Source organism: Nipponia nippon, unplaced genomic scaffold, assembly GCF_047370975.1.
Source record: "Nipponia nippon isolate SJK-2023a ecotype South Korea unplaced genomic scaffold, ASM4737097v1 scaffold_33, whole genome shotgun sequence".
NCBI classification, from domain to species: Eukaryota; Metazoa; Chordata; class Aves; order Pelecaniformes; family Threskiornithidae; genus Nipponia; species Nipponia nippon.
The window spans coordinates 1-143,189 of record NW_028262351.1 but is presented as its reverse complement, the minus strand read 5'-3'; the positions used below and the strand labels follow the sequence as shown (position 1 = coordinate 143,189).

Genomic DNA, 143,189 nt, shown 5'->3' with positions numbered 1-143,189 from the left:
AGTTGTCTTGAGCGAGCTTGTCTAGTGTAGAAAAGTAGAAATCTATCTTTAAGCAGAGAAGTCAAACTGAAGTTGCCCTCAGCTATAGTGGATATATTACAAAACCAGAATATGATAAGTAAATGAGCTGCTTGCTGTGTTGTGGATTAGAAAACTTAAGTGGCCTACACCACCTGAAGGCAGCACGCTCCAGTCCTGAGCAGAACCATCTTCCTTGCAATCTCTTGATTTTGGAGTTCTCAAACAGCAAAGGCCCCTCTATTTAGGGCTGCTTAAACGAAAATATGGTTCAGCCTGTAGTCCAACAATAGATTGAAAAGTTCAGGAATGGAAGCCACAAGCAACAGCGGGGGAAAAAAAAAAAAAAACAACCAAAAAAACAGAGAGTCAGTACATCTGTTAAACAAGGTTCATTCTATGTGTGCAACTGTCACAGCTGAGGTTACTAGCAGTGAAGATACACAAACACATAGACAATCCTCACCCTCTGAGAAGGAAAGCAGAGCAACTACCCAACCACCAAGACGTAACTTTCAAGGATGCTCCAAGTTGCTACACTCGCCTTTACATACTGCTTCAGAAATGCCTTTCCATATCACAGGTGTCATTCCTCCCTCCCTGCTATGCAGCGGTCACCAGCTACATTCAGACAAGACACTCAGTAGATCCCTAAGGATCATAAAATAACCTCTTCACCCACCTACCTTAATTCCAATTGTTTCCATATAAAATAGGTTTCAAGATTTACATTTCCTCACTTAAAAAAAAAAAAAAAACTGAAAAGGTCTGCTTTTTTCTCTGTGTAAGACAACAATTCAGTTTGCCCTCCCAGCACTGCAGTCCTACACTTGTAGTTAATGTTTGGAGCAGATGAGTTTAAGGATAGTGTAGACTGGAAGCCTGCACTTCACTACAAACACAGAATGATCTATCAGGAATGTATAGAGCAAAATCCAGAAACTCGCAAGGTACCAGGAATGACAGACACACACACAATTACAAGCCTCCCAATGATAAGAGCATATGAAGACTGAACTAGAGTTTCACGCTCAAGTGGAATGGAAAAGAAACCATAGCCACAGAAAGACACTGGGTTTGGATGAAATCTAGAAGGCTACAAGATATTCATACGGCCAGGAATTGAACACCCTTACACACACACACACTTTTCATTCGTTACCTTTCCCCTAAGCAGAAAGGAATTTTGCCAGAATTCCCTTATATCCTCAGCACCACCTAGTTCTTGCATGAGACTTCAAAATAGCTGTCAAGGCACTTAACCAGCAGTAAAACTATCCCTCTTTTACAGGTGTGAGGAACAAGGCACAAAGCTGAAGCAGTTTGCCCACAGTCATCCAGCTCAGCCAGCAAAGCCAGAACAGAACTTGTATTTCCCGAATCCCAAATCCACAGCTACCCCAGGAATCTCACTGCATTCTCTCAAGTTTGGACCAATATCTTTGTCCCCCCAATTTTCCCTATCAAATCACTACTATTCAGCTTTTCATCTTACTATAAAAGCCTTAAGGATGTTCTTCTGGATTGATAATACGAAATTTGATTTAGTCCAAACTTTATTTCTAAGTTACTACTTCAAATTCATTTAAGTCTGCAATTTTGTTATATGCTGTATCTCCAGTCTCGCTCAGTGGTATAAACTTTTTTCCTGCATATTAGAAATTTCTTCAGCAGCTACAGTAATGAATGCAACCCCTGAAACACTTAAAGCAATGAATAACTAAACAGAAACCACTCATTTTATGTGCAAAAGCAGCCTTCAGAGATGCATTAGCTTCATTTCCTCAGGACATTTTGACAGATCTAACTCAGCTTCAGCAATCTAGCCTTACTTCTATTTTATGACTAGACCAGAGTAGGTTGCTGGATGAGATTGTCCCATGACCATCCAACAATCATACCCACAGCTTTTGTTCTCCAAACATCTAACAGACTGGCAACAATACGGGACTGCTAACAGTACAGAGATCCATCTCAGTGGACCATCATTACTGTGACAAAGCAGCAAGATTATTCTTTTTTTTTTTTTTTTTTTTTAAAGAAGGAAAGTGGAGAGACTGAGTTGACCATTCCTCAACTGAGATATCAGATTTTCTCCTGTAACCTGAGAATCAGTCCCAGCCTGCCTCTTTTATAACCCATGTCTGATTCAATCCAGCTTACTTCAGCAAACAAATCCAGTGCTGCCTAACAACAGAACAGGAGCATCACATTTATATTCCTGCAGTAATGTCAAATTACAGGAGAACTATGCCTTGAAGAAGGCTTGTAGTAAAATGGATACACAACTTCTCTCTTTCCCTTCAAGTTGGGAGAGAAGACCTTCACATTACTTGGTAGAATCAATTTATCCAGAGTATAGCTAGATCCCTACACTAAATACTGGTATATTTCAGTCGTTCATCTCCTTTGGGAAAGGGGAGAGAAGGCAGATGGGTAGAAGGCAGAACTTCTTCATCAGTCCAATATCATAACACATACAGAACATCCCAAGAAACAGGCAGACCTTCAGAACTGCATACTACTTGCATATGCAAGCTCAGGTATGAAAAGGATGACGTTGTCATGTCACACAAACAGATGCGACAGCCATTCTGTCAACCAAATGTGTATTTCTAGAGTTTATCCCCCGCTCCAAAAGCAGCTTAGACCACCCAGCCATTCATGCCACATTCAACTTCTTCACCTTTGTCTACCTTCATTTACCTTGCATCTCATCATATGTTGGTGGATTCTTTAAGCTGTATTTATTAAGGCTTTTCCAGTTGAAGATCTTCATGTAGAAGACATTACAGAACCTAACAATATTACGTTTATGTCCACACTCGAATTTGCTAGGTTTCCCTTTGCATACAAGTTAAGAAAAATTCAATAGTGTTGGTTAAAAGCAACAAGCTTTTTACCATCTTTACTTGCATTTTCTTTGCAAAGAAATTAAATTACTAAGCACAGGCATTCAGTGATCTAGGAATACATTACGAGCTTTTTACCAGCTATCAAAAGATTTCCAGGTAAGTCAACAGAAATCATGTATTAAACTCCCTTCTACAAACAAGAAGGAATCCTGTAACTGCAGATATTTTGAAAACTGCCCCCTGCTAAGACACTAATCAGAATCTAGCAACTGTTCTTCCACAGGCAGTTCACTGCCTTAAAGGAATTGCATTTTGCATTTGTGCAAGCACAGGACTCCTTATCGGCTGTGGGAGTCCTGAAACACATCTCCCCCTCCACCTCGCAAAGTCTCACAGTTCTTCAGATTAAAATGGTTACACAAATAGTTGGCTGATTAAAACTTGATAAAGAATATTCTTACCCAAAGATTTTCTTTTAAATTATTCCTCAGAAGAGTATCTAGAAGACAACACCTCAAATAGTTATATGCTTAGTTGTAAAAGTAATTGCCAGTACAGAGCCCTGCCAGCCAAAGACCACCAACAGAATTACAGCTTGATTAACAACAAACCTAGGTTTATAAGGAGCTCACAAATCTCAGAGGCATGTAATATGTAGTAAAGATAAGGGCTGGTGAACAGAATATCATGTGATATACAGAAAGAGTTAAGGGTTGACCCTCCCTTGTCTCCGCCCCTTATAACATGACACGCCTACTGCTGGGGGTATAAAGGTAAACTACTGCGCAATAAACGAGGAAGCTGAACACCCACACTGTGTGTGCTGACTGTTCCTTCCCCAGCCCGGGTCGGCTGGAGATCCGCCAGTATAACCTTGACATGTAACGAACACTACGTAGTGGTGACCCTGACGTGATCGGCTGCAGGTAGCAGCGATGGAGCTCGCAGAACTTGTAAAGGTACTAAAGTCGGTAGCGACGGAGGTGGGCGAGGATGGGGCGATAAGGAAAAGGCCCACGGGCGACTGCATCCAACGGATGCTATGCCGGGGAGTGCTCAGCGCTCCCACAGAAGTTTTGGACACCTCATATTGGGGGAAAATACGCAAAGAGCTGACAGAAGCGGTCATAAGCAATGTTGGAGGAGCCAGTGACCGGCTTCGCGCCTGGGGAACAGTAGAAAGGGTGCTCAAGAAGGGGTTTGCGGCAAAGCGGTGCTGGCTTGCCGCGCGTAGCGCGCTGATGGGGCATGAAGTTCCTGGGAACGAAAAGCCAATGGGTTTAGTCTCGGAGGGGACACAGTCTGGCTGGGAAGGAGTGGCCTGTGGGGCACAGACAGGGCCATCGTTACTGGGGACTGAGCCAATGGAGGAAGGGGAGGCGCAGGGAGGCTATGGCATAGCGGGAACAAAGGAGTCGGGAAAGGTGTTCCCGTTACGAGTGGGGAGTCTAGAGCAGCCGCCCACGGAACCTTCGGCACCTTCTGCACCGGCGGATCCGCCACCTCCTCAATACCCCTGGGGCGAGTTGCAACAATGTGTGGAAAGGGAGCTGACTGATAGGTTGCTGGATTGGGTCCCGGGGGCCGATGTGTGATCCCAGCGGTATCGCGAACTACGTGAAGGAAGATGGCAGGAAGGAGAAAAGGAGGGCAAGACACCATCACCTTCTGAGGACGCCCCGTTGCATCCCAGTGATCGACGGGTGCTGGACACACAGAGAGCGGAGCGCAGGAAAGGATCTGAGGAACAAGGAGAACCAGCGTCACGGCTGAGAACATCTGGGGGGGGGGGTGGTAGGGCTCCCCCGGCACTGCCAATGATACCTGAGCTACCAGAGGGACCCCCTACCCCTGGGGCAGTGGGAAAGCGAACTGGTATTCCCTCACAGTGGAGGGAGCCTGTACACGATTACCCCACGAGCTCTGATAGCAGTGAGGACGAAGGGGGCGACGAGGGATCCTCGATTGTTGCTTATCCTGTGTGTTTCCAAAGGTCCCCTCTGGGAAGCAAGGGTAAACCCTCGAGGGTTGCAGCCCAACCAAATATGGCAGTCTGATGTTACGATTTATGAACCCTTTAATCCACGTAAGTATCTGCATGTCACAGTTGATACCTGCAGTGGAGTTATTTTAGCCACTATGCATGCTAAACAAAATGCTCTCGCAGTTAATTTACATTGGCAGGACTGTATGGCGCAACTTGGCATTCCACAAAAAATTAAAACAGATAATGGAGCGGCATATGTCAGCAAGAAGGCAAAGGACTTTTGCGCGCGCTGGGATATTCAGTTGAGTCATGGCATTCCCGATAACAGTACGGGCCAAAGCATTGTAGAACGCGCGCATCGCACATTAAAAGGGTTACTCGACCGACTTAGGGAGGGGGAAAAGATAAGCCCAGGAACAGGGGTTCCCCCTCCCCTTGACCCTCCCTTATTTTGGGCACAGCGTCTGTTGACGACAGCACTAATTACCTTAAATCATACCATTCGAGGGAACACCTATAAAACCCAGACTGCAACCCAGGCACATTTCCGGCTCGATGAGAACGAAGGGCCTTACCCTTTGGTTCAAGTACGGGACCTGCAAACCCGTGAATGGAGGGGCCCGTATTCCCTCCGTTGCCTGGGACGTGGGTATGCGTGTGTGCAAACCGAGAAAGGGACGCTAGAATGGGTACCAAGTCGAAATATTCAACCGTATAAACATTAATCAATTTATTGAGTCTTATCTTGACAGGTTACCATTTCCCTATGCATCCTGATGGTGTGGGGGAGCAATGAGGGAGCCGCGACGAACTACTGGCTGGATTGGGCAAAATCCATGAACGTAACGGATGCGTGTCTGTATATGCCGGCTATTGGACAAGCCTCTACCTGTCTATTGTTCACCCCCTACTTCACTAGCGATAAGGAGGACAGTTGCTGCCACAAGTCAAACCAGAGCTCCGCTATCCCAGGCTTACAAAACTGGAATGTTAATAACGTCATAATAGGCAACGATACACTGAATATTTTTAAGAGCCACACCAACGCGCTTGACCAACTATCTGATGCAATACAAGTAAACTCCCTTAATTTAGGAGCTATAGCTAACATAGGCAACTGGTTTACCAATATTCCCAAACTTTTAATAACCGGGCTCATAATCTTATTACTTATTCTTGTCCTTGCTATGCTATTACCCTGTCTATTACGCTTAATTATGCATTCTATGAGTCGTATACTAAGAAGTCTTACCACATATCGATTATTTTACGCGCAGCTTCCCCAGCGAGATCCAGAGCTACTGGAGCTAAGGGAGGGGGAAGTGTAGTAAAGATAAGGGCTGGCAACCAGAAGATCACGTGATGTACGGAAAGAGTTAAGGGTCGACCCTCCCTTGTCTCCGCCCCTTATAACATGACACGCCTACTGCTGGGAGTATAAAGATAAACTACTGCGCAATAAACGAGGAAGCTGAACACCCACACTGTGTGTGCTGACTGTTCCTTCCCCAGCCCGGGTTGGCTGGAGATCCGCCGGTATAGCCTTGATATGTAACAAACGCTACAGTAATATAGAAATCTGCCCCCCAAAATCTTTATGGTTCATTACCCCCCCCGACTGCAAAGTTATAGTACCATAATTTTTCTATCCATTTTTGTTTCCAAAACTCCAACTAACACCTGATTTAGGGGATACATTCACTTACTCATTCCCCCTCTTCCCAATAAAGAACCTAAAGGTACTTTCTGAAAAGCACAATAACATCCCTTCTTTTTATACTGTTACAAACCCAGCAAGCACAACGAAACTCAATAATCTTTCAGCTTTTTTTCTACCAAGAAGTTAAATAGACTGGCAACAGACTGCTTGTGGTGACCTAATACTTAATTAAAAGATTAAGAACACATTCTCAGAGCATAAAGCTTTTCTATCCTTTTTTCACCACACAATTTTATTCCAGATTGTTAATGGTGATTTTATTCATATAAACTCCTTTCCCTACTACACATGCCTCCCATATTTCTATTTGAAATTATTATACATTACTGTGCAAGGACACCACATGATGGTATTAGTCATTAGGGTGGAACCCAGTGTGGCTTTGCTGTATCAGAAAAGTAAATACATATGCTTTAACAATTACTTTGCAGGGCGTCTATAAACTAGGAATCTAGTTTTATTTTAGAGTTCAGAATTGATGAGACAAATCAAGTTGAACACATAAGCACATCTCTATGTCTAGATTAAGCACAGTGCTAACACTTGAGATAGCACAACTGGCAATACACATACTCTTAAAAATCCAACCTCCCAAACTCAGGGAATAAATCTCACCAGTCATTTCAGTCACAGCTTCATCTGCTGCTAGCCTAGAGATGTCAAATGGTGCAAGCACAAACATATACATTAGGAAAGGGCTTAAATCTTTCACATGATCTAGTAGATAGTTATCACGAACACTGATCTCCAGCAACATAGACCAGACTAACTAGGGGCTCACAACTCTATTACTAGTTTCCATGATACTAACTACCAACAGTTTAGTAGCTTTAGTATATTCATATTCAGACCATCTTCCAGCTGAAGAAGTGACTGCTGCTTGGATAGGACTCATGTTCTTCTGATTTCCCCACTTAAAAATGTTACTCTGGTGTAAGAGTTTCTGACACAAAATGCAGCTGAGAAAATACAAGCTCAGAATTTCCATTTGAACTCGGTCAGTTAGTTAGAAACTGTAATACTACTAATGCAACATGGTATTTTGAACCAATCTACTTTCCCTTCTAGAAAAGAAGACTTAAACCTAAGTCAGAGCAATGATATTCTGTTTCCCCTTTGATATACTTCTGTGTTTTAAATACATTGCAAGCTTAAAGGATTCTGAAAAGACCTTGTAGCCTTTCAGAGAGAGAGGAAGAAAAAAAAAAAAACAAAAAAAAAAACAAAACCACAAACGAGTCTGGACATACAAGCTATTCTTTCAAAATTTCCCAACCACAGGAAAGACAGTATTTCTTAACATTTAAGAACATGCCTTCCCCATGCAAGCAAGGATTTGGAATAAATCTGATCATTTAACAGAGGGAAAAACCCCAATGCTCAGTTTCTCTTAGGAGAGCTCAATATAAGACTACACTGACTGCAAAAGGTCATTACGGACACAGAACATGAGCTTATTCAAACCAAGTCAGAGGGTCAAAGCATTAAGAACACACTTGCATACCACAGAGGATTACCTACCTAAGTAGTTAACACAGAAAAACAGTGAGCTCAGGCTTGTATCGATCAACTGCAATACCAATGATCCCTTGTAGAGTGGTACACGCTGCAAGATCAATAGCATTGCCTTCCTAGTTATCAGAGCAAGCAGGCACAATACAGGGAAGAGAAATCAACCTTTGATACACCCTAGAAGACCTACTTCTTCAAACAAGAAAGCTATTTATAAACAACCCTTCTTTGCCTTTTCTTCAAACAATTGTTTTCAAAAACATCTTCCAGAGCTTTTCAATTACAGCTCTGCTAGACCTTCTTTACACTGACATTGATCTGAATTGCACTGATCAATTTTAAATAGATAGTAATGCCTTTAGGTAGAGATCCTTGTAAACTGACAGCTGAAGCTCTGGAATTTATGACTGAAGAGACTGGGAGTGATTATGTTCGAAACAAAATGCCAGAGAAGGCTGGATAGAAGTTCCGTCTAGTAAGTAAAACAATTTCTCATCAATAAATTTATCAAAATATTCAACCCAGCAGAACTGTAAAATACAGGAACAGGCTGATGTCAAAAACTTATGATACAGAGACTGGACATTGACAACAATATTGAATGTCCTGAATTATCAAATCCTAAAGTTTGTGGAAGCAACAGGAAACCATAAGCTTATATAATTAAAAAGGAGGAGGAGGACCAAGGTGATGCCTTCTGTAGCATTGTAGCACTTTTGCCACCAGCACCAGCCAAAACAGCTCTGGCTGCCAGTGTGACAGAGTTAGATGAGGTGGTCTGCTGGATTGGTCCAGAAACCCGACTCCTGTTCTGTTAGAGATTTTTGTCTCTAGGATAACAAGTACTGGGCACTGCAAAACACCATGTGAACAATAGAGATGGAGCTCTTCCATGTGTTAATGATGAAAAATCATCAAAAACATTTTTCTATCCATCAACATAAACTATACAGTAAGTCTCCCAGCTGATCAGTATATTCTCTATACTGATCAGTATACTCTTAAAACATTCTGAAAATTGAAGTTCAAGTCATTAAAGAGAAACTAACATTCATTCACTTATACCTGAGATTTCCTTAGTTTTCCCTTTGAAATTTCAGGTACCTTTGTTTCAGCTTACACTTGACTTACGCAGAGTATCTGATCCTAGTAGAAGCAACTTATTCCCCGACTCCTTTGTTCCACAGTGCACTCACGGGGGGGGGGGAAACGGGAACTATGGAACTATCTAACTTGCAGGCCAGATATAGCCAGTGAGACAAGAAAAGCGCAATCACTTTCAGTTTTGTTTCTGAGACTAAAACCACAAGTTGGCAAAAGCTAAGTTTAAAGACTACATGTGTTCTCTCCCCCTATCCTTAAGATTAAGGTTTTGCCTAAAAGGTTTAAGTCACTCAATTGCAATGGTGATCTAAAGCATCACTGCCACTTTTGAATCACAGCTCTGTATGTACAGAAAACTGAAGTCATTAAGTAGCAGTACTACCATGGTCCTGCAACCTAACACCATCCTGCACATGGCCTTGAATAAATCGGTCTAACTCTGCTATGCTGCTACCACACGTACCATGTCAGCCCCATTCCCTTCCCCATGGCTAGTACAGTGCTACACACATAGCTTTGTTCTGTATGAAGAAAATGAGAGGAGGAGGCCAAAACAGTTTTTTCCCCTCTCCCCTGAAAAATGCTGTTGCAGAGCAGAGATGCCAGGTATGCAGGGTCAGCCCTAGGAAACCAGCAGTTGCAGGAGTGCCTGCACAAGGGCAGAAAGTCCCATGCTCCGAGGATAAGGGAAGGAAGGCGAGGAAGAGGTCTGGCTAATTGCAGTACTGCCTCTTCCTCTTTTTCCTTAATACCCTAGACACAGTTGAAGCAAGATTCCCCTCACCAAGCTCCCACAAAAGCCTCTTAACCCCATAACAGGCTGCAAGATGCTTTTTTCAGTGGCTGTGCTGCTGATGTTACATCACCAGTCACAACTCAGTTGTTCCTTAATTTGGCAATACTCACTTGTCATTTAGGAATATCCACCTCAAAGTGCTTAAAATCGACATGAACACATTTTTACTGAGTCCAGGATGGCAGCTATATTAGTTGCACAGCCAAGTACCAGAGTCCATCTGCTTATCTCTATTCTAATGAGACAGCATAACATCACGAGACTTTTTTTTTTGTTTTTACTTGTTTGGAACTTTTAAATTATGTGGGGAATAAAAACACTTGATAAGGTGATCATTTCCATCTACTGTAATTTTTTTTACTAATTAAAAAAACAAAGCAATCCTAATTTTTAAAATTTTTTTTTTAAAAAAAGATAGATTTTGAGCTATCAAAACTCAGGAAGACACTTCTTGAATTATACTAAATAGCTTCATAAAAGTGTTAAATGTTTTACTTCTAGCAAGCACTGAGCTAAAGAGAACACAAGGCATTATCAGGAAGTTAGAAACAACAAAACTGAAATATTCTTACACCAGTGTATACATCCATGGTATGTCTACATCTCAAATGCAGAAAAAGATATGATCCTCTTCCTCATTCAAAAGCAGAACAGCTAACTGGAAAAGATCCAGAAATAGGTAATAAGCATAAACAGAGATGTGGAGTGCTATGACCCATGAAGTAAACAAGATTTTGGCTCTTCAGCCTATAAGAAGACACAGCCAAAGAGTGAATACAGTAGAAATCTAAAGTCACGAGTGGCATAGGGAAGATGAATACTATGGTTTTCACAACACAAGAGCCAGAAATTAACAAATTACCTGAAGGCAGGCTTGACAAAAAACACACGTGCGCACCCCCCCACCCCCCCCCAACCAAAAGCAGATGTTTCAGTTCTTCACAGAAGATTTAGTTACCGTGGGGAGAAACTTACTTCCAAATCTTATGGACACTAACGGTTTACTCAGATTTCAACAGCAATCAGCTCTCAGAAGGCAAATTCATCAAGGGTTATTAAGCAGAAAGGTATTTCCTTTACTCAGGGAGTCCCTGAAACTGCCGGAAAGCAGGAGAGCATAGGGAAAGGAGGTCAGCCTACCAGTCCGACCTCCCTCTACTCCCCGGGTACAGCCCAGGACAGAGTGCCAGGACTCCGTCCCTCTGAGCTGACCGTGCAAGTTCTCACCTCCATTAAACGGTACCTTCAAAAGCAGCAGCGAGAGGCCGTGAAGGCAGAGCAAGGCCACAGGCTAAGGCAGCGCCACAGGCTCGCTCTCCTCCACGGCCAGGGGAGCGGCCCCCCGACCTACGAGCCCCTCCCGCCCCGGGCGGCTAGCAGCCCCGCAGCCGCCCCGCCACCACTTCACATCTGCTGAATCACGACGGGGACGCGGAGGGTCCCTCACCCCAGACGAGGAGAAGCGGCAGCGAAGTTTAGGCCCGGCGGAAAGCCGGAGGGCCTGGGGAGCGGCCAGCTACACCCCCCTATCCAGGCCCCGCACCCCCTATCTCTCACCTCTCCCGTCCCGCTCGTTACCTGCGCGGCGCCTGGCGACCCCCGGCTGACGGCTCCGGCTGTCCCCGCGGTCACTGCTCACCACCCACCCCTACGAAACCCGCGCCGCCTCGCCACCCCCAACCCCACGACCAGGCGACGCCATCTTGTCTACCTGCCCTCCACCTCACCTACCCCGGCGATGCGCTGGCGTCACGCCACGAGGTCACCTGCCCCCGCCGGCCCAATCGGGAGGTGCTCGCGGTGACGTCACCCCCAGCGGGGAGAGGGGCGGGGTGAAGGCGAGGGGAGCCCCGCCTCTTTCCGTGAGGGGCGGTAGCGGGCAGCGGCTGGGCCTGTCCCCGGCTCCGGCTCTGCTCGGGGGCTCCTCCAGCACCTCCTGCCCCTCTTCCTGCTAGGCACAGCGACAGGCTCCCCCGGGGGCTGGATGAAGGCGGCGAGCCGGGCCCAGAGGGGGCATTTCGCCCCATTCGCCTCAGCCCTTTTCTCTCAGCGGCCATGGCCGCTTCAACGCCTGCTCTCGTCTCCTCACGAGGGGTAGCGTGCCCACCTGGCACGGCTGAGGGGGCATTCCCGTCGGGATGCACCAGAGAACGGTGCTTACCCCTAAGAGCAGCTTTGGCAGCAGGTTTTCAGCCTTTTGAGAGGGCCTTGGTCCAAAATGGAGAGGTTTTGTCTAAAATGCAGGTGGCAGTTGTGTGTGTGTGTGTGAGGGAGGATGCGAAGAAGGGGATTAATTGTGATAAATCACGGCTGAAAACAGTCAAACTAGAATTATCCCTTGGGCTTTTTATCCTCAGGGGAACCTGGAAAACCTGTGAGGTTCTTTTATTTTTTTTTTTTAAGTTTGGCTTTTCACAGCACCCTTGTCTTTGCAGTTTGTTAGATGAAAACACACAAAAAAAGGTATAAAAGAAATGCCTTCTTTATCAGGAAAATAGTACGTTTACTGATTTCACGTGACCTGAGGCACCAGAGGCTTTCAGGTGGTCAGGAGCTGGCTTTTTTTGTGGTCTGTCTGCACGTCACACATTTCTCTCTTTTCTCCTCATCCTTTTTCTTTTCCCTGTAATATCACTTGCAAAACGGCGATTGTTGGGTGTGGGTTACTCTATTTTTTGCCTCTATAAGTATAGGAAAAAGTGCGTATGAGGTATGCGGACGTAAGGAAAAGCACTCATCTGCCCACGTCAGGGGAGCCCCGCTGCCTTGGCAACCGTAAAGGGGGCGGGACAGCTCGCCTCCTTGCCTCGTCCGGTTGCTAGGAAACGAGGCTCTCGGGCGGGACGGGGGGAGCCGCCGCAAAGGTGCGACGCGACTGCCGTAAAAAAAAAAAATCCCGGGGAAAATGTCGTGACGCGCGGTCGGCGGAGCGAGTGACTGGGCCCGGCTCCCTGCACTTATATGCCCTGTCCCCCAGCGGCTGCCTCCTCCTGCTCCATGTGGGGCCTGGGCCGGGCTCTCGGCCTCTCCTCCTCCTCCTCCTCCTCCTCCTCCTCCTCCTCCTCCTCCTCCTCCTCCTCCTCCTCCTCCTCCTCCTCCTCCTATGGCCTGGAAAACAGTTAGCAGGAAGCGGAAAGCGGCGGTAGCCGCCGCCGCGGGGCCTGGGGTGCTCCAGGGGGAGCAGGTAGGCCGGGGGGAGGCGGGAACGGGTGTATGGCGGGGGAGGGCCCTTGTCCCCGGTGGGGGGGAACGTGCTGGTGCCCGGGGGGAGAGGTGACCCTGACCGGGAGTTGCTGTGTCTTGGTGCCCGGTTGGGGCGGGGAGGGTCCCGGTGCCTAGGGAACGTGTCCTGGGGGGTGGGGAGGAGTAGTCCCGGCCCCGGTAGCGGGGGGTGTTTCGGTGCGATACAGTAGGCAGCTACCCCCCCCACACCCCCCCCGCCGCTCCCTGCCCCGGTGGCTCTACCGGGTTCCTGCCGCCCCGCCTGGCGCTACCCCCATTGGGTTCAGCCGTTCGGCCCGTAACTGCCGGGTCCCCGCCGCCCCCCTAGGCTGAGCGATGCTGCGGTGCCACCCCAGGCCGGCTCAGAGGAGGCCCATGAACGGCGCGGTCGGTATCGGGGAGGTCCCCGCGGTGTCACCCCCAAACCTGCCGAGCTCACGGCGGGGGCTGTCGGGGCTGCTCTCTTCTATTTAACGCGCTTCTCGGTTTTCTCTTGTTTCTATAAGCATCAACGGTGCCGAACCGGTGTGGACTGGTTTTAATGTCATCGCAGCGTTGCTTCTTTAGTAAATATTTATGTTTAATTTTATGTTGCTGAAGGCTGTGTCAGCATTTCTAAGTTAATCTTCGTGGACGGTATTCCATAGATAGTTTGGAAGGCTTCAGTATTTTGCTGGGAATGTCTTCGAATTTAGAAGGGTCGTGTCTTGTTCTAGTTGCTTTATCTAATTTCCGTGTTTTTTTTTCCACAGTACGGGTGGGATCACTTAGTTCACAAAAGGAAAAGACTCCCCTTGGTGAAAAGGTCTCTGGTGTACTACCTGAAAGGTAGAGAGGTCAGGATGCAGAATGAGTCCAGCTATCACAGCTTGTTGCATGGATATGCGGCCCAGCAGCTTCCCAGCCTCCTGAAGGAGAGAGAATTTCACCTTGGAACCCTTAATAAAGTGTTTGCCTCCCAGTGGCTGAACCACCGACAAGTGGTGTGTGGGACAAAATGCAACACAGTAAGTGATGCCTCTCTGTTTCTCTTCCCTCTGTGAATTATTCCACCCCCAAATGATGCTTACCGTAATCGAAGTACATAGACTGCCAAGGAAAATGTTCGGAAGTAATTAGGAGCAGAGTCAAAATCGCACACAATTAATTTTGACTGAAGGTAGTGCTTAATGATGACCTGTTCTTGTTTGAAAATATGTGCAGATGGCTGCAAACCTGAACGTGAGGCCTGTATCTCGATGCAGCATCTGTCTAATCTTTACAGAGCGATTTACATCTGTTTGCAGGATGGAGAGCAGCAATGGGGTTGGATCTTTCTTCTTGTCCTGCAAATGAAAAGTTAATGATCCGTGCTAGCTTTGCTAAATGGTAGCTATCCTGCCTGGCAGAAGTTGCTAGTAAGACTTTTTTTTTTTTTTTATTATGCTCAGTCTTACATGGTTTGGTTTTATGTATGGTTCTGTGCTGATGATTTTGAAAAGTTGCTACAAAACTAAAAACTGTGGTTAAACTCCAGATATTCATCAGAGTAGCTAGAAATGTTCCAAGCTTTAAAAAATGAATTTCAGATCTTCAGGATTATCCTTTGCTTCTTCACTTCGTGATTTTTTTTCACTCAAAATCTGTTTTCGGTGTTCAATAACTTCTCTTGTTTATGTACCTTTATATGCTTCAGCAAAAATTGAAACCTCTTCAGACTCTTAAAATGATGCTTCGGATTTGAAACATTATAGGGGAATATTAAAATTATGTCCTATATGATTAATAAATGTAGGAGAACATACTACTTAGGTAATATTCTCTCTGCTGGAGTCAGTAGCCCAACTTCATTGGCTGAGGGTGCAATTTCATGTATGAAGTTCTGATTGAATTAGTGTAAAATCCCAAATTTGTTCTTTGTAAGTTGGTTAGTGCCACAGAAATGAATTGAGCATTGTAAGGAATGTATAGGTCAAGCAGCTCTTAAACCTCAAAGTATGTCAGTTGGTGTGATTGTTTCTTTGCATCAAGATTTTTTTTTTTTTTTTTTTTTTACCAAAGCTGCACTCAGTGGTCTAACCTGCAAGAGACAGTGGTTTTGGTGGTTTTTGTTGGGTTTTGGTTTTTTTTTTTTTCCAGATGTTCTGTTATTATTTATAGTTACACAGTGGTGGGAGGCTTTCATGCAGGAGCTCTTAAGAAGCAAGGCCTAGCTGTATAAACAAAATAATTTTTTAACAGGAATAAGCCTGAAATGGAATCTCTCTGCCTTCTTTCTCCACGTGTGTTTATTGCCTCGGCTGGTCAGCAGCCAGCACTGTTCGTGGAACAGCTTACAGAAGACAAACTCCTGCTGAAATACAAGCTCTCAAAAACCTTGCTTACTCTAGTAAGATGACTGTGTGTTTTACAGAGCTGCAACAATTTTGCTGTGTTCTGTAACTTCTGTAGTTCCAGTGCTGCTGCAGCGAAGATAAATGGGCGTGTTGTTAACGCAACTTTGCAGAAAATTGGGACCAAACAATCATGGAACTGAAGAGGGGTTCAATCATATTGTTGTTCCCACTGCATACGCTGCAATGAAGTGTATGCTTCCACAGCTAGACTTAATGTTACAGATGGACCTCATCTTTTATTAGGCAAAATACAATGATTACAAAAGAAGTCATTTCAGCATTTTGAAAGATGGTATATGAATTATGAATACTGTAATAGCTTTAGCTTGGTTGCTTTGTGTTCACATTTGAACAATAGAGCGTTAAACTCTACACTCTAATTATGAGATTTTTCTCTCTCATCTCCTGAGTAAGTGACCTAATAAAGAATTCCTTTGCTGATTTTCATACGCTGAAGTTGTGGCATTTAAGTTGGGAATAAATCTAAAACAACTTGGTTGACTTTAATGGGGTTTGCTGCATTGGAGTTGCACGTAATTAAAGTTAATGCAACAGAAAAATATAAGCCATAGCAGCTATTTTAATCAAAGCTTGAATGTGGCACTGAGAGCTTTTAGCATTTAATTTATAAATTGCCCTTGGCTATGCTGTGCCAGAAGGATTCGTTATTTTTAATAACAAAACAAAAATATACTCCTGTCATAGAGGGGTAGGTTTGGTTTTAGTCACTTGACAGTACTAGTCACTATAAACGCTGAAGAGAATATGGAGCTCTCTGTCAATTGCTCATTTTTAATGAGGATTATAACTTGTTTAATTATTTGGGGTAACTTTTTATCCTTAAAAATATCCCTGGGTATGATTGTGTATATGAAATAACTTTATTGTTCTCCAATGGATCCTGGTGCTTACAGTTGGCCATCTGTAAATCAAATATTTGGGTTTCTTAAAGGTGCATGCTTTTTCCTGATAAATTTAGAATTATGGAACCTGTACAAGCATTCAAGTGTCTAAAAATTCAAATACAATCACCTGGTCTTTTCTGAGGCAGGATTCATGTTTGCAAGAATTTCCTAGATCTTGTATGCAATGGGCTTCTTAATGTTTTTCAAATTCAAATGAATGAGCTGGCAAACCTCTGAGAGGTGCAGATGTTTAGGGTGTGTCATGACAGCATCTAAATTACCAAAGGCTGATACTGTGAAGTCTCAGAAGAAGATACTATCTGTAATCAGCGTCTTCTGTTCAAGCTTCTTAGAGAAACTTTGAGACTTATGTAGGAGACAAGCTTATGGCAAATGAAAACACTGAACATGAGATTGCTGTAGTTTTCTTGTGTGGTTTTTTTTTTGTTGGTTTTTTTTTTTTACTATTTCAGGAAATGACGAAGAATAAAGCAGCTTCTAAAAAGAAGTTCCAATAATCATTTTGCAGCTTCTTTTGTTCACTTAGTTCTGTGTATGTGTTCAGGACATCGTTATTTTGCTAATTTTGAAGTTAAGGATGAAAAAATACAACAGCTGTAAATCACTCCCTAAATACAAGAAGCTTCTTAGTTTCCAGTTGCTTGAGAATATAATTGCCTGGAATCTAATAATTTTGTTTGTTCCCCCCCCCCCCCCAGCAGGCCTGATAGATGTATTTGTGTTTAAAAACTTCCTTACCAAATGCTCTCTTCTGTTTTCTCAGGTGGCTTTTCCAAGGCACGAATGGGTTGGTTTCTGAATGCTAGCTGATACCTTTTCTCTCTTTGGATTCATATGTTGCCTTGGATGCCCTGCTATAAATCACCAGCTCTTGTTTCTTGGAGACTTTTAAGAGTCTCCAAGACTCCAAGTCTCCAAGACGTTCAAGAGATCCCACGTCTGTTGTGTGCTTCTCATACAATTATAACCTAGTGTCATGGTTTGACCCCAGCTAGCAACTAAGCACCACACAGCCGCTCGCTCACTCCCCCACCGGTGGGATGGGGGAGAGAATCGGAAGGGCAAAAGGGGAAAACTCGTGGGTTGAGATAAGAACAGTTTAATAACTAAAGTAAAATAAAAATAGAACAGTAGTAATAGTAATAATAATAATAAAACCAAGTAATAATAGTACAATAGTAATACAAAGCAAGTGATACACTGTACAATTGCTCACCACCGGCTGACCAATGCCCAGCCTGTCCCCCAAGCAGTGATCGTTGTCCCTCCCCTGGCCAACTCCCCCCCCCCCCTCCCCCCCCGCTCATATACTGAGCATGATGTCATGTGGTATGGAGTAGCCCTTTGGCCAGTCTGGGTCAGCTGTCCTGGCTGTGCCCCCTCCCAGCTTCTTGTGCACCCGGCAGAGCATGGGAAGCTGAAAAGTCCTTGACCAGTGTGAGCACCACTTAGCAACTACTTAGCAAGAACCAAAGCATCAGTGTATCATCGACATTGTTCTCATCCTAAACCCAAAACACAGCCCCATAGCGGCTACCAAGAAGAAAATTAACTCCATCCCAGCTGAAACCAGGACACCTAGTCTTGTAGTCCTGGGGTTGTAGTGGCGAGAATACAAGGCACAGTTACTCTTCCATCTGTGAATATGGACTCTCTATGGGGAACATGATTTCCACTTGCTTTGCGAGTTAACGTATCTTCTGGCTTTGCACGTGTAATGAAAAATCAAGACAACTGCTCGTTTCTGATTCCAGGGAGGGAATGAGAAGTCATGCTCCTGCAGTTTGTAACTCTACTGAAAGTCCACTGAACAGTGACTGAAACCCAGTGTAAATAAATCTCTGATGCCTGTAACCCACACTTCCGTTCACCTTATTTCAGTGGCTTGTGAGTAAATATCAAGGTGTTGTTTCTTGTCTCATGAGTATTTGGTTTTTTTGTCAACTGCATGTGATACCCATGTCTGCCTTCAGAGTCTGGTAGTTTCCGTGCCAGGTATGGTGTGGGTGGTAGAAATGTCCTTTAGCAGGCAAAGTCTCTCACTTCTCCATCCTTTGCCATCTGTCAACATGTGTTAACTGTCTGCCAGCCTCCTGAAATTAAACATGGAGGGCAAGACACAAATAAAAACTGACAAATGTGATTTTGGCAATGAACAAGTTTAATGACATCAAAGTGTGTGCCCATTAGCTAGTAGTGCTTCAGAATTTCACAGCAAGGTGGAGTGCCTGATTGCATGGTCTTGTCTCTGGAAATGTGAATTCAGAGTCAGTCAACTTGATGGCTCCTTTTACTGCTGCTCACTTCTCAGATGGTTTCTTTATATTCTGGATTGTTTCTCTTTGGACCCTTTCAAGGAGGATGCGTAAGGCCGTTACCCACTTGAGTCACCTGTACTGCACAACATGTGAGTAGGTTTTGTGCTAAGATTAGTGCATGTTCTGATCTCCAGTGGAAAGGAGACATACCAGTTTGATAGCTTAGTCTTTAAGGAGTCCATGTTTCTTTGGGGCTTGGCATATATGTGGTCCTTGGACTTCTGGCAGATGGCCAAAGCAATCTTGGCTTGGTAAATCCTGGATGTCAAGTTATTTGACATGCATATCCTTTACTAGCAGGAAGAACCAAATTATGTGCAAAGCTTAAAATCAAGATGCACAGTTCACTGTTTGGAGGTTGGTGGGGGTTTACTGCATCCAGGAAAAGTTTTTGTGGCTGGTTTTTAGTTTCTATATAATGAGTAGCTGGAAAAGAAGTTCTTATTCCTGCTTTTGAAGTAAAGAAAAAAATAACTGTATAGTTCAGCTATCAGGACTTTGTCAAGACTCTTAGAGTCCAGGCCGCTTTGGAGTTATTTGCAGATGTACTTATTCAAGAGTAGCAAAGGTACCAGTTTACTTGGAAGAAGCAGGGCAATTTGTTTTTTCTTTGGAATTATGTCATTGCATGCTGCAGTTTTGGCTGCACTTGTTTAAAAGCAGTTAGATACTTTGTACTTTATTTACTGTAGTGTCTTTAAAACTCTTAAAACAGTATTCAAAATTTCTGCATTCTTAGCTGGGTGCCTATCTTGTTTCTTAACATTTCTCCCTTTTTGGCTTTAGAAGTGTCTAACAACTGTTTGGCTTCTCCTGGCTTCCGTTTGCTGGATTTACAGGGGAGATTTCTTGGCAATCAGTGGTGCAGCTTGCAAGTGTGAGCTTCTGGCTTCCTGTCCTGTCCTAGGTGATGCAAGAGTCCTAGCATACGCAGACAGTGCTTGCTTATTTTATTCTAGGGCGGTGGTGGTTGTTTTTAAACTACACATAGTGTGCCAAGTTCCTTACCAAGCAAGGAGAGAAGTTACTGCTTAAAACTTTACATCTGAAACTACAAAGCCAGTCCCTTAACTGTGTGAAGTTTCTTGCCCTCAGAGCAGTTGCTGTTCTGGTTATGGTAATACTGTGCAACTGGAGGAGAAAAGTGAGGAAATGACAAAGCAATTCAAGGGCTGATGATGGATTAGAGTGGGGTATGAGCAGGTGAAAGCACTGCAAGAAATATGGCCTGTTGCTGCTTCTGAGAATATCTTAATTTGGAAACTTGTTACAGGAAGATGATGTCGAGGTTGAAGATCCAGGGCAGAAGTGCGAGAGCACTTCAGCATTGTGTGTTTCCAAGTTCTTTACCTTTTCAGCCCAATTAGTTTAGAGTTTAGCTAAAGGAATTTTGCATTAGAGTAAGTCTTTATTAACCTTGTATCAAACACTGATCTATGACAGTGGTGTCAGACTGGAGAATATGAAGGGGTTTTAATTTCAGTCCTCATACCTGTTGAGATGCTCTTCAAAGTGTGAATCTCTTACAGCTGAAGCACGATTTTCCTGAGTCTGTGGACATCCTGAGGTATGGATGTGTTTTCCTAATTAGCACTTCTGGTGCCAGCTTTAGGACCTGCAGATGACACTTGCAAGCCTTAATCTTAGGTACTTAACTGTTGATTTTATGGTTTTATTCAGTAGTTGAAGGAGGGGAGGGGAGGGAAGGGAATTGGGCCTTTCTGCTGGAAGGAAATACTGAGGAGGAAAAGAGGGTATGCACTCATAGGGGAAGGACAAGGGAGGATGAGAGGAGAGGTAATTACTGGTCCTGATCCTACAGTGCAGGTGTTAATTTTCAGGGATGTGGTTAGAGCAGAGGGATTGCTGTGTGCATTGTGTTTTTACCAGCTGTCTCGGGCAGTGAACTGCATTGTAAGGCTTGGGAGAAGTGAGGAGTGCCTCCCTCCTACTCAGCTGCACTTCAGCTGTTGCCTGACTTCACACCTGCATGCAAAATAAAAAATTAAACACAAAAATCCAGTCCCTGTAGGAACAGTCATCTGCTTGTGCAAGACTACTGCCTACAGAGGAAGATCAGTTGTGTGTTGAAAGTGATGCATAATTCTAGACACAGCACACAAATAGCGATGAATGGATTTCAGCTTTCTCTGTAGAGTGAGTTTAACACACCATACTTTATCAGGTTTTGATTTGACATTAATATTCTGCTAGTTCAGTACATCAAGAATAATAGATATGCTGCTAAATTTTCTTGGTTTTTTTTTTTTTACACTTATTAAAGAACAGATCTACAGTCTGCGAGAGTTCACCAAAACCAACTTGTATCTATAACTTCTCTCTGAGAACTGCTAGATTTCTCTTCTGTCCTTCTAGAAATGTCTGACAAAGGATTTCAGAACAGTTTCCTTGAGGTGTGTGTTTTTTAAATTGCATTGAGTTTTCTTTTTTTTGTTGTTGTCTTCTTCATCTTCAGTTCACTTCCAGAGGCTTTGAGACAATGTTCTTTGGTTATAGAAGGAACAAACTTAAGGGGCAGGGTGGGGGGTGGAGTGGAATTTAATTATAATCCTGGGCTGTGATTCTACATCACTTTCCTTAGTGCCAAGTCAGCTTCAGATCCTCCATTTCCTTGCTTCTCACTCATGTTCCCTCACAGGGCTTTGTCCCCTCTATTATGCCTATTTGACTGTTAGTGTGGCTACCCTCTGAACATCTGTGAAAGGATCCAGCACAAGAGCCTCCCAAATGAAAGTGTACTTTGGCAGGCAATGTAAACCTTTGTTCTGGTTTAGATTGTAACCCAATGGTCATATATGTTTGAACTGACATAACTCTGGGTATAATGATGTCTGTTTGAAGAGTTGTAAGGCTTTATAACTGAGTTTTCTGCCAAGAGGACAGTGACATAGAACTCCAACTTCTAGTCTTTTTGCAGGATGAGATATGTAGCTAGATATCTTTTTTTAGATGTTCATGCTGGCAGTACTATATTTAGTTACTATTCTCTGTGTATCACCAGAAAATAAACTCCAATTATATAAATTTATAAAGTGTCAGTTTGCCAAAGCCAAAACTTCATGGTAAGTATCTTATCTGGGAGGCAGGAGACTTGTGCTAAGCCCCCTGGGCCTTACTGGCTGTTTTGAAATGGGTCTCTTTCTCAGTGTTGTACAGGTAAACTGGAAAACAATATTGTTTTGTCATGGTATTGAACAGGGAAAAGAGTTTTAGATTCAAGGGTTTTGTTAAATGGGAAACCTCCCATGACAAATTTCTCTCCTCTCTCTTCTGTTGCTGTGAAAACCAAATGGGATGACTGAAATAAAACCCACTGTAATTAAGTTAGTTTACTTGCTTGAAGAAGGAAATTATGCGTTTTTCAGCCGTACTTGGAGCATTCGTGGATTCCAACTTGAAAAGAATGTCAATTCAAAATAGGGAGGATATTCGACCATCTTGTTTTTCTTATCTGTTTGATGATGACTTACATCTCCTGTTTGTTCCCCCCCCAGTTATTTGTAGTAGATGTCCAGACTGGTCAAATTACCAAGATTCCTATTCTGAAAGATCGTGAACCCAGCATGGTGAACCAGCAGGGTTGTGGTATTCATGCCATTGAGCTCAACCCCTCGAGGACCCTTCTGGCCACAGGTGGAGACAACCCCAACAGTCTTGCAGTTTATCGTCTGCCTACGCTGGATCCTGTCTGTGTGGGAGATGTAAGTGGGAGTATTCAGGGAAAGTTTATTCTGTCACTTACAAGAATTACTACTTTGAAGTGCATATGGTCAGAGCAAGGTTAAGATTTGTGAGTCCTGTAGTGGAGAGTGAATTTCTGAAAGCTTGAAAACATTCCCAATTATGTTGTCTTTTTTGACAAGATGTCTTAAATATGAATGAGTACACAAACATGTGAGATGATTCTCAGGGTTCTGAGTCAAATTTCTTCTTCCTCACCCTCATTCAGGTCTACTTGTGATTACTTTTAAGCACCGAAAATGTAACAAAATCCTAAATGTTAAAGTCTAATTGTGGTGATGGCGTCTGAAACTAGTTTTAGTGAAAAAGCTCTTTTGAGGAATTGAAAAGATGATACAAGTTGTTCAGATTTTCCCCTTCTCCAGTGCAGCTTATGTATGTATTATTCCAGAGGCGGAACTTGGCTTTGAGGATTAATTTTAACCCAGTGGCTTATGGGGGTTCAATAGACTCTGGTACTGCTTATATTTCTGAAACATCATGAGGCATTTTTAAAATAGCAAGTCTTAAAAAGAAAAAAGGCTGAAATGAGTATAGTGGTGTCCTGTAAGCACTTCTCTCTCATTTCTCCTTTTTGATTCAGGACTTCACATAGACATTAACTACAACAGGTCAGTTTCTGCAGTAGCAGATAACCAGCTGCAGAAAGGCTCTGCTCTGAAGATTTGTATGACTTGCTATTCATTTGCGTGCTGCTGTGACTTTGCAGCTTTTCAGACAGAACTAGAACCTTATGGTCTTTTTTCCCCCATAGGTTTCTCACCTGCTAAAGAAAAGATTCTTGAAAAATTAATCTGTAGGTCATATATTGTAAACATAAGTTTTTGGTTACTTTTTATAGTAGAGATGTGCATTTGAGGAACTAAAAGTATGTAGCTACTTTACAGAAGTAAAGAATGCTGCTTTCAAAATGGAGAAACTAAGTCCTTAGAATTGAGATCAATTTGTCCTTGATCAGAGACCTGTTTTTTCCATCACCTAATTGCTCTCTATTAATTATACATTTCAAAATCAAAAAAAAGTTAAAATTACTGTTAGGTACTTAAACGGCTCCAGCTTGATACTGGAATCTTATCTGTATGTTTTTAATGTAGGTCTGTCCCTTCTGAGCTTGTACTAAAAATCAAAGTGAAGAATACTTGTCTGCTTTGAGACTACTCTAGAGTATAATGGCACAGAAAAATGTCTTTTTTTTTTTTCTTTTAGGATGGACATAAGGATTGGATATTTTCAATTGCATGGATCAGTGATACTATGGCTGTTTCTGGTAAAGTCAATTTTTTCTTTTTTTTTTTTTTTTCCTTTCCTTTTTTGGCTTTCCAGAATTTTATACTGATGTACAGCACTTCATAGGTCTTAGGGAAGCACCTTTATCAGGGCATTTGAAACCACTTGGAACTACCTTGGCTATTTAAACCCTTCTTGGTCTTAGTACAGTACTTCGTTTTATTTGTAGGGCTCTGGTCTAGATTTGATTTTTCTAGTATCGGAGGGAATATTACTGCCTTTCCAGTAGGTGTTGCCATGAGAGGATCTCTAAACACAATGAATTACAGGGAAGGATTCCACACAAGAAGAATAATAATTTCAAGAGGGAGGGGTGTTGGTTATCAGTTAATAACTTTTGGAATACAGCAGAGCAATATCAGTTTCCTGAAATTCTATGAAAGACTAATTAATGAAAACTCAGTTTGTTGTGTGTGTATATGCACATATACTATGGCAGTTAATACAGAAGGCTGTAATAGAAAAGGTCAATTATTGACTTTATAGTAACTAGTTGGACAATCAGTGTAACTTCATAAAGTATTACTTAGGTAAAGGCAGCAATACTAATATGCTATTGCATTAATTTAGTAGTTTACTGTCTTTCTGTGCTGACAGGGTGTAGTATTCTGTACAGGTAGGTGTCAAACTGCAGATGACAGAAAATCATAACAGTCTCATATAAAAATCTAATACTTGAATTGTTAGTTCAGTAAGATTTTTTTTTTTTTCCCAAAAAACCAAAAGGTAATCCTGGAATTTGATTTTGAATTTAATATAAAACTCGATCCTTGCAAGTCTCCAACTGAAATATCTGCATTAAAAAAACATTGTCAGCTAGTAAGCTTGAAGAGAACAGCAGAGATGATTACAGATATCCAAGGGAAAGATAAGGACCCAATGGAATAGAGGCACAGCATGCGAGATTGAACTGTGTTGCTCTCAGTGTTTTCTGCATGCCCAAGGGTGGATGGAGGTCTGAGTAGAAGACTGCCATGTCCTCTCCAGACCTGAGATACCAGGGAAAACTTGTTGAAAGCAATTAGCAAGTCTCATTGCTAAACTGAGTTCTTCAGAACTTCTCTGATGATCCTAATCAGGAGAAAACAAAGACAACTAACTTCTGATGTTGTTTTAATCTTACAGGTTTCAATTACATTTGTATCTGAAAGTGTGGAGCAGAAATATTTGAACTCCAAACATTGAGGATACAGCAAATACCTTTATCTGAATTAAGAGACTAAATGCAAATTTTTTGTGACTTTCTTGGGGCAGGTTAAATACCACAGGAAGAAAAAAGGGCATTTGGTCTCATGGCAGATCACACCGATCATATAGCCTGAAGTTCAAGATTTGGCAGTTTGGTTTCAAGATTTCTCACTGCCATCAAAACTGTTGATGTTGTCCCAAAAACTTGGGTCCGTTACCCGGTGTGTGTCACCCAACTTATACACAGAGCAATTTACACACAGAGTCGATGTATTTTCCTTTATTATGTAAATGCGCAGATACGGGTGCAAGGTACAAACCAGCACACTGTTGGTGTAAACTAACAATTATTTATACACAATATATTAACATATTTAATCAGTTCTGTTAAATGATTCGTTAAAATTCTTCGCCTACCATGTAAATTACTATGCATGCCCACTATGATTTTTGAGACCTTTACTTCCTTAACCTTTTGGGTCGGCGGGTTTCTCGAGTGGGTGGTCTTTGAGTCGGTGGTCATGATCTCTCCCTGCTGGAATTACCTTTCCCCTAGTTTCACTTAAATTTGGCAACACTAAGCAGTCCTTCACGGGTCATTAACAAAGCAAACTATCATTCACTTTTGTTTTTTTTTTGTTCTGAGACAGAGATATCCTGTTTCACAACGCCATAGTACTGTTAGGGTAAAGTGAGCTAAGTTAATCTTTACCAATATTAATTCCCCCCTTTGAGACTTAGTCCTAATCTTTGACAAGTCTCACTTCCATTTTGTACCACTAATACATATGATCAAGATAGTTGTCTAGTGATAAGGGGTTTTAAACATCCAAACATGATACAGACAATTATAATAATCAAAAAATCATCACATTTTGCAATAGGTTTTGTAACCATCCTGTCGGGGAGAATCCTAGGCCATGTAAAATTTTATTAAGCCACCCAGTTTCCACTCCTCTCAAGTCATGAATCAATTTGGCTACTTGTTGAATAACATCAAGTTGTTTTTCTAAATTCTCAGTCACATTTGGAATATGGATACAACATTTGTCATAATTTAGTTTCAAATATCCACAGACACCGTGTTCATATAGAAGCAACACATCTAAAGCTAGATGATTTTGGAGGGTCATTCTTGAGGTGGTTTGTAATTGTACATTTAGATCATGTAGGCCAATTTTTGTAGCATTTGCTAATGCCTCAATTTGTCTGGTCAAATTGTGTAACCATACATGATTTCTAAAATAAGTGATCTGAAGGCTAAATATGGACTCTAATATCCACCCTACTGTTGTTGCAGTTGATGGATGTTGCCATGGATCTACATTGGATCTCTTTATTTTTCCCCATAATTTCGAGGTTAGGGGTCGTTTTCTCCACAAAGGACACAAATTTAGCATTCCCAATGTCACCTGTTTTCCGGGTCCTTTTAGAGCCAATTGTGTTGACCAAGATCCATCACTACTTACCCAGACAGTATGTTCAATGGGGAGAATGGTTTCCCATTCACAATTAATTGCCTTATCCTTGATCATTGTTCCTGTCCAGGTATCCTTTAGGAGTGTTGAATAACTTCAACATAAACATCCTAATCTTAAAGCCCTGGCCAGTGGTCCTATTCTCTGAATCTCTGATATGTTAGCTGAACAATTAAAGACTCGAGTGCAATTCCAATTGTAAGCTTTAGGGATTTCTATTCTATTTTCAGTTAAATTTGAAGGTAGAATTAACTTCCTTATCTTTTCTTTCGATTGGTCTCCTGTCCAGTCAATACACCAAGGAGTTGGCTGCATATAATGCCATTCTCCTTCAGCAGTTTTCCAAGCAGAGGGAAACTGCATTCCCCAAGGGAATCAGTCATAGGGTTCAGCTTCTTTAATTACTCCTGGCTGATGCGTTTCATTGATATGCCAACATAAGGGGTTTTTTTTTATTCCCAAAATTTTCCATCTTCCTAATCCAAATACTTTCTCTTTCTTTAAGTTAAATCGTAATATTCCTGTCCCATTGGTTAACATGGTATCAAAAGTTTGATTTAGGTCAATAGTCAGAATTCCCCAATCTAAAGGGGAAGCAGCAGAATTTGGTAATGGTAAACGTGGTAATCTGGCTAATGTTGTGGATTCTCCCAAAAGATTGGATGAGTTGCAAAACCAAATTGCTATGGCAGATGTCCATACATTGATGGATCAGTAATACTAATGTTATCTTCAATCTTATCATGTTTGGATTTTCCCTTACAAAACCCAATATGAATTTTCTATATATCTTATTACAACAATTGGTAAAACTAAACACACTACTATATTATTAATGTTCTTTGAATGCAATCAAATTCAGCATAAGGATTTTCAATGTCCCAAATACAATTCGTAAACTTATAACTCAAAAATAGCAGCGATTGTCTGAATATAAAAAGAACTGTTAATTTTTCTTTGAAATTTTTAATTTCAACTCTTCCGTGGATTCCTAAGTCCACTGTTTCTGCTCCGGGAGTGGTGCCTTCTTAACTCTTGTATAATGAATCCAAGAATCCACTCCTTCTACCTTTACTGCAGTGTAAGTTCTTAACAACACAGTATATGGTCCTTTCCACTTTTCCTTTAGTGGTTCGTCCTTCCAAGTCCGTATGTAGACTAGGTCTCGCAGCTGAAAGGGATGAACAGGGGTATCCAACGGTAATGTTATCCTCTGGTTTAAGTATCTATGTAAAGAAGATAAAATCTGCAAAAGAGAGATTAAATACTCTTTGACTGTCTCTTGTCCTTTAAATGCATTTGATCCCCTGTTATTGTGATTGTATTAGTGGAATATGGTTTTCCATATAGTATTTCAAAGGGACTTACTTTTTCCTTAATTCTTGGAGTTATCCTGATCCTTAATAGGGCTAGAGGTAGGGCCTCTACCCATTTAAGATGGGCTTCCTGACATAATTTTGAAATTTGTCTTTTGAGAGTCTGATTCATTTGCTTTACTTTACCACTGGACTGAGGTCTCTGTGGAGTATGGAGATCCCATTTTATCTTTAGAAATTTCGATACTCCCTGTACTACTTCTGCTATGAAATTAGGTCCATTATCTGAAGATATTCCCTCTGGAATACCAAATCTCGGAATAATTTCTTTTAGCATTACCTTAACCACTTCTCTGGCTCTATTGGTGTGACAGGGGAAAGCTTCAGGCCAACCAGAAAAGGTATCTACTAAAACTAGCAGATATTTATATTGATTATACCTAGGTAACTCTGAGAAATCTATTTGCCAATACTCTCCGGGCACTATTCCTTGTTTTATATTTCCTCCTGGTGTCGTCTTTTCAATTTTTGGATTATTTGCACAGCATACTGGGCATTTCTTTACCACTATATCTGCAAGGCTTTGCATTTTTGGTCCTATGACATATTTTTTTTGCAACAAGAACCAATGCATCAGAGCCCATATGTGTCTCCTGGTGTAATTTCTTCAATACAAATTCCATTGTCCTTTCAGGAATTAGGAGTTGTTTTAAAGGTGTCATCTACCATCCTTGTTCGATTTTGGTACAGTCTGGTTGTTCAGCCAGTTGATCTTCTCTTTCTGTTTATTGTGGAGGAGTTAAATCTAGGCAACATTCTGGAATTAGAGCTCCTTCCATCTTTAGTATTTTTTTAGGGCTGCCTATTTGGCAGCTGCAGCTGCTCTCCAATTTCCTCTGATTACCTTGTTTCCCTTCTGGTGTGCTTTTAAACAGATTATTGCAACTTTTTCTGGCTGTAAAACAACTTGTAACAATTTCATAATTTTAGTGCCATATTTAACAGGAGTTCCTTGTGAGTTTAGGAGGCCCCTTTCTCTCCAAATTGCCCCATGAGCATGGACAACTCCAAAGGCATATTTTGAGTCAGTGTATATATTACTTTCTTTCCAGTACTTATTTCTAAAGCCCGAATCAGAGAAACCAATTCAGCTTTCTGGGCTGAAGTATTATGAGGTAAAGACTCAGCTTCCAGAATATGGTCTCTAGTCACTATTGCATATCCAGCACATTGCTCTCCTGCAGACATAAAACTACTCCCATCTGTATATAATTCTAAATCAAAATCTGAAAGAGGAATATCTTGTAAATCCAGTCTGCTAGAATAAACTTGTTCAATTGTTATCAAGCAATCATGCTGTAATTCGTTTTGTTCCGAAACTGGCAGTAAAGTTGCAGGATTTAAGGTAGTAGATATGAAAGGGTGACATCGTCCTGGTCCAGCAAGACAGCCTGGTATTTACCCAATCTGCTAGGAGAAATCCAATGGTGTCCTTTATTTTCTAGGAGAGAGATCACAGCATGGGGTACAAATACAGTTATATGTTGTCCCAAAGTCAGTTTCCTGGCCTCTTCAATCAAAATCGCTGCTGCAGCAGCTCTCAGGCAAGCAGGCCACCCTTTACTGACCTCATCCAACTGTTTAGAAAAATACCCCACAGGTCTCTTCCAACTTCCCAACATTAGGGTTAGGACTCCTAGGGCTACTTGCTGTCTCTTGTGTACATATAGCTGAAAGGGTTTCTCCAAATTTGGAAGTCCTAATGCAGGAGCCTCCATTAGTCTTTTCTTGATTTCATCAAACCCTTTTCGGCATTCAGCAGTCCACTCCAGCAGCCCTTCTGGCCCTTTAATAGCAGCATATAATGGTTTAGCAATCAGTCCAAAATTAGGGATCCACAGCCGACACCATCCGGCCATACCCAAGAATCCTCTTAATTGTTTCTTTGAGGTGGGTACTGCAATTCTGCAAATTGCTTCTTTTCGTTCTGCGCTTAACTCCCTCTGTCCCTGCATTATGTCAAATCCCAAATATCGAATGCTGACTTTTACTATTTGTGCCTTTTTCTTGGAGACACGATATCCTGCAAGTCCTAAGAAATTCAATAAACTAATTGTAGCTTCAAGGCACTCGATGTAATTATTTGAGCCAATTAATAAATCATCAACATACTGTAACAAAGTTATATTTTCATTATCACCTTGCCATTGTTCCAATTGTTTTGCCAATACATTGCCAAATAACGTAGGGCTATTCTTGAATCCTTGTGGCAGTACAGTCCAACATAATTGGGTTTTCCGTCTGGTAGTAGGATTTTCCCATTCGAAAGCAAAAATGAGTTGACTCTGCTCATCCACCGGGATGCAACAGAAAGCATCTTTCAAGTCTAGAACTGTAAAATACATGTTATTCTCAGGAATAGAAGCAAGCAGCGTATACGGGTTTGGTACCACAGGGTGGACATTGACTGTCCGAATGTTAATTTCTTGCAAGTCTTGCACTAATCTATATTCTTGAGTATTAGGTTTTCTTACCAGTAAGATGAGGGTATTAAATTCTGATTGGCGTTCTTGTAACAGTCCATATTCTAAGAAGGAGTTAATAAGTGGTTCCAGTTTTCTCCTTGCTTCCAATTTTATAGGATATTTTTTTTTCTTACTGGTTGTGCTCCAGGTTTCAATTCAGATCTAATTGGAGTTTTATTCTTTGCTTGTCCTGGTTTTCCCGATGCCCATACCAACGGTATTACTGCATGAAACATTTCTTCAGGAATATTTGCATCTTCATTGTTCTCGCATTGAGTCAGCAAAGATATCTGTGCCTTCCAAGCATTTTCTGGGGGGAATAATGTAACTGTACAGAATTTTCAAAGAAAGTTATTTGCGCATTCAATTTACATAATAAATCTCGCCCCAACAGTGGCAGGGGACACTGGCATATAGAGAAAGGAATGAGTTACCGCAGTATTTCCAACTGTGCACTCCATTGGTTGCAAAAATGGTTTTAAAGTCTTTTTCCCAGTGGCACCAATTACACTAGTTTTGGTTTTACTTAATGGTCCCTTACAGTCTGTAAGTACAGAATGTGTTGCCCCGCTATCTATTAAAAAAATCTATTGTTTCATTCCCCAGCTTCACTGGAACCAGAGGATCGGCTGGGGAAACTTTAATAGATTCCTCCGGTCCCCTTCAATCTAATTCTATTTCTGCCACTACCTCAGCGGCTGTCTCCGTCCCTTTTTCCTGACTATTTGACCTATGTGGACAATTGGTTTTCCAATGACCATCCTGCTTACAATAAACACATTGATTAGGTCCTAAAGGGGTATCATGCTGATTCCCCCTCAAATTTCCACAGCCTCCTCCTCGGCCCCTAAATCCACTTGGTGAATTTCCTCTTTTTCTACCTCTCCCTTGTCCTTCTGCCAAAGCGGCTAACAAGGAAGCCTGTAGCTTTGTCTTTTTTTGTTTTTCTTCCACTTCAGCCCGATATGCTGACCAGACCCATCCCATAGGGAAGTCTGCTGCCTCCCCTGGGGCCCGGGTCAGAGACATTACTAGGAAGCTCCCTAGGCTGGTACAATTGTTTGATTACTACCCTCTATTGGTTGTTCAGGTCGGCAGCGATGAGGTAGCCGAGAGAAGTCCAAATCGAAAGGGATTTCAGAGAACTGGGGCGATTGCTTGAAGGATCAGGAGTGCAGGTAGTGTTTTCCTCCATCCCTTCAGTAGCAGGGAGGAATACGGAAAGGAACAGGAAGACCCATCTCATTAACACGTGGCTCAGAGGCTGGAGCCAGCAGTGGAATTTTGGGTTTTTCAATCATGGGGCAGTTTACATGGCACCAGGCCTGCTGGAGACAGATGGGGTGACCATGAAATGATAGAGTTTTCGATTCTTGGAGAAGTAAGGAGGGGGTTCAGCAGAACCGCTACCCTGGACTTCAGAAAGGCAGACTTTGGCCTGTTTAGGAGCCTGGTTGAGGGAGTACCTTGGGAGGCAGTCCTGAAGGGCAAAGGAGTCCAGGAAGGCTGGATGTTTTTCAAGAAGGAAGTCTTGAAGGTGCAGGAGAAGGCTGTCCCTATATACCGAAAGACGAGCCGGTGGGGAAGACGACCGGCCTGGCTGAACAGAAAGCTTCAGCTAGAACTCAGGAAAAAACCAAGAGAGTTTACGACCTTTGGAAGAAGAGGCAGGCAACTCAGGAAGACTACAAGGCTATTGTTAGGTTATGCAGGGAGAAAATTAGAAGGGCCAAAGCCCAGCTAGAACTTAAACTGGCCACTGCAGTTAAGGATAACAAAAAATGTTTTTACAAATATATCAGCAACAAAAGGAGGGCCAAGGAGAATCTCCATCCTTTATTGGATGCGGAAGGAAACATCGCCACGAAGGACGAGGAGAAGGCTGAGGTACTTAATGCCTTCTTTGCCTCAGTCTTTAATAGTCAGACTAGTTATCCTTAGGGTATTCAGGCCCCTGAGCTGGGAGATGGAGATAGGAAGCAGAATGAAGCCCCAGTAATCAAAGAGGTAACAGTTAGCAACCTGCTCCTAGCTGACTGGAAGCTAGCAAATGTGACGCCCCTCTACAAGAAGGGTCAGAAGGAGAATCCGGGGAACTACAGGCCTGTCAGCCTGACCTCGGTGCCGGGAAGGTCATGGAGCAGATCATCTTGAGTGCCATCATGTGGCACGTGCAGGACAACCCAGGGGATCAGGCCCAGCCAGCATGAGTTTGTGGAAGGGAGGTCCTGCTTCGCTAACCTGGTCTCCTTCTATGACAAGGTGACCCGCTTAGTGGATGAGGGGGAAGGCTGTGGATGTTGTCTACTTGGACTTTAGTAAGGCCTTTGACACTGTCTCCCACAGCATTCTCCTGGAGAAGCTGGCTGCTTACAGCTTGGATAAGTGCACTCTGCGCTGGGTTAAAAACTGTCTGGATGGCCGAGCCCAGAGAGTGGTGGTGAATGGAGTCAAATCCAGTTGGCGGCCGGTCACGAGTGGTGTTCCCCAGGGCTCAGTACTGCGGCCGGTTCTGTTTCATATCTTTATCAATGATCTGGATGAGGGGATCGAGTGCACCCTCAGTAAGTTTGCAGATGACACCAAGCTGGGTGGAAGTGTTGATCTGCCTGAAAGTAGGAAGGCCCTACAGAGGGACCTGGACAGGCTGGATCGATGGGCCGGGGCCAACTGTATGAGATTCAACAAGGCTAAGTGCCAGGTCCTGCACTTGGGTCACAACAACCCCATGCAACACTACAGGCTTGGGGAAGAGTGGCTGGAGAGCTGCCTGGCAGTAAAGGACCTGGGGGTGTTGGTTGACAGCTGCCTGAACATGAGCCAGCAGTGTGCTCAGGTGGCCAAGAGGGCCAATGGCATCCTGGCCTGTATCAGAAATAGTGTGGCCAGCAGGACCAGGGAGGTGATAGTGCCCCTGTACTTGGCACTGGTGAGGCTGCACCTTGAGTACTGTGTTTGGTTTTGGGCCCCTCACTACGAGAAGGACACTGAGGTGCTGGAGAGTGTCTAAAGAAGGGCAACGAAGCTGGTGAAGGGTCTGGAGCACAAGTCCTATGAGGAGTGGCTGAGGGAGCTGGGGTTGTTTAGTCTGGAGAAGAGGAGGCTGAGGGGAGACCTTATCGCTCTCTACAACTACCTGAAAGGAGGTTGTAGTGAGGTGGGGGTTGGTCTCTTCTCCCAAGTAACAAGCCATAGGACAAGCGGAAATGGGCTCAAGTTGTGCCAGGGGAGATTTAGATTAGATATTAGGAAAAATTTCTTCACAGAGAGAGTGGTTAGGTATTGGAACAGACTGCCCAGGGAAGTGGTGCAATCACAGTCCCTGGAAGTATTCATAAAACGTGTGGATGTGGTGCTTAGGGACATGGTTTAGAGGTGGACCTGGCAGTTAGGTTAACGATTGGACTCGATGATCTCAGAGGTCTTTTCCAACCTTAATGATTCTATGATTCCGATTATTTTAAACTTTATATGCAATTGACATCAGTTGTGAAATTGGTATTCTGTCTGCACCATCCACTTTTTGCAATTTCTTCCTAATGTCTGACGCCGATTGGCCAATAAACAACATGTTAAACAATTTCATATTACTAGCATCATCCGGATCCAAATATGTACCCATTTTTGAGCTACTTTACACATTTTTTCAAAAAAGCAGACTGGGTCTCTTTGTCTCCTTGTCTTATTTCATGTAACTTAGATAAATTTTGGGGGTTTTCTACCCCATTTTGGATTCCATGTAAAATTAGTTTCTGGTATTCCTTTACTTTAGTTAATCCCTCATCTGTATTAGGGTCCTGCCCTGGATCTGTCTTCCTTTGGGAGATATGTATCAACATTAGGTACTCCTCCATGCTGTTGGAATAGTCCTTCTGTTGCTTTTTCTGGGACTGTCCTCCTTTCTCATGGGTAAATAAATACTCTAAAAGATCTTGTATATCTCCCCAATTAGGATTATGAGTTATCATTACAGTCTTAACAGTGCTATACATCACCTCTGGGTTATTCCGATAAGACCCAACTGCCTGTTTCCAGTTTAATAAATCTGAGGTAGTAAATGGAACATGTACATACACAGGGCCTCCTGCTGGGTCCACTGCTTGTCTTAGAGGGGCTTGAACACTAGGCTTCTGACCCCTCATTCTCCCAGCTGCCGGACTAACAGTATTTTCCTCTTATGAACTTTAAGAGTCATTGGCTTTAGAAGGTGCAACCAGGAATTGAACATCTTCCTTGCTTTCTTCCAAACCATTTTTCCTAATTTTACAGCCTGTACAACAAGAGTCACTATTTTTCTTTTTAACCAGATATATTCCATTTTGATGTTTAGATTCCACCAAACTACAGTTCTTTCTAGTCTCCCAGTCATTCCTTAAGGTGAAAAATAAATCCACATACAGAAGTTCATCCCACTTTTCTGTTTTTCGACAAAATAACATCAATTGCAAAATGGTATTATATTTTAAAGACCCATCTTCAGGCCACTTCTCACCATCTTCCAAACGATATTGTGGCCACCACTGATTACAGTATCTTTTCAATTTATCTTTTGTCATAGAGTCGCCACCAAATTTATTTCAGTGTTTTAGGATGCATCCTAGAGGAGAACAAAGGGGTGCCTCCTGAGAAGCAGCAGAGCCCATTTCGGTACCGAAAAGAATTTCCTAGCCCAGCGTTTCATACACAATTTACTAATTCAAACACAGAACAAAACGAGGGATGTCTCCCTTTGTTACCAGAACAGCATATAGAAACGAAACAGTTATGCCACTGCTGCATATCCTTTCTGATGCGCCTCACGCAGGGTTTAAACAGAACAAATATTTCCAGCGGCTTACTGCTTCCCAAGAGATTTCATCTGTCCCCCCTTTTCCCATTATTTGAAAATAGCATTGCACCGTTGTGTCGCTTACCACCCAACTACAGGAGAGGGACCGATGGAGTCCCTGATCAACGGGTCGGTGCCTGCTGCAATCCACTCAGTTCCCTTCTCCCTGTCTGTTGTGGTAAGACGAACCGGGCAAGGCTGTCAGCACAGTCCCATCTGGGATGCCAGAAAACTGTTGTCCCAAAAACTTGGGTCTGTTACCCGGTGTGTGTCACCCAATTTACACACGGAGTCGATGTATTTTCCTTTATTATGTAAATGCGCAGATACGGGTGCAAGGTACAAACCAGCACACTGTTGGTGTAAACTAACAATTATTTATACACAATATATTAACATATTTAATCAGTTCTGTTAAATGATTCGTTAAAATTCTTCGCCTACCATGTAAATTACTATGCATGCCCACTATGATTTTTGAGACCTTTACTTCCTTAACCTTTTGGGTCGGCGGGTTTCTCGAGTGGGTGGTCTTTGAGTCGGTGGTCATGATCTCTCCCTGCTGGAATTACCTTTCCCCTAGTTTCACTTAAATTTGGCAACACTAAGCAGTCCTTCACGGGTCATTAACAAAGCAAACTATCATTCACTTTTGTTTTTTTTTTTTTGTTCTGAGACAGAGATATCCTGTTTCACAACGCCATAGTATTGTTAGGGTAAAGTGAGCTAAGTTAATCTTTATCAGTATCATTGAGAGAGTACAAAGAGGACCAGGGGCTTGATTATTCCTCTTGCTTGTGTTCACTTCAACAAGAACAAGGCAGGGCTCTGCTTGTAAAACCTTCAGCAGTGTATTTCAGTAGTCCATAAGCATAAAATTAAACTCTTGACTAAGCAGCCATAGCTGAGTGAGAATGCCTCAGTCCACTCAGTTGTACTGGCTGGACGAAAAGATTTTCATGGCAAAAGCTTCAGATGGGATGAATAATTCCCAGGATGGCATGAGCCTAGGGTAACAAATGATACTGTCTTTGGCTTCAGGGCTAACGAGTTGAACAACGTTCATTGACTTTTTCCCCTGCTAGGGCTATTAAAAGGGACAGCTTCCTTCTAAAGTATGTCAAGAGTATTCAGCCTCCATAACAAACACGATTAGGTGCCATTAAAAACCATCAGCATGTTCAGCCTCAGTTTCTGTGTTACATTCTTTAAACAAAAGGTTGCATGTGTTTAAGAAAAATAATTTTAAAAATAGATTTGATACAAATTGGTACAAATTGTGGTTTGAAATAGTTGTTTCTGTTCAGTTCACAAATGTTTGTGTACATATCCATAAGCATACTAGCAGAAATCAAATGAACCCAAATTAGCATACACCCAACTGAGTTTTTTTGGAGGTTTTTGTATTGGCTTAACAGACTGTCAATCTCAGCCTTGGTAAGGCAGGCTGATCGCGTAGGCTATTCAGTTGCCTCTGAGTTTATTCTACGTGTGAATCTCTAATGGTGATTGTTGTATAGGATTGTGTTTTTTGATGCATCCTAATCAGTTTGAAAACAGATGAGGTGATCTAGCTGCTTGGAAACCATGTACACAAACCAGTTGACAATGAGTTCATGTTATGAACTTTACAGCTCAGTAAAATCATGTTTTTGTTAATAATTAATATATAGGCACCAACAGTCTGTTCAGTTAGATTAATATTTAATATCTTTTTTTTATCTGTTTAATATCTTTATCAATGATCTGGATGAGGGGATCGAGTGCACCCTCAGTAAGTTTGCAGATGACACCAAGTTGGCCGGGAGTGTTGATCTGCTGGAGGGTAGGAAGGCCCTACAGAGGGACCTGGACAGGCTGGATCGATGGGCCGGGGTCAACTGTATGAGATTCAACAAGGCTAAGTGCCAGGTCCTGCACTTGGGTCACAACAACCCCATGCAACGCTACAGGCTTAGGGAGGAGTGGCTGGAGAGCTGCCTGGCGGAAAAGGACCTGGGGGTGTTGGTTGACAGCCGCCTGAACATGAGCCAGCAGTGTGCTCGGGTGGCCAAGAGGGCCAAAGGCATCCTGGCTTGTATCAGGAATAGTGTGGCCAGCAGGACCAGGGAGGTGATAGTGCCCCTGTACTGGGCCCTGGTGAGGCCGCACCTCGAATACTGTGTTCATTTTTGGGCCCCCCACTACAAGAAGGACGTTGAGGTGCTGGAGTGTGTCCAAAGAAGGGCAACGAAGCTGGTGAAGGGTCTAGAGAACAAGTCCTATGAGGAGTGGCTGAGGGAGCTGGGGTTGTTTAGTCTGGAGAAGAGGAGGCTGAGGGGAGACCTTATTGCTCTCTACAACTACCTGAAAGGAGGTTGTAGCGAGGTGGGGGTCAGTCTCTTCTCCCTAGTAACGAGTGATAGGACGAGAGGAAACGGCCTCAAGCTGCACCAGGGGAAGTTTAGGTTGGATATTAGGAAAAACTTCTTCACCAAAAGGGTGGTCAGGCATTGGACCGGGCTGCCCAGGGAAGTGGTTGAGTCCCCATCCCTGGAGGTATTTAAAAGAAGGGTAGACGTGGTGCTCGAGGACATGGTTTAGTGGTGGACTTGGCAGTGTTAGGTTAACGGTTGGACTTGATGATCTTAAGGGTCTTTTCCAACCTTAATGATTCTATGATTCTGTGATTAAATTAATAGTATCCTTTCTTTCTTTCAGACCCTATTGTTTATTCCTTTTTTAAGAAGGGGAGTTATGTATATGTGAAATGGACTATTTATGGACTGTTTATTCAGGTTCCCGGGATGGTTCGATGGGTCTCTGGGAAGTCACAGAGGATGTGTTGTCCAAAAGCGATGCCAGGCATAATCTCTCTCAAGTTCCTGTCTATGCCCACATAACACACAGGGCTCTGAAGGATATCCCCAAGGAGAACACCAATCCTGACAACTGCAAAGTCCGAGCACTGGCTTTCAACAATAAGAACAAGGTCAGTAAGATAAGTAAGAAAGACAGTTGAGTCCTAAAACTGTCCATATGTATTAGAAAAAGAAAAAAGTAATCTAAATCAGAAATACCAGAGAAGCAACCTAATATTTTTTCCCTGATCCTTTTGCATCCTTCTCATGAGGTGGTCGTCTTTATCTGCTATGTCTGCTTCTGCCCCAAGTGAATGGAGAAGTCCAGTAGAAAAAAAATCATGTTTTCAGAGGGAACAGTTTTCCTGTGTGTTTGATTTTAGACTTGCACCCTAAGGAGGGGGGGGGCAATGTTTACAAGAAGCAGATAAAGCACCAAAGCACCTCTTGCAGCTTGAATCCCACTTTTGAGTGCTCTTGCTGCTTTCCTTCCCTTTTGGTGAAGACCAGCTAACATTCAGGCAGTTCCTGTTCTGATGGCTGAATTGTTACTGGATTGCTCAGCAAGTGAGGTGACTGACACACAGAGCAGGTACCAGTGCTTGCTTTGGTGTTATTTTGTTGGTGTTTGAGAAACAATAAATGTTAACCTCCCCCATGCTGATCTCTTGTTATTACTAGTGGGAGTAGCAATTCATCCTCCGCTACTTTTCTTTCTGCCCTCAAAGAATAGAGGTCTGAAGTGAAGGTGGGTGTGCTCTCAGAAGCACGGTGCTCCCGTGGGATTTATTTTTCACCATAGCTGTTTGTTAATGACTTCTCTGTGATGGAGACTTCGTGTAGTTTTTTCAGTAGAGTAGTGCCTGGAAAGAAATGTTTGCTTCAGGGTCAGAATCAATGTGGGAGCTGCTGAAGAGAATTGCCAGCTCTAGCTTGTACTGTCTAATAATTCATTATTTAATTGTCTGACGAGATTTATACTTTTGAAAGTTATTTTTTGTTATTTACTGTTTTATTAATTCTTATTCTACCTGGCACCTTTGTGCTGTATTGCGTTCTATCAAGATCAGTATAAAATGAAAATTTATCTTGATAAGCATGTACAGGATTATGGATGACTTCAATCTGGAGTATGCAGCCTGCCTAGTAGAGAGTGTGAGTTTGTAAGGACAGCTATAATACAGAAACTAACTCTCTTACTTTTTTTTTTTTTTATAGGAGCTGGGAGCTGTTTCCCTAGATGGATATTTTCATCTTTGGAAAGCAGAGCACACACTATCAAAGGTGCTTTTCTGTTTGTTGGTGTTAAATTTCAAAAATTGCTTAGCAGTTAAGGCTGTTCACTATTCTTCACCTCCTTTAATTGCTTGAAGAAAGAGCAGCATCATTTGTAAAACACTTAAAAGCTTTATGTAAAATGAAATGTCCTAAAAATTAGAACTTGAGGAGAGAAACTCCCCACTCCCCTTATTTTGGAGGGTGGGAAGTGCTCTTAACTTTCTGCCAGTTCTTGGTGAGCTGAAGTGAACTGTTCCATAGAGTATGATGGATACTTGATTAGCAGTGTTCATAAAGGAAGTTGCACTTATTTAAGTGTAATTGCAGATCAAACCCAGACATATCTATGCTAGTGTATGAGGTAAGCTTTTTCAGCTGAGAGCTGATGTCTGTGTCTACCTGCTGAAGAAATAACAGCAGCTTAGAAAGATTTAAAATAATTTGCCAAAATGTTCATTGTTCTTTGCATAATACTTGGCTTCAGCATTTATAAATCTCAGTTTGGTTCAGATCTCATCTCCTTCATGTTTTTTTCTCTGCATCAGGTTGTTGCTTTTCTCTTAAAGTTCTGTTTTTGTGGTGAACTTATTTTTTAGCTGCATTTTGTTTTTTTCACTGCAACTTCCTTGAACATAGCTTACAGAATTGTTCTGTTAACATCTTGCTCTTTTCTCATAACGGGTTGATTTTTATTTCTTCTGTTTCCAGTTACTTTCCACAAAGTTGCCATACTGCAGGGAGAATGTGTGTTTGGCTTATGGTCAGGAGTGGTCAGTGTATGCAGTAGGATCACAGGCACATGTCTCCTTTCTGGATCCCAGGCAGCCTTCCCACAATGTTAAATCCGTCTGTTCCAAAGAACGAGGCAGTGGTAAGAAACTTGTCAAAGGGTGCTTCAAATGGTTTGCTTGCAGAAGTAGCTATTAAGACTGCAGTAAGATAGGCTTTTAATAAATAGGAAGGGTTTTTCATGTGATAGACTAAATCATTAATAGTATATGTAGGTTTTGCTTTTATGATGGTATTCCTTGAGCAACCAACAAACCAAACTTAAAGGCAACTCTGAAATCTAATGATAGACAACATTAATGCTTTTATGATCAACTACATTGTACACCATCCAAATATTACTGAACTTTTAAAAGTGTGCATTTTACTTCTACTTATTTTTTACTGTGTCTTATTCTGTTTTACTTAATCTCAAAACAAATCCAGTCTTCATACTGCTATTAATATGTTCTCTAAGAATGGAAAAAAAGCATGTTGTCTGCTCTGTGCTATCATATTGGGAGTCTGTGCTGTGAGTGAATGCTTGCTTTGTCATTTTAAAGCCATGAGTGAGACTCTTAATTTTCAATGTGTATTTATTTGCTTTAAATATACAAAAGCTCACTCTTAAAAAAAAAAAATTGCAGATTTGAGTGCTGTTTTCCTTTTCTGATGTGGATGCAATATGTCAAATTGAACCTTACACCAGGGCCAAGCGTGAGGGCTTGCAGGGTGCGTGGTCCCATAAGCTTCTTCCTATACCCTTTATTTTCAAGCATGAGAAGGCACTGTGCTGTGATGCCCATTTTAAACCATATTAATCCCAGACTAATAAGTTGCAGTACTTATTTAGCTTGGCTGTAGGCATCATCTCTTCATTGGGCAAGTTATCAAAAGAGAATGCATGTAGGCAAGGATTAGGAAAGTTTGTTTTATGTGGTTACTGGAGTTTGAATGGTGCTTTCTAGATAAATGTCAGGGTCTGCTTCTTTCAGATATGGGGTAAGTTTCTGTAATATGAGAAAAGGTGCTTCACCAGCTCATGTTGTCACCTGAATGTCTCACCAGCAACAGCCCTTGTCCTGACCCGCTGTCAGTGAGGGCTCTGTGGAGGTCCTTGATTCTGTCACCTGTCATGGTTTAACCCCAGCCAGCAACTAAGCACCACACAGCCGCTCGCTCACTCCCCCCACCCCAGTGGGATGGGGAGAGAATTGGAAGGGTAAAAGTGAGAAAACTCGTGGGTTGAGATAAGAACAGTTTAATAATTGAAGTAAAATGAAATAGAATAGTAGTAATAGTAGTAGTAATAATAATATAATAATACTATACAAAGCAAGTGATACACTATACAATTGCTCACCACCCGCCGACCAATGCCAAGCACGTCCCCAAGCAGCGATCGCTGCCCCCCGGCTAACTCTCCCCAGTTTATATACTGAGCATGACATCATGCGGTATGGAATAGCCCTTTGGCCAGTCTGGGTCAGCTGTCCTGGCTGTGCCCCCTCCCAGCTTCTTGTGCACCAGGCAGAGCATGGGAAGCTGAAAAGTCCTTGACCAGTGTAAGCACTACTCAGCAAGAACCAAAACATCAGTGTGTTATCAACATTCTTCTCATCCTAAATCCAAAACACAGCACTATACCAGCTACTAGGAAGAAAAATCAACACTATCCCAGCTGAAACCAGGACATCACCCTTCAGTATCATAGGGAAGAAATACCAAGAAACTAGAGTGTGGTGTCCAGTGGTGGCTGGTGGCTGAAAGCTTCTGCCTTGAGTATGTGATCGTCCCTGCTGGGGGGATGATCTATGTGTAGGTAGTATCTCTGGGGCATCTCCAGTTCATGTCTGGAGAAAGCCTTTGTTCAATGCTGTTTTCTGTTCTGCATAGTAGGCAGATTTTTTTTTTTGGCATGGTGGTGGAGGCACTTAATATTAATTCCCAAGATTATTGTTTTTCAGCTTTCTATTGATCTCACTGGGACTTGGAGTGGTACAGCACCTCTAGAAAGTAGGCTGTTTATTGATTTGTAGACTAAAATCTGGGTTGACTTTTAAGTACTTTGATGTGTTACCTGAATGTGCTTTCAGCTTCCAAATGCACCTGCTGAATGTAGTAAGTCCATGTTAACTTCAGATCATTAGTGTTGTATACAAAAGCAGGTCAGAGAAAGGTTGTTGCTTAGTAAGACTGGAACTGGGGCTGGTTTTTACCCAGTGTAACCCTGTTTGCTCTACATGAGAAGGTAGCTAATGCTTTTTAGTGCATCTTGTAAGTGTTGCTTTTCTTAGCAGCTGTACAGGGAAGCGCAGGCCCTGGACTCTACTTCTTGATCTGCAAGAGCAACTGCTTTCTGCTCGGCTGGCATGCAGTGCTATGTCGTGTGCCCTTGAATTTGTATCCTGAAGGCAGTGATGTTAATGTAGCAGACAGAGCTTGCGCAGCACGGACTCTGTGTCTACTCCTTGTGTAGGATATATGTCTTCATTTCCTTCTGGGATTTGTAGAGCCTCCCTGCCTCTCAGGAGTGAGACTCAATTTGCTGACCCAAATAGTCCAGGTCGCACAGGTGGTAGAGTGCTGGGTATGTTGGAGAGCTTACTGTGATCAGTTCTAGGCACAGGTTGTGCTTTTAGTTTGATGGGAATGATTAATCTGAGGTACTTCAGCCCCTTAGGAGCCAATTTGAAGTGCTGTTCTTGAAAGCCTGTTCTACACATCCTCTTAGTAGTGGGTACATCACAGATTCCTTCGGTTAATTTTTTTTATTAGAGAAAGATCCACAGTCATTCTGCATTTTATAGCTTTTTATTAATAAATTGCATTGAAAAGTATATGCCATCTGCTTTTATACTCCATCACCTGTTTCTGTTAAATAAGCGTTCTGCTGGGTTGCTTGTCAAGAGCACTTTTGGAGAAAAAATAAGAGGAGGTCCCCTCTTGTGCCTTTCTCCTCTTATCCAAGTGACTGCTCTTGCTGATTGCAGAGGGCTAAAAGCTTTCTGCATGTATTTGCCAGAGCCAGGCCCTTGTAATGGAGGGCGGGGGGAGATGTCTCCAACTTGTTCAGATGCATTTGTAGTTCTCTGAATTAAAGTGGAGATTCTTATACGAATCTGGTAAATCTAATTCAGCAGGTGTGAGACTTGCACAATGGTTTCCCACCTATTAAGCCTGCAGCCAAGACTTCACCTCACATCCGGAGCACAACAATGTGGCCTTGCTTGTTCTAACTGTGTGTCACAGATGCTGGTGGCTGTGGATGTAACAGCAGGTTGTGGAGGCAGAAGGATGAGGATGTGTTTCTATTTAGGACTCTGTACAAAGGGGAAGGGGAAACTCCCTGGCTGCATCCACACCTCTTGGATGTCTGCTGTCACGTGTCCTGCTGGGTGTATTCCAGTATTTTACAAGTTTTGTGATGTTCAGTCCCACTTGGTACGGTGACAGCAGTTGGCACGTGGATGCAGCTGGCATAACTTACTTCTTTTCCCCTCCTGTTTGAATGCTTGTTTAGGCTGTAATTCAGTGGTACTTTAAAGAGGGCTTAAAAAACCCTAGAGTTTATAACCTGGCATCATGTTGTGCAGGAAGGAAAAGCATAGATGTGGTGGGGTTTAATCTGCATAGAAGAGTTGCTTGGGGTAGAGTGCTTACACAGAACAAACTTTTTGCACAATAAATAGAGATGAGATGACAGGACATTTTGCAAACTGCAAATTCCTACATACAGAATCTTCCCAAGACTGTTTCCAAGGGATCCTTGTTTAGCTGAGGCTTCAGATTTAGATTTTTGTGAAAACAAAATGCACTTCTTTTACTCAATCTAATGGCATAACTGAATTGTGCTAGAATGTTTTGTTTGGACTGGATACTTGCTGTAGCTTCCCACATGCTGGTGTAACATGGTGTTGCTTAGGTTGTAGGATTCCTAGTCTGTTTTCATTGCTGGGTGAAGCGCTAAAAGTGCCAGCTACAAAGAGTAAGGTGTGCTTGCATGAGAATATTTGATTGGAGATAGCTTCAGAATTATTCAAGAGCCTGATCTATCTTAGCAGCAAAGTGACTAGTGATTATTATGGTTATACTTGCTTACAGCTAGCCTGTTGATCAGCAAAATGCACTTGGTGGCAGCTGGGACAGTAATTTTTCTCACATGGTCACTTATTGCAGCTTGGCAGGTAGCTAGATAGGGTGTGAGCTCATGGAGGAAACCAGTGTGATATTCTTTCCTCTGTCTGCTGCCATGTACTCGCTCATGGTGTGCTCAGAATAATATGTAATTGAAGCTGCTGTTTCAATAGCATCAATGGGATTTATCCGCACTGCTCCATAGCAGTGGGGAAACTTATGTGTTGTCGAGAATACTAGTAGGTAGTTCCTCTGAAATAAAATATTAGACATCAAGCAGCAGCACTGCAGAGCCAAAGCATCCATCTTCCTTACTGCGTTGTATGTCCCTTCTCTGTTTGACAGGTATTCGATCGGTGAGCTTCTACGAGCATATCATCACAGTGGGAACGGGGCAAGGTTCCTTATTGTTTTACGACATCAGAGCCCAGAGGTTCCTGGATGAAAAGCCCCCACGTGCCTGCTATGGACAGAAGCAGAAATTAAGAGGAAGTGAAATTTTGAAGTTGACTACTGGGAAAGGCTGGCTGGTGAGTAGCTTGTAGCTGTAGGCGACCCTTTACACAGGAGCACTGTGGGGCTTGAGAACTGGTTCCTTTTGTAGTAATGGGAGCTATTGTATGAAATGCGTCCCAGCAAAACAGTGATCATGTAACTGATAACTGTAATCATGAAAAGCAAGAAATGCTGCAGAATTGCTTTCTACAAAAGCTTTATGAAAGAGTATTGAGTGGTTGGTTGCATGAGTGTAAGGCATACTGACTACTTTTCTTATGCACTGACTCATAAATGAACTAGATTTTATATCTTTATATTTTCAAATGTAATCTAACTTCCAGTTTTCAGAATCTCAAACACAAAATACATTGTCTTCCTTCAAAAACGTGCTACTCTAACGTGGTACTCAAAGTAAGAGATATTTAATTTAATTGTGTGCAATTTTAGAAACTGTGGCTTCCTGAGGTAATGCCATGGCAGGCACTTGAGTTCAATTTCCTGTATGTTATCATAAAGCAGTTAATGGCTTTGTCTAACTTCTCTCCATTATCTTTTGTATCACTGTGATATAACTTTAAAAACTAATGAAACTTGATATCTTCCCTATCCTTCACCTTCCCCCCTCCAATGTTTGGCCCAAACGTCCTCAGAAAAAGCTTCAGGACAACTCTGGTATCTTCAGGTTGATCTGTCTGAAGCTTCAGGGAGTATTAACAGAAAAGATCCCTTTTTAAGGCTTTGGAAGCTACCTTCTGCTTTTGTGAAATAAGGTTTTGGGTTTGTTTGGCAACAATAACAATATAAACTTTCCTTTAACAGAATCATGATGAAACCTGGAGGAATTATTTTTCTGATATAAGTTTCTTCCCAAATGCTGTTTACACCCACTGCTATGACTCGTCTGGAACGAAACTCTTTGTGGCAGGAGGCCCACTTCCATCAGGACTTCATGGGAATTATGCTGGTCTCTGGAGCTAATGATAACTCTTTATAAATGCTGATCTTTACACAGATTTCCACTTTTCTTTTCCTTTTTTTAACAACAGAATTGTGTGATACCATTAATTTGTGATATAAATGCAAGTTATTTTTTGGCAGAGTTTTCTGTTGGTCTCCAACAGTTTTGTACATCTTTTTGAACAAGTTTTTTGCTTTAACCTCCTTGATCCTTTATATGAAGGGGTTTTGAAATCCCTTTTTATTGTATTTACTCCAAATGACTCTTCCCCCACATTTAGGCTACCTTGGCCATGTGCCCCCTCCCCTACTTTGCTGTGAGATAGGATTCCTTTCTTATAGAGTGGTTGCTCCTGGGCTTTCTGTGAAAGTCTAGGGGCTGCGTGTGTGCAGGTACTTTGTGTCAGTTACATTACCTGGAGTGAGGACTACTTGTAATTAAAAAATATTAAAAATATTTATAAGAGATAAGCTACTACTTTATCTGCAGAGCCTGGCCCTGGCCTGGATTGATCTTATTTTTTAAAAGTACAAGTCTAATGACACTGTTTATACGTAGAGGAATACGGTAATTTTAAGCTACACTCATTAGAGCCCAGTGATGGATTCCCCAGGGGTATTGCCCATCAAGCCCAAACTGCAGAAGTGCAGGAGTTCTCAAAAGTGCATTTGTATTTGAACTGTAGTTTTCAGCAGTGCCAGGAGCAAAAATTGATCTCCTGTTCCTTCTCTGCCTGTCCCAGTGTCGTGGTTTAACCCCAGCCAGCAACTATGCACCACACTCACTCCCCCACAGTGGAATGGGGGAGAGAATCAGAAGAGTAAAAGTGAGAAAACTCATGGGTTGAGATAAAGACAGTTTAATAGGGAAAGTAAAAGCCGCGCGCACAAGCAAAGCAAAGCAAAACAAGGAATTCATTCACTACTTCCCATCGGCAGGCAGGTGTTCAGCCATCCTCAGGAAAGCAGGGCTCCATCATGTGTAACGGTTACTTGGGAAGACAAATGCCATCACTCCGAACGTCCCCCCATTCCTTCTTCTTCCCCCAGCTTTATATGCTGAGCATGATGTCATATGGTATGGAATAGCCCTTTGGCCAGTCTGGGTCAGCTGTCCTGGCTATGCTCCCTCCCAGCTTCTTGTGCACCTGGCAGAGCATGGGAAGCTGAAAAGTCCTTGACCAGTGTAAACTCTACTCAGCAAGAACCAAAACATCAGTGTGTTATCAACATTATTCTCATCCTAAACCCAAAACACAGCACTATTGTGGCAATTAATCATGGACTCCGCATATGAGTTTAGGCAAAGACGCTTTATTTTACAATCTATCCCTTTTATAATATGATCTAGTGTCCACGAGCAAGCAAAGCTTATCTCATTGGTTACTGCCTTGCGTTCACGCGTCTCTTCAGTGTTGCTTATTGGTTCTTCAAGTTGGTGCACGTGACTTTCTCTTTCAGGAACGTATCCAACCACATCTTCATTTTGCTGCCTCTGAATTCCACAAACTTGTTTGTAACAAGCCTCAAGGGCACAGCTGCATCCCTGCAAACTTGTTTGTAACAAGCCTCAAGGGCACAGCTGCATCTCGTCAAAGTCAAACACAGTCTCATTTATTCCCACACACTATACCAGCTACTAAGAAGAAAATTAACTCTATCCCAGCTGAAACCAGGACACCCAGGTATCAGCTTGCACAACTGGAGTTTGTGTAGGCTGTTCTGCAGCATGGCTATTGCAGGGTGACATTACATTGAGTGCCTGCAGAGGTGCTGAGAGGAAATGGGGGCTAGGGACATGAGTGTTCTTGTAATTCAAAATGAACTAAATCTATCCATTTTCCAGATGAGCCAAGGTTCCTCAGTGTGCTGCTGCAGTAGCTCTAATCTCCTCTAATAAGCCAATGGAATAAATAAACTGTTTTTTTCTTCAAGGTTAAAGAGTGCATCTCAGACTTAACTAACGCAAGCTAGAAGCTTTCCATGTAGCAAGATAAATTGCTGTTAGCTCATGTTGCGCTAGCATTTGCTGTCATTCTGCTTGCTATAGGAGAGGCTCAGTCTTTCCCCAAATCCCTTGCTGCCTTCTGCATTCAAACTCCCTCGAACTTCATGTGGGACTGGGTGGGGAGAATAGGTCCAATGCCCTTCAGATTCAGCTGTGAAGCGTGTGCATTCCAGGGTGATGGTCTTACCTAATACTCAGCTAAAATGCAGGACTCCAGGGTGCTCCTCCTAGCCTTTTGGCAGGCACCAAACTCTTGGCTTGTTACTGATGCCTCTGTCCTCTGCTGAGATGAATGCCTTTCCCCTGCCCCTGTCACCGGTGGAGCAGAGTGTGCCTGTACCTCACTGCTTTGGTGCCAAATGGGCAGTTGGCTGAAGCTGAGAAGAAAGACAAGGTTGTGACATGCTCTGTTCTCCTGTCTCTGCTGGAGATCACAGCCACCACTGCAGAGCAGCTCTAGTCCCTTATGCAGTTTCTGCCAGACTGCCTGAAGCTAGTCTGCATGTGTCCTTGCGGTCCCTCTCGTCTTTGTACTCGGTATCTTCATCAGTAATGCCTAGCAGTGAGCCCCAGGCTTAATTTCCAGTTGGTAGTGGAGACTTGGATGGAAATCCTGCAAGGAATGCAGTTCCCTCCCATCCAGGTGGAAATCCTGGCAAGAGAAGAGCTCTCCCAGATGTGCACCTGTCTTAATGATGTCGTAATGGTGCCTGTGTTGTTCTGTGATGGCAACATACTGCTTTGGTTATTTTAGGGGTTTTGAAAAGTGGAAGTATACAGAGAAAAATCTCAGTGAAGTATGGCAGGATGTGTATTTCTAGGATTACTCCTCCAGCTACTCTGCAAGATCACTCTGTCACAGGGAACATAGTATCATAGAATAGAATCATAGAATCGTTAAGGTTGGAAAAGACCCTTAAGATCATCGAGCCCAACCGTTAACCTATCACTGCCAAGTCTGTCTATACCGTGTCCTTGAGCACCACATCTATCTGTACGTTAAATACCTCCAGGGATGGAGACTCAACCACTTCCCTGGGCAGCCTGTTCCAGTGCCTGACTACCCTTTCGGTGAAGAAGTTTTTCCTAATATCCAACCTAAACCTCCCCTGGCGCAGCTTGAGGCCGTTTCCTCTCGTCCTATCCCTTGTTACTTGGGAGAAGAGGCCGACCCCCACCTCGCTACAACCTCCTTTCGGGTAGTTGTAGAGAGCAATAAGGTCTCCCCTCAGCCTCCTCTTCTCCAGGCTAAACAACCCCAGCTCCCTCAGCCGCTCCTCATAAGACTTGTGCTCTAGGCCCTTCACCAGCTTCGTTGCCCTTCTTTAGACACTCTCCAGCACCTCAGTGTCCTTCTCGTAGTGAGGGGCCCAAAACCAAACACAGTACTCAAGGTGCAGCCTCACCAGTGCCGAGTACAGGGGCACTATCACCTCCCTGGTCCTGCTGGCCACACTATATCTGATACAGGCCAGGATGCCATTGGCCCTCTTGGCCACCCGAGCACACTGCTGGCTCATGTTCAGGCAGCTGTCAACCAACACCCCCAGGTCCTTTACTGCCAGGCAGCTCTCCAGCCACTCTTCCCCAAGCCTGTAGTGTTGCATGGGGTTGTTGTGACCCAAGTGCAGGACCTGGCACTTAGCCTTGTTGAATCTCATACAGTTGGCCCCGGCCCATCGATCCAGCCTGTCCAGGTCCCTCTGTAGGGCCTTCCTACTTTCAGGCAGATCAACACTTCCACCCAGCTTGGTGTCATCTGCAAACTTACTGAGGGTGCACTCGATCCCCTCATCCAGATCATTGATAAAGATATGAAACAGAACCGGCCGCAGTACTGAGCCCTGGGGAACACCACTCGTGACCGGCCGCCAACTGGATTTGACTCCATTCACCACCACTCTCTGGGCTCGGCCATCCAGACAGTTTTTAACCCAGCGCAGAGTGCACTTATCCAAGCTGTAAGCAGCCAGCTTCTCCAGGAGAATGCTGTGGGAGACAGTGTCAAAGGCCTTACTAAAGTCCAAGTAGACAACATCCACAGCCTTCCCCCTCATCCACTAAGCGGGTCACCTTGTCATAGAAGGAGACCAGGTTAGCGAAGCAGGACCTCCCTTCCACAAACTCATGCTGGCTGGGCCTGATCCCCTGGGTTGTCCTGCACGTGCCACATGATGGCACTCAAGATGATCTGCTCCATGACCTTCCCCAGCACCGAGGTCAGGCTGACAGGCCTGTAGTTCCCCGGATCCTCCTTCTGACCCTTCTTGTAGAGGGGCGTCACATTTGCTAGCTTCCAGTCATCTGGGACCTCCCTGGTTGACCAGGACTGCTGATAAATGATGGAGAGTGGCTTGGCTAGTTCCTCTGCCAGCTCCCTCAGTATCCTTGGGTGGATCCCATCTGGCCCCATGGACTTGTGAGCATCCAGGTGGAGGAGCAGGTCAGTGACTGCCACCTCTTCGACAACTGGGGCTTCACTCTGCATCCTATCTCCATCTCCCAGCTCAGGGGCCTGAAATCCCTGAGGATGACCAGTCTGACTATTGAAGACTGAGGCAAAGAAGGCATTAAGTACCTCAGCCTTCTCCTCATCCTTCGTGGCAAGGTTACCTTCTGCATCCAACAAAGGAGGGAGATTCTCCCTGGCCCTCCTTTTGTCACTGACATATTTATAAAAATGTTTTTTGTTGTCTTTAACGACGGTGGCCAGTTTAAGTTCCAGCTGGGCCTTTGCCTTTCTGATCTTCTCCCTGCATATCCTCACAACATTCTTGTAATCCCCCTGAGTCACCTGCCCCTTCTTCCAAAGGCAGTAAGCTCTCCTTTTTTTTCTGTGTTCTAGCCAAAGCTCTCTGTTCAGCCAGGCCGGTCTTCTCCCCCGCCTGCTCGACTTGCGGCACATGGGGACGGCCTGCTCCTGCGCCTTTGAGATTTCCTCCTTGAATAACGTCCAGCCTTCCTGGACTCCTTTGCCCTTCAGGACTGCCTCCCAAGGGACTCTCTCAACCAGACTCCTAAACAATCCAAAGTCTGCCCTTCTAAATTTCAGGGTAGCGGTCTTGCTGACCCCCTTCCTTACTTCTCCTAGAATTGAAAAGTTTAGTCATGTTGTGGTCGCTGTGCCCAAGACAGCCTCCGACCACCACATCGCCCACCAGGCCCTCTCTGTTCGTAAATGTTCTGCTTAGGTTTTTTTTTGGGGTTTGGTTTGAGGTGCTTTTTTTTTTTTTTGAGAAACTAGGCACTTGAGTCTACTTGAGTGTCCTCCGATTCTGCTGAAACTACAGTTACTGGTTAGGCACTTAGTGTCGCCAGTGCCAAAGGAAAACTCCTGGTCTGGAAGTCCTAGCCCTGATGTTGATCTATTAAATGAAGACCCCTGGGTGAGAGGGCAAAAGGGGTATTTGTATGGACTGAGTTTCAGCTTCCAAACACGGAAGCTGATCTTTCTGCAGAGTCATCAGAGTCTCTAGGTTACTGAAGGGGCACCCCTGGAAAGTGTCCCTCTGCTGACTCTGATCTCCCCGAGTACCTCAATGTGTGGTCCTAAAGCCTGGTAGTGTGAATGCCCCTTTCTTCCTTTTTTTTTTTTTTTGCACATGAAGCTTTGGACAATTCTCAGAAGCATCTGGACAATGATGTAAAATTCCTCAAGTCTCACATGCTTCTGTGTATTCTGCTTTCAGGGTGCTTTCTTGCAAAGATAACTTCTCATGGGGAGAGAGCCATCCTTGTTGCTGTATGAAAATCCCCCCAAAAAACTGGAAACAAACTAGATAGTGCTGCAAGCACGTAAACAAATTGGGCCAGAGAGAACTTAATTTCTAGCCTGTTTCAGTGGTTTTAAATGCTTGTAGTGATACAGATGTTAAGTTTCAGAATAATTTGTGGTTGGTCATATGTCATTTTTGGTCCAGTCAGTGTTAGAAATTGAGGCAGAGAAAGGTGATGATATGCCAGCTGTCCAAAGATAAGTGATAGGAGAAATAGGAGAAAAAGCCAGGTTTTCTTACTTGATTTGATTTTGTTGCCCTATTGGGTTAGATATCAGAACTGAAATCCAGAATCATGGTGAGAAATGCAGGGGTTTCCCATCGAAGTGCAGGAATAGCTGTACAGCAGGGAATCTCTGGGCTCCGCATTGAGGTGAGTTGGGTGCACCCCATTGTTCAAATGGCAGATACACCCCTGCGATGGATGGAGTTCAGTCTGGTGACTGCACTTCAGTAGCTTCTTGAACAGCTCACTGTGCTCTGCTGAGACCCAATGGCATGCACATTTTCAGTCTTATCTTTTCCAGTGTTTCTTAATTATTTCCCTCCCCTGCTCTCTCCTGCCCTCCTGAATGGTCTGTTTGGGGTTGCCTCCTCCACCCCAAATCATCCCAATCTTTACTGTAGCAATATTGTACTTGCAGAGGTGACCTCTGTCGAGCAGAAATGGGCTTGCTGGCATTTTGTCAAGCCATGCTGGAGACCTTCAATTTGCTTTATTTTAAACTGGGTAGACCTTTGAGGCTGGCTGTAGAACTGGGCAGTTGCCCTTGTACATGTTTGACTGATGGGATTGCACAGTAATGGTCTGTTCCTGTGGGGGAACAGACTCTGGTTTATCTTGCATTAGGCACTTGAAGGAGAGAAAAGAACTTTAATTGTAACAGATCTTCAGACTTTTCTTCCTGCTGTTGACCTTTCAGTCATGTGGGATCTTTTGTGCTGCTGGTGAGTGTAGGAAGCAGTTAATTTTACCGCTCAGCTCTTTTCAGTAGACTACCATGTTAATTTGGGTATCTTTGAGTATTACATTTTCAGTATTCACAATCACAGGTAATCAAACTAGTGACTTAATTATGGGTTCGGTAATACCCAGCTTGTAAGTACTGGGTAGCAATCCCTCAGTAACAATTGGGTGTTACGTGATAGACATTCCTAAGGAAGCAGAAGCTACTTTGCAGTGTTGGCTCGAGCATAGCAGTGAGGGTGGTGCTCACCCTCTTCACCAAATACCTTATTCCTGGTAATTCCTCCAGCTTTCTCTCTTGTACAGTCAAGTCAGCCAGGGAGAATTGCTAGTGCTCTCCTCGTGTGCTTTCTAGGATTGTGGTAAAGTGAGTCCATTTGTTTGGTTCCCTCATCAGTGCTGCTGCTCTTAGTCCAAGGTGAGTAAATTACCAAAGAATAGTTAATAGGTGTTTGTTCCTAGTCTTAGTTGTGCATTTTCCATATAGATCCATTTTTAAGATTCATTGCAAGAGTACCCAGTAATCTTACTGGACTTAGTCTGTCCACAAAGGTTACATTCACATTGTGGGTGACTCTTGTGGCTCCCTTAATGAGGGGGACTCCTGAACTTCATTATGGGGATATATTTGCTGCCTCCATTTCAAGTCTTCGGCAGCTTTTTTTATCTTAAGGATTAAGATACTTATGTATCAGTTATTCTTCAGAATTTCATCCTCTTCCTTCACCTGAACACTTGCTTTGTATATAGCTTGCAGCTGCAGAGTTAACAGATTAAAGTTATGATCCAGCTATGTCGAGTGGTGGTTTGGTGTCTTAATTTCTGCCCCTCAGCTGAGGGGCACTTACTGACCTTGTGAACTAATGTCCTTCACCTGGTGCAGATGTGAAATAAAGCAGGCTTGGCTAGACCCTTCATGGAGGTCATCTGTTTTGTTTGTTTGCAAGAAACCAAGAACAGATGGGCTGTCAGTTGCTGCATCTCTGCAAAGCAGCAGCATCTTTTAGCAGCCAGGTGGGAGCTCTGAGATCTGTTTGTGGTGGTCTGATACCCTTATTTTCCATAAACCCACTTTTCCAAGGTGTTTGAGAGGTTCTTAATTAGCTTCTGTTGCAATTGCTGCTATGACTGAATTACTGAACTGGGGTACAGCTTGTTCCTAGGAACACTGTTGCAGAGCTGTGTGTGATGCAGGCAGAGCTGATCCTCTGGCCAGCCCATGCTGAGCCCTGGACTCCTAATGTGGCCAGGCACATGCTTAAATTAAGCCAAGTGAAAATCCCTATGTGCACTGCTGGCCACCTCACAGCCAGAGTACGTGGTGTGACCTCAACTTAAAATGTATTTCTGAGTGTTGCAGTGCCTTCAGTAACTTATTTCAAAGTCTCTGAAGCACAGACACCAGGAATTTGTCCATGTTGCAGACAAGGGAAAGTGGAAAGGAGAATACAGCTATATCTTGTCTGAAGGGATCTCTTGTGTATGCCCTCCCTTGCCTTTGCAAGCGGGCACTTTGGTGTGTGGTGAGGATGGGCAAGAGGGCACAAGAAAAAAGGTGAAAGCCCAACAGCATTCGGTATTGCTCTCAGGACTCCTGAGGAATTTAAAAACATAGAGGGGATACTTATTCATTGCTCAGGAAGTATTTGTGAAAGGGCTTAATCGGAAACATTTTCAGAGAGATCAAGTAGATATCCCTGTCATTCTTGTTTCTCCATGTTAATTTTCAAGGATTTAAATTAGTATCTTTTTGCTTGTGATGCTGGGTTTCTTTATCAAAACCATGTGGTACTTGGCTAATTAAAAGTATGCTCTTGACAGAAAGGAATCTTCCTAATTAGAAATTGAGTACAATTTTCTAACAGCCTTTCCCTCTAGTATCCTGCTGGGAGTGGTATGGTCTAAGAAAGTACACACAGATCTAAAACAGGGTGCCAAGGTTGGCAGAGTTGAGAAGACATGGGCTGCCTGATCATTTCTGTACCCAAAAAAACACCAAGTAAAACACCTGATTGTATACAAATTCTGGTCATTAGACTGAAACTGAGAGGGTGTGTAAAAACCCTTGCAACATAGTGCGATGTCTCTATAGTCCTAGATGTTGATTCTTTGACATCAAAACAAAAATCTAGGAGTCAATACGTTGTTTTCTTAGGAACTGCTTTTCTAGATTCCCTTATTAAAAGGGAAAATTGAGGTGCTGAATCTTAAAATCTCATTAAACTTGTACTTTTTATTTGCCCATTCACCTGGTCTCCTTTCCTTTTCAAGGCCTCCCACAGTCTCAGGGCATATAAATCACTATGACTCATCCAAATAATACCAAAACGGACCAACCAGAGGTTAATGTGCCTTCCTCTTCTGGTACCTTGATCTTTGTAAAGTTATCTCACAAACTCATCACTGTCTTAGGGCTGGGTACATGCATTGTCTTTTTCTAAGAAGATGTACATGTTGACGTTGCAACAGGTTTGTACTGTTACTCGTGACTTGTTTCATTTGTTTCAGGATGTGGTGTAGACGCAAATCAATGCACTGGTTTGTCTTGGGTTCAATCTTACCTGTGACATCTATCAGTGCTTGCTTGTGTGTTAATGTGTACACAAATGCTGGATCTTCCCCATTGCCTATGATGTACTTCTATATGATGCACAAACTACACAAGGTGTTTTAAAATGTGCGGTGATCACAACTTGTTGCCTGAGGGCAGGATGTCCTACAGTGAACTGTTTTTAATGTTTTTTTCCCAAATATATTTAATAAGATCCAAAGCCTTGGAAAAAAAAATCAGGACTTGCTGACTTCTGTTCTGAATCTAGGGTCTGATGTTTGTTAACAACTCTTGCAATTCCACCCATTTAACAGAGCCTTTCTCAGCTTGCTGTTTCTGTCGTGAGCTGTGTCAGAAACAGCACTGGATCCTGAACTATCACAGAAGGTGTCAAGTGAAGTAGTAACAGCTCTCTTTAAATGTTACAGTGCACATTTTTAACTAAGGTAAAACTGTTCAAAATTATTGATGCAGCTTGCAAATGAACAGTGGGAAATTACAGATAGTATGTGAAACCAGCCTGTCTGCACATGGGGCTCAGTGTTCAGAGGTACAAATTGTTTCTCCTCTCTGGAAAGTGATTTGATTTCCCCCCCCCCCCCCCCCAATACAAAGACATTACACGTTTGGCTTTGCTTTCTGAATTGGCAAAGGATATCTTTGTTCTTAAACTCAAACTGACATCTGGAATTTGGGCTGAGTTTCTGTCACTTATGCAGATAGCAGAGGATGGTGTGATTGATACAAGATGTCCCTTCCCAGCTCTAAGGTTAATTTGATCATAAGAGCATGGAAACAGGAACACTTCTTCACTTGTTGTGGCCTTCAATGGGTATGCATATCCATAATTAACTGAAGTACAGTACTGCATTCTGTTGATCCATGAGACTACCTTTGTTTTTAGAATCAGCACAATTAGTCATCAGTGTATTGACATTAATACACAGTCAAGGAGCTCTAATGTATGTGTATTTCCTGTGCTAACTGTATCTGTTCTCTCTGTACCCCAGTGCAGACTTAATCTGGAGTTCTTTTTTTAGTTCTTGCTAACTTCAGAGTTTCTTCAAATTCACTAAGGTCCTGTTTTTATCACAGTCTTTTTCAGAGTAGCACAGATTGGCTTAACTTTGTTTTGTAATCTTTAGCACCTTCCTCTTCTCCCATTTCTTCCTAGTTCATCTTTAACAATCAGTTCAAAGCTGCTTGCCTAGTCTGAAAAACATCGAGTCATAATTAAAAGAAAACCTGTAGCCCACTGTAGAAAGATCACTCTGTGCTTTTACCATAAACTTCAGTGGCTGGCTGCCTGCCTTGGAAGCGGAGACTCCACTCCTGCACAGTCTACAGAAGCTGAAATTCTCTCGCATCCGTATTGTACAGTGGATGTCAGCAGATGAGGAAGTGGAGGTGCCCTGCATCTGCACCCAATGTGTTTGTTAAACTGATAAGTGATGGTTTAGTCAACCAGAGAACTGGCGTCTTTGGCTGCTACTCAATGTCATAACTAAAGATTTCATTGAGGGCAAAGACAGGAGGGTGTATCATTGACTTTCTGCTGAATTGATCCCATTTAAAGGCTTTCTCCACAGATTTTTTTTTTAAATCTTTTGCATATTTGGTGTATTATGAAAAAACTGTGCTATAGTAGTGCTCTGAGCTAAACTCTGTGCTCAAAAGGCAAAAGTTGTTATAATGAGCTTTGGCCAGCAGTAATGCCAAAGGCTGGCTACGCTCAGAGATTAGCTGGTAATGGAGCGTTTGAGCAATGGAAGCCTTGAGGGTTTGCTCCATCATGCCTTATGCGACTGCAGATTAGTTGCTCTCAGAGCTTGCGAAATTCTTGGTCATCCCTCTTCAGATGAGATGTGAAGATGGCATGGGGAAGAACCAGTTTCCTTGGTGGTCACTCACTCACTCTCCCCCTCATTACTCGGGGTTACCAATGCACTTGTCTCTGTGATTGACCATGACCAGTGTGCTTTACAGCTGCCACCAGCCACCTCCACGTGCTTCCTGCCGGGATGATGGAGTGAAAGTGCCTTGTCTGCAGCTCCCTCCACCTGGTTGGTTGTTGAATCAGCACAAGCTGTATGTGCAGGGGTGTAACAGGCCAGCTGGGATTTACAGCTTCAGTTGGCTGCTCTGGGCTTCTCTCGCAGTGCAGGTGTGATTGTGGGACCATTACAAAAAGGTCTGGATAAGTAACTTCTAATGGGCTCTGTCATTCTTGTTCAAAATGCTGTGCCTCCATTCTCAGCCTCTCATCCCAGCCTTGCTCCCATCTTGCCACCCTCTGCCCCTCGGGACTCAAGCAAGTTCCCTGTCCTCTCTTGGCTTACTAGTTCAGGTACCAGTTCTGCAAAGCCTGGGGGCACCTGTTTAAGCCCTGCTGCAGTCTACTGGCTTAGTCAGTAGCTTGCTGATTTGGGGCCTTGCTCACAGTCTTCCTATTCATTAGACTCAGCCCTGGATATCTCCCTGGACTGGTATCCCCCTTTCAGTCTGAAAGGCTTTGCTCCAAACTCATTCCTGCTCCATGAAGGAGTTGATTCCTGTACTGCTGGCTATTTCAATTTGGTGGCTTTTATTTCTCTCGTTGTTTATTCTGGGGTTCACTGCATATGTACGAAATCCTACCGACTTTCTCAACTCTCCTGAATGTGGTACAGGGGCCCACCCTGTGAAGCATCAGAATTATTTGTCTACTTCCAAGGTGCACAGAAACAAGGATCTCTTACACAAACAAGTTTTAGGGAGGAAAAGCAGCTGCATACACACAAGTGGAAAGGTATCTCTGGGTAGAATAAGTGAGGGAGCAGTTTAAGAATTTTAAATAGAAGAACAGTAACTGAGTTTTTGGTTTCTTTTTTAAAAATTGCTTTAACAGGAGGTTTGTCTGTGTTCTAATCCACAGAAAGTTGCAATGTAACTGGGGTTTTCTGTTCATCAATGCAAAATGTGCCTCTCAACTATAATGCAAAAGTCAGTCTCTCTCTGTTTGCAATGGAAGAAGTTTAACTGAAGACTGATTTAACGTGTTTCTTGCTCTTATGTTTAATCATCCACACAACAGTCCTTGCTGGTCTTTCCCAAGCACCATACAGCACTATCCCTATTTAAAAGCAAAATGGGGATTGCATTGAGCAGTGGAACCTGCTGAACTTCCTTGGTTTGAGAGAGATGCTAGAGAGATGCTGGAGAGAAGAGTCCAGGTTCCACATGTTTTAAATACAACTTTAAACCAATGCAGCTACTCTCTCAGATCAGCATTACTTCCTACCTTTCCCTCCGTTTAGATGGGAATTTAAAAGTAAACCCAGCAATATGTGATCCAGTTGACATGCTTGCAGGTGGAACATGGGGTTTTTGAAATTTGAGGATTGAGGTTTCTCTTGTGGAAGAACTCGGTGTGGGTGCAAGAGCTTGGATCTCAGATTACAGCTCTTCTGCCAGCTTGCTAAATGCAATCAAGTACTCTGGACTCTTCTGAAGAAGACTGTGGTAGAAGAGCTATGAAGGTGTAGGCTGGAACTGATCATTTTAGGTCATCTGTGTGTTGCTTGACTACATGGACAATGTAACGGTGATTTTTACAGATTGCTTTCCATGTGTCAGTCACAAATAACTCTTAATTTGCCGTTTGGAGGAAAACTGTTAATAGATATATTTCCAGATCAAATTAAGAGCCTAATTTTCCATCTCGCATTAACCGGGTTACTGTGTTCACATGCCAGAAAGATGTTGCTCTTTGAAAAAGCATGTTAGTGTATGTGGCAATGACCCATGCACTTTTTAAATATCTAGATCTGTACATTCTCACCTGAGTATTATTAACCATGCTGTAGTCTGACAAATGGATCTTTTACTACTGCCCTCTTATGTAGATAATTGTAATTAACTGCAGTTTGTTTTTTCCACCACTTGAAGTTGTGTGATCTGAAAATTGTTGAACAAAAAGTATTTGTGCATCTTACTATGGGTATCGCTAAATAAAATGTATTTGTATAGTGTGTTGGCTTGGCTGATGGTTTCCTTTATTTGCTAATCATCCCACTGCAAGTAAATCCAGGGCAGTTTGAGAGCAAGTGGGCTTGGGTTTCTCCCTGTAACAGTCCAGCCTCTGTGTTTACATGACTGATTCAAAGGAAATAAAGTGAACTGTTGTTTTTCCTTCACCAGTGAGTGGATTGATATCCCAAGGGCAGGTTCTCAGCTTATTCCTGGTTTTCATAGCTTAAACATCAATCCTGTTCTCTGTACAGCTGCAGTAACGCTCCTTGCTTCCATAGGAAATGTATGTAATGGCAGAGTTGGGACTGTTACACTCTTCAAAGCATCTCCTTCCTGTTCTCTTCTTCTGGTACCTCATTTGTTCTGAGGCAAGAGTTTCCTTTCAACCACTTTATTTTACTAAGAAGGAAATACCTCTTAGAATTGTTGGATGGTACAGATACCTATAGATAGACAGTTAGGTATAGGACTACGGGTTTCAGGAAGACCTTATGTACCAAAACTGCATCTGTAGTACTAGATCTTCCACCATATTTTCATTGCACAGGAAAGTGAGGCCTCTGTCCAGCTGTCCTATTTCCCTGCCTCTTCTTCCCTGCCTAGAATTGAGAAGCTTATTTTTAGAGAAGAGAAATGTCCTTAAGAGATATAAGCTTTAAAATCATGTGCCTAAAAGCAGCTCCTGCATCTCCATCTTCTTCACACTTGGCCTCACCCTGAGGTGCTAGTTTCCATGGTCATGGACAAACTGCAGCTTTGTATGCAAGCTATGGGAGACCATGTTTCCAGCTGCACCATTTCTGCTCCCTGTAGTACTGCAGTAGGCATTACTGATGCTTGTGAATGCCAAAAGAGGAAGAGGAAAGTCTAAAAGGCATGTGAATACTATACTGTCATCCTACTGAGCCTTATACCAAAACTGTTTGAGAGCTGAGAGATGCCAAAAAAAAAAAAAAAAAAATGTTCCTGGCCCTGGAGACATGCAGGAGATGATGGGTTAGATGTGTGGTGGGACAAAGCTAGAAGGCATCGGTAGCACTACAACCTGTGGCTCCTGGCTTGCCTCCTGTCATAACCATGGATTTGGATGAGCTTGTGCCAACCCCTCAGTGTGGAAGCTGGAGCCAAACTGCTTGTGAGCTGTGCTCTATTCCTAGATGGCCATGCTTGCCGCTACCCCTCCTTAACGCAGAACGGGTCCCTTGCCAGGCTAATGCTTTTGTTTCTACCCCTAAGCCTCATAAGAAAGTGAGAAGAGGGTGAAGGGACAGTTACTTTAAGCTGTAGAAAGGGCTCTGGCAATGAGGGTTACTAACAACTCCCTAGCTGCATTGGATGCTCCATTATGTACATCATCCAGATGGTGTGGGACCTGTCAGCTGACGTGCAGGACCAAAAAGGATTGGGAATGGCTGAGGACCTCAGGAAATACCAAGACAATCAGTACTTATTGAGCTCCTCCTAGATGTGTGTCCAGCTTAAATCTCAGCAATAAAGAGTCCAAATCCTCCCCCAGCAACTAATTCTAGCATTCACCTATTTTGTCCTATCATCTGTCTTGGCAGGTTCCCTTGCTTTCCCATTCACTGTGCAGATGAAGCAGTTTGTTCCCTTCTGTGGGGCAGCTCATCTCTTTTTGTTGAAAGGGGTTGGCCATGGTCTTCACTCCTTATACTGAACAGTCCAGCAGGTCTACGCTGCTATCGACTGTGCTTTTACTGTACACTACAAACATGGTGGCAGTGCACATCATTATCCCTTTCAACACTCAATCTGCTGCCTGCCTCCAACTCCCAGGCCAGCTGCTGCAGGTTTGCTTGGCTGTCATCACTTCCCTTCTTGGGTGTATTTTGTTTCTGATCTTTGTGACTTGGGATCTCAGCTCTTGCCAGCTGGTGGCACTGCTGCTGCAGAACAAGGAAGCCAAACCAAGACAGCACTGTGGGAATCGTTTCATACTGGTTCTGTTAGTTCTTCCAAGCCATAGCTGTACTCATCCTGTCTGCTTCTGAACAGAGGTATCAGGATAGTCTCTTCTGGTGCAAAGTGTTTTCAATGTCCAGTAAATGGATTAATAAATGAAGAGATGCCAGGAATGCAGCGCTTGAACTGTTCTTTGGGCAAGGGCAGCCCATTCTGTCAGAGATTGAAAGTGAGCAAGTTCACAGTGTATTAGAAAACAAGAACCTCTGTGCTTGGCCTCCCAACTTCCTCAGTCCCCCAAGCCTCCTCATCTGGAAGAACAAACGTCAGGATGGCTTCAGCCCCCTGCAAGGCTCAAGGGACCACGCAGCCAACATGGCATTTGGGAGCTACTGATCAGCTGCTCCAAAGTACCGCCCTGCACGGAGGGTCTTACCTTTCCCTCTTCATTAAGGTGTACCATGAGCTGGGAGAGGTAAGAGAGAAGCCGCAGGCCTTAAGTGTAGAGCTGCAATCAAAAGGTCAGCTAGACAGTTGCTTGGACTGTTTGTGCCAAAGACATAAACAGAGCAAGGGTCATGTTCCAGGGATGCCAAAGTTTCAGCAGAAAGATCTGTAGCCCCTGTAATCGGTGCCTGTGTTTTTTTCCTGTGTTGTCAAAAGTTTCCCTGTTCCAGGGGTTTCCTCTCTCCACAGACCCACTGCAGTGCCTGGTGCGTTAAACGTTAAGCACAGAGACTCATCTACAACAGAAATTTCACAGATTCTAGACAACTGGAAAGGATGTGACTAGATTTAAGGTTGCCTTTGGGGAGACACAGACTGGCACTGTTGCTGTAAAATGCCTCCCCATGTAGCTGCTGTATTCTAGGTAAGTATTTACCTAGGGAGCAATGCTGGCTAATTTCTCCATGTATGTGAGCCCTAAAAAAGGTCTCTGAGACAAGAGGGTGAGGGATGGTTGGTCAGCACTAAGAAAAACACCTGGGAAAGCATGATCCATTTCCTCACTTGCTGTGGTGGCAGCCTGCTTCCTGCTGCTGAGGGCTGCTGGACACCGCGCAGCAGCTGGGCCAGTGAGGATGCCAGTAGAGAGCTATTAAGCTATAACAACTTCTGATCTTGCTCTCTGATAAAAACACTTCATAGAGACTTTTTCCTCTTCCAGGAAAGAAATACTAGGAGTAATGATGATTTGTCATGTGCATTTATAGGAACATCTCTTTCCTGTTAATCGCAGGAAGCCAACTTTAGCTTTTTACCTGTATAAACAGGTTTTGACTCCAAAAAAATTATTGTCCCTGTTATCTTGGTACATATACAGTAGGCTGCTGCTGTTGTACTTTGAGTGCATTTGGTTTTGGGGAAAGCTTTTAGTCCTGTGCTCTGGGCTGCTCAACTCTTTGCTTAAGGGGAAGGGAAACATCCAGCGCTTGAACGTTCTGCACAGAGCAATAGAAAGTGACTACAGGGAAAAGTCTGGCTCATGTGACGTGGATTTCCCTGTCACCTTTCTTTCTCAACTTACTAACACTCTTGGAGTAAGAAATGGTCAGAGAGGTCAAGTCATATCCCCGAATGCTGGGTTCCTGTACTCTCTGAATGACAGAATAGCTGAGGTTGAAAGGAACCTTTGAAGATCACCTAGTCCAACCCTCTGCTCAAAGCAGGGTCAACTAGGGCAAGCTGCCCAGGACCACATCCAGTCACGTTTTGAATATCTCCAAGGATGGAGACTCCACAACCTCTCTGGGCAACCTGTTCCAGTGTTTGACCACCCTCACAGTAAAAAAAGGTTTATGTTTAAGTGGAATTTTCTGTTTTTCAATTTGTGCGTTGGCACCATTGAGAAGCCTGGCTTCATCTTCTTTAGTCACTGCCATGAGGTAAGGAACTGATAAGATCCCCCTGAGCCTTCTCTTCTCCAGGCTAAACAATCCCAGCTCTCTGCCTATACCTGTATGTCAGGTACTTCAGTCCCTTAATCATCTCTGTGACCCTTCACTGGACTCCCTCCAGTATGCCCATGTCTTTCTTCTGTTGTGGAGACCAGAAGTGGACACAGCACTCCAGATGTGTCTCACCAGTGCTGAACTGGTGAGAGGAGGGGAAAGATCACCTCCCTTGATCTGCTGGCAGCACTCTTCCTAATGTAGCCCAGGATGTTGTTGGCCTTTGCTACAAGGGCACATGGCTGGCTCGTGTTCCACTTGTCCACCAGGACTTCCAGGTTCTTCTCTGCCAAGCTGTTTTCCAGATGGCTGGCCCCAGCCCACACTGGCATATTGGTTATTCCTTCCCAGGTACATAACTTCACATTTCCCTTTTTGTTGAACTTCATGAGATTCCTGTTGGCCCATTTCTCCAGACTGTTGAGGTCCCTCTGGAATGGCACCACAACCATCTGGTGCATCAGCTGCTCCTCCCCATTTTGTGTCATCTGTGAACTTTCTGAGGCAGCACTCTGCCCCACTGTCCAAGTCATTAATGAAGATATTCAACAGCACTGGCCCCAGGACCTAGGGTACACCACCAGTGACTGATCTCCAGCTAGACTTTGTGCCACTGATCACAACCCCTTGAACCCAGCAGTTCAGCCAGTTTTCATTCCACCTCACTGTCCATATACCTAGTCTGTACTTCATCAATTTGTCTATGAAGCTGTTATAGGAAACACTGTTGAAAGCCTTGCTAAAGTCAAAGTGAACGACATCCCCTCCTCTTCCCTCATCTACCAAGGCAGTAGGTGATCAGGTTGGTCAGACGTGACTTCCCCAGTGTAAATCCATGCTGACTACTCCCAATCACCTTCTTGTCCTCAATATGTTTGGAAACAGCTTTCAGTACTATTTGCTCTATCACCTTCGCAGGGACTGAGGGGAGGCTGACCAGAGAGTCCACTAGGCCAATTAAAATCCAGCTGATAAAGGCAGATGCTCTGTAAGCACTGCAAGAGGCACTGTGCAAACACGGTGCAAGGATGTTTAAAAGTCCCTATCAGGGCATGAGGATGTCGATGCGGCCCAGTAACTGAATTAGCTTTGCATTTACGGGACACTGCAGCTGAGCTAATCAGCCATCCCAGAATGAACTAGTTCTGCATGTAAACAACTGGTGTCTCTGGCTGATAAACTTTGAGTTGCCTGTAGCTTAAATTAGAAAAGGAACAGATAAAACAAATTCCTCTACATTTATTCTGGTATAAGCTGGTATATACCAGCAAAAGAATTTTTTTGCTTCCAAGAACTTTCAACCTCTTAAAGAACAATTCCTAGCAATCGTATTGGCCCACTTGTAGACAGTTTTAAAAGCACTAACAGATGATTATAAAAAGTGTTCAAAAAATACCTGCTTCTTGTTCCACTAAGAAGCAGGATGCTCTAGTAGTGTCACAGTGGGACAGAAGAAATAGCTGGCTGTTAGCTTATGGACTGACTAGTGCAAAGTAACATTTGACAGTCAGAAATGGTTTTCTGTCACCAGCCCTGAGGTGTCTACACCCAAGAGTTCATAGAAGCATAGAATGGTTTGGGCCAGAAGGGACCTGTGGGTTGGAAGGGACCTTGTTCTTTAAGAGCTAGCCAGGGAAACTTCTGGGTTCATTGAGATAATTTTAAACTTTGGAAATTTTAAGAGGCTGGAAGCATGCCACTGTTTGAGCAGGGCACAGAGGGGTGATGAGATACCTGCAGACTACTTTCCTTGATGTCACAGGCAAAATAATGGAAAATTGATAAGGGACTTGATTAATAGAGAATTCAAGGCTAGATATACAGTTAATGCCAGGCAACAGGGTTGTGTGGAAAATAAGTCTGTTTAACAAAACTCTATTTAATTCTTAGAGATTGTTTGGCCGATAAAAGTAACAGTGGGCACGTCAGAATTAAATCAGGGAGTACAACAGAACAAACTCACCATTAGCAGAGCACATACTACACAGATTAACAACTGTCAACATCCTCCCCAAAACAGGTGTTTATAGCGAGGTTCTGCAGGATTAGTATCAGGCTCAGGTGTGTTGAACTGTCTCAACAATCTGGAAATAAGTACAAAGTCACTGCAGATAAAATGTTTTGTGAAAAAGGTTGGAGGAATGGAAAATAACAATGGGGTTAAGGTGGTTGTACAGAGCAATTTCAGATTCTGGTCATGTGAAAATGCATTGCCTTTCTCATACAGCCAAATTACAAGGTGAGAAAACTTGGACCAAGGGCTGCAGGGGGCACCTACAGAAGAGGGTCTGTCTCCAGGCACGCACCGACTCTAAAGGATGATCAAGCAGTCCAACGTGAATTCCCAGGATGATACTGAGACATGAGAGACTAATGCAGCCCATGGATGTTAGGAATTTTAGTGGCCTGGGCTGTATGAAGGCTAGACACAATGATATCATTACCCTTCCTGCCTTCAATTCCATGAATCAATAAATGGCACCTATACCAGAAGGGCTTGCTTCCACAGCTGAAATGGCAACCCTTTCAAGTACAAACGTTGCTGAAGCCTTGCTTCTGCATGCACATTAACACAATCTAATGCATTGGATCCCATTTCTAGACAGAATCTTTACAAGTTTCACCCCAAGTCTAAATGCAGCAGCAATCCCTGGTATGCCCAAGGGTAAGATCTCTCGAGACAACCCCAGTTTGCATCCAAGATTTTCAATTGTTCCACTATAACTAGAGAGAATTTCTAATTCCCTGCAAACTCAACTCATACCTGAAAGTCAAGCTTGGTTTCTTCATGCGGAGCCCCTCCCTTACAGAGTCTGGGTACGACTGGATTACGTTGTCTCTCTGAGGCTACTGGAGTATGTTTTGGAGAAAGGTAGTGCTGTTGATGCAGGTGTCATGGTTTAAGGCTGTAAGAGCAGTTTGCAGAGAAGAGCAGTACTTTTATTAGACCAAGTGATATAACTGGGGGAAAAAACAGGCACAAAGAAAATACAAACTTCAGACTAAATAGTAAAAAACTGCTCTGAACTTCAGCTCAGCTGAATTAATTGTCCAATGTGTCTGAGGGCCAAGGGTTGGTAGTCTGGAAAATAGAAGAGAGTTAGGCAAGAGGAGGGAAGATATACTGCAGCCCAAGCCTGTGAAGAACAAATGGTTTTCATTTCTTGTCTGTAACACAGAAGTAGAGCAGACTTCGGAACCAGGAACAGGATGATATTCTTAACACAAATGGCTTCCCTCCACTCCCAAATGTGACTGGCAAGTAGAATGCCAAAGCACCAGAACGGTGGTTTCCAGCTTGTGGTACATGGACTGCAGGCTATTTACAAAATCTGCAGTAGGTGACTGAGAAAAGCAATCCTGAAGTAAGCTTAAACATACAGTCTGGCGGGATTTGCACCTGCACTGGATTATTCTTTAGTAGTTGGAAAACTGAAAAGGTCCTGACACAGGCAGTAGATAGAATTTGCCTGCCAGGCCTGGTCAAACCTTCACTGTGTTTAATGCAGGGTCTCCTCTCCAAGCCTGATGTATTGAGTATTTGGAGCGAGGGTCTGTGTTCCCGAGCCTCCATCAGTTTATTCCTTTAGCTCTCCTCTGGAAGCTTTAGGAGTGAAATACGCCATTTTCTCATTTATATTTATTCCATGTACAGCAGAGGGGAGTCTACAATGCTTTTGTCCTGGTATCCTTGTTTAATTTTCTCCCATTCCAAATGCTCTGGGGCTGGATTCTGTGTGATATTCGGAGACACACTCCAGCTGGCACCACACCATCTGACTACAGCATCCCAAGAGCTCTCAGCCTTTGTTGTTGCATGCTGCGCATCAAATACCCATCTTGATTAGCAAAGGATTGCCAAATCATGATGAAAGAATGCTAATAATACTGCTTAAATCTGCACAGATTATGGAACCGCAGACATGTTGTCACAAAGCTTGTGAAACTTTGTTTAGAGCTATAATTATTTCCCTCCCCCCAATAGTAATAAAACAAAATATCAACAGCTGCCTCAAGAAAATCAACACTACCTGTGCACTGTTTGGTCTGAATTTCAATTTAGCTCTAAAGGACCTTCTATCTTATTGGGAAAAGATGGGAATAGGGAGGTCTTGCTGCTTCCGAGCAGTAGGAACTATCCTAGCTCCTGCCCATCTATGTAATAAATATCAACGTCAGTCCAGGATGCAGGCTGCTTAAATCTGTCTACTCTGTCTAAGCAGAGGAGGCAAAAGCATGAACACCACTGATTAATTTTCAAATATTGCTTAGGGTAAAATGAGATTTGCCCTCTCTACTTACATGGAGAGTATGGGCTCAAGGGACAGAGGATGAGCAAACAGCAGTAAAGGAAGTAAGACCACAGAAAAGGTCAAAACCCACGGGATGTATCACTGGAGGCACCGGGGGCTGAACAAACAGTCTGCTATCTGGTGCCCCCATCACCTTCACCAACCCTGCCTGCTAAGCAGAGCACCGAGCAAGGACCAATTTTCACATAGGCTAAGCAAGCCCTGCCTTAAAATGCCAGGCCTTACAAAGAAGGGATTCCAGAAGGGTACAACTGCTACATTTTGGGCAACCAGAGGTGCTGTACAGAATGAGAAAAATGCACAGCAGGAAAAAGCCTAAAGGGAAAAAATTCTTTTTTTTTTTCCTGGCTCACAACCTGAAACTCCTCTTCCTGGGGAGTCAAGCAACCTTCCTTTCTTGCCATCTGTCCTGTCACCGTTCAGTTTAGGTTGCCAGAAACTGCACCAAGTGCTCTGACATACCTCTGCTGTGCCACCCCCTTGCCATTCTCCCTTAGTCCCTAGCATGCTCTCCTTGCCCTTTTCCTCCTGTGGTGCAGCTATCCTTTGTCCTGGGATTCCTCCATGTCACTGGGGTTCCTCTCTGTGTCCAGCCTGGCAAAAGAGTGTAACACTTAAAAGAAATTAATTTAAGCGCAGAATTGGTTCCAATTCCCTGACCACTCAGGCATTAGTCTCAGCAACTGTGGAGAGAGAACGTGAAGGAGCCTTCTGATTCTCCAGTCATGCGGATTGTTTGGGATATCAAATAGGTCTGGGATGAAGCTCCTAGGAAAACAAAAACTAGAGAAGGAACAAGGGAGCTCTAGAAAGCCCAGAACCCATGTCGGCTCAGCTTGAACACTGTCTGGGACTAAGGCACCAAATGTAATGACCATAACCTGACAACCTGAACAGAATCATAGAATCATTAAGGTTGGAAAAGACCCTTAAGATCATCGAGCCCAACCGTTAACTTATCACTGCCAAGTCCACCACTAAACCATGTCCTCAAGCACCACGTCTACCCTATATCTCCAGGGATGGGGACTCAACCACTTCCCTGGGCAGCCTGGTCCAATGCCTGACCACCCTTTCAGTGAAGTTTTTCCTAAAATCCAACCTAAACCTCCCCTGGCGCAGCTTGAGGCTGTTTCCTCTCGTCCTATCGCTTGTTACTTGGGAAAAGAGATTGACCCCCACCTCACTACAACCTCCTTTCAGGTAGTTGTAGAGAGCAATAAGGTCTCCCCTCAGCCTCCTCTTCTCCAGACTAAACAACCCCAGCTCCCTCAGCCGCTCCTCATAAGACTTGTTCTCTAGACCCTTCAACAACTTCGTTGCCCTTCTTTGGACACACTCCAGCACCTCAATGTCCTTCTTGTAGTGAGGGGCCCAAAACTGAACACAGTACTCGAGGTGCGGCCTCACCAGTGCCGAGTACAGGGGCAATATCACCTCCCTGGTCCTGCTGGCCACACTATTCTTGATACAGGCCAGGATGCCATTGGCCTTCTTGGCCACCTGAGCACACTGCTGGCTCATGTTCAGGCGGCTGTCAACCAACACCCCCAGGTCCTTTACTGCCAGGCAGCTCTCCAGCCACTCTTCCCCAAGCCTGTAGCGTTGCATGGGGTTGTTGTGACCCAAGTGCAGGACCTGGCACTTAGCCTTGTTGAACCTCATACAGTTGGCCTTGGCCCATCGATGCAGCCTGTCCAGGTCCCTCTGCAGGGCCTTCCTACCCTCCAGCAGATCAACACTTCCACCCAGCTTGGTGTCGTCTGCAAACTTACTGAGGGTGCACGCAATCCCCTCATCCAGATCATCAATGAAGATATTGAACAGGACCGGCCCCAGTACTGAGCCCTGGGGAACACCACTCGTGACTGGCCGCCAACTGGATTTGACTCCATTAACCATCAGTCTCTGGGCTCGGCCATCCAGACAGTTTTTAACCCAGCGCAGAGTGCACTATCTAAGCTGTGAGCAGCCAGCTTCTCCAGGAGAATGCTGTGGGAAACTGTGTCAAAGGCCTTACTAAAGTCCAAGTAGACAACATCCACAGCCTTCCCCTCATCCACTATGTGGGTCACCTTGTCATAGAAGGAGACCAGGTTAGTTAAACAGGATCTCCCTTTCATAAACCCATGCTGGCTGAGTCTGATCCCTCGGTTGGCCCGCACGGGCCACGTAATGGCACTCAAGATGATCTGCTCCATAACCTTCCCCGGCACTGAGGTCAGGCTGACAGGCCTGTAGTTCCCCAGATTCTCCTTCCGACCCTTCTTGTAGAGGGGCATCACATTAGCTAACTTCCAGTCATCTGGGACCTCCACGGTTGACCAGGACTACTGATAAATAATGGAGAGTGGCTTGGCTAGCTCCTCTGCCAGCTCCCTCAGTATCCTTGGGTGGATCCCATCTGGCCCCATGGACTTGTGAGCATCCAGGTGGAGGAGCAGGTCGGTGACTGCCACCTCTTCGACAACTGGGGCTTCATTCTGCTTCCCATCTCCCAGCTCAGGGGCCTGAAATCCCTGAGGATGACCAGTCTGACTATTAAAGACGGAGGCAAAGGCGGCATTAAGTACCTCAGCCTTCTCCTCATCCTTCGTGGCAAGGTTACCTTCTGCATCCAACAAAGGAGGGAGATTCTCCTTGGCCCTCCTTTTGTTGCTGATATATTTGTAAAAACATTTTTTGTTATCTTTTACTGTAGTGGCCAGTTTAATTTCCAGCTCGGCCTTTGCCTTTCTAATCTTCTCCCTGCATAACCTCACAACATCCTTGTAATCCCCGAGTCACCTGCCCCTTTTTCCAAAGGTGGTAAGCTCTCCTTTTTTTCCTGAGTTCTAGCTAAAGCTCTCTGTTCAGCCAGGCCGGTCTTCTCCCCCGCCTGCTCGACTTGCGGCACATGGGGATGGCCTGCTCCTGCGCCTTTGAGATTTCCTCCTTGAATAATGTCCAGCCTTCCTGGACTCCTTTGCCCTTCAGGACTGCCTCCCAAGGGACTCTGTTAACCAGACTCCTGAAGAGCCCAAAGTCTGCCTTTCTGAAGTTCAGGGTAGCGGTTTTGCTGACCCCCCTCCTTACTTCTCCTAGAATTGAAAACTCTATCATGTCATGGTCACTGAGCCCAAGAGACAGCCTCCGACCACCACATCGCCCACCAGGCCCTCTCTGTTCGTAAACAGCAGGTCCAGCGGGGCACCTCCCCTGGTTTGCTCACTTACCAACTGTGTCAGGAAGTTATCTATCTTCCACACACTCCAGGAACCTCTGAGACTGCTTCCTCTCTGCTGTGTTGTATTTCCAGCAGAGATCTGGTAAATTGAAGTCTCCCACAACAACAAGGGCTAGTGATCGTGAGACTTCAGCCAGCCGCTTGTAGAAAACTTCATCTGTTTCCTTGTCCTGGTTGGGTGGTCTATAACAGACTCCCACGAGGATATCTGCCTTGTTAGCCTTCCCCCTGATCTTTACCCATAAGCACTCAACCTTATCATTACTGTCGTTGAGTTCTAGACAGTTAAAACACTCTCTAACGTACAAGGCTACCCCTCCACCTCTCCTTCCTTGCCTGTCCCTTCTAAAGAGCTTGTAGCCATCCATTGCAGCACTCCAGTTGTATGAGTCATCCCACCATGTTTCCATGATGGTGACCACATCATAGTTTTCCTGCTGCACAGTGGCTTCCAGCTCCTCCTGCTTATTGCCCATGCTGTGTGCATTGGTGTAAATGCACTTCAGTTGGGCTATTGATCTCTTCTCCAACACAGGCTTGCCACCCCCAGGCTCATCCCTAGCAAGCCTGGTTTTATCCCCTTCCCCCTTTGCATCTAGTTTAAAGCTCTCTCAATGAGGCCTGCGAACTCCTGGGCCAGGATCCTTTTCCCCCTTTGAGACAGGTGAACCCCATCTGTCTCCAACAGGCCTGGTGCCATGTAAACTGCCCCATGATTGAAAAACCCAAAATTCCACCTCTGGCTCCAGCCTCTGAGCCACGTGTTAATGAGATGGGTCTTCCTGTTCCTTTCCGTATTCCTCCCTGCTACTGAAGGGATGGAGGAAAACACTACCTGAGCTCCTGATCCTTCAAGTTATCGCCTCAAGGCTTTAATCTGTGACATAAATCACTCATAATCAGTCCTACCAAAACCCTGTAGGGCAGAAAATAAAAGCCACCTTAAAATAAGAAGTAAAAATAAAAAAAACAGAGCTCCTCGTTCGAAGCGCTCCTTCGGCCAGCGAGAGAGGTACTGAGCCACGATTCTGAACGTTCATCCTGTTCCTAAACCCACCCCGCCAGGGCCCAGGCTGTGCTCGCGGGCGCTGGGCCTCTGCCTTCCCGCGGCTTAACAGAGCGCTGAGACGGGGCCACTTGTCACCACAAAAGCCCTTCCCGGCCGGGCTCTGCCGGCGCGTCAACCCTCCACGGAGCGACCCCGGGAGCGGCTGCGGCTTTCCCCCGGGGCCTCCCGCGGCGAGGAGCCAGCGCTGACGCCCGCCGGGGGCGGGAAGACCCCGCGGCCCCTCACGGAGACGCTTCCCATGCCGCCTCGCCTCAGCGCAGCCATGAACGGGACCAACGCTCTCCTTCCACCGTGCGCGCGTTGGTCACGTGAGGGGGAAGAGGCCAGCTTTCCCCGCCCTGCTCACGTGGTGCTGGGGTAGGCAGAAGGGCTGGTGGATGGGCGCGCGCTGGCGGTGTGTGACGGGCGAGGCGCGCGGGTGGATGTGGGTAGGCGAGCGCACGGCGTCACGTCACGAGGCGGGGAAGCGGCCTCGCGCGCGCGTGGAGGGGGGGGAGGAGAGGGGGGAATGAGGTGGTCACGTGACGGTGGTGGGCACCGCCGCCGCTGCTGCTGCTTTGTGAGCACATTGGGCAGGTACTGCGGGGGGGGGGGGGCTGGGGTTGCGCGCACCCGCCCGCATGGTCTGGGGTGGGGGGGGCCCTCCCTCACCGCGCGCGCAGCGGTGGGGGGGGGGGGGGTGGGGGGGGTGGTGGTGGTGGTGGTGGTGGTGGTGGTGGGCTCGCGCGCGCCCCCCCTTCTCCCGCCCAACGGTCCGGGGGCGGCCGTTGCTCCCTCAGCGGCCTAAGGCCCCGTCCCGGTAGGAGCTTTTGTCTGGGGCCGCCCCTTCCTGGCCGCGGAGGTGGTGGTGTGGTGTGGTGTGGTGTGGTGTGGTGTGAGGGGAGGTGGCGCGGCTCTGCCCTACTTTTTCTGGCGGACACCCGGGGGAAGCTTCGCCCTGCCCTAGATTGCCGCTCCCCCCCCCAGGGGCTGCTGAGTAGGCCGCGGTTGCGGGCAGCTCCCGCTCTGCTCCAGCCCGGGCTCGTGTGGGGAGGGGGAGCCCACCCGACCCCCGGTGGGTGCTGGGAGAGGTGGGTTAGCTTTCTGCCCTTTTCCGTTCTGGGGAGGGGGTCCTGCACCCCATTCTTCTTGTTTCTCATCTCCTTACAGTTGAGGGGTTCTCTCCTGGTGGGTTTGTGCTTCCTCTGGCTCTGTGAGCTGTGAGGAAGGGATCCCTTAGAGGAGAAGCTGGGCTGGTGGAGGGGGGCGTGCCTTTGGGCCCCTTCCTAATCTCGAGTCAGGCCAAAGGAGGGCTGACAGCACGGGAAGGGAACAAGTGGGTGAATAACTATTGATTTGTGCCTTGTGTAGGGCTTTACTTCCATGTTGTCTTTCCCCATCTCCTTCCCGGATGCTCCCTCGCTGGTGGGGGGCGGGGAAGGGCAGCCGTGTCACGGTCACAGCTACAGAATTCACTGACGATAACATCTCGGTAGCGACAGTAGGTTACTTGAGGACATGGCGATGAGTGAACCGTTCTCTCTGTTAACCTTCTCTACCTAGTTCTTCCTTGCCCCCGGTTACATGTGGTTGCTGAGAATTGGAAGTTAGGGCAGAGCTTTGCTATTTGCCTGGCTTATGTTGCATTTAAAAACAAAAAAGAAAGCTCTTCTGCATTTGCTCTTGTTGCTGAAGAAAATTACAGCAGGAAAGTGAATTGGTAGAAACCCTTCTGTGAGAAACTGGGTGTAGGAAGGGACCTGGTGCCCCTTTGAGCCTGATGACAAGGATCTGAACTCTGTGATGTGAAATAGGTTTAAAAATAAGTGCTGAAATGTCTGCAGTACTGTTGAATGCCACCTGGGAGCTGCTCAGGGTGAACCTGGTTTGAAGCTTCTCTCTTATAGTTAACATCAGGAGCATGGATGTGCAGAGCCCTCTTGGTTGTGTTCAAAGGAACATGCAGTGTTGTAGAACAGAAACTTCGGGTTTGGTATGGAGCTATGTAAGGGGAAGCTCACGAGGGCCAGCCTGCTTTGTCTCTAGCTACCAAACAGCAATTGGTCCCTAGTCATCTCAATTTGAGTAAATGCTGAATGCTTTTAATACAGCAGCAGATCAAGGTGATAGCCTCTGGGGCCGTGGTGGCTAGTGAAATGGAGGGGCCGTCCTGGCGTGAGAGCACCTGTTTTTTCAATGAGAGAAATTGGAGCTGGATGTGTGTGAAGGGAAGGGGAGGATGTGCAGGCCTGGAGGAGCAGCGCTTGCTGTGGAAATGGAGCCCTTCACAACAAACGGCAGCAACTCAGCCTTCTGAGGCTTTGCTTTTTTAATATTTACCAGGTCCTCTTAGCAATTTCCCTTGGTTATATCACATTCTCTAGTGGAATCTGGGTTTGGATTCCTACCTGGCTGACTCAGTATTTATACCTGGGCCCAATCTCTCTGTGGTGGTTTGACTGAACTTGTTTAAAGAATTTATTTTTAACCTCATACTAGGTAACTTGAAAGCAAGCAAGGCTAAATCACTTTGCAGCATTAATGATGTTTTGGGACCCCTGGAGGGTTACGTGGAGAAACTGGATTAACTGGTGTAAACCAATTTTGATGCAGAGTCTGGAAAATGAGCCAGCTTTTGTGTTTATAACCTCAACAATCTTGATAACTTAAAGGAGGGAGGAGTGGGAATTGGGCAAGCTCTATCCTTTTTTGTTCTAGTTGCAGTTTTATCAGCATATTGATTTAAAAAAGCATTTACAGTAATAAAAACAAGGGCATGGAAATTCAGAAATTTAGGCCATTTCACTTGCATTGTTTTGGCCAGTCCTTAAAAAAAGCTCCTGGTGCCATGAGTTGCAGAAGGATTTGACCATTCAAGGAGACTCTGGAGTTACAGACTCGCTGCTAAAATCTAAGGAAGCTAAGGGAAAACTGAACAAAAAAAATCTTGTCTGTTACCAGAAGCTATTAATTTTTAAGTTTGTTTTTTTTTTTCTTTAGCTCTTCCAATTTTTAAGCTACTGTTTTAGAACTTAGAAGCTGAATTTTTGATGTTTTATATTTCTTCCATGGACTTTTATTTTATGTGATGCTTTCCTCATAGAATGCCATTTTTTGGTATGTTTTATATTTGTTGCTGGTGTCCCCCTAGTGATACTGATCATAGCAGAATAGTATGCTGATTATTAGTGCTCGAGAAATGTATGTATCATAAACTGTTAATACTCTGTTAATAATTAGTATTGATAGTATTACTATGAATAGTAATGTTTACTTGCAATTTCAGTAATATTTAGTACCAGTACTTGGAATAGGTTCTTCATGAAAGAATAGGAATACAACTTGATATCTTTTGTTAATCTTTTTATTTATCTTTGTCTCTTATTTGGTTAAAGCACATGAGCAGGACTCTGAAGACCTGTGTTCTGCGCTCAGGTTTGCAACAACCTCGTATGACCTTGGTAAAAGAGAAGCCAAGTGACTTGTCCCCTTTATGAGACGACAGATTAAAGAAACTCAGTGTTGTGTTTGTATACTTCAAAAGTATTGAATGGAAGGTGCTAGAGGAAATACGAGTAATATCCACTTCAGTGCTGTTATTCTGCTGGAGCTTTTTGTTGAATTTTGTTTTTTTTCTGATACAATCTGCTCACTTGTAGCCCATTGTGTCCTCTTTGCTTTTCAGAGAAGACCTAGTTTGGACTTGTACTGTTTTTCACTTTAATGAACATAATCTGTTTAGGAAAGTTATATGAGAGCTGGGATGAAAGGTTGTGAAGTAGCTCCTTTGCAATTACTTAAGGTTCATATTTTACAAAAATCATACAAAGGGTTTCTCTGTTTTGCTCTAACATGAAAGTCCATGCTCTCTAAAAATTTTGGCAATCTGAACTGGCAGTTTGTCAGAATTCCCCGTCCACCTGGGGCTCCTGCAGTCCCTTTCACAGGTGTGGTACCTTCAGCCCTTTTTCCCCCCACTACTTCTCAATGCTGCAAAGAGTAAACAGTGACTAAAGACAGATAGATTAGAGGTGATACAGTCTGATGCCTAAGGTCTCATGGCTTGCTCAGCTTGCTTTTACTATATCATAACTATTTTGCTGAGCATATTGTTTTATTTATGTTCTCTCTAGATGGTAAAACTTGTAAGATGGGTTATGTGAACAACTTTGCGCAGCTCCCTTGGATGGAGTTGTTTCTACTCTCAGTTCTCTTGAAATTCTCTTTTTTTTTTTTTTTGTCCATCTGTCTTTGTGAAAGCTGCAAGATACTGTGGCATCTTTTGAAGGTAAACTTGTCAAGCTTTTTTTTTTTTCCTCTCCCTCCCCAGCTTCTTAAATCAGTCTTCCAACAGATGAGCTTGGAGGAGTCCTTAACCTGGCTGAGTGTAGCATTTTGCATTAAAAACAATGAGATGTTTCCCATATTGAGAGAGCTTTGATCTTTCTCAAGACTTAAGGTTTGCCCAAAGTAGTATTCCTATGGTGAACTTTATGGTTTTGGTTTTTTTTGCTTTATCATACAGGAAACAGTTTATTCCAGATTTGCAGAAGATGCGGGTTCAACAGAATTTGTGTTACAGAATCATTTAGTATTTGAATCCAAAGTTAAATGAAGAAAATGCAAATACTTTCTTAATCTCCAGATTTGAATCATCAGGTTGCATTTTTTTAATGCGGTTTAATGGGGGGGGGGGGGAAGTCAGTCTGTTAGGCAGCCCTGTGGTTGAAGGTGTAAAATTTGAATTCAGTAGCTGTGATCATATTCCTAAATATTTTTAATTGTTAGCTGTAGAGAGAGGAAGTCTCTTTGCAGTTCTACTGTGTGTGGCATAGGTTTCATCTAGAACATTTCAGTTGTATTTCTTATGACTGTTCCTGGAATTAGGATGATGCTTTAGAGACCATATTGAGATTGCTTTTGAGCAAAGAGGAGGAATTTTTTTTTCTAATGTATTTTTAAGTGTTTTGAGGATGGTGGATATAATAATATAGAATGAAGCATATGGCTTCTGAAAGCTTTTTTGTTTCCTCTTTCTATTTGGTTTTAAATGTTAACTGAATCATGGCTATTTTATGGTAAACACTTACCGATATCTCGTATTATCACATTGTCCATGTTTCCCTGTATTTGAAGGCTATTGCTGATTTCTTTTTTTTTTTTCTTTCTGCATTTACATTCTTCCTTGATTTTCAAACTTGCATGTTGTCTTAGATGCAGTTTCAGCAACATGAATCTGAAAGGAATCCTGGTGCCAAACCCTGCTCTGCTGTCGGGCTGTACATAACATATTGTATTTGAGAAATTCTGGTCCATGCTTTTGATGGGTTGTACCCCAAGGGACAGATGTCTTCTGTTCCTGGGCTTTTATTTCAGCCACACGTTCTTCAGATCACTCACTTGTGATCCATTTTGAGACTGACATAAGAGGTACCTAAGTTACTGATGTTAACTTTGGGTGACTAAATGTGATGAGGGGGAACAGTACTGCACTTCCCAGTCTTGTACTTCACTTTCTTTTATTAGTCACTGAATGAGTTTCTGAGCGTTTTGAACATGGGGTAAGTGCCAAGGGGTAGCTGTCTGAAATTCGGTTTAGAGAAAGATTGAAATAGTGTTATGAGCTTGGCGAAGGCAAGTTAATGAGTATGTAAAAGTGGGGTTTTTTTCAATGTTTGAGAAAACCTTGTGGCTTCTGATACGCATCCTCAACCTGTTGGGTTTCTTTGCTCCTTCTTGATGTCCAGATAGCAGCCATGCCCAGGAACTTTTCTTTGCGTCTGTCGTGGTTTAACCCCAACCGGCAACTAAGCACAACGCAGCCGCTCGCTCACTCCCCCACCAGTGGGATGGGGGAGAGAATCGGAAGGGCAAAAGGGGAAAACTCGTGGGTTGAGATAAAAACAGTTTAATAACTAAAGTAAAATAAAAATAGAACAGTAGTAATAGTAATAATAAAACCAAGTAATAATAGTACAATAGTAATACAAAGCAAGCGATACACTCTGCAATTGCTCACCACCCGCTGACCGATGCCCAACCCGTCCCCCAAGCAGCAATCGTTGCCCCTCCCCTGGCTAACTCCCCCAGTTTATATACTGAGCATGATGTCATGTGGTATGGAATAGCCCTTTGGCCAGTCTGGGTCAGCTGTCCTGGCTGTGCCCCCTCCCATCTTCTTGTGCACCCGCGGAGCATGGGAAGCTGAAAAGTCCTTGACCAGTGTGAGCACCACTTAGCACTACTTAGCAAGAACCAAAGCATCAGTGTATCATCGACATTGTTCTCATCCTAAACCCAAAATACAGCACTCTACCAGCTACTAAGAAGAAAATTAACTCTATCCTAGCTGAAACCAGGACAGTGTCTTAGGAAAAGACACTTCTTATCTTTTTTGACTAGTTCTCTGTTATGACTGCAAGTATAAAACTCCTTGCAACTTTATACCTGTATTCCAGTTTTCATTGTTTACCATTTTATCTGTTGATGTAGTAGTGTATGTTGCTGGATTTAGTCTCAGTGACTTTTACCCTACCTGATTTAATTGAAGATAGACGTTCACTTGATTTTCTTTGTGTGACTGTCTGAGCAGAAATGCTAGAGCTTAAGAGTTGTCCCTAATGAAGCTTGTGGGGTGTTTTTGATAACAGCTTTTCTGTTATAGGATGACTTTCCCTTTTTACTTCACTTAATCACAGACTGGATGAGGTTGCAGGGACCTCTGGAGGTCGTCTTGTCTCCTTCTGCTCTAGCAGAGCCACCTACAGCAGGTTGCCCAGGACTGTGTCTGGATGTCTTTTGAATAACTCCAAGGATGGAGACTCCACCATCTCACTGCGCAACCTGTGCCAGTGCTCCGTCACCCTCACAGTAAAAAAGCATTTCCTGATGTTCAGATGGAGTCTCCTGTGTTCCAGTTTGTGCCCATTGCCTCTGGTCCCATCACTGGGCACTGCTGAAAAGAGCCTGGCTCTGTCTGGGCACCTTCCCTTCAGGTATTTATATCCATTGATGAGGCCTGCCCCGCCCCCCCCCCCCCCCCCCAAGCTTTTACACGCCTTTGAGGAGGAGGTGGATTAAGGATTGAATTTAGTAGGGGTGGTGGTAACAGTAATTCATGACTCTTGATAGGTGGAGAAGTGGGTGGGTTTGGGATATGTGTGAAAGTGCTGTGAAAATGCAATAAGATGCATATTTCAAATCCAAATAATTTCTGTGCTTGCAAATAAGGAGTAATTGGCTGTCTCAGCTCTAGCTGAGGTGAAGACTATAATTCAGCAGTTCTGTGAGGGAAGAAACAAGTCAAACATTTGATTGTCTGATAGTGATAAAATTGTCCAAATCCTGTATATGTTCTGTCTAGGAATTGTTTGGATTGTAAATGATGGTTTAATGTACATACAACGTTTAGGAGAGGTTACGCTGAGTTCTTATTGTACTTCTACATGTGGGGCAGTTAATTTTATGAAACTGTGTGCATCAAAATTATTTTTAAAAGTACTTTTTAATCAGAGTAAAGCCAAAACTTTGCAGAATTACACAAGTCCTGGTAAATTAGAAGTGAACTGGATCAGCCTATTTTTCCTATTCTTGCAAATCCAACCCCCAAATCCCCAGGACCCTCACAACTGTAGACAAAGGTTAAAATAAAGTTAGACGGTTAAAATTACTTCATAGTTAGGGATATTGAATCTGAGAGGTGCTGGGTCGGCTCTTTTAGTACAGTCCTCTGAAATGAAACATCAGTGAGATTTAGTTTCTGCTAGAAAACCTACCTCAAATATTTATATGACTTATCTCCCTTGCTGATTCTGTTGATTGCTGGGGAGTGCTTTTGAGTACTTCAATCATGGGAGAGAGGGAATACTTCAATCATGGGAGAGAGGGAAGTGAAAATGTATAACTTTTTTATTTCTTCTCAATAAACAAATCCACTAAAATAACTGTCCTGGTTTCAGCTGGGATAGAGTTAATTTTCTTAGTAGCTGGTATAGTGCTGTATTTTGGGTTTAGGATGAGAACAATGTCGATGATACACTGATGCTTTGGTTCTTGCTAAGTAGTGCTAAGCTGTTGCTAAATAGTCGCTAAGTAGTTGCTCACACTGGTTAAGGACTTTTCAGCTTCCCATGCTCTGCCGGGTGCACAAGAAGCTGGGAGGGAGCACAGCCAGGACAGCTGACCCAGACTGGCCAAAGGGCTACTCCATACCATATGACATCATACTCAGTATATAAACTGGGGGAAGAAGAAGGAAGGGGGGGACGTTCGGAGTGATGGCATTTGTCTTCCCAAGTAACCATTACGCGTGATGGAGCCCTGCTTTCCTGGGGATGGCTGAACACCTGCCTGCCGATGGGAAGTAGTGAATGAATTCCTTGTTTTGCTTGGTTTGCGTGCGCAGCTTTTGCTGCCTTTTTTTTTTACCCTTCTGATTCTCTCCCCCATCCCACCGGTGGGGGGGATTGAGTGAGTCGCTGTGTGGTGCTTAGTTGCTAGCTGGGGTTAAACCACAACAATAACTGATCAACAGAAGGCATCCTAAGCATTTCACTGGTTATGAAATGACCTACCTATTATAAAATATGATAAAACATAGGGCAAGAAACTGCAGAACCATCCCTTTTCAGTTGATTTTAATATCTAAGCAAAAATTGAGCACAAAAACATATTGAGTGACGCGTCTTACCTTGCAGGCCAGAACAAGCAGGTTTTGTACATTTGAGTCAGACTGTGGTAACTAAAACCTTTTCCACCTAGCAAAAAACAAGTAGCTGTTTGGGATTGGAGTTGAATGTAGGAGAGAACAAATGAAAGTTTAGCAACTGGAGTCAGCATAGTTTTCCTCACTAGAACTTTGTTAAGGAGTGCTGGGTGGCCAAGAACTGGTTTTATGGTTGTAGGTCCCCTTTATCGACAGGCCCTGACTGAAAAGCTGGCATGCAACTCTTCCTCCCCTTCCAGTTGCTCCACAATATTGGAGAAAAGTTAGGATCAGTTGTTAGCATGTTTTTTTTGATGTACGTTCTCTCCTTGACTCAACAGACAGGTCCTGATGCAGTATGGAGAGGGACAGAATGAGTTGCCTGTGGAGGAGCAGGAGGAGGATGTGGCTTGGGGGTAGTTACAAGACAGGTTTGGGGTGGGGGAAAAAGGGGGGGAAAGAGTTTGGTATTCTTGATCACTGATATGATGGGTTGCTACTTTGATTTGTTTATTCAAATTTTCCAGAGTCTGGCTCATAGCAGCAGAAATCAAATCATTAATGCTGGGGAGCCTTAGGTGTGTCTTTACAAACAAAGAAACAAAATTCATGCTTTGATGAACTGCACTGAAAGTGAGTAATGAAATAACACTGGGAACAATGAGCCCTGGTGAAATACTTGGGGAGTGCGAAGGGGTCTCTCTTCTCTGCATCCCTTTTGGCTATTAAATCTGTGTGGTGAATTATTTGACACTGCGACTGTGTTTCAGTCTTCTGAAACGGTGTTGCTCTGTTAGTGTGTAGCGGTTGGGGCTTCAGTAATGCGAACTGGAAAGTTGCAAGATTGTTTTGCATCTTACTTCTCCTGGTATTCCTATACATGCATTTTTGTTCTGCATTTATGGTTATGTGTGGTGCAGCATTGATGAGTTGCCTTTTTCCCCAGAAGTTTATATATGAAAAAACATGCTGTGAAATACTGTGAAAACTGTAAGATAATCTTTTTGTTCTTTTTTAAGGGAGAAATGTTGAAGGGGATAAGCTATCTCTTCTGGCACTCTAATGGTGGGGAAAGTTAGCTCTGTCTAGAGATTCACTTAGTCCTGTTGAATAAAATGAGACCATTGCCACCTCTTACATTTCCTGAAAAATCTCAACTTCAGACTTCTCAATTTATCTGCCAGGTGAAGTGACCTCACATAAGCATAGCTCAAACACTGTGCTAAACTTTGTTAAAATGTATATCTAAACTCTATTTATTTTATTATAGTTAAAGCCTAAAAGCATTCAGCTGAAGACAACGCATAAGAGACTGAAAATAGAGCTTTACGCTAGGTTGGTTTATCCAAATATATGTTTGGGTATTACGACTCTATCATATTTTATACTAGTATGATATTTATGGCTAGAGAAGTATGGAGCTCTGCTTTCTTGAAATCTTAAAGACCAGCTTTGAGGAAATGGTATGCTTAGCTCTTCCAGGACTTGTGAATTGACCTTCCAAGCAGTTCAGCTTCTGGGATGTATCAAAGCTTGTTGAAATACTGACCTACAGTATTTAGCCTCCACCCCTCTTTTTTAGAAGTTGTATGTATTTTTAAAATGACCCAAATTTCTAATTAAAAGAAAAAAAAATGAAAAAGTGAAAGATGCCCTCAATTTACTTTTCCAAAAACTGTATAAAATTAAGATTTTATTAAGCTTCAGACCAGTTAAAAAGAAAAAAACAAAGCTTCCCAAAAGCTCATCTTAAAGGAGATGCTTTGAATATTTTCCAATTGTATTTAAACCCAAACCATCACAGCTCCAAGAGTCTCAATGTTAACCAAAACATTGTCATATGTTTCTGGAACTTAGACTTTCAAGTCTTTTACAGCAATTGGATATCTAACTAAAGCTCTGGAAGATTTCAGCCGAAGAAATACTTGTTTACAGTGTAATAATTTGATTGACATCAGTGTACTTCTAACTCTTAAACAACAACTTGCATTTTAGTCATGTTAAAATCTCTACTGACGAGTTCCAGATAAACATTTATTTATTTTTAGTTGCCTCTGAAGTAAAGTTACAGCCTTTTGTGGATTCACGTTAGTGTATAAAGTTGATTTTTTTTTTTTTTTGACTCACCAGGTTTAATCCTAGGTTTTCTTCTCACTTAATGTCATTGTGTTCCTTGAGCTCTTTGTTTTATTCCTTTTTAAATTTTATAGGAATTGTGATAATTCAGTTGAGCAAAGGTTTTTGTTCTCAAATGTGCTTGCATATTAGAATATACATTAAAGTCTAACTGATCATCTCTGATATGGAAGGCCTTACTCTTGGTGCTTTGTGTTCTGGGAATTTTCTGGGTTTTATTCATTGTGTATATAACATTTGAGAACTTAGAATGGTTTTAAGGGAAGTTATGTCTCTGGCTTTGGGAATGAGATAATCTATTTAAACATGCTTTTTCCTTCCCTTTCTTCTTCCTCTGGCAAAAAAAATCTGAAAAGAGCACAAAATATTTTTCTTGGATGTATTCATAACTCTTCAAATGGACTTTTCATGAATAAGTGGAAGTAAAAATTCTACTCCTTAAAGTTGCCATTCTCAGCAGTTGCATGTATACTCAGCGATGTTTAAATGCAGTGTATTGAGAGCTGTTTTATCCCATTCTATCAGTCTCTTGCATTTGATCCTGCAAAGAAATTCCTGTGATGTAGTTGTGATCTCACAGTAATTTCCATGACAATAAATCTCAGATTCATGGCAAGGTTCTTTTGGGATATCAAAACTAAGGTCATGCTAACACCTTCTGCCTCAGAGTTTTAGAGCACAGCATCAGGGTTGGTAAGTATTATTTTCCAAATTTTAGATATGGAGGGACCAAAAGGGCAATATCTACTTATACGAGGCTTGTATGCTTTCAAAAAAACACTCAAAACCCCTGCAGAACTGCAAGTTTCAGTGTCCTGAAGGTGAGACAGCAAGCAGCCTTTTAGCAGTTTACTTTCTGCTGATTACAGCTTTGGGTGAATGCTGCCCTCTTAACTGTGTGTGTCTTGGACTTTTTGCTCTTATCAGAGGAGGCATGTAGAATGACAAGTTGCCTTTTTCCTTTTATGATTTTTATTTTCACCTTATTCTAGTGAATCACGTTGTTCTTACTAGTTTTCCAAAGGCCATGTTTTGGGCAGTGTACTCATTGAACTTGAAAAACAATCTTTGTGTATTAAATTGAGAACACATTTAAAACAACATATTGTTCTGCATTTTAAACTTGCCTACTGTTGGTTTCTCAATTTATTTACAGTGTCATCTTGGCTTTTACAGCAAGTGTGCTTAACAATCCCCTGTTGTGCTAGAATTTTTATATAACATTCTGTAAATGACTGAAAAGTGTTATTGTGATTAAAAAGCTTTACTTAAGTTTGTAATGCGATTTTTAAAACTTGTAATATTTTATCTTGGTTATCCCTTGCTCGTCCTTTGCTTGACTTCTGTGTACATACAGCTTTTTGGTTTGCTTGGAGAAAATTGATGTTTACAACACATCTGCTGAAATGGTTTTAAAGATTGTCATTGCCAAACCATTTGTTCAGCGAAGTTCTTCTAGGTACAGTATGATATCTAAAGCTAATACCTGTAATATTTTAGTGCTGTTGCTAGATTTGAACACCGCCGTTAGCAAAATGTGTATTCCAGGTGCAGTCTCAGAATTCACATGTGTACTGAGGGTGAGGTGCTGCAATTTATATAAATAAGCTAACTGTTTCAGAAACTTAAGATGTGAAGAGTGCAAATCCCTTTTCTTTCAAAAGTGAGTAACTTCATCTTGCAGCAGAGTGCTTGGTCTTTTAGACTGATGGTAAAATAGGCAGGTGACTAATATCTTCTTGGGATGTTTTAGAAAACAGGTTTTCTACTTAGACATTTTAATATTGCCTTGCACAGTATATAAACCTGGCATACCTCTGTGGAATCGGGGGCTGTTAGGTTAGTACAGCATAGTAATGAATAACCCAGCAGAGTACAAAAATATGTTTAAAAGGGAATGTAAACTTTAAGAAAATAAGTGAATAAATTTCTGTGAAGAGGAATTTCTTAATGGCCTATCAATAGGAAGGAAATTTTGAAGAAAAACTTTATATGCTCATTCAGATTTTGCAAACTTTAAAAAAATGATTCTTTGCATTTTTCTTCATTTTTATTATAAGCTAGTCTGGCTTGGAAAGAAGTGGTGGAGGAGAGTGAGAACCTCCTACCGGAGACAGAAACCTCATGGCAGCCAAACAACATTTAAGTCAGTCCAGACTTGCAGAAAAAAGTAAAGATGGGGGGCTGGAACAGTGACTGTGGGTCTTAGAAGAAGCCTATGGGTGGTTTCCCCTGACTTATGTTGGAGAGAAAATAAATACTGAATTGAGTGCAATAAAAATTTGGGCAATTTGACGTCACGTGTGAGCAGCTTGTCTCTTTGGTACCTTCTTTAAAAAGGTTAAGAAACTAACTAAGAAGTGGGAGATGAATTTCATTTTGCTTTTTTAATATTAAACACACAAGAACAGCCTGGATGACTTTATTCCTGCTTTTAGATTTGAATTCTGTGTGGAGGGCTCTTTATTTACATGCTCCTTTCTAGCGTGTTGTACGTTTGAAGTCGTCAAGATTGTTAATCCTTCATCTTGTTGGATAGTTTGGTATCGTTTTGGTGCAGATCAGATAGACCTGGCCTCACGTAAACTTCTAGAATGACGGAACAGGAGTAAGTGAATTTACACGTGACACCAAGTTAAGAAGTTGTGATTGTAAGTAATGCTCAAAATCAAGTGGGAAAGCTTGGGGTAAAACCAAGTTTTCTGACTGAAGCAGGTCAAGATGAGGATTAGTATCAAAGGAAACTAATAAACCCCACCTTGTTTAGAGCTAGACAAAATGCTAACAACAATCGTGACCGTAGAAGGAGCAATCCAGAGTTGGCAGAGAAATAAAAATTGTCTCTTATGGCTTTCAGTTCTCGGTGCTGTTTCTGTGGCTGTTTGTCTCTGAGCACCTGACAATAAGTTTGAAAAAGGACTTGGCTTCTCGCAGTGTTTCACTTTGGAAAGCTAAACTGATGGAAATAGGCTTGAGTTTTCATCAAGATTTACTGCACAGTAAAAGCATAAGATTGTGAAGGCAGGAAACCTTTAATACTGCCTTAGAAACTATTGTTTCTTTTCTTCCTTCTGGAACTTTATATTGAGTCGTATATGTCACTGAAAAAAATTAGTTTTTTATTTTGGTGGATTCTCCTCTTGCCTAAGATTAACCTTGAGAAATATCATCATCTGGGGGAATGTTATAGGAAGATGTTCTAGAGTATCTTGCTTTACTTAAAAGAGGTTTTTTTTCAGCAAGACTCCCGGTTTTCTTTTGTTTTCTGAATATGTGAGTGTATCACAGGCAGTGATCTGTACTGGTCGTCTTCCCTCAGTATCTAGTTCAAGGAGTAGGGCTCTGTACAGGTGCAGGAATGATACCTGAGCTCTTTGGTGTTGCTACCAAAACTCTGAAGCTAGAATAAAAAATCTGATATCACGAAGTTTTTAGCGCATTTTATAGATATAGCCTTACAGGTTACTTAGTGCATTTGTGTTTATATCACTTGTGGCTTGTAATTTAACCATTGCTTTTTGTTGTGAGTGTTGTGACACTCATCAGATCATGTTACAAGTCTGAACTAATCCTCCCCTCCAAAACTTTTTTTTATGGTGGCACTTTCTACTTTGTTCCTTGTTGTCAATTCTAGTGTGAATTAACTAGGTGCCCTTTTTTTTTTTGATGCAGTTGAGTGTGTTTCCACGGGTGTGAGAACGTAACAAATGTCTCTGCTCTTGCTCAGCTATTTTTAGTCCTGTTGCTTGTATCTGTTTCTATTCAAAGAATTCCTTTGGAAGCCATTCCAAGAGAGTGAGGTATGGCAATGTGGGAGGGAGACGGAGGGGGCAGGGAGAGCACAAGCGCCGAGCGTGTTGGTGATCTGGCAGCGAGATGTCCGATGTAGAGGGCTGCTTCCTGTGTGCCACCTTGTTTACAAGAACCCCGCTCAAAGCAAATTCCCCCTTCTGGGTACTGCCCTGGCTGCGTGGCTCCCAGCTTGTGTTAGCTATTTCTTTCTGTCATTTGGAGTACCTGGATTTCAATTTGAACCTTCTTACTGGGTTTGTTTATTGTGTAAACAGCAATTAATTTTAGGGGCTGTTTAGATATGGGGTGTTACATCAGAGCAAATAGCTGAAATATTCATTTCTACAGTTTAATAGCCAAAGCTGACGGTTCCCAGTACTTGTCTTTTTCCCTGCTCCTGTTACAATTCAGCATCTTTTTTTATTCTGGTACTGGTTTAATCTGGATTAGCTTTCCTAATAAGTTTTTTAAAAAGTTTTTTTTGTTATTTAACAGATTTTTTTTTTCCTTTTTTTGCTGTTGCATGAATTATTCCTCTTGTGGGTACAGCTAGCTGTTGATCATAAGGGTAATGATTGTGATGGGGGCTGACCCACTGAAGTGTGGGGGTTTTTTGTGTTTTGTTTTTTTTTTTTTTTTTTACTGTTGTGTCTTATGGTTGGTATTATTGACAAACCACAAGCCTGAAGTGTCCTTGATGTATGCTTGTAGCTCGTGTTGTATGTACTGACATAGCCCAAGCTTAAATTTTTTCAAGCGTCCTGCTGACATCGTCAGTAGAGGTGTGGGGAATAGTGGTTTTGAGACAAGTTGGTCACAGTTAATACAGGAAGGTCATAAGTCCTGTGCAGCTTTAGTGGTGTACTTCAGTCTTATCTGAGATGCTTTGGCTACTTAAATATTTTTTTTTTTTCCTTGTAGTATTGACTTACCCAGAGCATGACCTGAGAGTATATGTCCTTCCATGTATTCTTTGAAGAGAACATCTATAACTTGTTTAGTTCATACTCTGCAGCTGTTTCCTCACCTACATGTGTGTGTGTGTGTGTGCGCGCGTGCGCCCTGAGCTCACCCGGGCTTCTAGCTGACTCTAGTTCATCTCAGATAGACTGGAAAGCTGTGCAAATTATCACATTCTGCAGAGGCTTTGCCTTGTGATTTTTTTTTTTTTTTTTTTTTTTCCCTTTTGGTGGAGGGAGCCATCTGAAGAACTTCCAAGTCACCCAGCCCTGTCTTCCTGGACAAGTCTATCTGGATTTCTTCCTTTCCCCCCTGGAGGGAATGCTGTGAGTTTAATGAGCTGGCAAAGGGAGCAAGTCTTCTCAAGGTGGGGCTTTTGATAGGGAAAGGGTGGATGTTTAAGTGTATTATTTCTGTGAAAGTGAAATTGAAAGATGACCAGCAAAAGCATTGAATATTTAGTTGTGTGTACAAAATCATTAAAGATTGCTTTTGGTGGCTAAATTGCTTTAGGGTAGTTTGAGTCTCGTTTAATGCCCGACACTGAATGTAGACAGATACTCCTGTGGCTGGGGGAAAAGACTGTATTCTAGATTACCATAAACTGTGTTAGTCAGGCTGTCCTAATGTTGGTTGATTATAGCCTCCTCTTGTTTGGATAGAAGCATCTCCAAATTTTTATAAGTGTATTCTTCACTGCAAGTTACTGAATGCTAAAGGATATCCAAGAGGCTGAGTGTTCCTCAGTAAAGGTGATACTCTCTTTTCCCACTGGTGATCAAAAGAATATATATGCCATAAGATAGTGATATATTCAAGGTCGCTCTGCTGGCAGAGTCCCTTCTTGGGAGTTTTTTATTTTTTTAAAAATTATTTTTTTGAAATTTATTTTTTAAAATGCCTACAAGGCATTTTTAATGTTTGGTTGGTTGGGTTTTTTTGTTGCGTGCAGAGGGCCTGACCAGGATCAAGTCTCGCTATACTGGATCCCAGGAAAACAAAATGTTGAAACCTCACGTTTTACCTATGTTATAATGGTGCATGGCTGCTGAAATGCAAGTTCCCCCTTTTGTCATGAACTTGATCCCTGTCCCTCGTGTCAGATTCAGCAGTTGTATAGCCACATAGTTTTCCACCGGATAAGCTTATTCAACTGACTGTTTTGTTTTAGAGGGTTTAGTTTGCTCTTGGGTCAGCTCACTGAACCAACTCCCTCTGCAGCTGCATGATCGTGATTGAAGGGAAGTAGCAATATTATGTGGTTAAGGAGTAGGGGAGCAGGTATGCCATTTCTGGTGACAGCTTGCAGTTGTGTGGTATTAGATGTGAGCTGAAACTTGATTTTAATGGAATAAGCTATTTGGGTTCTACCTGCACTATGGATTGAACTTTAAATGAATATACAGCCAGGTCCCAAACGGGAGCTAAAACTCTAGTCATGTTTTTTTTTTGTTCCAGACTCTGCTCAGCTTGTGTGTGACTTCAGGAAGGCTGTGTTAGTTCTGAACGGAGAGGGTAATGATTTTCAACCCTGAAAAACCTGCTAGTTCAGTTTTTTCTCAGCTGCAATAAACCTTTCCTTTTGTGAATTACTAGTTAATGTTTTTTACAAACTGCCTAGTTAATGCAGTGTATAATTCAATTTGAGTATTGTTGCAGGGGGTGACTAGGCCGTAGTTCTGCTAGCTGCTGCTTTGTTGGAAATTGTAGACACTGTAGTGCCCTTTCACTGGACGCTACTCGGGAAACCTTAGGAGGGAAAACACCAAGGGCTTTACCTTTTCTGTTTTTTCTTCGTTGATTGTTCCATTTTTTGGGGGGGACAAACCCAGAGAAACAGGTATGAAGAGATGATTTGCAACACTGATGGTTCTTCACCACTGAATATAGCAGTGGTGAAACAGCGAGTATACTGTGTATTGACTTAGCTAGTATTTTCTTTTATCTCCTTAGGCTAGAAAATAAGAGACCTCTGAAATGGAGGTGTTCCTTTCCTACTGTAGCAAGAGGAAGTAGTGTGTGCATGGCTGTGCAAGCACCAGGAACCACCTCTGTACCACTGGTCTCCATATGCTTCCTAACTCAAGATACTGAGTCAGTTGACAGTTCGGACAGCATATGGTGTGGTCAGTGATGGGAATGCATTATGCCTTTTACTTTGGTAGCTTTTGGAGAGGGTTCATGTTAGAAAAGCCTTTTTTATGACAGAGGGCAAGAAATGAGGTCTTTCCGTTTTCCATCAAAGATGACAGGAACATGTATTTAATTTTTCTTCAAGTCTTAGAATATCAAGGCAGGCCAGAGCTTTTCTTAAAATATTCCTCAGCAGAGAAACATACTTCAGAAGTAAACTTGCTGTTGCCCTTTCCTCACAGGATTCCCATGATAGCTGCTTCTCAAAGAGAATTCCTATTTTCTATGTATTATACTGGGTCTCTGTTACTTAAAGTTTCGTTACGGTCAATGGTAAGTGCTGGTAACTAGTGCATCTTGCAGGTCTTTGCAAACATGAGGTTTATAATTAGTTAGGACAGGGAGCAGGACTTGATTCTTTCTGCATGTGGAAGTCTAGCCGGTTGCTATCTAAAATGACATTGTTCTTGCAGAAAGGCAGTAAAAGATGAGAATAGTGACTTTGTAGATACTGATGTCTGAAACATAAGGTCAAGTCCACTGAATCTTCTAGGACATTCACTGCCTTTTGATTGTCCAGAATAACTCAGGAGTGTTGTCTTCTGACAGCAGCAGAGCTGGGTGGGTTTTGCTAGCCAGGTTTTTAGCAGTCTGAAGAGTGCCTTGGTTGAGTGAAAGATAAAGCCCTAGGCAGAAGTTAGCCTTCTGATTTTAGTGCAATTGTCTTTTTTTTTTAAATACTAGTGAAATTTGAATTTGGGGAAATTTAGATGCCTGCAGAAATTTCAGTATGAATAAGGGCACTTGTTGCCTCTAAAGTTTGAATATTTATAAAGAAATGATGAAGGCAAGTCTGCTGGATGTTTATTTGGTATAGTTGGCAGATTTTGATTAAAGCTAAGATAATCACCAGCATATACTAAAATGTAAAAAACATCTGTTAGGTAGAGACACTGGGATAAGAGCAAAGATAGATATTGTAAGATTAGAAGATTATTTTTTTTTAAATAATGTTAATGATATTACTTAACTTTCATGATTGAAACCTGTTCTACTAGTGGAAAACATGCACTGTTCAGTCTCCCTTCCACATCATGCTTTTGAGAGGGGCTCTGGATACGTGACCAGCCTTTGTCTAACTCTAGTCTTTTGAAGATGAACACTTATTTCTCTTCCAAAACAATGCTGTCTTTTCTTTTATTTGTAAGACCTATTTGTATACTTCTTTGTCTTCCTTTGTATAACATTTGTTTAGGAATACCAGTCCTTAAAATGAACTTTTTTTTTTGGTTGTAATGAGAAATTATTGATTTCTGTAGATTGGGGTGTGTTCTTAGCTAATTATAGATTGACTTGAAAGAATAATAATTTCAACTAACAACTCAGTGGGTTTTAAGAAAGGTGGGTAAGAGTATTTGCTTGTTTATTGTTACACTTTGCTAGCACAACTGGAAGTGTATATGTTAGTTTATATGTTTGTGCTGGTACTCTGGCCACTCCCAGCAATCCTCTTTTCTTGGTAAAACATGGGAGCATACAGATAGTACAATTTCTCTCTCCTGTGGTGTTCTGCCAGTGATGCAGGTCTACTCCTGGCCATCAATATTCTTCCTATTTACCATAGAAGACCGTAAGTTGAGACATGAATCCTCCCAGGATCCATAAGCTCAGGTTCAGTATTGTTGGCTTGGAGCAGTACAGACACTGAGTAATCAGCACCGCTCCTAAGGAACATGTGATTCTTGCAAACTCGTTTCCCCTTTCAAGCAGTAATAAAGGTGGTGAGATTCTTTAGACAACAGCACTTGAGGGAAATGCATTGCATCAATCCTTTGCAGACATAATTTTTTTTCTTCTGCTCTTTTTCCTCATGCTCATGTCACGCAACTCCTGTAGCAGTAAGATCTAGACTCATTGTACATGTACAGTAGTCATGCCATCATGAGGCAGTGTCCTGCAGCCTTTTCCCCGCCCTGTCATTGTGAGAAATCCTTGACTGAATAGCTTTGTGATTAGAATATAAAAAAGCAATCACGCTTTTAAGGTGTTCACAGAGATTTCTGCAGTGTTCTTTATCACAGCTCCTTGTCCAGAAAGTCAAGAAAATAACTTTCTTGAGACTGCCTTAGGAAAAGAATTGAAACTGCAAATGTTTTGTTCAGGTCATGGAAGTGAATATTTAACTTCAGAAGGATTCTTGGAGTGGTCTGTCCCTGCAAGTTCAGCAATAGATTTACTGTGTCTTGTGGGGCTTGCCACCCTGTCAAGTCAATTTGTATTCTGTATATCTCTAGCTTTTCTGACTTACAGAATCATAGAATCGTTAAGGTTGGAAAAGACCCTTAAGATCGAGTCCAACCGTTAACCTATCACTGCCAAGTCTGTCTATACCGTGTCCTTGAGCACCACATCTATCCGTACGTTAAATACCTCCAGGGATGGAGACTCAACCACTTCCCTGGGCAGCCTGTTCCAGTGCCTGACCACCCTTTCGGTGAAGAAGTTTTTTCCTAATATCTAACTTAAACCTCCCCTGGCACAGCTTGAGGCTGTTTCCTCTCGTCCTATCCCTTGTTACTAGGGAGAAGAGACCAACCCCCACCTTGCTACAACCTCCTTTCAGGTAGTTGTAGAGAGCAATAAGATCTCCCCTCAGCCTCCTCTTCTCCAAAGTAAACAACCCCAACTCCCTCAGCTGCTCCTCATAAGACTTGTTCTCCAGACCCTTCACCAGCTTCGTTGCCCTTCTCTGGACACGCTCCAGCACCTCAATGTCCTTCTTGTAGTGAGGGGCCCAAAACCGAACACAGTACTCGAGGTGCGGCCTCACCAGTGCTGAGTACAGGGGCACTATCACCTCCCTGGTCCTGCTGGCCACACTATTCCTGATACAAGCCAGGATGCCATTGGCCCTCTTGGCCACCTGAGCACACTGCTGGCTCATGTTCAGGCGGCTGTCAACCAACACCCCCAGGTCCTTTTCCGCCAGGCAGCTCTCCAGCCACTCCTCCCCAAGCCTGTAGCATTGCATGGGGTTGTTGTGACCCAAGTGCAGGACCCAGCACTTAGCCTTGTTGAACCTCATCCAATTGGCCCCGGCCCATCGGTCCAGCCTGTCCAGGTCCCTCTGTAGGGCCTTCCTACTTTCAGGCAGATCAACACTTCCACCCAACTTGGTGTCATCTGCAAACTTACTGAGGGTGCACTCGATCCCCTCATCCAGATCATTGATAAAGATATGAAACAGAACCGGCCGCAGTACTGAGCCCTGGGGAACACCACTCGTGACCGGCTGCCAACTGGATTTGACTCCATTCACCACCACTCTGGGCTCGGCCATCCAGCCAGTTTTTAACCCAGTGGAGAGTGCACTTATCCAAGCTGTAAGCAGCCAGCTTCTCCAGGAGAATGCTGTGGGAGACAGTGTCAAAGGCCTTACTAAAGTCCAGGTAGACAACATCCACAGCCTTCCCCTCATCCACTAAGCGGGTCACCTTGTCATAGAAGGAGACCAGGTTAGTGAAGCAGGACCTCCCTTTCATAAACCCATGCTGGCTGAGCCTGATCATCTGGTTGTCCCACACTTGCTGCGTAATGGCACTCAAGATGATTTGTTCCGTGACCTTCCCTGGCACCAAGGTCAGGCTGACAGGCCTGTAGTTCCCCGGATCCTCCTTCCGACCCTTCTTGTAGATGGGTGTCACATTAGCTAACTTCCAGTCATCTGGGACCTCCCCGGTTGACCAGGACTGCTGGTAAATGATGGAGAGTGGCTTGGCCAGCTCCTCTGCCAGCTCCCTCATTATCCTCGGGTGGATCCCATCTGGCCCCATGGACTTGTGAGCATCCAGGTGGAGGAGCAGGTCAGTGACTGCCACCTCTTCGACAACTGGGGCTTCACTCTGCATCCTATTTTCATCTCCCAGCTCAGGGGCCTGAAAAAAACGAGGATGACTAGCTTGACTATTAAAGACTGAGGCAAAGAAGGCATTAAGTACCTCTGCCTTCTCCTCATCCTTCGTGGCAAGGTTACCTTCTGCATCCAACAAAGGAGGGAGATTCTCCCTGGCCCTCCTTTTGTCACTGACATATTCATAAAAATTTTTTTTGTTGTCTTTAACGGCGGTGGCCAGTTTAAGTTCCAGCTGGGCCTTTGCCTTTCTGATCTTCTCCCTGCATATCCTCACAACATCCTTGTAATCCCCCTGAGTCGCCTGCCCCTTCTTCCAAAGGTGGTAAGCTCTCCTTTTTTTCCTGAGTTCTAGCCAAAGCTCTCTGTTCAGCCAGGCCGGTCTTCTCCCCCGCCTGCTCGACTTGTGGCACATGGGGACGGCCTGCTCCTGCGCCTTTGAGATTTCCTCCTTGAATAACATCCAGCCTTCCTGGACTCCTTTGCCCTTCAGGACTGCCTCCCAAGGGACTCTGTTAACCAGATTCCTGAACAGCCCAAAGTCCGCAGCCCAAAGTTCAGGGTAGTGGTCTTGCTGACCCCCTTCCTTACTTCTCCTAGAATTGAAAACTCTATCATTTCATGGTCGCTGTGCCCAAGACAGCCTCCGACCACCACATCGCCCACCAGGCCCTCTCTGTTCGTAAACAGCAGGTCCAGCAGGGCACCTCCCCTGGTTGGCTCGCTTACCAGCTGCGTCAGGAAGTTATCTATCTCCCACACACTCCAGGAACCTCCTAGACTGCTTCCTCTCTGCTGTGTTGTATTTCCAGCAGAGATCTGGTAAATTGAAGTCTCCCACAACAACAAGGGCTAGTGATCGTGAGACTTCAGCCAGCCGCTTGTAGAAAACTTCATCTGTTTCCTTGTCCTGGTTGGGTGGTCTATAACAGACTCCCACGAGGATATCTGCCTTGTTAGCCTTCCCCCTGATCTTTACCCATAAGCACTCAACCTTATCATTACTGTCGTTGAGTTCTAGACAGTCAAAACACTCTCTAACGTAGAGGGCTACCCCTCCACCTCTCCTTCCTTGCCTGTCCCTTCTGAAGAGCTTGTAGCCATCCATTGCAGCACTCCAGTTGTATGAGTCATCCCACCATGTTTCCGTGATGGCGACCACATCATAGTTTTCCTGCCGCACAGTGGCTTCCAGCTCCTCCTGCTCATTGCTCATGCTGCATGCGTTGGTGTAAATGCACTTCAGTTGGGCTATTGATCTCTTCTCCAACACAGGCATGCCACCCCCAGGCTCATCCCTAGCAAGCCTGGTTTTATCTCTTTCCCCCTTTGCATCTAGTTTAAAGCTCTCTCAATGAGGCCTGCGAACTCCTGGGCCAGGATCCTTTTCCCCCTTTGAGACAGGTGAACCCCATCTGTCTCCAACAGGCCTGGTGCCATGTAAACTGCCCCATGATTGAAAAACCCAAAATTCCACCTCTGGCACCAGCCTCTGAGCCACGTGTTAATGAGATGGGTCTTCCTGTTCCTTTCCGTATTCCTCCCTGCTACTGAAGGGATGGAGGAAAACACTACCTGAGCTCCTGATCCTTCAAGCAATCGCCCCAGTTCTTTAAAGTCCCTTTTGATTGTCTTGATGCCACTATCAGCTACCTCATCACTGCCGACTTGAACAACCACTAGTGGATAATAATCAGAAGCTTTCACCAGCCTGGGGAGCTTCCTGGTAACTTATCCTTCCTGGTTTCTTATCCTTGCCCCAGGGAGGCAGCAGATTTCTCTATGGGATGAGTCTGGTCGGCATATCGGGCCCTCTGTTCCCCTCAGAAGGGAGTCACCTACGACAATTACCCGTATTTTTTTCTTGCCAATGGCCGTTGTAATGTGCGGGGCTGACTGCTTTCCCCCAGTCAACCCTTTGGATGGATCCCTGTCTGTATCTTCATCCTCCTGGTCCTCAGGTTCCAGAGCCTCATACCTGTTGTGTAAGGGCACCTGGAGGGGTGAGGTTGGCCGGGAGAGGATTTGCTTGCTGCGCAGAGCTGGGATCCGCATCCATCCTTCTCCTTCTTTGAGTCTTCCTTGAGTCTAAAAGGACTAGATTTCTTGCCAAAGGAAAGTTGAACAAAAGATCAAAGAAAGCATTATGATAGCTTTAAAAACCGGCTTTTTGTGTTGATATGCATTCAGTTACTCTTTGATTCTTTGCCTTCCTCTTTACCTTCTAAAATCCAGAGCAAAAACCCAACTAAATGTGTTGAATAAGACTTAAGGTATGGAGACTTTGGGAGGGGGTGGGATTTGGTCTCTTTAGGAAAGTTGGGTGTTGAGATACCAATACTTAGGTACTGCTTTTGGAAACTAAATTGTTGCCATTCCGTCACCAGTCTGGTGATGGCTTATTATACAATACTATATCTGCTGTTGTAGTGTAGGTCCTTGGTCTAAACTTGCTGTACAGACAGAAACACTAAAACAAACAAAACATTGAGATTTGGGATGATTTTCCTCTTAAATGCCTCTGTTGCTTTCCATTTTTAAGTCTAGTTATTTGCTTTATGAGGAAGTACTGAAATTTGAATTCCTTAGTGCTTGAGAAGCTAAACGTACTTGAAGTGAACAATTTTCTTAACTACTGATCAAGAGGGTTTTTTGTGGTTTTTGTTTTGGTTTTTTGTTTGCTTTTAAAGTAGAAGCAAAGACAACCTTCCTCTGGAGGTACTAGATTACATCAGTAGAAAAAAAAAAAAGGTTTACAGCAGTCTTGTGCTTCTTTTTATTGTCATGAAAGAAAGTATGACCACCTTCTTTACACAACAGTTTTGGGAAGTCCAGTCTCTTTAATGCTTTCTCTTCCTTTTTTGCTAGTGCTATGTGGGGTCTGTTTCATTTAATGTGTATCTGTTTCTTCAAAATACAGCTGTTTTGGCTGCTTACTAGAGTTGCAATGTGTCTACAAGGTCAAGTATTAACTGCTGTTGAGGGACTTTTGCACTGAGGGACTTTTTCCCTGACATGGAAACTGAAACATCTGCTTGTCTGAATATTTTTTTTTTTTAATCTTTATTAAACAGATTTTAAGAGTTGTCTTCCTTCTAGTCTCAAATCTTCTTTCCTCATTTGATCTGCAGTTAAAAGTTTTGTCAGTTTGTCATATCCTACTCATTGCTATGACAACAGCCTGCCAAACAGACTTCAATATGAAGAATTGGAGAGAATAAGAAGCTGCTTTGCGAGCAAGGAAATGTTCTTGTTCAGCCCCGTCTTATTAATTAATAATATCCCACTTAACGCTCAAAATTGTAGTCACTATGATAATTTGAAGGCAGTGGCTATCTGCCTCCCTTCTGCCTGCTGCTTCGGTACTCTAAAGAGTAGGTGTGGTAGGGTGTGAAGCCTCAGCCTGGTACGGTGAAGGTATGCCCGTGCCAGGGAGGTGCAATGTTTCCCTGGTCAGTGCACCATCAGTAGTGCAGCAGAGCCTTTCAGCTGCTCCTCATGCACTCTGGGGCTGGGCTGGTTTCTGTGTCTGGACACTGCCTGTAGATAGTGGGAGCCAACTAAGGGGAAATAAAATAGCTTTATTTTGAAAGCTCTTTTTATATCAAGCTGCCAATTGTGCTTTTAAGAAGACTGGATTGTGTATGAAATGGATTATAACATGGTTGTTGAGAAGGGACAGGGGAAGAAGGAGAGGCAGAGGCATTGCCCTCTACATCAAGAAATGGATAGAGTGTGAAGAACTGTCCCTGAAGAATAGCCATGAGCAGGCTGAAAGTTTATGGGTAAGAATTAGAGACCGAGGCAACAAAGGGAACCTTGTGGTTGGGGTCTACTACAGGCCGCCTGATCAAGGGGAGCCTATTGACGAAGCCTTTTTTTCTTCAGCTACAGGAAGCTTTGCGCTCACAGGCTCTTGTCCTGATGGGGGATTTCAACCACCCTGACATCTGCTGGGAAAGTAGCATGGCAGGCGGTAGGCAATCTAGGAGACTCCTGGAGTGCATAGACAACAATTTCCTAAGCCAGGTAATAGATAGCCCTACCAGAGGGGACGCAGTACTGGACCTGGTGGTCACCAATGTAAGTGAGCTCATTGGTGATGTCAGGATTGGAGGCAGACTCGGCTGCAGTGATCACACACTGGTAGAGTTCACAGTCCGGAGAGGTAAGGGTCAGGTGAAGAGTATAGTCAGGACCCTGAATTTTAGGAAAGCAAACTTCCAGCTCTTCAAGGAGTTGATCAACAGGACCCCCTGGGAAATGGCCCTCAGGGACAAGGGAGCAGAACAGAGCTGGCAGGTCTTTAAGGACGCTTTCCATAGAGCACAAGAGCTCTCGATCCCCAGGTGCAGGAAATCAGGCAAGGAAGGGAAGAGGCCAGCATGGCTGAGCCGTGACCTGTGGGTCAAACTAAAGGGCAAGAAGAGATTGCACAGGCAGTGGAAGAAGGGACTGGTATCTTGGGAAGAGTACAGGGACACTGCCCGGTTGTGTAAGGATGGGATCAGGAAGGCCAAGGCTCGGCTGGAGCTGAACCTGGTGAGGGATGCAAAGAATAATAAGAAGGGCTTCTACAGGTACATTAACCAGAAAAGGAAGGTTAAGGAAAGCGTACCCCCTCTGATGAGCAGAAGTGGCAAGCTGGTAACAACAGATAAGGAGAAGGCTGAGGTACTCAACAACTCTTTTGCCTCAGTCTTCACTGGCAAGCTCTCTCCTCACACCTCCCGAGTCAATGGGCCATTTGATGGGGATCAGGAGGGCAGAGGTCCTCCCACTGTAAGAGAAGATCAGGTTCGTGACCACCTGAGGAACCTGAACATACATAAGTCTATGGGTCCCAATGAGATGCATCCCAGAGTCCCCTGAGGGAACTGGCTGATGTAGTTGCTAAGCCACTCACCATGATATTCGAAAAGTCATGGCAGTCAGGTGAAGTCCCTGGGGACTGGAAAAAGGGAAACATTGCAGCCATTTTTAAAAAGGGTAAAAAGGAGGACCCTGGGAACTACCGACCTGTCAGCCCCACCTCTGTGCCTGGGAAGATCATGGAACAGATTCTCCTAGAAGCTGTGCTAAGGCACGTGGAGGACAGGGACGTGATTCGAGACAGCCAGCACGTCTTCTTCAAGGGCAAGTCCTGCCTGACCAACCTAGTGGCCTTCTATGATGGAGTGACTACATAAGTGGATGAGGGAAGAGCTATGGATGTCATCTCTCTGGACTTCTGTAAGGCCTTTGACACGATCCCCCACAATATTCTCCTCTCTAAATTGGAAGGATATGGATTTGATGGGCAGACTGTTTGGTGGATAAGGAATTGGCTGGATGGTCACATCCAGAGGGTAGTGGTCAATGGCTCAATGTCCAGATGGAGAACAGTGATGAGTGGTGTCCCTCAGGGGTCCATACTGGGACAAGTGCTGTTTAATATCTTCATCAGTGACATAGTGGGATCGAGTGCACCCTCAGCAAGTTTGCAGATGACACCAAGCTGAGTGGTGCAGTTGACACGCCTGAGGGACGGGATGCCATCCAGAGGGACCTGGACAGGCTGGAGAGGTGGGCCTGTGTGAACCTCATGAGGTTCAACAAGATCCAAGTGCAAGGTCCTGCACTTGGGTTGGGGCAAACCCTGGTATCAGTACAGGCTGGGGGATGAAGGGATTGAGAGCAGCCCTGCTGAGAAGGACTTGGGGGTACTGATAGATGAAAAGCTGGCCATGAGCCAGCAATGTGCTCTTGCAGCCCAGAAGGCCAACCGTATCCTGGGCTGCATCAGAAGAAGCGTGGCCAGCAGGTCGAGGGAGGTGATTCTGCCCCTCTGCTCTGGTGAGACCCCACCTGGAGTACTATGTCCAGCTCTGGGGTCCTCAGCACAGGAAGGACATGGGCCTGTTGGAGCGGGTCCAGAGGAGGGCCACAAAAATGATCAGAGGGCTGGAACACCTCTGCTATGAGGAAAGGCTGAGAGAGCTGGGGTTGTCCAGCCTGGAGAAGAGAAGGCTGCAGGGAGACCTTATTGTGGCCTTTTAGTGCTTAAAGGGGGCTTATAAGAAAGATGGGGATAGTCTTTTTAGCAGGGCCAGTAGCGATAGGACAAGGGGTAATGGTTTTAAACTAAAAGAGGGTAGATTCAGACCGGATATAAGGAAGAAATTTTTCATGATGAGGGTAGTGAAACACTGGATGGAACAGGTTGCCCAGGGAGGTGGCAGATGCCCCATCCTTGGAAACATTCAAGGCCAGGCTGGATGGGGCTCTGAGCAACCTGATCTAGTTGTAGATGTCCCTGCCACTTGCAGGGGGGATGGACTAGATGACCTTTAAAGGTCCCTTCCATCCCAAAGCATTCTATGGTTCTATGATAACGTGTCCATGTTGGCTTGATGGGGAATGTCAAACTGAGGGTGTGTTTCCACACTTGCTTGAAGCATGTGTAAGTCCATACTGCTGCCAGGAAGAGGCTGTCACCTTCGCTGGTTTTCTGCTTCCAACCTGTTGCCAAATTGTGCTGATCATGGGCTGCATGATCATCAAGATGAGGATCTTCTTTAAGGATCTTTAAAAATCCTATTATACTGTTCAGGTTGTTTGGCTCTGTTCCCACCAGCAGGCTGATATTGCTGTGCCACTTCATCCGTCAGGTGCGTTTCAAACATCTGTGTGCCTGCCTTTTTCCTTAAAGTATCCTTTCATCCTGAATAACAAACATGGCTTAAACAGCTGTGGCACAGAGACTGTAAAATACATGTTAAGAGAGGGAGAAAAGACACAATCCTCTTCAGGTACCGTAGGTTGCCTGGCTATCAGAAGTGTAGGCTATAGTTCAGTGTGTGCTTTACAAACAAACAGAAAACTCTGTGTTTTAACATGTGTGTACTGCTGTCCTGTCCAAAACATGGATTGCAATATTTTGAGTAGCTTTGGTGAGGTTAGAGAAAATACCATTGAAATGTATGATAGAATTCCTAGGTACCAGTATATCTGTAAATATGATGTTAATTCAGAAATGATGAACAAATTGAGACCCAATGGAGTTATAATTTCTCAACATAAATCACAGTGGGCTAATTCCAGACAATTATATTTGAAACTATTAGCTTGTCTTTCAGAGAGGTTAGTGCTCTCTGTCATGTTCTCTGTTCAGGGCTTTTTTTCATTGCTCATTGTGCTAGGTTCAAATTGTGATGAGATGACTGATACTTAAAAAACAAAAAAACAAGCAAAAAACCAACCCAAAGGTCATTATTAGTCTATATAAATTAAAGTTTTTGCATGTTGGCAGTCCATTCAGCAAGGCTTACAAAGCAGATTTTAACACAAAGAGCAAAAGTAATTTCTACTGCAAACTCAACTGAAGACTGTCCATAACATGTTTAAAATATCAGTGGACAGCCATGACCAGCTAGTCAGCGATAAGTGTTGAACTTGCTGTTCAGACTGTCTCTGCATCTACTTAATAAAATATTAATGTTTCCATAGAACATGTTGTTATGAGCTTGAATAACCTCTGTTCTGACTGTATCTGGCTTTTAGGGTGTCAAGTGCAGTGTTCTGAAGGCCTGTGTGTTCTGGGGCTTAGAAGACAACAAAGAATGCCTTAAGAGACTGGGAGACAGATTGGCTTTGGTGAATATATTCATAAAGCTGGAGAAACACAGTGTTCCAGTTCAGCTCATGCTACAGTCAGTTCCTGGTAAAGGCAGGCCTTTTCTTGTTAAATATGTAAGAGTTCATGGAAATATACTTTCTCCTCAGATTTTGAATGCTTTAACTAGCACATAAAGAAATTCAATGTCAGGGTTAAATTTTGGCCAACAAAAGTGTATTTCTAAAGTGAGGAAGAGATTTAGATGATAATGGGGTTAATTGTCTTTTTGATTCTAGATGAGGCTCCTGAGCATCGTGAAACATCTCATTGCAACTTTAGTTGTTGAGTACCCATTACTTGTGAATGCTAGCGAGCAGTTGGGTATTGAACACATCCTGGTTCATGCAGTCACAGCAGTTTGCTCGGTTTTCATCTGAATATTATTGCGCATTGAACTCGGTGCTAGCCAGCTTGCACCGAAGCTGCTGCCCTGACAAGTTGAGTGCAGAGGCACGTTCATACATTGGGGCTGCAGTAAAAGCGCCTTGCTGTTTGTTTGTACATCTCCTTCTGCCCAGGTGCACCACTTGCAGGTTGTCCTTAGTTCCCTAAATTTGCAGTTTTACTTCCCAGTGTCATGGGGACAGAAACCAGGCAGTTGACCATGACCATTCTGACCAGTTGAGAGATCTGTTTCCAGTTATCATAGCTACTATAAACCATACTCATCAATTAGCCTTGTGTTAGATGCTGTACAAACACAGGGGGAATAATAAATTTCTTGTTTCAAAGTAATTTTAATTACTAGAGGATGAATGAGAATGAAAGCTGACTGCCACAAATGGGATAGCACTGATGTGTGTGTGGGGTTTGGGTTTTCTTTTGGGTTTCTTTGTTGCCATACAACAAAGGTATGTTTAAAGCAGGGTAATAGGTAGTTTTGTAAATCACTTTGGTAATTATGAGGGAGAACAAAACAAAAATACTGGCTACAGAGGCTGGATTTAAAGGCAAGCATCATCATTTCTCTTAGAAATGAGAGGTGAGAAGTAGAGCAGGCGTTGGCCACGACCTCGGTATATGTGCAGGAAAGCAGTTTGATGATGGGGAAGAGAGGAACTGCCTAGTTTGTGAATGTGATTTTTGTGTTAGTGTTCTGAGTGGGTATGAGAGTGGTTAAATTCCAGGCATCAAAACAAGACAGCAGGTATTACAGAAATTTAAGGAGAGAGACGGTTGGAGCTGAAATTTCAGCAGAGTAGCGGATAGAAAAGTCTATATGTTAAATAACTGGAAAAAGCTGTGAGATTTAGATGTTGTCTGGAAGTACAGATCTAGACAGATCCCAATCAGCTGACAAAAATGCTTTTTATCCACTGTGTTTCCCCCTTTACTGTAAAGGCTACGATAAATCCAATAATAGTGTATTAAAGCTGCTTTCTCAGGAGTCTCTGTATAAAGTTCATGGTAAAGGCAGGAAGAGTTCAAGCTACTGCATTTGTATATTATCTGGGTATTGAATCAGTACCCTGCCTTAACTCATGCTCTTTTTTTTTTTTTTTTTTTTTTTTTTTTTTCCAGATTTTCTATTTTGTACATACACTGTTTTGTATATACTGTATATGATGACTTCAGTGGGCGGTGAACGTACCCGGGGCACTCGGGACAAAACGCAAATTTCAACCACACAGCCAACACAATCACAGAAACAAGTAGTACAGGTACGTGCTACTATATAATCTTCTTGGAGTTAAAAGCGAGCATGTAATGATATGCATTTCTTCCTTAAGTAAAAACTGAGAAAAGATGGGGGGAAAAATCATGGTCTGTTTTGGAAGAGTATGTTTGATATCTCTAATTGCTCAGTAACCCAGCACAGCATTAAGTTGTTCCTGTATTCTTGCCTCTAAAGGAGCTTTGTGTTCTTCAGCAACATTTCCCATCAGTGAGGAATTCTATGTCTATGCCTGTGTCAGGATTTCTGTCCTGTGACCTCAGTGTCCTCAGATCTCAGCTCTTCCACATGCCAGCCTCAAGATGCTAGAAGATTTCTGGTTGGTAGAGGAATTTGGGTGGGTGGGAAAAGCTTTGTTAGATGCATGCTGTGTTCTACAGCATGATTCAGCATATCTGCAAGTCACAAAATCCTAAAATTCTTGTGCAATGTCCTCACAAAGCGAAATGAAGATGGTCGTCTGCTAGTGGACTAAAATTATTTTGAGTATCTGTGAGATGGAAATTAAGCTCTTACCCTATTGTCTTGATTCTCAGCAGCAGAGTAGTTGTGTGCTTGTCTGGGTTACAGAGAGTGCAAAATGTCTCTGCTCCTGGCAACTCATTATTCTCTTGTCAGGTACTTCTCAAAATTAGACTCAATTCAAGAATTGCCTCAGTTCTCTGCTGGCAGAAAATGCATCAATCCAGAGGTGCTCCCATGGGAAATTGTCTTTTATTGTTTTCTAGACTGATCTTTAATATGGAGGGGCTCTTGTTCTGTTTTGTACAGTATTAATTATGTGAGCTCGAGCCCTTATCTCCTTGCGCTGCAGCACTTTGTGTGGTCATGATTAATGCTAATGTGTGGATTTAGAAAGTGACTTTCAACAGATGAAGTTGAATTTTTTTTTTTTTTTTTTTATAACAAGTAAGGCTGCAGGAGTGTAGTGAGCAGATTGACAGAAATGGTGGTTTCCCCTTTTTTGACATTTGCAAGGCAGTAGTGGAGTACTCTGCCCAGTTTTGGGTTCCCTGGCACAAGACAGACGTTGGCAGATGGGAGCAAGTCCAGCAAAGAGCTGCGAAGATGGCTGAGAGGCTGGAGCACAGGATGAATAAGAGGTGGCTTGGGGAACTGGATTTGTTCAGCCCTAAGAAGGCAAGGGTCGTATCTTCTATTCAGATACCTCATGAAAGGGTATAGAAAAGGTGAAGGCAGACTCTTCTTGAAGAGACAATGGCACAAGTTGGAACACTGGAAATTCCAGCTGTTAAAAGGAAAAAAAATTGTTTACCATGAACACGGTCATGGATTAGGGAGGTTGTGGGATCTCTGTCTGGCCCCAAGCAGGTCCTCTGATGGGATGTGGTCTCAGTGGGAGGTTGCACTGAGTATCACTGGAGGACCTTTCCAACCTATGTGATTTATTGATTTTAAGCATTAAGTCTTACAGACCTTTTTCTGCATTTTGTCTACTTATTCTGCTTCTTGCGTAATAGATACTGGTTTGGTCAATTCAGTGGAAAAGATGGTTACTTAATATACAGCAATTATGTTTTAGAGCACTATATTTTTTTTATTGTTTAGATATCAGGTGGACCTTCCTGCTTAGTCAGGCTTTACAGATCAACAGAAATGTATGGGATTTTACTGCTAATTAATCACCACTGATTGATTTTTCTGAATGTAGAATAATGTTGCTTTCCCAAATGGAGATTTTATTGTCATAATATCATATTGATCATAATTTAAGTTATTTAAGAAATTACATTGCAGTTCTGCGTTGCTTCTGGATAATAAATATACCGTTTTATTATAAGATCTGGGCCTATTACTGTCACTTAATTTTTGTTTTGTACACTTCTGTTTTCTGGTAGTTTGAAGTTGTTAGTTAAAAATTTCCTTCACTCTGTTATGCCGCAAAGATAATATATCTTGTAAGGTTGAGTAAAGTTTTAGCTGTCTTAAGATGCTACTATTTTCTTAGTCGCAATTAAAACTTAATTATACTCTTTTATAGGATACTGCAGTGTTACTTGTAACGATGGTGCCTTAAAAATAAAGAAGAACCACTTGCTGGGAAAGAACCAAAACTTTTTGTGACAATGATTTGATGCTTGTGTATTAAACACATCTTGTGGGTTTTTGTTGTTGGTTTTTTCTTCTGAATCTTCAATTCTATCTGGGTGTAATCCACTGGCATAAATATTAGCTATATTACACCTACTCGTGTTTCTAAGCTCTCTGCTTACACAGGAAAACTGAAGATACTGTCACACATTTGATATTGTTATAAAATTGGTATATTTTTGTCTTCTAACGTGGACTTGAAAAAAAAGTTGGTTTACGGAAAAAATTAATCTTAATGGCTGGCTTCCTGTTTCTGGTCAAAGTTTTTACTCTGGATATCTTTAAAGGAAATCTCTTCACTAGCTTAAAAGTTGCAGTGGGCCTGAGGAGGCTTAAGTCAGAGCGAGAAGATGGATCAACAAGGCTTAATTCCCAAAACCAGCAGACCTTTTGTTTTTGCTCTCTGCTGAGCTCTCAGCAGACGCCAAGAAAGAGCTCCTTTGCACAGAGCACTGCACTGACTGGGAGGCTTTCATGGAGGGTGGCACCAGGGCTGGAGTGGGGAATTCCAGAGCAGGCTCTTCTCTGTGTTACTGACTGATATTATGAAGCTGTCAGCATGACACTTTGAAAATGTGAAGTTGTGCACAGTACTTAACTCCATTACAAATGCTAATTGTCTTGGAACCATCGCCTCTGAGCACAGCAAATGTCGCTTCCCTCAAGGAACTGGGAGAGCTGCAGTAACTTCTCAGAAAATAAGCAGCTGGTGGTGTACAGTGGAGTAATTTTTAGACTCAGCATTTACACTTGGCGACCTCCTTTTGAGCCTGTATTTGTGGTAAACTCCAAAAGCGAAGCAGTTTGAGGCTGATTAAATCTGAACTCATGAGGCGTAGAATTTCACGTGGGTATCCTGTGAAGTGAGACTTAGAAAGGTGAGGTTCAACAAGCTGCCCAGGATGAATCCTTTCTGTTGAGAATTTTGGTGGATGAGATGGTCCCCTTCTCAATGAAGAAGTCTTCTGCAGCACATCAACTTGCGTTTTGGGTCCTGGCTCTCTTCAGTATCAGCCTTCTCTGGCATGAAACAGTAGCCTCTTCTGTTTGAGCAGAAATCAAATTAGGTCCAGGATCATGTAGCATAGTTATCTTTGGTATTTTCATGGGAGTGCAGTTCAAGTAGACTGCAAATGCCACACTATGAAGAGTGGCCTGTATGATGAGAAATTAGTGTTCTTGAGTTGCTTTCTCTCTGGGGCAGCCATAGCCTGTTCGAATTTATGGTACTTTACTGCATCCATTCACTTTAGTCTTTCAGCTTTTGGAGAAGTTGCCAGCATGGATTTGTGATCCAGAAACATTACAGAAGCACCAAATATTTCATCAATAGCAAGATCCTTTAGCAGTTTTCAGAGACCAGTATTCGCTTATAAAGAAAATAAGTGCAGCTGTTCATGGGCAAAATCTTGAGGCATGACTCAGTCTCTTTTTAAGTGCTCATAAAACTACAGAGTCGGGTTGTTGTTGGGAGAGGTGTGGAAGGTGATGTGAGCAGGAATCATCAGAGATGTGGTTAATTTAGAAATACCATTACCAGTTTGTTACAACAAAACTCTAACTCTATAGTGGTAGATACTAAATAAAAGTAAAAGTACTAATATCAAAGCATAGGCTTCTGTGGTAAATTCTATTTTATCATATGGTTGTCTTGTCTATGTGGTGACCTTTAACTGTGGTTCAAACACATTAGAATATGTTGAAATTGCTTCTGTTCCAGCTAACTTTTTAACTATAAAATGGGCATAGAGGAGATGTTAATCCCTTCCCCATAGCACCTCTGTGCTTGTTGTGTATGTTTTTTTTTTGGGAATCTGGAGAAAAAAATATAATGATGCTAGGAGATATTTTTAAAAAGGTATATTGTTACCTTTTGTGTACTTTATTGGATGTTTGCATTTTTCAGGCAACAGCAGAACAGATTCGCCTTGCTCAGATGATCTACGATAAGAACGATGCAGATTTTGAAGATAAAGTGAAACAAGTATGTTTCTTATGGTACAGAGTTTTTATGCCCTGCAATAAGGTGCTCCAAAGCTGGCTTACATTTTGGAGCTAGAGCATCTGTTTCTGATTTAGAGGAAACCTTTTCCAGAAGGACGTAATTTTAACTAGGAAAAGGTGCTCTTATTGCACTGTAAAGTCTGTTTACAATAAATTGTGTGGCAATACAGCTCTGGCTGTATAGTTACACTGGTGTATTTTCCTTTGTAGACAAGCCTTTAAGCCAAAACTCATCTGTGCTGATGTCTCTTCCAGACTGTCTCTCTCTAGTATGGCCCTAATGCTTAATGATCGTCAGAATAAAGAGTGCATTCAGCTTGTCCGCATGAACATGGCAAAAATACGTTACCTGTGTAAACTGAGTTTGCTAATATCTTGGCTGTTTTTCAGGAAAAGTAAAAATTTAATCATAGCTTAAAGGTGAATTGAAATGTTATTTAAAAAAAAAAAAAAATCTGACCTCCCAGATCTGTGTATGCATTAAAATGATAGAATTACACTGTGAAAATGAAATCTCATACCATTTCCTCTACCATGCTGAGTTTCGGGTGTAGATGCTCAAGCTTCCATTACCCAATTATAGCTGAGACCATTAATTTGAGCAGTACTGAGAATCCGGTTCCCTGTTCTGCTGTGGATATCGGTGATTTTGTTCTAGTGAACACATCACAACTCACGAAGAACCTAGGAGTACACCCAGAGGGAAAGAACAATTAGCGTGAACGCATTAATGCAGCAGAGGAGCAGATTTCTTTTCCTTTGTAAAACCTCCTCTGAAGCACTGTTAAGTGCTTTTTGTTGTTCCTGTTATAAACTTGTTCTGTTGCTGTGCCAGAAATGAAGTCTTGTACTTCCTGAAGCCAAAGGACCCTCATCAGTAGTGCCTGTAGCTCTGCTGGTGGGAAAGATAAGAATTAAGTTCTGCATAGAAAATCTCCATTATTTTACATTGTGCATATATATTTCTAGCTCATGTAGTTTTTTTTCCTTTGAGTGAAGTTGCTGGATGTGTCCAATGACAGACTGATTATTTCCATCCCACACTCCTTAGGATGTGCACTGCAGGTCCATGGAGCATAATTCAGTACTAGGTCTCCTTAGCAGCCATCGCTTATACCTTTTGTGTGGCCTTATGCTGGAATGGATTGAGGAAGCTGATCTGGCTGAAAAATAACCTTTTTCTTGGTCTGAATGTTTTTCCAGATGGATCTGTTCTTTGCCATGGCTTACCTTATATCTGTTCTCACACAGTGGGATAAAGAGGGGGATGTTTGATGGGGAGGGAGAAAGGACGATACTGGAGCTATCCTGGTCTTTTACATCTTTACCTTCATATACTGCTGTCTCTGGGGTGACAGCATTTGCTGCAAGCATAAAGGAAAAAGATGTGAAAGAGAGTGCTTTCTTGATTACCATTTAATTTGTGTTTCATCCTGTCTCTTGTCTGAATCCCAAGCAGATCTGTAAAATGCAGATACCTTTATTTAGGATTTTAGTTTGCTCTGACATAGTAGCTATGCACTTTCTTGGAATCTGTGGTGGTACTAACTCTTATTTTCTTATGATGATAATTTAGATATTTTAACATGTCTGACTTTTACTGCCAGCTTATGGAAGTGACGGGGAAAAACCAGGATGAGTGCATAGTGGCACTACATGATTGTAATGGGGACGTGAACAGAGCAATCAACATACTGCTGGAAGGAAGTTCAGACACGGTAAGATTTTACTTTCATATTAAACAGCTCTTTCTGTTTGCTGCGTCTTTCTACTTCGAAGAAGTGATTGGGAAAGTTGTATTGTGGAAGCTTTCGATTTCCATGTCTCCATTCAAATTCTTTTGAAGGAAATGGAGACCAGGGCAGCTTCTCTACTGCATGTGTACCTTAGAGTAGGCTGAACCTTGAAAATGTTGTGGGTGTTCAGCTGGTCTCTTGCAGAGTCCTCTGGCTTTCATTTACATGCAGCAATTTAACTCTGCAGCAGAACTCAGTGCTTTGTCGGACACGGGCCTTTATTTTGCTGCAATGTTTGTAGTTAGTCTGTAGCACCTCCACAACCCTGAGACCCGAGTCTGTGTTTGCCACCAAGGGGAATCTTTATAAACCTAAAGGACAGGCAGATATTTTAAGTCGTGCAACTTCTGTAGGTGCACATTGCCAGTATTGAAGTTGGAGGAGGTTTCCACATCTGAAAGTTACATTGACAATGCTACTAATGGCAGAAGAGGATACAGCTAGTAGTTGCTTCTTTCACTGTGTTGCTTATTTGCATGACTTCATTGAAAAACATAAAGAGGAGACTAAACAGTGTTGTGGTTTAACCCTAGCCAGCAACTAAGCACCACACAGCTGCTCGCACACTCTTCCCTGGTGGGATGGGGGAGAGAATTGGAAGGGTAAAAGTGAAAAAACTCGTGGGTTGAGATAAAGACAATTTAATAGGGAAAGCAAAACCATGCATGCAAGCAAAGCAAGGAATTCATTCACTACTTCCCATCGGCAGGCAGGTGTTCAGCCATCTCCAGGAAAGCAGGGCTCCATCATGCATAACGGTTACTTGGGAAGACAAACGCCATCGCTCCGAATGTCCCCCCCTTCCTCCTTCTTCCCCCAGCTTTATATGCTGAGCATGACGTCATATGGTATGGAATAGCCCTTTGGTCAGTTGGGGTCAGCTGTCCTGGCTGTGTCCCCTCCCAGCTGCTTGTGCACCCCCAGCCTACTCCCTGGTGGGGTGGGGTGAGAAGCAGAAAAGGCCTTGAGTCTGTGTAAGCACTGCTCAGCAATAAGGAAAACATCCCTGTATTATCAACACTGTTTACAGCACAAATCCAAAACATAGCCCCATACTAGCTACTATGAAGAAAATTAACTCTATCCCAGCCAAAACCAGCACAGTATATAACAATAAATAATGTCGCTTATAATGTTGCACAGAGCAATTTTTTTATCCCAAGAGATATCGGGAAAATATGTCTTGCTGCGGTTGAAGTTTTTGCTGGATGGACTTCTTACAGTTTATTCGAGGCAGTAGACTAGATTCCATCTCATCTAAATTGGGAAAGAAACCTGGACTTCCTTTCTTAATACTGAACATACAGTATTTCCTGTGATTTGTGAGGATGTGTACTCTGGCTTATTGTTAATGAGGAAACTTACCCCCCACACACTCTAAATCTAGGACACGTACTGTTCTGACTGAGGGGACTTTCTTTTCTATCCCCTTTTCATTTATAAGAGTTGAGGTCATCTAAAACGCAGAAGTATATAATACTGAGCGAGCTGGCAAGTTGGAAGTAGAAGAGAGCATCTCACCTTGGTTAAATCTGTCTTGGTAATGTGCTGGTTTTGTGTTCTGCTCTTTTGACAAGTCCCTTTGAATCCACTGCTCTCTGTAGACAAAATGCAACTCAGAAACAAATACAGAGAACTTAAAGGGCTCAAGGAGGAAGGAGTATTAATTGAAGGGCGTGAAGAAATTTATTCTTCTTTATGTAAGTTTGTGGGCCTCCAACTTGAAGGGTTTGTTTTAAGGCTATTATACTCCAGAACAGTTTGACTGTGGATTTGATGTAAAGTTGGAAGCAGAGGTACTACTAGTTCTGAATGCAGATTCCCAAATATCTTTTTCTAGTTTCGCTCTGCTTTGATGCACTAGAATTTTTTTTTCTTACCTCATTTGGAAGAAGATATGTCCATCCAATTTGAGGAATTAGAAGAGCAAGGAGTGATAGCTAGAATGTCTATTTATAATTTCTTTGGTACTCTGCCAGTCTTTTTTTTTTTTTTTTTAAATGCTGTGATTTTTAAGGTTTTATGCTGTGTGACTTAGTCTTTATGAAGACTTTTCACTTGCAACCATTGTGACAGTCTGGCTTTGGATAGATAAGAGGCTTTTGGATGAGAGTAGAGAAGGGCATGTTTCTTTGCCGAAGACTTCTATTCATTTAACTTCCTACAGGTGTAAGATCCTTTTTTATGCCTGACCATGTTTTACTTCCTAAACCTTTGAAGATAGAACAAAGGAGACCTTTCAGATTATTCTTCTTTCCATCTAAGATCAGGCCAGCAGGAAGGCTTCTGTTACACATTTTCAAAGGTCAGGCCCACAACTGTCATTTGGGTTGCCTCAGGCATTGTCAGCTGAAATTGTAATCAGTTAGCTCCCTTACAAAAACAGGCAGCTTCAATAGTCTGTGATGGATTCCCACGCCCAGAGGTAGCACCATCCTCTATCTTAAAGGACATGCCCAACTTCTCAAAGCTTTCCTCAAAATTATATTGTGGGAAAGCATGAATCTGATGCTTTCATAGTCGTCCTTTTACTGATCCTTCCCAAGTCATCTAAAACTTTACTAAGGAGAGGCTGCTTCCTCCTAAGCTTTGCAGGATCATCCAGTTTTGGGTATTTCTTAAAATGGTCAAAGATCTTTTGACACCATGCCCATCAATGAAATAGTGCATTCTGAACTATATGGACTTGGTTCTTCAGTTGTCAGTGCAGTTATTTTTTCTCTTGTGAAGTTTCTCTAAAGCTCTAGGAATGTTTTAGTGTGTAATGCAGTTAGGCTACAGCAGGTGAAGCCATATGATAGTTCTTTGCTTTGCAACTATGGCTTAATAGACTAACCATGCAATTGCATAATATATGAGGTGCTGTGCTATTCTTAGCATTTTAGTCATTTTATTTTCAACTCCTACAGATACTCCTATGGAGCTGATACAATCCCTGAATTTATTTTAAAGATGGAGTTTAATATTAAAGCTGAAGCCTGATGTTTGGACCTTGGTCCCTTGTATTGTTTAGACATAGTTTTTCCTGTATTTTGCTGTGTGTGATGAGCTGTAGCTGTTAAGAGTGGATGGTCTGGCTTATCATGGCCCTAGTTTTCCCAAGTTGTTGTTCTGCTATTCTGTCTCTTGGTGCTTGAATTCTAGTACATCTGGATAATGGTGTCTCCCCCCCCCTCTTTAGGCCACATACTTATTCTCATCAGTCTCTTGTTCAATGATGCTTATAAGCATTTTTTCATTTCCTTGGGAGAAAAAGATAGCTCTGTGCATGCTCCCTTGCTAGATTTATGGAGGTAGTTGAGAGGGGAAACCGTTGCTTGCTTCGCAGATTTTCTGCGTTGCAGTCATAGCTAGGCTTCCTTGAACTAGTAAAAGTCCATTATAGCCATAAATATTTGGGATTCTCACATTCTATAAGACAATCCAACTTCTAAAACTTGTTTCTTTCTCATCTCTTCTCGAAAATACAGCCTGTGTTTACATCTGTATGAGTGTAGTTTGCAAGGTATTACATATGTGACATTATGCAAATACCTGGGTTTTTTTTCCATGAACTTGGAGGGGTGTGAGGTGGAAATATGCATTGAGAGCTGTCTCTTCCTTTTTGACTTTTGTGTCTAATTCTATTCTACCCAAATAGACTTCTTGGGAGACTGTAGGGGGAAAGAAGAAAAGCCTTGGAAAGGAAAGTTCAGAAAACAAAGAGAACAGAGAAAAACGAGGGGACAGAGAAGTGAGTCGCGGCCGGGGAAGTTCCAACAGACGGGGAAGAGGAGGCAGCCGTGGCCGAGAGTGTACGTATAGGGGTTCATTTTTAAAGATTCAGACACTTTTCTTGCAGCTGAAACTGACTGAGTTAAGAGCGAATGCTTAATGGAGTAAAGTCCATCCAAGCTATAGCTCAGCGCTGAAGGGATCATAACTTGTTTGTGCGACAGGTATGCTTGATCTGTCTACCTGACTTGGTTTTGGGATGGTCTGTGCTTGTTCAGAGACACTCAATTTAATTTAAATTTCTGTCCTTTTTTGATTAATTGATCTTGTACAAATTGCTGTTCTTTATGTAAGTTTTAGAATTGACTTTTTGTAAGACTGCTTGAGAGCAAGTATGTCGCTGCACAGCTGATATGCTTTTTTGTTTCTTTTAATGAAAAAATTATCCAGCTTTGACTCCATCTCCTTTTATGAGTGGGAGAACCTGAAGATGTTCTCATCTTCTCATAAGGGGAATGAAAAGACTGGGATCATTATTAATCTCTAGCGTATATTACATAAGCCAACCAAAGGTGAGTTTCTACAACAGAGAAAATTCTTTGTGAGTTGAAACATTTAAAAATTTGCTATGGTTTATACAGGTGCAATAATACTTTGTACAGAAGCAAACTGATGTTTCCAAGTTAGGTAGAATCACAGTAGATCACCATTGGATACATGTTGCTTTTTTCTCTAAGTCTTATCAGCAGTATCAAAGCTGTATACATTGCCTGTAAGGGCCATACACAACACTGAGATGAGCAGAGGAACCTGAATGAAAACAATATGTTTAGCTTTTCACTTAAAAGCAGGAAAAATATTTACAATATTAGCCAACTCTTCTAATTCATTATTGGAATATATTCAAATATCGTGCCAATAAAGATATTGTGAATCTTTGTAGAATAAAGTCAAGATAAGAAAAATAGTAATAAAACTTGCAGCTATGCTTAGAACAAATTGAAATCAGATCCATCAAAATGAAAGCGAGGGGCAAAATTTTTGCCAGAGCCAGATGCTGCTTGTCTCTTTTTGTAAACTGGAATTAAAGATTTTTCAGATGGTTACCAAATCTTGATATTTTCTTCCCAGCTTTATGTCCAAGCATTAATGATTTTGTTGCTGCCATTAGGAGTAGTTGTGCAGTACAAAATAATTAAGTTGCAGTGCTTTTCTAATGCCTCACCTTCACCCAGTTGTCATCCCTCTGATTTAAATACAGAGGAGAGTTCTTTTTAAGTTTCCCTGGTTGTATAGGGATGTGGTATAGGCAGGCAGGAGAAGAGTTGTTCTTGGCTATCCCTTATTCTTTCACTGTTGCCACCCAGTGCGTTATCAAGGAAGCATAGTATGAGGCAGCTGTATTTCCTACCTCGTTAAAGAGGTAAGGCTGTAATTAATTTAATAGTATAGGCTGCAAAACACTGCACTTTTTTTCTTTAAAAAAAAAAAAAAAAAAAAGCGCATCTTCTGAGGGACATTTCCCTCTTATTAGATATTTTGCTTCCTAATTGTCCAGTGCAAAGTAAACACAACTTGCTTGTAGCTAGGCCCCCAAAGAAGAGGGGTGACTGAGATCTGTTGACCAGCCCACTTTAAAATCTTGTCTTTTCTTTTGGGGTTCAGGTTAAGCAGATGGCTGTATTGTCTCATGTATGAGTCTCTAAAGCTTCTCTTAAGCTGTCCTCTCTCCACAGTTAGAGCTGAAGAGAATGGAGTGGACAACAATCAAGGAGACAGGCCTTCAGACCGTGGGAAACGTGGCCGTGGGAGAGGTGAGATGGTGGCATTGGTGTGGGACTGGCACTGATTTCATGTCCTGAAATGGAACTCTCACAGTTATTTCTTTAAACACTTCTTTTTAAGCATTTGTTGGTTATCCTTTGATTCCATAAGCACTTCAGCCACCTTTAATTTAGGTACATCCCCCTCCCTTACCCCTTGTCATGTCTTGGTCTCAGAACAACTTAAAAGAATTAACGCAAATCACCTTTATGGTAATTTCCTGTGTAGCAGGCTGGTGTGCTCTGGCTGTGGAGAGCTGTTTATCCAGATTGACTCATGCCAGCCTCCTGTGAGTGGGAGTGCACTGGGCTGCTCAGGATATACCTTGGCAGCACGAGAGTACAAGATTCCATCTGTAGGGCTCTTGGGGAGGGATTTGATGTGTACTTGTGTTGTTTCTTTGGAGTGGATCCAGTTGTCAGGCTTGCCTTCTGTTTTCGGTAGCCAATCAGAGAAAGTACAAGCCTCCTTAGAGACTTTCTGGTATGAGAAGGAATTTGGCATGGAAGAGTTGATGAGGAGAACTGTGGAAAAAGAATACTGCAGATTCTTAGGTACAACTCCGATCCTATCCTCTAGAAGAGATAGGAAAGATGTTGATAATGGATTTGATATAGAATCAAGCGATGTGTAGTTGGTTTGGATTTTCACAGGTTGGAGTGGAAAGAGGCTTGTTTTTTCTTAGAGCAGGATGAATGAAAATGAGTAACTAGGTACAGTGCAGGTTGTGTGGGGAAGTGGGTATTAAATGAGCTAAATTGATAAAGTGCACAGCATAGCTAATGTACTTAATAAGTAATGGCTGACTCGCAAAAAAATTCTGCCTTCAAAGGACTCCCTTCTCTTTGGAATAACCAGTAACGAGGCATTCAAAGACAGGCACATCCAACTTCATTGTCTCCAGATCTGCATCTTGAAGGAGTGGAAAGATGCAAAGACATGTAGCTTCTAGAAGGTTGCGAAAATGACTCGGTTGTGCTCTCTAGATGAATATTGTACGTCTCAAGCTAAAGCACTTAATCGTTAGATCAAACTGATATATCTGACTGAAGAAATAGGAACAACTTCAACCAATTTCTGTTCACTGGCTTAGTGTACACAGTATTACTGTATCTCTCTAACAAATATTTTAGACTGTACATTCATGTGAGTAAAGTATCTTAATGAAGTGTTCTCAACTGTCTGTGATAAACCTGTTGAGTGACTTCAGGATCATTATATTACAAGTGTGTGTATTCTGTAGCAGGAAATACCTAATTTAATTTTATAACGCAAGCCCTTGAAATCTGCAGGGAGTTCTATAAAGCTGTGTAATTCACTTCTCAGTACTTCAGGGATGCATGACCTTCTTTCTTTGGATATTAGTAGAAATAATTAAAAAAAAGCTTCCTGCCGTTTCATTCAGTAGTCTGTCTTTTCTGTTACACAGAATAGTCAAATGTGGGATAAAGTACTTCAGCTGAAAGTAAATAGATTGCTGGTAATCACCACAGAACCCTTTTTTAGAAATGTTTCATGCAGAGTGTGTGTGTAGGAATCTAGGCATTGGATACAAAATTAGGGGTCAGCTAACATCCGAGCAACACACTGTCTCTCTCTAAGCTACCTTCTCAGGCTGGAGTTATCTTACTGGCTGCTTTCTAGGGGAAGATTTGCTGGGCCATAGTATTACTGCTTTACTGTAGAACAACCTAATTTTAAGAACCGATATGCGCTGAAAATAGCAGATATGGGATTGACGCTGGGGTGATAATGTGCTGTTTACTGAGGGGGGGAAAACCCTGATACTGAGTATTTCAGCCTTGATGCTGTGTAGGCACTAGCTTCCTTGTGCAGTAGATCTTCTGTTAATGACTGTGTGACATTCCTTGCAACTTTATAGGGTAGTAGGTATACAGTGTACAAACACCACTGTTTGCTGGTATGCGGGATATCAGGGATTTGAAGTAGATACGCGTTATTGACTGATTAACAGAAAGCAAAAATGCATCACGGGATGTGTTTCAGGACACATCCCAGTTGGGATTGCTCTGCCCTTAATTTTTGCTTGCTAAACTGAGGGTGTAACTTTGGTTTGGAAAGGAGTCAAGGAATTTCTTTTTTTTAAGATGGCCTTCCTATCTGTCTTTTCAGAACTGAATTTCTTGAATGAGCTTAATTTAGATGTAAAAAATACTATAATGGTGATAAATAGTAATTGCATCACAGTGATTATATTTGTGTGTCAGTATTGCAAGGATTTGTAACTGTCTGGAATGGAATCTTGTGAAGGAATAACGGAGGAAGATGGTTATGTCTTCAGGATTGTCAGCTCTAGAAACATTTCCTCATTTGTGTTTTAATCAGCTGCAGTGTTATATACCAATTGACAGACTTCACAGGCACTTTTTTTTATGCTGCTTTTTTTTACTGTTCTCACATCTTCAATTTTAAGTGCAGGTCTGGTTCTCCCACTGTCCTCCATCCCATGTTGAAAAGGATGAGGTAGAGCTAGAAAAGACTTTTGAAGGTACTGGGAAGATTGCGTTTATGGGGTGTGAGGAGTAAGCAGACTAGGACTTCTCTGCCTGCAAAAGAGAGGGCTGAGTGGGTGAATGATAGAGATCTGTAAAATTTCTGTGGGGAAATCAATTGATGACTCTAAGCAAGTATGCAAATGAGGGAATATTAAATGAAATCAGTAGGTTACAGGTTCAAAATGAACTTACAGAAGTGGTTCTTCATACATGTAGTTAACCTGAGGAATTCCTTTCAATAAGATGTTGTGGGTGCTGAAAATTTACACGCAGAGAGACTTGACAATTTCATCCTAAAAAAGAACCACAGCAAGAAAAGGAAAAACCACTGAGAGTTTTGATGTATGTGAATTATCTTTGACTGATGAAGTCTGAGCCACAAATGGTTGAAGACCAGGAGAGTGTACAGAGAAACTGCACTATGGTTTCAGTTCGTGTACTCTTCCCTAGATATCTAATTGACCATAGCTGATAATGGGATAGCAGGTAGGTGAACTTTTGGACTTGATTCAGCATAGAAATTGTTACCAATTCATGTGTAGCAATTCTTCTGGTTTGCAAAGTGAAAATGGATTTGTTGCTTTTACTTCTGTTCCTCTATTCTCTTCCTCTTCATTCTTCCAGAGCAATGTGAGCATGCCATAAATGTGGATGCTGACAGGGATTTTTTTTCTAGCAAAACAGAAATAAAAATGAAAGGGAAAAACATTGTCTTAATTTTGGACTTAAACAGCATGACAAGGAGCCTTTCAAACTCTTGTTTTTTCTGCTGGCTGTATAAGAAGGCAAAGCAGCTTACCCTTTTTGTAAATATCTGACTATAGTCCAGCTTATATTCTTGATCTCTTTTTTTTTTTTTTTTTTTTAACATTTTTTAGATAAGAAGTATGCTATCCTTGAAAAAATCGAGCTTCTGTAACCAGAATTACATGTCTAAACATTTTCTTGTTTTAAAAACTTAGCACAGTTGGCACAGGATATATTTTGGATTTCCTTTGCCAGAACTAGTAAGGATGTTGGTTTTTCTAAAACACTGAATGTAGAGCAGACCTTCTGGAGGTCGCAATCTGAAGTCTGTTTAGTTTTGCTGTAGTTGGTTCTGCATTGGTTAAGAAGCTGTGTCAGTCATGTAATTTTTTTTTTTTTTTTTGAGATTAACCAGAACTTAGCTTTAACATAAGTTATTTATTTTCTTTTAAACATAACTTGAGTTGAAAGTTTTCTGCACGTGCTTCTAAAAATGGTTACTAGAGTACGTGCAGTATATAAAACTGATCCAGTGCTTCTAGCTTTATGATGACTAATAAGAAAAAAGTAATTTGAATTATTAAATATAACTTCAGTGTTTGTTTTGGTAGTACAGAATACCTAGAATACAAACTTTATATACTTAGCTTCCTTATCTCTTCATAAGGCTTAAGCCTCCATCACCTCGGCGTCTGCTGGGAGGATGGCTGGCTCTGCATTTCCAGAGTAGAGACCAGGGCTGTCCAGTTACTGTGTAGTCGGCAATAAGCACAAATCTAGGGTGTTGCCTGCACTCCCAGTCTGCGTTTCCTTTTCCTTTCAGCTGTTCTTAGGCCTCTTTCTTAACTTTAAAGTGTCTTAATCTAATTTAAACCTGTCAGTGTGAAAATCTGAGTTTTGAAATAAAGCACCAGTGTTGCAGTGGAAGGATTTAAGTCTGCAAGCTCAACAAACTGGATTTTCTACAGAATAGGCTATTAAGTTAATGAGCTAGGCCCATCCGAGTTGTGGTACTACACACTTTTCTCATGCTCCCATGTAGTGTGCGTTTGTTTTGGGGGAAGAAATGTTGTGAATGAGATGAATGATTCTTTCCATGCATGAACAGTACCAGAGTGAAGACATGATTGTGTGACTATGAGTATTTTGAACTCCCAGTGGGTTTTAGTGGAAACAGAAAATCTCACCACCTGCCTGGGTATAAGTGTTGACTTCTCTAGAATTCATTCCAGAAAAGAAAACTGTAAATTGAATAAGTGATGGCTAATGTGAACCTAGTCAACTGAGGGAGATGTGCTGGAGAGCAGGAAAAAAACCCCAACAATACACAGTTGAACAGTTACAATGTTAAAGGAAGCAAAACCATGTTTTAAATAGTTCATTGTTTTAAATGATGTTGGATAAGGGTAATAGGAGGAATGTTGACCAGAATCAACTTTAAACATAGTTCCCCAGTCTTGGTTTCCTGGAACAGAAATGAGTAAGCAATGCTGCCTTGATACTTTAGGCTGTTGTTTGTAGATCCAAGTGTAAAGGAATGTGAAGAAATGTTATGAGGGTTTATATGAGGCAGGGCAGTAATTTTGTTTTGCCTGATGTCCGTCACTTGCTTTTGTGCTCCATGTGCTGATTGATTGTAAGAAAATCTATTCCTTTAGACTCACTAGAAGATTTAATGAGCTACTGCCAAGTCACTTATTTTCTTTTTGTGGGTAGATAAAAATGTTGATAGAAGAATTGCTGTTTGTGAATTACTGCGATCTAAACCATATATACACATCTTTTTAGAGTAGTGTTAAAGTGATACTTTTTATGTTACAAGCATAAACTGGCATTACTGCTGGGAGGACTTGGTCCTGTCTGTCTCCTGGTGTGTTTGAACTGTATCAGAGGATTGATCTAAGTTTAAAACTAACCAAGCCAAAAAAAAAGGGGGCAGGCAGCTGGGGACAACAGGTTTTTTTGGTGGCTTATCCTGGTGTAAATGTGACTAGTTTTCTGGCATTTAACAAGCAGGGAACTGGTTCAGAGCGCTGATCCAAAAGTGAACTAATAATTTTGTTTTCTGATAGTGGTTTTGTGCTCACTCACTGGTACGTGCAAAACTGTCAGTGCAGGAAAGAGAGCAGAGCTTGTGATGACTGGTGAGGAAGACCTTGGTTGTAGTAGTTCTGATTTAAATGGGTTTAAGTTACTATGGGATTGCATGCTCAGAATTTGGGTCCCTGCTCTGAATTGCAGTGTGAAGCCCCATTTGCTCAGTGACCTTTTAGTCACTGTTAAAAAGCATCAAAAGTTTGCAAATACCTGATGGGCATTCATAGTTGCTTCATGACTAACTTCTCTGTGTTAGAAGACTGTGCCTTCTAATTGTTTTAAGGCCATGTTTTAATTTTGGTGGCTGAGAGAAGTAACTTTCTTAGCATGAGAATTTAAGAATATATTAGTGATCTGGTTGCGTCAAAGAGAATATCAGCCCTTCCCACTGGCATCTTGCATTAATGACCATGATGTATGAGGTTCCGTGTCCAAGTTAGGGTGATCTTTCAGTGGTGAGTACTCACTGTCCCATATTTTGAATTAGTTCTTCATAAGTGTCTCTTCTAGCTTTGAATTTAGTGCTTTCTGTAACCCCACTGGTTTGGTACTTCCCTTTTGTCTTCATTAGAATGCTTTTTGTTGCATTTGTTGATTAAACTTAATTTCATTTTTGATAGAAAGCATACACAGCTTTGTGAAGTTAAGGGAATCCACTTGAAATTCAAGTTCAGGATTAACTTTCAAAGTGATCTGGTATAAAAACAAAAAAAACCCTTGCTGGCTAGTAGTCTAAGACTGTGCATGGAACTTCAGGAACAACATGATTTCTTTCTAGCAATTTCTAAAATTGTTAGAGAGATTCTTATTACTGTTTTTAGCCAGTAGTTTATTGTGCCTATGCTGATATGGCATCTTACATATGCCTTGCTTGCTAAAACTTCATCTCCTGCTTAATATGCTAAGGTTATTCTTTCAGACTTTTGCACTTGGGAGGCTGGGGAGACTTTCCTCCTCTTCTAAAACCTATTTGTACATTCATGCTTAGCTATTCCAGCTAATCTCTCTGTACCTAATGTCCGCCTCACTCAAAAATATTTCTGCTTGGCTGTTTCTGTGATTCGCTGCTCCCAATTGGTCTTGTAGCTGAGCTTGTCAAAAAATTGTTTCTCTCTTCTGTGCATCATTAGTAAATGGTGTTTAATGCTGTATTAATAGCTGTAGGAAGTAAATTTATTACATAGATGGCCCCTACAGTGTCCCCAAGTAAACTTGTTTAGCTGGTTCTACTCTTTTTAAAAAAAAAAAAAAAAAAAAAAAAAAAATTTACTGGGCAGAAAGATAATCTGGAGTGCACTGACTTCTGTGCATCTGAGAGCTGCGTCCTCGTTATGCCATGGATCAGCTTCCCAGATTGGGGATTTTAGGTGGGCGAAGGAGAGAAGAGCAGTAGAATAGGTAGGCTGAGCAAGGAGGTTCAGAGGCCAAGTTACAGTTGGTTGGGTAGAGCAGGGCCTGGGGCACTGTTGTTTATGGCAGAGCAAAGAGCACAGCTCCACGCGTGGGCTCGGTGAAGAGGGATGGCGATTGCCAGGTTGCAGCTGTTGTTACCTCTTTCCTAACCTCTATCTGCTCTCCAACCAATTGTGAAAAAAGAGCAAAGAGGGGAAAATGTAGAGATAGCAGGCCTGGCCTAGTGTCAGGCTTCAGTTCTGTGTTCTTGTCCCACCAAAATACTGTGTGTTGCTGGATGGGAATCCTTCCTCTGCAGGTTTCCATGGTTCCTCTGTAGCTAGCAGTTGTCATCTTGTATAGGATATGGGTAAACTCTTTCATCAAAATGTGGGTAAAGCTATCCTGCTATTTTGATGCTTCTAAGAAGTCCTTGAAAATGTAGGTAGTAGACATTTTAGAGGTCCAGAAATGTATTTTAATACTTGGACAGCGAACTAGGGCAAGGGGAAGAACGAGTGGTGAGGGGAGGCAAAGGAAAGTCATTAAAATAGGAACTTCCTAAACTGGTTTTACCATGTCCTGGAGCTACTGCTCTTATTCAGTTTAGGTGGTCCCATGAAAATAAGGGGTAATTTTGATCCAAATTCAAACAGCCTCTCATGGGTAATTCTGATGTTTGGACAACCAGTGTATTGGTGACTTAGGATTATAACTTTTGTGCTCTGGTAAACTTGTAGTTGCTTGGTGACTTATAATTATCACATAATTTTGTCATTAAAATAAATATCGCTTTGTTCTCAGTTTGCAGCTCTTGACCTCCTCCTGTTCTTGTAATACAAAATAATATTCATAGTCTTCCTCAAAAAAAACAACAAACTGGAAAAGCCTCAGATATTGAGGTCCTAAAAAAGGAAAAAAAATATGTAGAAATATGCCACGTGTAAGAAATAGTTTCTAACAGTTTACGTAGACATGCTTTATGGATGGTTAAGTAATACAAAAATTTTCATGCCTTGTTGGCACTATGCAACATGCAAAAATAAAGCCATCCACTGTATCAAGAAGCTTGTAAACTGAGGCTGGTAACCAAAATTGGAGGCAACAAATATTTGTTGTTAAAATAGAAATGAATATTCTTGTGGGTGATAACAAGGAAGTTGTTTGAGTAATTTGAATTGGGTGACTTTCATGTCAGTAACTATGATTAAGGGGGAAGCAGAAGGAATGTGTGGTCGCAGGTTGGCAAAAGCACAGGAGGGTAGGGGTGGACAGGTGGGCTGAGTCAGAGAAGGAAACAAATGGAGTATTTAAACTTTCTCCTCACAGACAAGGAGTGACAGGGAATTTCTTGAGAGATCAGGGTACGCAGGGAGGCTGGGATTCTAGAGCATCTTAGGCAAGCGTGAGAAAGTAGAGACAAAATTTTGAATAATGTCTAATGATTTGGCAATAGCAGTCTCATGTGGAATGGGTCTTTAGGTAAGTCCTTTTCTTGCCATTTGGAGCTACTTCACTAGATACAGAAAAGATAACAAAGAATTGCAAGTCCTACTGAAACACGTAGTCTTAGATGAACTGTGGCTTACTTGCGTGTGTTAGGGGAAACAAATTCTCCCGTGAGGAAATTTGGGAAGTAAATGATATTTAACTTTAACTACAGTAGTTTTCTTCTTCAACCATAGTATTTTCTAATGTGACAGACTAGTGATTGGCGGCTTCTCTGCTGTTGCTGTTAAATGGTGTTTTCTCTCCTAGGGTTTGGACGTGGCAGAGGGAGAGGAGCGGGGAGGTTTTCAGCCCAAGGCATGGGGTAAGAAACATGCAGAGCACAGATTTTGGCAAGGATCAAAGTCAGTGGCAATATTAATTGACAATATTGCCACTGTATGTATTAATATTGCTGTATGTTTGATAAACCAATATGGATGCAAAAATTCATAAATCTGTTAGATGATTAATTGATTATTTTTGTGTTAAACAGTATTTCTAACTAGGCACACCTATATAAACCTTATGTATGTTCACTCAATGTTAATATCTCAAACTTGGAGAACCCGTTTGTACCTATCAGTAGCAGCCACATAGTGCCTTGGAGGCTGAAAGTTCTATGTGGTGCGTATACTCCTAGGTCAATTTAAAAATAGATTTGTTTCAGTGTAACGTAGAACATGCAAGTTCTATATAAAACCAGAAAGTCTAGAGATTATAAACTTTCTCCTGTTTTTGAGGTTTCATGCTTTAGCTGTTTGGACATACATGGACCCTAAAACAGAATCAAAAGAAGTTACTCAGCAGCTCTAAAGTTTGTTCTCAGTTTTTTTGGAATAACTTGCTTCATAGAAGTGTAGCCTCCATTACTTTCACTCAGTGTTTGCCTTTAATGACATTTCATGTAATATCAGTGATGTCATGATGAACAGAAGGCTCATTCTACTTCTATAATAATCCTTCTTGTTCATACTTGTAGATGATAAACTGCAAAGATGTTTTTCTTCAATGATCCTTTTTCACCATTTAGCTGCATCTGTGTGTTTTGGCATTGGTGTCAGGAGTGCATGCTGAAATAGTCTTACTGACGTTCCGACTCCTGTCCTGCACAGGTCTGGTGCTCTGAAAGGACATGATACTGGTTTCTCATCAGTCAGCCACATGCTGAGAAACTATCAGCTGAGAGGGGCTTATCGTTGTGCATATAAACTAATGCTTTATAAGACTGGGAGGAGTAGGTATGCTGTTAACTGCTTTTTCAGGAATTGTTGTTTTAGTTCAGTTTCTCTACAGTATTTTTTTTTTCCAGTCTACTCACCTTTTTTCTCTCCTCTTCTTTTCTCTCTTCTCCCTTTTTTATCTGTGTCTGCTCATAGAAGAAAAATTTCTTTTGAAACCAAAACTACCAAGATAAATTATGTGGGAATCAAGATGTTAAATCTAATACAACTTCAGCTAAAAATGATGACACTTGTGTTCATTGAATGACCCATGTGTTCTCTTCCATTTCTTAACTTTTAAAACTCTAGGACATTTAACCCTGCAGACTATACAGAGTCTTCTGCCACAGATGGCTTTGGGACAAAATCGGAGATTTGGGAGACTGGTCAGAATGATGCAGATGATGGAACTGGTAAGATGCTTCAAGAAGTGGAAGGATTGGAATGAAGACCTGTAGCAAATTGCAGTTAAAATAACCATTCTGTTAGTGTTCAGTTAACTTCTGAAAACGTGAATACATCTCACATGACACAGATATTAGTATATTTTTATAGCTTACCTGCTACTAATGTGCAGAGCACATGCTGTAGCCTGAGTGACTCTCTGGTTAGAATGAAGGGAAGGCAATTTGCAGGTTTTTTTGTTTTAGTACTGACAATCCCTTGAGAGACAAAGGGATTTGAAGAGTTATTGTAAGAACCTTGTATGTAAAGAGCTGTTTAGATCTTAAGTACTGCTTAAGAGCTCACCTAATGTAGTTAAGGAGTATAAGTCCTACTAAAAGTGATTGGTCCACAGGCATTGGGCAATAGGGTGTGAATACCTAAGTAGAAGAAGAAAAAGAAAAGAAAAACTGTTTAAAAATATGAATCCACTCAGTGACACTGGGATGGCTTTGGAAGCCCCACCTCTACAGCACAGGAATGTAAGAATGTGAGTCTCTGGGACGGAGGAGAATTCCAAGATCTGCCACCTTTGAAGAGAAGAACTATTAACTAAAACACAAGTAGGCACTTGAATGGAAGCCAAAAGAGCAGTCTGCCTGTCTGAAGATAGAGGCAGCTGTGTGTTTCTGTATGAAGTTTCAAGTATGAAGTACATGCTCCTGGCTAAAGGCAAGAGACAGACATAGTTTGTAAAGGAACCACTTAACAGTGGTCTCATGGTGATTCAGAAATGAAGAATGTGACCTGCTTGTCTGTGACTGGGAAAACATGATACCTTGCTGCTTCCCGTATTCTGTGACAGGAGATGAAGACAAAGGAAACCCTGTGTCAGGATGGAGAAATTCATGTACATTGTTGTCCGCATTTGGGAACTACCGAGTGATAGGAGAGATCTTTTTTAACCCCAGCAAAGGGTAACTCTTCTGATCTCTTCATTGCTGAAGCCTACTCAGATGATTTTTTCATCAACCCCTGTGTCAAGTGTGGAAGGAAAAGACTGATACTGGAGGCCAGGGTGTGCTCTGTGGAGCTCTGCTGTGAGCCTCTTGAGATGCAGCTTTCTAAACTTCATACAAGCCATTTTCCACTTAACCAGAGAAGACAATAACAGGCTCGGAGTTTAGGAGGGCTTATGAGGCAGCTGTCTTGTCACTCTGAGTGCCTTCTAGTCCAGTGTGGGAGAGTGGCACTGAGTATATTAATGGTTATTGAAAGGGAGCTCTTTTGCCAAATATGCCATCTTTCCAAGGAATTACTTTTGAAATTACTTGGTGCTATAGTGCAAACAGAAATGCACCTTTTACTTTCACTCATGTTAGTTTTTCAAATAAGTTTATCAGTGAGTTAGAAGGATGCCTAATGACTTGAAAATTCCCCTAGGAATACTGATACTGTTGTTTGCTATATGTTAGCAGAGGGCAGGGTATGTTGTCACAAGTATTGCAGAAGCAATAAGGTTAACTAACTAAAGACGACATACAAAAAAGGCATGAGGAGACTGGACCAGAGGTAGAAAATTCACTGGTTAGTTATTAATTAATGTAACCGTAAGGCTGTGGTTTACGAATGACTTTGACTTATGCTTCACTTCCCAAGGAAGCTTGAATGTTTTGTGACCCTCCCTGCTAACTCTGGGTTGCCTTAATGTGCCTCCCCTATGGCAACCTCTGTTCCTTCTTGTAGGCATCTCCTCAGAATTCTGCCTAGGAATAAGAGTAGCTTGGTGTGGCTAAACAGATCCTCGTAAGAGTATGAATGTGTCTATGTGAGGGGTTTGCTGCTGAGCAAACAGATTGTTGGAAATTCAAAGTGTACTAGTTGACGCGTGGAACTTCTTTTTGGATGCCACGTGTGTTTTTGCTGTTAGGCTGTGCACATGTCACTGAGAACTGCACTGAACTTCAGTAACAGCAACTTAAGGCATGTATGGAAAGTTGGGGAGCATGGTATGGAGAAGGTGTGAGAAGGCATTTGGGAATTTTCCCTGGCCTTGTCAGATTAATGGTTCTTAGGGGTATGAATGAGTGAGCGTCAGTGTGGGGAGTTCCTGCAAAATCATTTGGTTGGTGGAAATTTAAAGTAAACTAGTTAAGTGTGAATGTTCTTTTTGGGTGCTAAGTACCATTTTGCTGCTAATCTTAATTTACTTTCAGTGCAAATGGAAAAGGCACCATAACTGACAAAACAAAAATGTCTCTATATATATGACTATAGGAAGAGTGTTTTATTTTAGTGTTTCTTCTTTAGACAAGCCGTAGGAATGTCTGAAATAAGTCCCTGAGCCAAAAAGAAGAGATCTCTTTAAAAAAAGTAGGCTTTTAAATTGAATCATTTAGTTTTGTCCAAGTGGGAAGCACTTACAAGTTTGTGATGGAAAGCATCTTGAGGGTTATTAGAGGAGGCTGCAGCTGGGGTAGTATTTTTAAAGCAGAAGAGAGAGTGTTGGGAAGGAAGATGGAAGGCAGGGGTAGGGGGAAGAATTGGCAGACAAGATGTGGGGCTGGAAGCAGGTTGTACAAAGTTGAGCTGTTGATTTGGCTTGTTAATCACAAATATTAGGTTTTAATCCCCCCCCCCCCCCCTAATTTACAGTGCTGTTATGTTAGTTACAAATCAACAGTCCCAGTAATAAGTAAGTTACCAATGTGGAGTTACTAAAGATGTGAATGAGGGGGTTGTATATGTATGGAAATCCATAAAGCCTGCAGTGAGCTTGTGAAGGATGTCAGATAAGAGTATATACAGAGGAAGGGCAGGATGGAAATCCCTCTCTTATTCCTCATTACCCAGTCCCATTTCTTCTTTCATCTAAAAAGAAAGAAAACAAAATTAGCTCATACTAGCTACTTGGAAAATTAGTGTCTTTCATCTGCATTTACATTAAAAAGGAGATAACTGGGCAACTACCTGGAGAAACAGAACGAATTTTGCGTATCAAAATGTTTTCTGAAGACATCATGCAAATAGAAACTCTCTGTGGAGTTCTGAGTATTTACTAAGTATTTCCTCTTTAAGACAGTGCTGGGAAAGGATCAATGTCAACATTTTCAATTAAAAAGAAATACACTATTTGTTTCCAAAATGTAGTTGCCCCCGTACGTGCTCTGAAAGTGCTCTAAAACCTCTTGTCCTGAATTGTTGCAGATGCCAGAGGAATCGCAGTAGCCTGAAAGAAAGATGTTTCTAGGTGCACCATTGTGTAATCCTATAGAAAACCTGGCTGGTTCTGTGGAGGTAAAATTTAGTGTTGTTGGTTGAAATAAAAAGAGAGTAAAAGGTGAATCTTTAATGGTTCATAACATTTAAGTATAATTGTATTCCAAATAATTCAGCATTGGTTTTCCTGCATCCTAATTTTTATAGAAGTAATGTACAACTGAAAGGCAAAGAGAAGGGACAGGTGGGAGGAAACAAAATGATCAGTCTTCATCCAAAAGGGACTAAACTTGAACAGCATGATTGATATTTTCTTACAGGCATGCTGAGTGTTCAGTCTCTTACATTTTTGTAATGTACAAGTCAGTGGGAGATCCTGAACAACAAATCACAGCAGTTCTTATAAATAAATTATGTTGGAGGTGGTCACTTCTCAAAGTAGGTTATAAAAATGGTATTGTATTCTGGTAGTTTACTGATACCTCTACTTTGATAGAATTTCATAAATTTCACAGAAAAACTTCCTTTGTTATCTTGGTTATGAGCAGCCTTAAATGACTCTGAAACTGAAGAACAAGAAAGAAAAAATAAATTATAGTGTAACTGTCAAGGGAGGAAGAACGGAATTGTGTAGCTTGGAAGTTACAATGAACTTGGGGTTTTTAGGACTGCTGTAAAAGTTGGAAGGAACATTTTAAGGAAACCTGCAGGTCATTCTAGAATGTGAATGTAATCTGGAAGGAAAGGATTAATACATAAGATTGGGATAGACCAAAATAAAATTATTTTGGGGCTAATATCTATGGCTGATTATTCAAAAAAGGAAAAAAAAAAATCAAATAGTGTGATAGGAAGTGAGGAATTGGAGGAAAATAGCTGAAGACTTACCAAAAACATATAGTATACTTTTTATTGGCTTTATAACTTTCTAAAACTAAACTTGTTACAAAGGGAAACAGGAAAGAGTCACAGATAGCCATCTAGGTTGAAGTTGCTATGACAAGGATCCTTGAAAACACAAAGCATGATTTTGGTAGAAAACAGAGAACTCTTAAAATTGTGGTGCTTTGCAAGGCATGGGGGTAAAGGTTGGGAAGAGGATATATGGAGTTGCAATAATGCCAAGGTGGATTTTTGGACTAAAAGGAAATTGATACACTTGTGGCAAGATCAGACTTAGAATCCCATGAATAGGAGGAAGGCATTAGCAAACTGGGTTTAATGCAGAGAAGAGCAGTGAAATAACTGAGGCTGGAAGGATTGAGTTGGGAAGGTAGAGTGTTAATAAGCAACAATAATAAACTTAGCTTGGGTAAACTAATAAAAGGGTGAAGGGTTGTGTTCAGTATTTAAAAAGAGTAAACACACAGAACCATGTTCATAAGTAGGAGCAACGGATAAATGTTTAAATTGAATATCAGGAAAATGTCATAAATGTTATTCCAAACAGGCTTGGTCTCCAAAGGTGGTGGGGGATGCTCAAGAGTTGGGCTTGATGTCTGAGCTCTTTTTGTGTTTGTTTTAGCAGACTCCAAGCTCTGTTGTTCTGAGTTCTGGCACCAGCACGAGGTTTGTCTTCTACAGAGGCAGGCCTTGCTCTGACTGATGGGAGATAAATATAAGCAGGGCAAATACTAGGATGTATTTCTTTAAAGAGGAGATATCAGAGGTAGGGATACTGTGCTGGTCAGGAGAAGGGAAAGAAGATCAACTGTTTCTCTAAAAACTGCTGCTCATTGGACTTTTCCTCCTTTCCAAAATTTCTGTGGAAACGTGTGGATTAGTCTAGAAATTTGAGGCATTGTAGTAATTCTGTGCTTGGATATGATTATTAGTTATTTTTCAAATGCCTCAGTATTTTGCAGCATGGAGAAACCTCCTGGTTAGGGGCTGTTTGGTAACGTGTAAGCATGAGATGTTTCAGGCAACTCTATATTGCTCCACAGAGCCAACAAAGAGCAGATGTTACCTTGCTCAGGACCTGCCAAATAATTTTTGATTCCAAGGTATAAACCCCCTCTCTTCTCCCCACTGTGTGTATATCTTCGTGGTAGGCCTGTTCACCTCACTGGATTGGTGTCATTCGACCCTCCTCTGCCCAAGGTGCTGCTTTGTAAAGGTGGACAAAAGAATGCACTAATGTAGTGATGGCATTAGTACGAACTGGATTTGATGCTGTCTTCAGGGGGCTTGTTTCTGGATGAATGTCTCGGAGGGTTTCTGGTTAAGTAAAAGTAGATGATTAAAGCAGTAGTTCTTTTGCTTTTGTACTTGATCAAAGGTGATGGTAGCAGGAACTTTACTGCTGGTGTTTTCTTTGCTCGTGGTCATGTAGTTTAATTGAAGGCTCTGGTTGTTGCTGGGATAACCTTCCCTATGCTTATGCTGGTGGGCAAGGCCTTCAGTCCATTTATTGCTCTTGTATGTCTGTGCCTGCTGTTTCCTATGGAAGGGATCAGGTTTTTGCATCCATAGGATCGTTTCCTGTAGTTTTCCCATTGCCCCATGCTGTGGACTGCATGCTGTGCTCCAGTGTTCGCCAAATAAACTCTGCCACAAGTTATGGGAAGAAGCGTTTTGCAGCTACAGTGGAAGCTTATTGAGTCTTCTGCTGCCATTATATGAATTATATATGTTTTAAAATAAAATTGCTCTATCAGGGGAAGGAATTGGGATTGTTCTGCCCTGAGGAGAGAGTTAACAGGTTGGAAAGGAGCCTCCAGAGGCATAGCTTGGGTCTGGAATTTGAATATGTTGAAATTAGGATTATGGATGTCAGAGCAGGTGTTGTGGTTGTGTTTTGTTCAGGCTCTGTATGAATTTGTGCATGAAACTGGGAGATCCAGTGGGAGGGTTGAATAACCTCTCACTGTCATTGGGGACATAGGAGGAAGTTCTTCCAATGTTTGGGATTAATCACTGGTTGCAGACATGCATTCGTGTAAATTATGTCTGGTACCATAGTGGCTAAGAAATTCCCGAAATCAGAAATTAAAGGGGGGGAAAAAAACCCAGCCTTCCCAAAATTTTAAATCTGCAGACCAATTTTCTAGAGCTTCCCATGTTTCCAACCACCATCTCCTCGCTTTGTGTTCCACTAATAATGAAAACAGGATTGCTTATAAAGCAGAAGGGTTGAAATATGACATTGTGCTTTTAGCTTGTAACTGTTTTCTTTCCTTCCTCAAATTACAATAGGAGCGTGGAAAAACTCAATAGAAGAATGGACAGCAGAAGACTGGAATGAAGATGTAAGTGTACCTTGTTGGATAGACCCATTCATTATTTACCCTTTTCAGAGTTTCTGTGTTGTCTTCAAAAACTAAATGTTCGAAGTAATATTTTGCTGTATGCATGCAATTTCTTACTGTGTTTCTTGCTGTAATTCCTGTTTAATATATATATATTTAGAAAGCTTATTTTTTAAATAAAATTGAATCAAGAAATATTAATTTATTTTGCTGGGTGGACAATTCATAGATAATAAAATTTAAAGTTTTATACCAAATTAAGTATTTGTGAATTATAGTTCTCCAATGCTCAATGCTGATGGGTGTTAACTGCATACTTCCCCCTACTATTGTGTAGGGATTTAAAGTCATATTATCACAAGACTTTTATGTAATTAAGTGCTGAAGCTTACTATCAACTTTAGACTCCTCATTTGATGCTTTTTGTTTGAAATCTGCATAACTGTTTCACTTAGTCCCCTTCATGTTCATAATATTAAAAAAAGGAGCTAGTAGTATGCTGAAGTTAGCACTTAATTGCTTTATTCCTGTTGTTTCATCATGATGTGTTGTCTAAAGTACTACAACAATTTTCATTCTCGTTCTTTATCAGGCAAGAGATGTCTTCATGTCTGCAAAATATTTGGCATTTGTGATCATCACATGTGAAAATCGCGTTTGTGATTTTAAGTGTTCAGTTATTGTATTAAAGCTTAAGCAGTTCAGAAAACAAACAAAGTAGCAAGAAATATGGAAAGGAAAACTTAGCTTTTAAGAAGTTTTTCATCTTTTATAGGAATATCCATTATTTCAAGTTTATTTTCAGAAGAGCAAGAGATTGTCTCGGAAGTCATCCCTTTTGCCTCCTCCTGTAGGGTGGCATGTCAGTGTTATCCCTAGAAATGTGTGAATGTTTCATATAACAGATATGAAAACTCTGTCTTTACCTAATGAGGGCTGTATCTTTTGAGAAAATTAAAAGAAACTCTAAAATTCCTAGGTTTTCTGTATTGGTTACTGCCATTGAAAGCTGACGTTTTTTAAACCTGTCCTCTGTTTCTGTAGTATACGCTAGAGGTAGACTAAGGGCCTGAGGATAGTGAAAATTTCTGGCCTTGTTTCTCACCCCTGTTTGATGCTGGTACAGTACAGCATTTGTAGTACGGGACGGGTGTTGAGCAATGCTGACTAGGGATAGGATTTTTTTTAATTAATTATTAAACCTGAGTAATTTGCACATGAATCTTGAAAGAGCAGCAGATGAAATCTCTAGCCTGTTGTTAATTTTTATTAATTTTAGAGTCCTGGAAAAATCCGTGTAACCTAGGAGAAAGTTGTTCGTTTGCTGATGTTCGGAAAGAGTGAATGAAATGGCGAGCTGCAGATACATTAGCCCAAAACATGCCTGGGGAAAAAATAAAGGAAAAATTAATTCATCTGCTATAAATAAAATAGAAGTGTAAGAATACAGCTTGTGCCATTCAGTGTTGTTTTATGGAAAATAGGTCCACTTCAAATAAACCTGAGCTTGGTCTTTAAGTAAATTGCAAGTTAACTGTGAAGCTAGAGTATGTCCTTGTAAGAGATTTGATCTACATCTTTTGTTCTAAAAATAATTACATACTATCACAAAACACATTGCAAGGCAGATTTTAATCCACTTAAATTTTGGCAAATAAATCTTTTGCAGGAGGACCCTTATTGAACGTGGGCATTTCTAGGAGGACTATAAAGGAATCCAGTCCCAGGACAGATGCCTTCTAGTGCCTTTATCAATGATTTGGAAGTAAAAATAAAAATCACTGCTGAATAAAATGTGTGGAAAATCCAAAAACTATTGGAATGGCAATTAAAAGTAAGCCAGTCATGCAGAGAAATCTGGACCTCTGCTAGACTTGACCTGTTCAAATGAAAAATGCTTTAATATAGCCAAGTGCCCATTTGCTTTATAGGAATAAAGGCACACCTCCAGAACAAGGGGCTGTTTTCTGGAAAGCAGCAACTGAAAAATTTTCAGGGTTGTAGTGGATGATGAAAAAAGAACAGCTCAGCATGATCTCCTAAAGGACTGATGCTGTGGCAAAAAAAAAAAAGCTATTGTAGTCTCTTTGCCTGTAGGCACTCTTCCCTGTCTCTTAATCATTCTTGATTTATATTTCTGTATGTGGACTCTCCTGAACTTGATTCTGAAGTACTGCATCCAATTATGTATTGCTTTTACAAAACAAAAATTGTGGAAAATAGCTGAAAATTATTTACTGATAGAAGAGGTCCTTGAGAGTGAGATTTTTAGTTTACTGAATCTGAAAAGGTTACTTTATTAGCATATAATGGGCTCTGGTTTTAGTCTGGCAGACAAAGGCATAATATGAACATGTGGCTGGAAAATGGAGCTGTGTATTTAAATGTATAATAAACAAACAATTCTAGCAGCATGACTAAAACAACTAAGGAAGCTGATGTATTTGCTGTCTGCAGATAAAGACCAGGTGTTCTTCTGAAGAATATTTTTGTTTAAATGTAGTGTTCTCTAGTCAGATACAAGTTACCAGCAGGTGAGTGAAATTTAATGTTGTTTGACCTGAGAAGGATTAGATTTTTGTGATCTAATAGTCCTGTCTGGTATTTGTCTTTAGTAGTGAGTACTGAGCAAGTATAGTAGATTGTCAGCATGCTCTTAAATAGAGTGGAAACTAGTTGCAGTGAAAATAGGAGGTTGTATTTTGTTAAAGGGATATTCAGGGCATGGACAATGAAGGACCAGACAAATGTTGAGGTACTGTAGATGGCTCTGGGTTTTCCTGTTAAAATTGTGATCATATTCTCCTATTTAAAGAAAATAACGTTTAACTACAGAAACTATCAGAAGGGGAGAAATAGAATATGTACAAAGTGCTGGAAAGTGGATGAAGGCAAACATTTTCTGTACGATATTGGTAGTCGTAGTTTTTATTTGAAACAACAGAAGCACTTTAAAAAAAAAAAAAAAAAAAAAGAAAAAAGTGTATTTTAGTGGGAGTGTTTCCTTTACCAGAAAGCAGCATGAGAACTTGTTTTATTTTCTTTAACTTCAGTACATCATATCAAAACAGTAATAAGGTTTTGTTATTTCTGATTTGTTGATGTTGAGTTTTTATGAGGATGCTGGAGTATATTTTCCTGTTCTCCTCACCTTTCAACTGGCCAATAGGAGCTGGTAGCTAGTTGTTAAATATATTGTCTGTTTGGTGATTGGAGAATGATTTTTATCATAGGAACAGGAGCTGAAAAGCACAGGCATTTCACTGCAGATGGAGGAAATACCCTTGTGAGGCCGACATTTGCAAATGGTTCACGACTGTTCATTCAGTTCTGGGAAAATGCCAGAGCCTCAGTGAAAGATTTGCAAGTGTAGTGTACGGTGAGCGTAAATAACTTTGTTAGGAGCTGATAATGCTACTTCTAAGAAATACTGAATACATCTGTGTAATAAAACTTTTCAGCTGCTGCTGCACGAAGTATGTGTTTTGACAAATGCCGTAATCCCAGCAGACTTCTGAATTCGGTGCTTGATTGGAGCTTGTGGCAGTGAGTTTGCAACAGGGTGTAGGGTAAACTTCAATGTAGCCAAACTGGTAGCTGGAGACTTTTGTTTTGCATGCTGGCTCACTTGAAGAGAACATCTCCTCTCTCATACATCAAGCATGCTTTTGCGTTGTCACAAACATCCTCAGGCTCCTCGATTTGCTTAGTTTTCAGGATTCATCAGTTTTGGCCACAGTTAGTCTTATCCAGGGTTATGTGAGTGTAAGAAACTGTTGACGTTACAAAGAATTTAATATTTAACCAAGGAATTGCAGACCATAGGCTGCTGCTCGTGCCATTAGCTGACCTCCTTGTGCCATATAATGCAGGAGTCTCATAACACTACAAAAAGTACAGTACATGTTGTTCTAGAATAACACGTACAGTGGGGAAAGGGTTGAACAATAGAGAAACAGCCTTTTTAATTGGAAATATGCTTGAGCTGAATCTTCTGTCTTCATTTCGGTCAGCGCATAGAGTTGCGAACTGGCAGCATTATGCACAGGACAGAGTTGTGTTCCAGAAAGATGGGATTAAAGTACGTTGTATTGGCAGCAAGGGAAGGGAAGGAAATGGAGGGAGGAACTGTGGTGGTACTTATTTTTTCATGACACAATGTGTTGCACATAAGCGGGTGCTAGGAGAATACGTGAAACTTTTGAACTTTGCCTCTGAGTGGTAAGTGATTGCTCCCAGTCAGCCCTTCTGCGTCCTGCTTAAATCAACAGTGTTTTCTAGGAGAATCCCAATCAGATGACCGTGTTCAGGGATATATGTGCTTTTAGTAGAGCTGCCTGTGGGATGGCAGGTGAAATTAGCTCATGTCCGTGATGTCCTTTAAACTGGGCTGCTAGCAATGCATGCAATTAAAAATGCATAATTTCCTGAAAGAGCTGTATTCAAATGTCACATTCTAAAGGGATTCTTTGCAAGTGTTTGAATAGGTCAGTTATTCTTTAGTCTAAATACAAAGCTACACCAAAGTAGTTAAGGGAGATTTTGTGCAAATTTAATTTAAAATATAACCATTATACATGCATGTCTTTATCTTGTTAAACCTAACCTGTACTGGCTTAAGACCTATTCTGGTTTGCAAGTATTCCTGTCAATATGTTGCGAATGAGCGGTTAGGTCGCTTAAATAATCACCACCACAGGTATTTGCAAATAGTGATTTTAATTTATAAAAGGGTGATTTAACAAAGTTCGATGGCAAGGTTCACTCTATTACTTATTAAATGAATGGAATATATGGAGAGAGAGAGGAAGATTGAGGTAGAAGGGAATAAAAGGGGGGAGTAAAGGAGGCCCTCCCATTGAGTCACGAGGTTCAGAATGGACCCCCTTGCTTTCTAAACTCCTCAGAGAGGAGCCTAGGTGTGGCTGGATCCAATCCTAGTCTCAGACTTGGTCAATGGTTTATGTCTAAGGATTATATGTATTTAGCAGCAACTTAGGTTTATTCACAGCAAGGAGAGAATCACAAGAATTTAGTAACTAATCATTGGTTACTCTAGCATCTACAAAGTGATTAAATAAAACTTACTATAATATTTGTATTGATACACACACACAATCACACAATAGGCCTAATAAAGGTACCTCTTAAAATACCTTGCGAGTTTGATATGCGCAGATAAAGATACCCATCAAAAATTCCCCTCGAGTTCAGTGAAATACTCACTTCAATGATCGTCTCAATGGGCGAAGGGTTGAACCTCAAGGAGTGAAGGGCACCGGAGATCAGCCCAGGTCCTGTTGCCAGGCCTCCGTATGCAAACTTAAGAGCTCACATCTCTGAGAGGCGTCCCACTCAGAGGGAAATACTGGCGCAGCCCACTGCAGTCCAGGAGAGCTCAAAGGGTCTCCTGTGGTACCGCTGTTTATAGGCTTGTGAGATGATTGACTTTAGGCATCAGTAAATTTCCATTCTGGCCACAGCTGCGGTCGGTTATTGCTGAGTTCTCGTTAATCTCAGCAAGGCAGGTACAATCCTCCTGTACTGATCTGCCTGAGTTATGATCCACAATGATGTGTTCCCAAGCTGTCAAGGGGTGACTGATTATGCCAGGTGAGATCAAGGCATTCTTGTTCCCCAGCTCAGCCATGCAAGAGTGCCTGGTATGACCAAGGGGCGCCTGATGGCCAGACTCATTGCTCAGAGGCCAAGCCTTGACAGGAGTCCCTGTGGTTGTAAGGTGGTCCAGAGAAAGGGGGGGGGGGGGGGGGGGAATGCACCACCACACAATAGAAATGAATTAGCCCTAGGAAGTTGTAGCTGTTTACTATTTTTTAAAAAGAAAAGCTATTTAAAAAAAAAAAAGAACAGTAAACAGCCCACCCCCCTACAAACCAAAATCACCCCCTGTCCTGGTTTTGTCTGGGATAGAGTTAATTTTCTTCCTAGTAGCTGGTATAGTGCTGTGTTTTGGATTTAGTATGAGGATAATGTTGATAACACACTGATGTTTTAGTTGTTGCTAAGTAGTGCTTATACTGGTCAAGGACTTTTCAGCTTCCCATGCTCTGCCAGGTGCACAAGAAGCTGGGAGGGGGCACAGCCAGGACAGTTGACCCAGACTGGCCAAAGGGCTATTCCATACCATATGACATCATGCTCAGCATATAAACTGGGGAGAGTTGGCCGGGGGGCAGTGATCGCTGCCTGGGGACAGGCTGGGTGGCGGATGGTGAGCGGTTGCATCACTTGTTTTTTTTCCTCAGTTTTGTTCCTCTTTTTCTTGTTGTTTTCCTTTTTATTATTGTTGTTGTTATTTCAATTATTATTATTTCAGTTATTAAACTGTTCTTATCTCAACCCATGAGTTTTCTTACTTTTATCCTTCCGATTTTCTCCCCCATCTCACGGGGGGGGGGGGGGGGGGGGGGGAGTGAGTGAGCGAGCGACTGTGTGGTGCTTAGTTGCTGGCTAGGGTTAAGCCACAACACCCCCTTTCCCCCCAAAACCCCAACCAACCAGCTCCCCCTCCCCAGCTACCTGTGCAAGCATTTATCTTTATTCTAACAGTATGGTGAAAGCAGTACAGTTTTCTGCTGTGGATGGTCTGACTGGTTATACTAGTATAAGCAATTACATGGTTCTCCCTTTATTATTGTTTTCAAACGCATGCTCACAGAGCAGTCAGTTTAAGATGTTATTGCCGCCCCTAGCAGAAATGCCAAAAAGGAACCACGAATGGTAGTTCACTGTCCATATCTGAGTGCAAACCTGCCTCTGCTGGTGATGGGAGCTGAAATGTAAAACATAGGGATACATGAAATGAGTGGGAACGGTGCAATGTGTTAGACTTCTGCAACAAGATTTGTCAGAGCTGCTCTATGGAGTCCTAAATTATGTCTGCACAAGGTATCTTTACACTGATGATATACCAACTGTCATGTTTAATTACTTTCTACTGGTATATTTTTCAGTTAAACTATTGCCCAAACTGATGTAATTACATTGGTATACCATTGTGTGTGTTCAGTAGATCAAATTTCCTAACACTTTAATTAAATTGGTACCTGATTCTGTGGAGAAGACTTTACTGAAGTTTGACTGTGTTTGACTTTTTAAGTAGAGCTGCAGCATAACTGGTTGTAATGGTAGTTTGACTTTACTTTTGTCTTGAAAGTACATGACCAAGAATTTCTGCAGATGTCGCAGCAATGAAGTGTGAGCATGTGTATGATTAAAATACCCACTCCCCCCCCCCCCCCTTTTTCAGCTTTCTGAAACAAAAGTCTTCACTGCTTCCTCTGTTCCTGCTGAGAATCACGTGACTCCTGGGCGAAGGTAAGCTCCTCTTCCACGTTTTTCCCTATACCTTAAAAACCTTCTGCTTGGTGAAGCAATGTTAGTTTGTGCGTATAAAGTGTTGAATAAAACACAGGGCAGCCTTGGTCAGAGATTGGTCAAGCTAATTTCAAAATTGCGAAAGCCTTGCTTGCAAATAGTTGGTTTTGTGAGTTTCCTGTGTTAGCTATTATTGACTATGGAAGTGGAGCCAAACTTACCAAATCCACAAGTATAATACTGAGAAGACCCTGTCTTCTGCACAAAGACTGCTTACAGGCAGGAACAAAAGTAGCTGGGAAGAAAAGTTTTCTGCTGTTGAAAAAGCAGCTCTGGCTTTGCTGTCCAGAAAATGGAAAGCCTGCCCCTGTAGATGCAGAAAGTGTTCAGAACATAGCGCTTTGACAAATGTGTTAACAGAAAGCTTGCGTTGGCAAGAAGGTGAATTTCCTGGTAAGCATCACAATTACTTGCCTTAACTGAGATATAGAGTTCAGATAGAGAACCAAAAATATGGCAGTTGCTGCCTTCCTTTGCTTGCATTTGTCTTCACCAAATGCCCTGCTGCTGATGATATGGAATCACTTGCCTGCATTAGCCTCAGGTCCCAGGAGAGCGGGTTAAAGTTGTGTGATGAAGACTTCGGTAGTTGGATAGCATCAGACCTGAAAACTAGATGGCCTAATGGTCCCAAACATCCTGATACAGCTGTACTGCTGTACTCCAGACTGCAGCAAAATTTTCCTCATAACTTGGATGTGATCTGGAGGAGGCATGGTGTCAGCTGGCCTACAGTTTATATTCCTTTCCTTCTTAAAAGTGATATGCTCACATGTTCATTGTTGTAATGCAAATATTCTTCCAGTGGATGTCCCTCAAATTATGTTAGAAAATATTTTAGTTCATCAACTCAAATTCTGGTGTGTGGTGGTTTGTTTTTTGCCTTTTTTTGGGTTTGGGTGGTGTTGGTTTTTTTTCCTTGCCATAAGAAAGGTTTGGGCATTAAGAAATCTATGCTAATGAAAGTGCTGGAAGCAGCTCTTCAGCCCAAGCCTGCAGTATATTTAGGATAAACTTAAGTCAGAATTTTTGGAGTAGATTTCTTTTATTGTCTGAATGCTTTGCTTTTCCTTGGATAAACCTGTGCTAAACGTGGTAGGGGTTAGTAAGCCGTGCTAAATATAAGAAAATTCATGTTTCTCATCCTGCTCAGGTATGTGTGGTAGAGTAATTTTGGATATGTGCCTACTATCTGAGAAACTTAGCTTTTATTTCTGCTGCTCTTGTGACTTCCATGTCATCGCTCAATCGCTGCATGTGTGGCTTTGTTCTTTACTGTCCTCATACCCACCCTATACAGAGGTAGGACTTTGATCCCTTGCTCTTTTTAAAGGGATAGCGTGATATACAGAAAATGTGGATTATCAATATATATATAATGGGCTTGCAGGCAGGATCCACTTAAACATAATGTATCTTTTATGGTTTGTCTCCATTTACTTGGTTATATTAATCATATAGGTTATTTATGTGATACATGATGTTATAAATTTGATAATGTTTGAAAAGAGTGCAAAGATAATTTATATTCTAACTGTAGTGGAAGGTTTCAGTGAGCAGAATATTACTTTCTGGCAAAAACCTCTATTCTACCTCTTTTTTTATATGGCAGACAAGCTATATTTGAAAAGACTGTTAATCAGTAATAATTCTGTTGCTGGTACAGCAGCTTTAGTATTGTCAGTGCTTTCTTCAGTTTCAGCGCAGCCTAATCATCATGTTTATTCCAGCCAAACTTTGCTTTTTCTTACAGCATTGATTTGGTAACACTGCTTCAAAAGCCTGTGACTTCTACCCAAGAGGCAGAAGGCAACTCATTTGAGGCTCCCCAGCAGCAGACCTTTGGCCAAGCCCTAGTCTTCACAAATTCTCAGCACAGCACCCAGATGGCATCAGGAGCTGGCAGCTCCAGTGCTGTAAACTCTTATTCTCCTCAAAGTCTGGTAAAATTATCTTATGCTTTTTAAATATTGTTTATGAGTAAATATTTCAGGTTAAACAACTTTTCCAGTACTGGTCATTTCATGAGATGTTTCACTATTTGTAAAATTCAGGTTGCAAATGTTGAAGGAATGGAATTAAGAATTCCATTTGGGTCACACCAACCCCATGCAATGCTACAGGCTTGGGGAAGAGTGGCTGGAAAGCTGCTTGGCAGAAAAGGACCTGGGGGTGCTGGTTGACAGCAGGCTGAATATGAGCCAGCAATGTGCCCAGGTGGCCAAGAGGGCCAATGGCATCCTGGCCTGTATCAAGAATAGTGTGGCCAGCAGGACCAGGGAGGTGATAGTGCCCCTGTACTCAGCACTGGTGAGGCCACACCTTGAATACCATGTTCAGTTTTGGGCCCCTCACTACAAGAAAGACATTGAGGTGCTGGAGCGTGTCCAGGGGAGGGCAACGAAGCTGGTGAAGGGTCTGGAGCACAAGTCTTATGAGGAGTGGCTGAGGGAGCTGGGGTTGTTTAGTTTGGAGAAGAGGAGGCTGAGGGGAGACCTTATTGCTCTCTACAACTACCTGAAAGGAGGTTGTAGCAATGTGGGGGTTGGCCTCTTCTCCCTAGTAACGAGTGATAGGACGAGAGGAAACGGCCTCAAGCTGCGCCAGGGGAAGTTTAGGTTGGATTTTAGGAAAAACTTCTTCACCAAAAGGGTAGTCAGGCATTGTACCAGGCTGCCCAGGGAAGTGGTTGAGTCTCCATCCCTGGAGGTATTTAAAAGACAGGTAGACGTGGTGCTTGAGGACATGGTTTAGAGGTGGACCAGGCAGTTAGGTTAATGGTTGGGCTCGATGATCTCGGAGGTCTTTTCCAACCTTAATGATTCTATGATTCATATACACACAAAAAAAATTACTTTTTTTTCCTGGTTTTGCAAGTAGTTGTTTCTTGGTTTACATGAAGTACTTTGTATTCATTTTTGAGTAGAGAGCAGATGTGTTTACTGCATGCTGATTTAGGATGAAATAATTTGTTTATAGTGAAGAGTTCTATTCCAGAAAACTCTGATGTGTTATTTCCAAGCACATATCTGACTGCTTTTTGTAGAAACCTGCCTATTTCTGAGTCAATTGTGAGGGCTTGAAATTGGGCACATATTTATTCTCTGAAAATCAGTTCAACTATTAGTAAATATATGCTATTTTGAGATACGTGGATTCAAGTAAATCAATATTGTTGCAGTCACAGGGGTGGAAGTTATATCAGTGATAATCAGAAAAGATCTGGCCATATGCTACAACTGCTGAATTTTTTTATTGGTCATCTGTTAGTAGTCTAGGGCTGAAGAGGTTTTAGTTGCTGCCAAATAGCAGCTGTAGTTATTGGCCCTATGGTTATGTTCAAATTATTAAATACTTCACTCCTTCCCCTCTTCTTTTTTGTCTTTTGGTAGTCTGCAGTTCTTTGTTCTGGCTTTGGAGAACTTGGATCCTCTAAATTGGCAAACTCTACTGGATCCCAAATCTTGGACCAGTTGAAATCTCCAGGATTGGGTCAGCTTACCTCTCAACAAAACAATAGTAGCTCTACCACCACTACCACAACTACCACATCATCCTGGGATCTAAAACCACTCATTACTCAGTCCTCAGTCCTTAGTCAGTTTGGTAAGTGCTTTGACATAGCTTTCTCTCTCTTTCTCTCTCTGTTACCCTGTAAGATTTCTTAATGCCAATGACAGTTGGCCTTAATGAAAGACTTTTTCTAAAAAATGTAATCCTAATTATACAATTGGTTACAACATTGTAAGAGTTACACTTACTTGCTGGTAATAGACATTATGAGTATATCACAAACTAAGTTTTGATAGGCTTAAGTCTATCCATAAATGTTATTGCATCTTTAGAAGTTCTTGAGCCTTCATGTAATGACATCTTTGATTTAATGTGCTTGAATATTTAAGTGGAACTTTGATATGACTTTGTTTCTCAATAAATCCTGGAAAATATTTATTTTCATTGTGTCTATGCTGCTTCTAGCTGACTATAAGGCTGTACCATATTTTCTTTTTTCCCCACTTTTTTCTCTTCTAACCATTATGTGAATTTTGAATGAGTACTGTATAATTTCTTCATAATGTGCATCATACCTCTGTGTTCTTTCCCTAGTGTGCTGAGAATGATGCACTTTACCCATTTTGTCTATTAATAATTCTATGGATTTTTCATTTAATTGAGTAAAATTAGTAGAAACAGTGAAAATGACACAAGCCTGGTTTTTTGCAGTGTAGTTCCTAGCAGCATTTTCACTGTGAAGAGTGATAGCTCTTGTATCTCTCTTGTGTATGTGTATATGTTTCCAGATAGATAAGCAGCCAATTCGGTAACAGTTATAATCTTTAACACGCAGCAATTCTGAAAAAAATGTTTATGTACATTTTAAGCTGCTTTCTAATGCACTTTACCAACTGAATAAAAATACCTTCACATTGCAAATGCTGTGGATCTGTTACGGTTGTTGACCAGTGCTCTGATCCACTGCCTGGCTTTCAGCATCTGAAAAATATGAAAGGGGAAGACGTGGAAAAAACTGTCAGTTTCCAGTGTCTCTTGGCTTTCAGCCAGATTGAGATGGTAGAAGACTTCCTATTTGCATTGAAAATCTTCTCCTTTGTAGGGGCAGGAAATCCTAACTCATAATACCTCTAAATTGCAACTCTAGACCCCTTGGAAGTAATCACATTTTATTGGCACAGTTAATTGCAGTGAAACTTGCAGTGTTTGATTAAAATAATCCATAACAGTTTTTGAGGACTAATGTGTGATAATATTATGTGACTGTATAGATAGGTTTGTTTTCATATTTTTGAAGGAAGCTAAATAATGCTTGCCTGCAGCTGTTTGTTTAAAGTAGAGAATATCAAATGATGGCCTTATTATTGTGGTGGTAATGTTCAATGTGAAACTCGTGATGTCTGAAAGAGACTTGCACACGCTATAAAATCATAGCTGTCGAGTATGTGAAGAACGGTGTTTAATGCTTTAATTTTGATATTTCTTTTTCCCAATGCTGACCAGACTTTAAATCCCAGCCTGAACCATCCCCAGTTCTGAGCCAGCTGACCCAGCGACAGCAACAACAAACGCAGGCAGTTCCTGTTCCTCCTCCTGGGCTGGAGTCCTTCTCCTCCCAGGTAAAACTTCATGAGCCATCACCAGTACACACCTCTACAGCTGTTAGCAAAATGTTACAGCTCCCCACTATATCTGTGAATAACCGGGCAGTGACGGCCCATCAAACCCAGCAGAAACAGATAAAACAACCAAAACGGAGGATAACTCCAGCATCCAAGGTGGGTAATTGAGTGGTGGCTGGTCCTTAGTAAATGTAAAAACATACAAAAGCTTGTGTCAGAAATAGTGTGGCCAGCAGGACTAGGGATGTGATCGTCCCCGTGTACTCAGCACTGGTGAGGCCGCACCTTGAATACCATGTTCAGTTTTGGGCCCCTCACTACAAGAAGGACATTGAGGTGCTGGAGCGTGTCCAGAGAAGGGCAATGAAGCTGGTGAAGGGTCTGGAGCACAAGTCTTATGAGGAGTGGCTGAGGGAGCTGGGGTTGTTTTAGTTTGGAGAAGAGGAGGCTGA

At 42.4% G+C, this 143,189-nt stretch overlaps 3 protein-coding genes, 1 non-coding gene and 1 pseudogene across 31 annotated transcripts in view; 3 read left to right on the top strand and 2 right to left on the bottom strand.

The window, feature by feature from the left end:
- The window catches only part of LOC148054134 (ubiquitin-associated protein 1-like), a 111,203-nt gene extending 99,390 nt beyond the window's left edge, over positions 1–11,813 (bottom strand). For 9 of the 18 annotated variants that reach the window (XR_015707583.1, XR_015707586.1, XR_015707578.1 and 6 more), the window contains exon 1: positions 11,724–11,813. Coding sequence is in view for 1 of the 18 variants with exons in the window: in XM_087770682.1 (XP_087626808.1) it covers positions 10,103–10,109 (7 nt within the window). In the remaining 17 variants the exon portion in view is untranslated. Of the gene's footprint in view, positions 1–4,538; positions 4,631–10,102; positions 10,125–10,564; positions 10,651–11,570; positions 11,671–11,723 lie in introns of those variants that run through there. The other 9 variants (XR_015707591.1, XM_087770682.1, XR_015707584.1 and 6 more) reach the window with 8 other exon arrangements.
- A 1,085-nt stretch (positions 11,814–12,898) lies between these two features.
- On the top strand, positions 12,899–45,837 carry LOC148054132 (DDB1- and CUL4-associated factor 12-like). Its single transcript, XM_087770683.1, has 9 exons — positions 12,899–13,176; positions 13,967–14,221; positions 22,349–22,555; positions 23,802–23,862; positions 37,995–38,188; positions 39,276–39,341; positions 40,044–40,206; positions 44,586–44,770; positions 45,558–45,837. The coding sequence occupies exons 1-9, from the start codon at positions 13,096–13,098 to the stop codon at positions 45,714–45,716; spliced, it is 1,371 nt and encodes a 456-aa protein (XP_087626809.1). The 5' UTR covers positions 12,899–13,095; the 3' UTR covers positions 45,717–45,837.
- Positions 25,044–30,139, bottom strand: LOC148054133 (uncharacterized; annotated as a pseudogene).
- A 26,020-nt stretch (positions 45,838–71,857) lies between the features above and the next one.
- LOC148054130 (ubiquitin-associated protein 2-like) lies at positions 71,858–142,920 on the top strand. Of its 11 annotated transcripts, none has more exons than XM_087770803.1 (14): positions 72,052–72,067; positions 87,298–87,429; positions 102,284–102,423; positions 106,456–106,533; positions 108,161–108,271; positions 111,990–112,143; positions 113,800–113,877; positions 122,398–122,452; positions 123,660–123,763; positions 130,152–130,204; positions 137,475–137,542; positions 139,356–139,545; positions 140,995–141,208; positions 142,619–142,920. In XM_087770803.1, the coding sequence occupies exons 3-14, from the start codon at positions 102,325–102,327 to the stop codon at positions 142,903–142,905; spliced, it is 1,491 nt and encodes a 496-aa protein (XP_087626929.1). In that variant the 5' UTR covers positions 72,052–72,067; positions 87,298–87,429; positions 102,284–102,324; the 3' UTR covers positions 142,906–142,920. The 11 variants fall into 11 exon arrangements, with proteins under 11 accessions (XP_087626930.1, XP_087626933.1, XP_087626928.1 ...); XM_087770805.1 differs by lacking the exon at positions 72,052–72,067 and adding an exon at positions 88,521–88,577; XM_087770804.1 differs by lacking the exons at positions 72,052–72,067; positions 87,298–87,429 and adding an exon at positions 71,858–71,919.
- LOC148054131 (small nucleolar RNA SNORD121A) lies at positions 140,594–140,677 on the top strand. Its single transcript, XR_015707646.1, has one exon. It is a non-coding gene; the product is annotated as a small nucleolar RNA SNORD121A (small nucleolar RNA).
- Positions 142,921–143,189: the final 269 nt, after the last annotated feature.

What these genes read in the sequence shown, in the direction of transcription:
- LOC148054132 (XM_087770683.1), top strand. Translation starts at nt 13,096, where the DNA reads ATGGCCTGGAAAACAGTTAGCAGGAAGCGGAAAGCGGCGGTAGCCGCC. An exon ending in GGGTGCTCCAGGGGGAGCAG is followed by an intron (nt 13,177 to 13,966) that starts GTAGGCCGGGGG and finishes TTTTTTCCACAG; the next exon opens with TACGGGTGGGATCACTTAGT. An exon ending in CAGAGCACACACTATCAAAG is followed by an intron (nt 39,342 to 40,043) that starts GTGCTTTTCTGT and finishes TTCTGTTTCCAG; the next exon opens with TTACTTTCCACAAAGTTGCC.
- LOC148054130 (XM_087770799.1), top strand. Translation starts at nt 98,299, where the DNA reads ATGAGGGAAGAGCTATGGATGTCATCTCTCTGGACTTCT. An exon ending in TGTCATCTCTCTGGACTTCT is followed by an intron (nt 98,338 to 100,647) that starts GTAAGGCCTTTG and finishes TCTGGCTTTTAG; the next exon opens with GGTGTCAAGTGCAGTGTTCT. An exon ending in CACAGAAACAAGTAGTACAG is followed by an intron (nt 102,424 to 106,455) that starts GTACGTGCTACT and finishes TGCATTTTTCAG; the next exon opens with GCAACAGCAGAACAGATTCG.